General features: G+C 43.0%; 1 protein-coding gene and 1 long non-coding RNA gene across 6 annotated transcripts; one reads left to right on the top strand and one right to left on the bottom strand.

Annotated features, from left to right (window-relative positions):
• Positions 1-46056: 46056 nt before the first annotated feature.
• HNF4G (hepatocyte nuclear factor 4 gamma) lies at positions 46057-103687 on the top strand. Of its 5 annotated transcripts, none has more exons than XM_053395825.1 (11): positions 46057-46233; positions 70846-70931; positions 86409-86580; positions 90244-90338; positions 94614-94720; positions 95782-95937; positions 96728-96815; positions 98228-98380; positions 99063-99299; positions 100146-100265; positions 101550-103687. In XM_053395825.1, exons 3-11 carry the CDS (start codon positions 86435-86437, stop codon positions 101666-101668), a joined length of 1221 nt encoding a protein of 406 aa, XP_053251800.1. In that variant the 5' UTR covers positions 46057-46233; positions 70846-70931; positions 86409-86434; the 3' UTR covers positions 101669-103687. The 5 variants fall into 5 exon arrangements, 4 of the variants coding, with proteins under 4 accessions (XP_053251800.1, XP_053251799.1, XP_053251798.1 ...); XR_008331439.1 differs by lacking the exons at positions 46057-46233; positions 70846-70931 and adding an exon at positions 83646-83822 and having other exon boundaries at positions 101550-102336; positions 102956-103687; XM_053395823.1 differs by lacking the exons at positions 46057-46233; positions 70846-70931 and adding an exon at positions 83646-83822 and having other exon boundaries at positions 101550-101605; positions 103264-103687.
• A 3484-nt stretch (positions 103688-107171) lies between these two features.
• LOC128417335 (uncharacterized) lies at positions 107172-126860 on the bottom strand. The gene is made up of 2 exons (XR_008331438.1): positions 126555-126860; positions 107172-108099 (listed from the first exon to the last, which is right to left on the bottom strand). It is a non-coding gene; the product is annotated as an uncharacterized LOC128417335 (long non-coding RNA).
• Positions 126861-144179: the final 17319 nt, after the last annotated feature.

Genomic DNA, 144179 nt, shown 5'->3' with positions numbered 1-144179 from the left:
AGCCAATGGAACCAGAGGCAGGTTCCTCAAGGTCAAGGGCACCTTCCTCTGGACCTGGGAAAGCAAGGACCTCTAGTGTTATCTCACCAGGGAATATGTCAGGTGGAAGGTCATGTAGCAAGGGAGAATTGACCATCTTCCAGCCAGAGGCTCAGCTCTTTAGAAGTCTTCAGTTCTCCAACAAAAGAGGAAGAGCATAGGAGATGTGGACAGACAAGACACAGAGGGCTTGAAAGGCCCTAGTTAACCTCCAGCCTTTCTTGGAGAAATTTGGATACTCTGAGCTCTACTTTGTGTTGGGATAACTGACCTGCCTCCCTATGCCCTGTGGAATCTTCCTTGGAAGGAAAATGGGACACCTTTCTGTTTATAGACCTAAAGAAAGTGTCCTAGGAAAGGATAGATCCTGAAAATAAGATTGTAAGGTCTGTCAGACTAATAAACAGAGTGGATTGCAATGTAGCACTAAGAGGGTATCACATGGGGTATGAGGCCTATTCACGCAATAGGACGTTCCCCCCATGTGCCTCCCTGAACCTATTCTAGGGTTTCCTCCAGCCCTCAAGAGCAGATTTAGGGCATGCAGAAGCGTGCAGGGGGAGGAGGGAGGGGGAAGTCCCAATGTGCAAGCAGACCTCCTTAGGTGCATGCAACAACTTAGTGGAATCCTGCCCATATACTACTTATAGAAATATCTTGATAGCCCCCACCCTTCCTGCTAATATGTAGGCTTTACCCAAGAGCAGAACACCAGCACAGGGCTCTGGTGTTTTGATTATGAGATAATCTTCTGGGGGAGAGATTAATTAGAAAACTAATTCTGAGAACTTTTTCCACATGTCTGCATTCGCAGGCCCACTTCAAAAGGAACTGGTTCCATAATGCATTTGTCAGTCCTGAGTGTTGCTGGCATGTGGAATTCATTGGATAAAAATGCCTTTGTGGGACCTGGGAGTACTGTCTGTCACAAAGGCAATTAGGTGCACCATATCCCCACCCCCGACCTTGAGTGCAAAAGAGCAGTTCAGCCAAAGCCACTTGAATATTCCAGGAGTTAAAAGCTTCTCTGAATGGGAACCCTCCCTCCCTCCCTCCCTCCCTCACAAACACACATACAAAAATAGGGGAGGAATTGTCTGACACACAAAAATGACTACAATTGGGGTGAGGTGGAAATTTGAGTCAGTTCACATTCAAAGGCGAATCTACCTAATTTGCAGTTTCCACAACAACACTTTTCTGAATTTCAGACTTTCAGATTTTCTGAATTTCAGACTTTTCTGAATTTTGCAACATAAATCTTCAGCTGAGTAATACGTACCAAAATGCATAAACTGCTGTAAAGTGTGCAAAACAAAAACATAATGCATTATCTATGGGGAAATTGTTTGCATGGCAAAAGTTCAAACATTCATGGGTATATGAGGAGTACATTGACTAAAAGGCTGGTAAATGTTCAGGGGGGCTTAAAAAACACACACACTGATGTGGAAATGTGAAGAACTGAATTTAGGATTGGTGAAATGAAAAAAATAATAAGGAAATCACACACTCCTTGATTAGGGACGAACATTCACAGGAGATGACTGCTGTGAAAAAGATAATCCCTATAATCCCTTTATCATAGTAATCTTCCAATTTTTTGGATTATGATCGCCATTTTATAATCTACTTCTAACTCATATCAAGGCTTCAGGTGGTGCCTAAGGTATCCTGGACCTACATTGTTCTCTCCAGTAAACCATCTCTCTCCACCATCCATGCTAGCAAGAGGCATGATCAGACTTCAAGGACATATTCCAATCAGGCAAAAGCAGCGTGCAGGACGGGCTGGTGCGCAGTGCGACATCGAGAGAGGAGGGCTACCTGGGTTCAGGGAAAGTCCCAAGGTCCAGAAAGAGAGGCATGGTGGGCCACTTTTGGCCCCTGGGGCTGAGGCTTCCTGTTCCTGGTCTAAAAGAACCTCTGATGAGAAGTGGTGTGTGGTCAGTAGACTAGGGGGACTAGGCTAGTCTCCTAAATGTTCCCAATAAATTAAAGCATTAAAGTCTGGCACCTCCTTCCCAAAGCCTGGAAAGCTTCTGCCCTGCTTAGGGAAGAAGGTGCAATGCTCACATGGTCATCACACACACACACAAACACCATTTCCCTTGCAAGTCGGTGCCTCTGGCTCTAACTGTTCCTCTACAAAAAAAATTCACCGCACGCCATTGCTGATGAGTCTAATCTGTCTGGACTCGGACTGGCTTGGCATATCATGTAGAGCACTTTAGCAGAGGATATACGTGTAGCAGAAGTTTAAATAGAAAAAGATACCATCTGTTGCTTAACATCTCACATGTGCTCAAGAAATTAAGGACCATTCTGAAAGTGTACAACTTTCTGTATGCCTGCAAGTTTAACTTTGATATTTCCTGCTTTTCTTTCTTCTGAGTATGTGTTTCCCTTCGTGCTGTGAACATGACATTCCTTGGTATGGAACATATACAAATGCAGATTGGCTTAATATTTCTGAAACTTGGTACCATAAATTAGAGTGATTTAGCAAATGTTGAAAACACATTCTTCTCATTAAATGGAAACAGAAACATTCTTTTCAAAGTTATTGGGCCTCAGCTGAATGATACATGTGTTGAAACATGTTTCTAAATGCTGGCCTGAGCCTAGCAGAAAATATCCATTGCCTTCCGGGTCATTTGATCTTTTGGACATGATGGATGCTGGGACAAGAGCAGGCCAAATGGAGGAGGCATGACAAAGGAAGTGCTTTCCCTGACAAGCGCTGCAACACGGTTTCTTTGGCATTTTTTGCCTTTCCATCTTCCTAACTCCATGCATCTGGACCAGTCACAGCTGCTATTAGCCATGGAAGGAGTGCTAGGTACTCTTTGCACTGTGACTTGAATGCCAGTACTGAAGAGGTTGCTTATACAGATCAACAATGGTGAATTAATAGGTAATAAATGAGTGGGAGAGAATTCCAGGCTGGATTGGTGGTTGGTTATGATAATGGACTGGATGAGGGCCAATAAAAATAAGCTTAATCCAGAAGAGACTGGGGTTCTGCTTGTGGGTGATTCCTCTGACTGGCTACGTGGTGTGTAGCCTGCTGTAGACAGGGGTCACATTCTCTCTGAAATAGCAGGTTCATTGGCAGGGGGAGGGGGTGGGGATGTTCTCTTGCATCCATTTTTGTAACTTGAGGCACCATTGGCCTCGGTGGTGCAGAGTCGCTTCCACCAGTTTAAGCTTTGGACAGGGATACCACTGAGCCTCTTGGGCTTGCCGATCAGAAAGTCGGCGGTTCAAATCCCCACAACGGAGTGAGCTCCTGTTGCTCTGTCCCAGCTCCTGCCAACCTAGCAGTTCGAAAGCACGCCAGTGCAAGCAGATAAATAGGTACCGCTACAGCAGGAAGGTAAACGACATTTCCATGCACTCTGGTTTCTGTCACGGTGTTCTGTTGCACCAGAAGTGGTTTAGTCATGCTGGCCACATGACCCGGAAAGCTGTCTATGGACAAACACTGGCTCTCTTGGCCTGAAAGTGAGATGAGCGCCACAACCCCATAGTCACCTTTGACTAGATGTAACCGTCAAGGGGTCCTTTACCTTTTTTTAAAAAAAATTCTCTGGTAACCTCAAGATTGGTCTGTTGCTGTACCTTTTACATGGGGCTGCCTTTGAAAATGGTTCAGAAGCTTCAGTTATTGCAGAATGCTTGACCAATTTCCTTGTACCATGATGTTCATATATTTCCCCATTTATCATTTGTTCATTCCATGCTTTTCAGTGCCCTTCCCTGTCCTTTTCCTAACCTCAAAAAGTCTGCTTCTTTTTTAAAAAGTGGATTTGTTGTGCCAGGGTGACGGGGAATCCACTTCATTTGCACAAGCCCAAATTTCCCAGCATGCACTTGAATCTCTCCTGAGTTAATGACAGCTTAGAAGGTGCCACAAAGAGAGAGGGGTGAGGGGAGAGAGTTCTGCTATAACCTCTCTTTCACTTTAATATCCTTTGAAATTTCAGTCTTAATACAGTTCTTTCATTGTGATTTGTTTTACCTACAGCGTAATCAGTCATTTCCCACTCTTCATAAAAATTATTATAATCAGACTAATTAACTCCTTCGTGACCACTTTGCAATTTGGATTTAAAAATGTGCAGGCCTCTCAGAGACGTTGTTGGCATGTTTCACTGGGGCAATAAGTTATAACTAAATAATTAAATGGCAAGGAGCTCATTTTGTGCATGTGTGTGCACGTGCAAGAGACGAAGCAGAACATTCAAGTCTAAAGTTTGTTGAAATGTCTACGTTACCTGGAAATGGGACTAAGGCAATGTTTATTGACAGCATAATGCTGACAGACTCTAAGGAAAATAAGCAGGAAAGGTGATGAACACCTTTTGATTTGATTTCAACCCTGATATCTTTCTTTCTACTTATAAAAAGTCCAGGCAACATTATTTTAATACCAAATGAGAATTCCTGCAATAAGGAAGGCTGGGAGTTGGCCTGAACACCCATATTAAGAGGGGGCTTTGTTTGCATTTAAGTATAATTAGCACTGGGGCAAACATAATGCTGCAAACCCTGAAATGATAATGATGGTTAACAATGCAATGGCGTGGTTAAGAGCGGTGGACTTGTAATCTGGTGAACCGGGTTCGTGTCCCTGCTCCTCCACATGCAGCTGCTGGGTGACCTTGGGCTAGTCACACTTCTCTGAAGCCGCTCAGCCTCACTCACCTCACAGAGTGTTTATTGTTGGGGAGGAAGGGAAAGGAGATTGTTAGCCGTTTTGAGACTCCTTAAGGGGAGTGAAAGGCGGGATATTAAGTCCAAACTCTTCTTCTTCTTCTAATCACATCTACTCAGAAACAACTCCTATTAAATTCAACGGGGCCTTACTCTCCAGCATGTGACATTAGGATTACAGCCTAATGTGCCGTTCCATCTTGAAGGGTCTCATAGCTTAAGCTGATAAACTTTGACTCTGTCACAGACTTGCTTCAGTTATCAACACTTTCAAAATCTTTTGTGTCGATTCTTGCAATGTATTGTATGTGGGGCTGCTTCTGGAAGTGGTCCAGCAAGCTCAGCTGGTCCAAAACAGAGCAACAGCAGGGAGAGGATGAAATGACCATGTTGTGCTCATACTATATCTTCTGCGCTGACTTTCAGACACAATTCAGATTGTTGGTATTAACCTCCCAAACCCTAAATGACTTACCTGTAGAATCAACATCCCACATATAGCTTTTCAAATGTCAAGACAATCCGCTGAGACTTCTCCAGCTGTTCTGGAGGTGTGACAAGCAGCTACTGGAGAGAGGGTCTTCTCAGTGGTGGTGTCCATTGGTTGTAACCGTTTCAGTGCCAGGTGAAGATTATTTCCACACATGCTGCAACCTTTTCAACCTTAAAATCAAGTAGTTTTAAAATACTTTGTACTAATATTCTTCACTGTTGCTGGTTTTTTTACTGTCTTTATGCTGCTGCTGCTGCTGCTGCTGCTGCTGCTGCTGCTGCTTTTATTCTGGTTATAATATCATGTAATTTTATATTTGAGCATTTCAGTTTTCCTGTGTTAATCACCCAGATAACCTTCATCATTAGGTGGTATATAAACATTGTAAGTCAGAAAGGAAATACCCTGAATATGATGCAACTTTGTACCCTTTTGTGCTGTGTGCATTAGTGCAACAGAGGAGGAAGTGCAGAATATCACAAATCAATATTTGGCATTTCATGATTTATGAGTGGAGAGAACACCCCTTTTTACTGTAGATTTCCTCTTTAGGAAATTTAGTGCTTTGGCATCTTTGTATAAGGAACCCTGGGGTGCCTTCAGGCTATATCCTTAGCTCATCCTGCACAAGAAATTAAATGAAATGAAGAAAATGATTTCTCTCAGCCAGCTTGTGCTATCTGGGAAAATGGGATTTTCACTTCCCTGCTGGTATAAGAGATGAAAACAAAAGGTCGGCTAATATGAAGGCTGAAGCTGAATATATTTTCAGTCCACGTCCTTTCATGTAACAAAATGTCCTTCTGGAATTTCCACACTGTATTGACTTATCAGAATAAACAGCCCTTAGTTAAGAATGCAGAACACATGGCCCTGTTTTGATAAGCACACCCCCTGTGATTTATGCCATTCAGTTTAAACAATATGGCTAGTCATGGTTTTTTCCCCTATTATTATTATTCTCTACCGAAAGACTCTGGGCAGCTTGCATTAATTTATGGAATACAATGATTGTGGGGTGGGTTTTCCTCAGTTCTTTAGCAATCATAGGTTGAAGGCAGCAACAGTATTTTCAAGAGAGCTGGATGTGGTTTGAGAGAGACATGGTGTCTCGAAGTGTACAAACATCACAAGCATTTGAATATGGCCACTTAGAAAAGCAACCACTCTTGTTCGAAAGCTTACAAGCAGAGGTGAGGTGAGCAGGGACCCAAGCTCACCTTGAATGCTTGGGAACTTACCTAAGGGAAGGTAGTAGAAATGGCAATAGTTCCCAAGGGCTTGGCTGAGTGTCCTTTCACCAGGGATGGGATTGGAGCTAACAATGCAAACTTAACCATGCCTGCTCAAAAGTAAGTCCTACTGAATTCAGTGGGACTTATTCCCAAGTAAATGGGATTAGAATTGCAGCTGTAACCATTTCTGTTGAGAAGAACAGCCTTCTGAAGGTCTCAGAGGGTCTTCTCCCCAGAAGAAAGTACATGCATAGCTGTTTCTCACTATGAATTCTGGGACTGGCAAATGATGCTCTGCCATGGCCTGTGGAGCACTGGCCACTTCTGCCTTTCCTTTGCCCTACTCCCAAGTTACTGAGCTTTGTGGGAAGAGAATATTTCCACCAAAGCTCAGCAACTTGGTGGAGGTTACTTTAGGCTTGGCACCTAAGGATATGTACTGAAGATGCCAGGTGAGCCTCCCTGGGGAGAACATTCCACAAATGGGGAGCCATCTTAGAAAAGGCCTGTTCTCATGTTGCCACTGTTGTAAACAAAAATTGCCCTTTTCCCTTATGGGGTATCCAAGAGCCCATATAGAGTCCTTATGTAGGTTCCCTATTGGTAGGAGAAAATAACAGAGGCCAACCAGAGAATATTGAGAAGCAAAGCAGCTAGTAAGCCTGATCTTTATTGATCTGTTGCAACAGGGTGCTCCCCTCACCCGCAGGAGAGAGGAGGAACCCAGAAAAATAGCGCGCAAGGCCTTATAAAGACTTTTGAAATTGCCCCCCCTGTAGATCAAGACCACCCCCAGAAACATCATACATGCATCACAGAAGGGGTGTAACCTAAGACCACCCCCCAGATACCTCATACCTACATCACAGAAAAGGCGGGTCTAAAACAGAAATTTGAATGTTGTTTTTCCTGTTTGCCGGGTTATCTGATTGGCTTTCCTGATAGTCACCCATTAAAATGCTGACTACTCAATTCCTGAGACAATGGGAAGGCTCTCTGACCCCCCCCCCCTTTCAGGGAAAACATTTGGTCAGTTTGGGAATCAAAATGATTTCAGGTTGGTCTTCCTGTGCTGATCTATGTATGTGCTTGGTTGGTACACTTATGAACATTACCATATATCTAAGACCATAAAATTCCTATCACACCACCTTCTGGGCCTCTTGTGGCAGAGGCACAAGAAAAAGGGCCTCAGAAGATGATCTCAGGGTCTGAATCAGTTCATATGGCAAGTTGAGGTGGGAGGGAACCTTGGCTGAAATCCTGGAGAGCTGATGACAGTCAGTGTAAGCAGTAAAAATAAATAAATATAAATAAATAAATAAAATGTCCAGTGGCACCTTAGAGACCAAATAAGTTTGTTCTGGGTATAAGCTTTCGTGTGCATGCACAATTCTTCAGATACACAGTGTAGGCAGTACTGGGCCAGGTGAATCAATGGTTTGTGCCAGAATAAGGCATCTTAATGTATTCCTACACGGTCATTCTAACTCATTCCTCACCCGCCAAGTATATCTTTAACAAATGAACTATTTACAGATATGAGTTAACTCCTGGCATATGGATCAATGCCTGGATCCATGATCATTTAATGACGTAATTCCCTTTCCTACTAGCTAATATATGCTTCTCTGGATCCGGCTTCAGGAATTGTGGATCATGAGGAATCAATTATTACATGCAAACTATGGCAATTTGCCGGCTGATAAATGTTTGTCCATATTTATTCATCAGATAGAGATCAGTCCTAAGTTTGTAGTTCACACAACCAACCTGGTTGAAGAACAATAAAGCAGATAAGATATTTTCCATTCATGTAACTGGCATTTTAAATGTAGTTTTCTTTTAATTTACAGCCAAGAGAAGAGGAAACCTTTCTGGAGATATATTTTAAAATAAATGCTCACATTTGCCTCGGCTGGGAAGAATCAGCCACTGCTATTCTACTAACAGACATTTTAGAGGATGAATTTTGCTATGTATTTGTGTCACAAATATATTTTCAATTTACAATAACCTGTTCTCAAAACGGGGAGTGGGGAAATGTTAGGGTCCGTTTATATTTAATAGTTAGAGAAGCAACAGGGATTTGGAAGCAATTGTGCAGAAGATTTAAAATATATCACATTATTTGTGAGAGATGGAAGGACTTGAAAGGAAGGCACCTCATTGTTGCAGCATTAATGTGAACTGAAAAGTTGAAGAAGGTGGCAAGGACAGCCAGGTGTAAGAATTCCACATTTCATGCTTGCTTCACAGCAGTTTTAATAAACTGTTTTCCTTCCATGGGCTGTGTTCTTCTCTTCCTACTGTGAGAGACAATAGACATTTGGGGCTGAAATGAACACTAAGCTGCAGGTCAGCTTGTATATGCTGATTCGTGGGATTATAACAAGAACTCGTCCTGAATTTTAGATTGAAATGCCCACTGAGATCTCATAAAGAACTATTTAAAGCATCCACAGTAACTTTGCAACACAAAGGTCAAATAAGAATTGCAAGCAGGGAAGCTGCTGGAGATCTGCAGCAAGATTGAAATGAAGAAGGGAGAACAAGCCAGAGACAACAAGCATGTTATCAGCCTCCCCATCTACTTGCGGAGAATTGATAACAACTTTGAATGTCCCCTGCATAGGCTGTAATTCTGGAGCAGGTTTGCTTTTCACAAGGCTGTGACTAACTTGAAGGTTAAACCCAAGACATTCAAAGTAAAGGGCAACTTCCTTTTTTGCCATCAGTGCAATTAACAGTTTGGATTACAGTTTGCACCTCTGACCAGGATGAATGGTTAACACCTTGGGGATATTGTAGGCCTCATTGGGTGAGGTAAATAAAAAATGCCATCATCAGCCGTAGGTTAGGTAACTTAAAACTTTAATGGTTTTACAGCAACCCCCCCTTCCTTAGATGGCAATGTGAATTACTTCTCTTACTTCAAAATGTGGCAAGGCAGTCCTGCACTTTAGACACCTTCCTGCTCATTCTGTAATATAGGGCACTGGAAATTTGGGGTCCCCACTTGGAGTCTCCACAACAAAACCTGCTGGTTCATGGTAAGCCATTAACCATGGTTTACTGTGATGTGCAAACCAGCCAATACATTGTTTCCATGTCAAAGAATCTTGGTGGAGGGTGGCAAAGAGACATAGGGTTGTATCCAGTCTCCAGGATCAAAAGAACAAAAAAATAGTTCATCTGTGCATTCCTTTCTCAGATATGATGCCTCCTGATTTGGCTCTATGGAATATGAACTTCATTCCTAGCCGGACTGAGAATTACAGCCTAATTGCAAAAGCAGCACTCTCATAATATCTTGACTCTAAAACTGCCTGAAGCTGTTTTATCCTTCCTTTGTTGTGAACTATGATTTCTGTGGTGGAGTCCTCACGTTATGGCAAATAATATATTTTCGCTCTGTCAGTTCCATATTGTTGAAACCTTTCACCCAGTTAGATCACGTTGCCTACAGCTGAGCTATACCATAAGCAAATACTAATTACTGAAAGTAAACATTGAAATAGGTTGTCATCCATTTGCAGAGAAAGTTTAAATTCATCAAGCAATCTTTCCTTGTTTTACTTTGTTCTTTTTAAATTAGGCATGGAAACATAAATCTGATGTTCGATCTCATATATTTATCATGACTGTGTCTGCCTTATGTTTATGAGCACGCTAGAATGATTATGTAATGTTGTTGGACTGTCTGCTCTCTGGAACAAGACAGATTAATTACTTTCTATCAAAAGGCTGTGATCCCAAGAATGTAAACTAAACTGAAATCAATGAAAAACACTTCTACTTACATGTGCTTAGGATTGACACAGTGATAATCAGAGTGGGCCCTCCAGATATTGTTGAACTTCAGTTTCCATTATCATAGGCCATTAACATAAGACATCCTTTGCTGGAGAAGACCACAAGCATGTTCTTATCCACCACTGAGTTCTAACAGTGGCCAACCAAGTAAGTGTGGGAAACTCACAAGCAGAGCATGATCCCAAGAGCACTCTTCAACTCTGTCTCTGACACTGGACATAGCACATAGCCATCATGGCTGGTAGTCTGTGGTGACCTTATCCTCCATGAATTTATCTAAATCTCATTTAAAGCCATCCAAGATGGTGGCCATTGCTACTTTTTGGGATAGTGAATTCCATAGGGTAACTATGCACTGTGTGGAGGAGAGGTACTTCCTAAATCTCCCACCCTCCAACTTCATTGGATACCCCCAGGTTCTAGTATTGTGGAAGAAGGAGAAAATTTTCTCCTTACATCGGTTTTCTCCACAAGATACGTAATTTTATAGACCTCTCTTGCTTGCCTTTTTTTCTAAACATTTTTTTCTTACGTCCCTCCATTGTGAGAACGTGGACAAATTGTCCTTCTTACTAATCTTCCTGTGCAACTCACAGTCTCAACAGAGCACCGAGTGCATTCCAAAGCCAGCAGGCCTGACTAGCGTTTTGTGTGAATGTGCACCTTGAATAATCCGCTGCAATGCACAGAGATCCTTAGCAAAGTATTGTGAAAAGTGTTTCCCAGGTCAGCAAACTCTGAGAACTACTACTGTAAACTACTTGCACATCTTTTTAGGAAAACACTTCTCATAACCCTTCTTCCCTAAAATGCTGATTGAGTTAATAGTGATTTGATAAATAAATGCTTCCACATGCAATTTGCACATGTTTACATTTCAATTTGAGATCCGAAATCCAAACATTAAAAGAACCAATTGTGAGAGTGGAGACGGGGATGCTATTTTTCCCAGTACATGAGAGATCATCTGTATGTTCAGGCAAAGATGCCTAATACAGCTTCTATGGTGGACAGTATTTCAATTTTGGTCAGAATAGCTTGCCACACAGAGATCATAAAGGATTCTTAAGTATCATCTGCAGTAGTGTGTATTGTCCTTTTCTATACATCAGAGGAACTGGGCCATCAATCGTTTCTCTCTAGTGCCAACTCTTTCACTGTTATACAAGACTACATAGCTTCAAATCAAGAGGTCTGCCCTGTTCTCTTTTTGAGGGTTTAACCTGCAGAGGCACAAAGACCATTAGCTAGCTCAGTATCTAGTCACTCATCACACTGTCAGTATTCAAGGTTTACTCATAAAAATACAGTACTCTGTGCAATTGCCCTGCATCCCATCTTAGCAGGGTCAACAGGTGAGAATTGTGATGTTAATATTCCCAAACATTTATTCTGCTTGGCACAGACAGAAGGTTCACTGCCTGTTCTGGAAGCCAGAAGCCATCACCTTGTACATGCCTAAGCTGGTGTCGGACAACTTGCACTTTGTGTGAGTTCCACAGTCCCTTGTTTGTCTTAACTGACAGCATTGTTTGGTTGCTATATGACTTTTGCTTTGGCGTAGTGGGAGACTGCCCACTATCACCATGGAATAGTTCTCCCTGGATTCCATGCATTTTGCCCTTGTTTTGTTGCTGTTGTTTCAAATTGTGTTTCTGGTCTTAATGTACAATGTTATTCTTGATGCTATCTGTGTAATATTTTATTACTTTTTTGCTGTTATTCTAGAATCACAGCCTAATGCTTTCAGGATCAGTCTAAAACAAATGAGCAAGTCTACACTTGCACTTGTGTAGAACTAGGCAAGCTTGTACCTGTGTTCAGTACAATATGTGAACAAGTCTTTTGTGAATACAGGTAGAGAGACATGATACACTTGTTAAATGTATTTATTTTTTTAACAAGATTTATATACTGCTTGATTCTTTTTTATAAAAGAAACTCTAAGCAATTTACAAAAATATAGAATAAAACATTTTATTATTATTTTATATATAGGCACCCCTGTGATGATTTAGATTTGTACAACTGGAAGCAATTAAAATAGTAGAGATAAACTCTAATGAAGTAGACAGATCATGCAATGCTATTTTGAAGTGATGAGTGATGAATAATGAACATCATTTCTGAGATTCCAGAAGTGGAATTTATAGTCAAGAATTCAAGTTAATTCACTTGTTAATTTGTGTTATTATAGGCGAATTTGAAGGAAGCAATGGTGAAGGACCCTTTATCTAGCTTCTGCCAACCTAGCAGTTTAAAAAACATACCAGTCAGGGCAAGTAGATAAATAGGTACCACGGCGGCGGAAAGGTAAATGGCATTTCTGTGGCTTTCTTCATGGTGTTCTGTTGTGCCGGAAGTAGTTTAGTCATGCTGGCTACATGACCCAGAAAGCTGTCTGTGGACAAACGCGGGCTCCCTCGGCCTGAAGTAAGATGAGTGTCGCAAACCCATAGTCGCCTTTGGCTGGATTTAACTGTCCAGGGGTCCTTTACCTTTTACCATAAGGATTTAATGTTCAGAAAGCTGCAGACTGAAAGCTTTTTTTTTTTACAGTTCTAGTGAAAATATTGAGTTCTTTCAAATACCATCCAACCTAGTTTCATCACAGACTGTGTAAGATGAATGGAATACCCCCACCAAACCATCCATCCTTCTTTCCCATACATTAAGTAATTTTAACACATGTGACAAGAGCTAACAGATTATTGCATGAAATCGAAAAGAATAATGTGCTAGTGACTTTTTCATGAAATATATTTGATTTGGATTCTCTGTGCCTCCTACTTTTTGTGTGGCCTGGACAAACTGCTTTGTGGAACAAAATATAGTTGAAATAAAAGGAAAATCTGATTCCTGGTAACTTGGCTTTTGCAGCTGACATAATAACTGGCATAGAAAAATACCATAAAGTATCCCAGTGTTCAACCATAACAAATATCTGAAAAGGAATATATATATGTGTGTATATATATATATATATATATATATATATATATATATATATTATAGAGCAATGAGTTTATGGAGGAACTTTTTTATTGTTACGATGCTACTTTTAAAACAATCGACAAATATGACCTTACATTGACCCCTGGTGGCAGTGGTAGGAGTAATCATCATTACAACAAATGTACAGAGTCTGATCTGAGTTGGAAGGAAGTTCCACTATGGTAAGAGGCAGGGGCATACGAAGTGGGGGGAGGAGGGGGCGGGCAGCCCCAGGTGCCACTCAGGGGGGCGGTGTTGACAAGATGGCCCCTGCTTTCCCCCAGCTGTAGAGCAGCCGAGGGCGTGCGCAGACCCTATGGGCTGCCTCTTGCACGGCAACTGTATGGGATGCTGCACATGCGCACTTCCTATGGGATGCCGCACATGCGCAGTCTGTATGGGCTGCCTCTTCCAGGGTGTCCATATGAGCTGCCACTTGCAAGGTGACCGCACGGGCTGCCGCATGAGCAGCATCCCGTACGAAGTGCGCATGTGCGGCAGCCCGTGCAGATGCTGTGCAAGCAGCAGCCCGTATGGACTACGCATGTGCGGAGACCGTATGGGATGCCGCACATGTGCACTCTGTACAGGCTGCCCCGCCCTGGGTGCCAGAGAGGGTCCTTCGCCACTAGTAAAAGGTGCAGTCATACCTTGGTTTTCGAACAAATCCAGAAGTGACTGTTCTGGTTTGTGAACTATTTTTGGAAGCCAAACATCCAATGGGGCTTCCGCGGCTTCCAATTGGCTGCAGGAGCTTCCTGCAGCCAATCAGAAGCTGTGCTTTGGTTTACAAATGCTTTGGAAGTTGAACAGATTTCCAGAACGGATTCCATTTGGCTTCCAAGGTACGACTGTACTTGCTTGCTAGTAAGCAAACATAGCTTTGCAGCCAACGCTGGATCAAGTCTGAATTGTACCAAATAAGGGCCACTCCTTGGAATAATAATAATAGTAAAAATAATGGTGGTAACAACAAGAACAACAACAACAACAACAACAATTATTATTATTAAATTTATATACCATCCTTCATCCAAAGATCTCAGGGCAGTTCACAAGAGCTAAGCATGACAAGATCCTCTTATATAGCAAGACAAGATGCCTGGAGCAGATACACTTTGCTCCTCATCTCAGATCTTACATTTATAGCAGGGATAGGGAATCATTTTAGTCCAGGAGGTCAAACTGTTATATCCCTCCACCGCCTTGTAGACCAAGTTTGATAGGTGGGTGGAGCCCCACCTGTCAATCACCTGGAACCACAAGGATGTCATGTGACCTCTTTTTGGGGGGACTACAGAGATCTTCAGAAGCCCCCTTCCGAGAGCTATTTTGTACTGTGTTATGAAAGGGAGTCCTGAAGGTCCAACCATAAGCTTTTACAGAATTTGGTTGAGCCGGGGGGTCAACTGGGTGTTCAACAGGTGGTAAGGGTGGTTTTTAATCTCACCCACTAATGCAGGCGTGTTGACTTTCACTTTTATTCTGCTGATACACAGCAATATATGCAGCTGAGGCTAGAGGATGCTTTCTGTCTCATTGACTGCAGTGTGAAAACATGCACTTAACTCTGCTATAGAAATCACTGGGAATCCAGGTGAGCCTGGAACCCATTTACAGAGTTCTGCTGGTAACAAAGCTAATATAAATACCCCCAGAGCCATTCACCGGGAGGTGCATTTATTTCAAATGGAGAAAGCCAATTATCTATCGTACAAGAAAAATGAAAAACAGTCAGTCTCCATTAAATGATAGGTAGTAACTTGCACTATTTATTCAAGTTAAACAACATCATGTCCATGGATCATTTGTTTGTTTGATTCAGTTATTGGGATAGAAGCTTACTTCTGGTATTTTTAGGAATGCTTACTCCATGTGGACAGGATCCTCTCTCTTGTTTTCAGTTTTTTGTTCAGTGGGACCAATGTGTCTCTTATCTGGGGGGGCGGGGGGGAGCCCAGCCACCACCAGCATACCAAATGTCCCAGCTCTCCCCCCTGCAATAAACTAGCATCTTAAGGTCAACTTTCGCATGGCAGTCACAAACATCAAACGTTACTTTACTGCAAACTATAAAGCTGTAATGAAATAGAAAAAAGGAACCATAAAGTTCCTATGAACTTAAGCTAGAATCCAGATCTTCCTGAGTGAAGTCACTTTCCAACAGGCTGCAAGGAAACCTTCAGAAAACCAGAAAATCCTCAAGGTGTTACACCAGGCCACGTCTTGTTGGGATGAATGGAGCTTGCTCTAATGGAGTAGTCTGAGGATTGGAAGCATAGCTTTTATTTTCCTAGTTCATCCTTATTTTGGCCAGGAGTGAAGTAGCCACCTCCACAGTTTTGGCAGGAAAAGTCTCTTTACTGGAAGAACAGTCCGCCTCCTCAACTGGATTTTTGGCGAGAGATCAGGAAAAAGTAATATCTGATTTCCTTGACACTTGACTTTCCTCTTTCTTTTGAGCTTTCAAAAAGGACTGTTTTTATCCTTCAGATCTGCCAGCCCAAATAGAATAGCTCTGGGAGCTCTTTTTTATTTCTTCATTCATTCATGCAGCCGACCGTTTGTGCCTGCCTTACAAATGGGAGGTATATTTTATCATGCTGAAACCTTATATCTCTGGAAGTCACTCATTGTTCTCTTGCTCGCCTTACATTTTCAGCTGAAACACACACACACCTCTCACTGTCAAATAGTAAACTAAGCCTGAATTTGATTGTTCAGGATGTCCAACATTTTTGGTAATGCCCATCCTTTTGGTGTAACTGGCCCAAAATTTCTACCTTTACCACCACACTCATTGGCTTATTTAAAACCTAGTGTGAACCCAATTTCACACAGTGTTCTGTAAGCCATGGCAAGATAGTAGTCAGGCTGGGATGGATAACAAGTGATGCTGCCAATCACTTACTGTCTAGTTGTCATTTTGTCACATATTTAGGGAACACACACTATGTGTGTTCAGACCCACAAAAGGTCCCTTTCTGCATTAGCAAGTTTCTAATTTTAGGTTTTTTTTCCAGAAACATCCTTCTTTTTCAAAGGAATTCGATTCTGAAACAAAGTTATAAAATGTAGGTGACAAAAAGGAAGAATATGGCATAACAATAGAAGCCCCCTTCCCCCAATTCTTAACAGGAAAAGGAGACTAAGGAAAAGCTGGCTATTGAATGTAGCTGAATCATAATATATGTATCCATATTGGAATGGAGTATTATCAGAAGCTGTAATAGCTTTCACTCAGGAGATAAATGGAAACAATGGCATCATAATGTATATTTTTGTTATCCATATTTTTAGATCAAAGACCCTTTCAAGCACTCTTGTTATTGTCATTATAAGTGTTTGAAAGGACAAAGGCCAGCTCTTTCACCAACCTGCACAAATGGCATTGGGTTTAATCCAGACTCATTTGATTGGACTCAGGCCTCACTGAAAATCTTGGGACAAGTCAGTCATGAATTAAGTCTCAATGACTTCAGCGGGAACTATATTCAACTAACATAGTCTGGATCCAGCCAAATATGGTGCTGGAGAGAACCATACTACATATATCACCCATACAGTTCTTTTCTACAGACAATACTGTAGAATAACTGGATCCCCAATGCAGAAACAACTCACATGCCACTCTGAATCAATATTGGTCCTACTGAATAGAAAAGGGACGCGGGTGGCGCTATGGGTAAATCCTCAGTGCCTAGGGCTTGCCGATCGAATGGCCGGTGGTTCGAATCCCCGCGGCGGGGTGAGCTCCCGTCTTTCAGTCCCAGCTCCTGCCCACCTAGCAGTTCGAAAGCACCCCTAAGTGCAAGTAGATAAATAGGGACCGCTTTATAGCGGGAAGGTAAACGGCGTTTCCGTGTGCTGCGCTGGTGCTGGCTCGCCAGAGCAGCTTTGTCACGCTGGCCACGTGACCCGGAAGTGTCTTCGGACAGCGCTGGCCCCCGGCCTCTTAAGTGAGATGGGCGCACAACCCTAAAGTCGGACACAACTGGCCCGTGTGGGCAGGGGTACCTTTACCTTTACTGAATGGAATGGAATGGGATCTAGACTCATCAAAGTTCCATTGAAATCAATGGGTCTTGTGAGTAACATCCTGCAGGATGATATCTTAAATCAGGGGTCAGCAAACTTTTTCAGCAGGGGGCTGATCCACTGTCCCTCAGACCTTGTGGGGGCCCAGACTATATTTTGAAAATAATAATGAATGAATTCCTATGCCCCACAAATAACCCAGAGATGCATTTTAAATAAAAGCACACATTCTACTCATGTAAAAACATGCTGATTCTCAGACCGTCTGTGGGCCAGATTTAGAAGGCTATTGGGCCAGATCCAGCCCCCGGGCCTTAGTTTGCCTACCCATGTATTAAATCTTCTGTAATTTAGGGTATGGAGGAGACAGAATGGCAGCCTCTAGTGGTGGCCACCTAAAATGGTCACTGTTGATTGAGAAGAATTTTTTTGGGAGGGGTGGGGGAATTACTCTTTTAGTGATGGACTGGATAACGCCTTCCATTTGTGGGAGAGGCACGCACGAAAACTACCAGATGGAGGCTATTTAAAATTTCTTCCTAAGTTGACGGCCTCCAGATGGCAAGCTGTTGTGTGCAGCAACATCTTCATTTATAGAAGCACTTAAATAACTAGGTACATGGATAAATGACACAAATTTCTTCCTACTCATAGGCTCACGATCTTATTGAAAAATGAAGGATCAAAAGAGAAAAATCCTTGGACCCTATGGGGAAACTTTGAACATAGTTGGAGAGACAAAGACTTCCTTTATGTTTAGATAGTAAACCTGTGCCTGGACAGTACCAGACTGCATGGGAGGGCTTATATGATGAATTGGTCATCTATATGTGTGTACATGTACACACGCGTGCACAAGCACACGCGCGCGCGCACACACACACACACTACTTTTCATAAATACAAACTTTTATATACATTCAAACTTTTGGATGGCATAGAGTTATATGTGTAAATTAATATGGATGTGCTAATGGTTATTGTTTAATTAATGCAAACTGATGGTTTTGTTTTGTTGTTTTGCCTCTTTAAAAAACAACAGCATGTGCGTGTGCACACACACACACAACCACATAGAAAACCAGATCTTAGACCATTTGATTACTAAATAAACATCAAGAAGGGGCAACATATTTATGTAGCTTTCATAGACTTATCCTCAGCCTTTGCTTGATAAACAGAGAAAAACTTTGGTTCAAATTGCATAGTAAAAGTATTGACAATTTTAATTTAACACCTTCATTTACAGGCACATCTTAGAGTGGATTTGAATTGCCATCTTAGCAACATGATTCCAACTTTGTATAAGTCAGGGGTGTCTGTTAGCCATTTTCTTGTTTAGTTTCTGTATAAATAACATTGCCCAGGATCTCCAAAAGCATCAGTATTTTTCTACTATAGTTCTTAATTGTAATTTCTCCATATTGCTCTATGTAGATGACATGGCAGTTGTTTCTACTGCTGTGATAGGCATGAGGCATCTTCTCAAAGTCGTGGGATCATTTTGTAAGAGGGCATTTCTTACATTAAATTCTTCCAAAGCTAAGGTGGTTGATTGCTAAAAGACTCTGCCCACATAAGTGGAAAATAGATGATACAAATATAGAACAAGTTAAGGATTATAAATATCTGGGAATTCAGTCCAACCAGAACCATACTTGGGCAGTACATTTGGAATCCACAAGGCTCTCAACCATACAAGTAACTAGGGAAAGGGAAAGGGACCCCTGACCATTAGGTCCAGTTGTGACCAACTCTGGGGTTGCGGTGCTCATCTCGCTTTATTGGCCGAGGGAGCCAGCGTACAGCTTCCAGGTCATGTAGCCAGCATGACTAAGCTGCTTCTGGTGAACCAGAGCAGCGCATGGAAACGCTGTTTACCTTCCCACCGGAGCAGTACCTATTTATCTACTTGCACTTTGACATGCTTTTGAACTGCTAGGTTGGCAGGAGCAGGGACCGAGCAATGGGAGCTCACTCCGTCACGGGGATTCGAACCGCCGACCTTCTGATCAGCAAGTCCTAGGCTCTGTGGTTTAACCCACAGTGCCACCTGCGTCCGTAACTCAGGCAATATTAAATTTTACTCATCTCTGAGGTGGTAACTCAGTACCTTTTGTACTTAAGATTTCTTTTGGGAAAGGTTATCTCATAAGTGTTGTGTGGTGCAGAAGTGTGGAGTTGGGAAACGATGTTAAACTGGAGTTTGCTCTTGAATCTCCCAAATGGTACTCCCACTGTCATGAGGAATTTTGATTTGGGTTCTTTTCCATATTGTCCAGAGTTCATGCTGCTTTGCTTCTGTGTTGGTTGAAATTACATCATGTGGGAGACACAACATTGCCCTCCAAACGCCAATTATTTGGAGCAAATTCCCAATAGTTTTGTACAAAGTTGGGCCAACATATGTGAAATCCTTATAATCAGTGGCAGACTTTGAACTTTCAAATTTTAGCATTGCCCTGTGTGGTGCCAAAATTTGGCAGCCTGCTGCCTCTTGCCTTCTGTTCTAAGTATTTTTTTGTGGCACCCTCTTGGCTCAGCATCCAATGTGGACAAACCAGTCACACACCCCTAAATCTGCCTATGCTTATAATCAAGTATGAATGGATGCTGGTGCCCTTGGGTTACTATCCCTATAGTTGCAAATCAGTGGATTCAAAATACAGTTAAAAAGTGGGACCCCCTGTAAGCTAGATGTCATCTCCAAACTATGCCATTTTCACCATTTTATTATTCTGTAAAATCTGTTTGTGGCTTTCCAGATTACTTTTTTGAATTATTGGTTGATGCAATGAAAGCATTTACAGCTTCAAGATTCCAGACTATGGCAGGAGCATATTTAGATGAGAAGCAGATTGTCATTTATAGGTCTATGACAAGGGAGAACTGGGAAATATTGTTTACTGCTGCCTGTGTTGGTCCCTCTGTAATTCTACTGGAAATAGATTTCTCAAAGGAGTTCTTCAGAGAGTTTCCTTCTTGAATAGTAGGGATAAAAGTTGTTATTTGCTGATGGATAGGGATAAACACATCAGACGAAATTTCATTGTACAACATGGGGGGCAGAGTTGTGGGAACCATCTATGCTGAAATATATGTCAATACTCTTTGTATTTTTATGATGATCAATGATTTTGGGGGGAGGGGGATGACTGAAGCCCCATCTGCACTATACTTTAAAACATCATCATATCACCTTAAAACGTCATGGCTTCCCTCAAAGAATCCTAGATACTACAGTTTGTTAAGGGTGCTGAGAACTGTTAGGAGACCTCTATAACAGAGTTACAAACAACTGGCCTAAATTTGCAAAAGGAGGTCCCATGGTGAAATAGTGGGGCAAAACCACCGACCCCTATTTTACATTTCATAGGGCTATACCTAGTTGTGGCACAAAATGCAGGTTCTTCCTTGAGTCCCCACTGCTGCTTGACACAATATTTAATCTGCCATAGCACTTATGGGATGACACTACATCGCTGTGTCAAAGTGTAGCATCATTCTGATTGAATGGCCCTAGAGTGATAAAGATGCTGTGATAAAAGAACCATATGGATGAGAGTAGGAGCCATGAAGTTGCCCGTCCAACAGTTAACAGCTGGGCAGCAGGTTAAGCAACAATACACATCGCCTGGTCACAATCCTCCCCACAACAGTGAAAAGTGTTGTATTTCTGTTTATACTATAGTAAATATTTCTATATAGTAAATATTGCCAACAAAGGTCCGTATAGTAAAAGCTATGGTTTTCCCAGTAGTGATGTATGGAAGTGAGAGCTGGACCATAAAGAAGGCTGATCGCCGAAGAATTGATGCTTTTGAATTATGATGCTGGAGGAGACTCTTGAGAGTCCCATGGACTGCAAGAAGATCAAACCTCTCCATTCTTAAGGAAATCAGCCCTGAGTGCTCACTGGAAGGACAGATCGTGAAGCTGAGGCTCCAATACGTTGGCCACCTCATGAGAAGAGAAGACTCCCTGGAAAAGACCCTGATGTTGGGAAAGATGGAGGGCCCAAGGAGAAGGGGACGACAGAGGACGAGATGGTTGGACAGTGTTCTCAAAGCTACCAGCATGAGTCTGGCCAAACTGCAGGAGGCAGTGAAAGACAGGAGTGCTTGGCCATGGGGTCATGAAGAGTTGGATGCGACTAAACGACTAAACAACAACAACAACAAATATTTCTAGATTTGCATCTATACATATAAATCAGCATATGAAGATTTATAAATGGGTCAGTGTGTCTGGCTGTTAACCAGAAAGTTGGTGGTCCAAGCTGACTCTGGGACAGCTGTGAGCAGGATTCCTGCATTGCATGGGGTTGGACTAGATGACCCTCAGGGACCCTTCCGACTTACAAGCCTGTAGTTCTGTGGTCTTCCCTTTTGTGTCTTGCCTTTTCTTGTTCTTTGCCATCCCACAATGAGCCCAGTGTGCACCTTGGAGCCTCCATGGTGCTTTGGATCAAGTGCAAGGTGTGTAAGTTTGGCACACTGAAAATCCCATGTTTAATGTTTCCACATATGTATTCTGGTTCTTCGGCCAGCTACTTACATTGTGCTGCTGGTTTATTATATTTTTGAGTCGTATATTTTAAAACATCCCAGCCATGATACAAATCTTTAGTGTCACCTTTCAAAATAAATGATGTTCCATACAGGGACATACATCAAATGACTTTCATTTCCATTTTCTGTTGATAGCACCTTGTCACACAATGCTTCGCTGTGTCTCTAGACTTAACGTAGGTTAAACTGTAAAACCTCTGTAAACATGAAGTTCAGATGTGCGCCATATGTAGAAGCCTTGTTAAACAAACTCTGTTGGGCAATAGTCTCTCCTGCACACACACACACACACACACACACACAGAGAGAGAGAGAGAGAGAGAGAGAGAGAATGGCAAGGCAATCTTAAAACACAAGGCAGACAAAGCAAGCTTTTAGTTTGCCTTGCAAATGTGACTATGGCAACAGAATCGCTGAGGAAAGTTTATGCATTCGTTAGTAAAAACAGGATACAGGCCTTGTATGGGGCTACCTAATCACATTTCTTTCTCTCTTCAAAATGCTTATAATCTAGAAAGACATTTGTGAAAATTATATAATCCTCTTTAAATAATGGATTCAACACAAATCAATTCTGGCTTTGTGATGCATTATTCTATGTTAAGGTTGGCAGACCTGTGGCCCTTACATGTTACTGGTCTTTATTTATTAATTAAAATATTTCCATGCCACACTTTGGTTCATGGTTTATGCTTATTTGTTGTTCCATATGTTTGTTACAATCAGTAATAATAATTTTTTACAATAAAGAAAAACAATCTTAAACTGCCAAGCACATCAGTAAAAGCTGGTTGGCAAAGAATGGTTTGAAAGGCCTCTCTGAATAATACAGTTTTTAGAAGATGTCTGAAAATGAGCAGGATGATTCCTGACACATCTCTCTTGGCAAAGAGTCCCATAAGGCATGAGCTGCCCCCCTAGAGGCTTGGCCCCTAGGAAAGGACAGCCAAACCTCAGGGGCATGTGGGACCATGAAAGTGCTGCATCATAAAGACCTTGATGATTGAAGCAGAACATATGGGCTCAAGAGGACCTTAGCAAATCAGGTTGTCTACAACTCCCCATCATCCCTGATTATTGGCCATGCCGGCTTGCGCTCATGGTTGTTGGAGTCTGACAACATCTAGAAGTATTCCTGGCAGTGATACTGATGTAGAATAGAATGACCTTATTTCCATCAGATGGATGTTGGAGAGTGTGCAACTACAGCCATCTCCATCCACTGCTCCTTTCACCAGCGGCCCTGGGCCTTTCCTCCCCACTCACCGAGGTCAACAAAGGACCTGCCTTGTGAGAAGACCTGTCCCCACTATTTTAAAACTGGAATGGGGGAAGGGGTGCACCTCTACTAACGGGAGCCACTTATGCATCCTGCCTCAAAGAGGAAGTACCTCACCAAAAGCAAGGAGAAAGTAAGGCACATTTATGCATAAAATTTGCATCTACTACTTTATATGTATAGCTACAAACTTCAAAATAATGACTGTAATCTTAACAAATATGCAATACATCTCACCACAGTGGGGAAGACGGTGAACAGGTAACCTGGGTGCCTGCGTAGTCTGTTGCCCAGGTGCTAACTGAATGGGCAACACCAAGGCAACACCAAGGCTCTCCCATCTTATGGTTCTACTTTAAACCAGACTTTGAGCATCCTTCCAAGGAAGTACTCTTTCACTGTCCCCTGACAGCCCTTCATATAGAGGACTCTCCTCTCTAAAGTAGGACACATCACCACCCTGCCTCTATTCTTCTCCCCGCATGTACATGTAGCACTGAAGCAGAAATGAGCTGCTGGCACATCTGCATTCATAAGGTATACAATGGATCGAAGGCCTTGTGGCACCCAAATTCTTGGCTGGCACTTAGTAGAAAGACCCGCTTTCCAGACTTTCCAGACTTCAAAGGCAACATTTCCAAATATGCACATGACTACTTCTGGCTACAGTCAGCTCAGTCAGAAAGTGGTATAAGGAAACTGGTAATGGGCCAAGAAAATGAATGATGGCAAAAAGGCAATGAAGGTTCCTTCAATATATATCCACACTTTCTCCATGTAAATACAGCTGGTGGCTACATCACTTGGCTCTGTTCTTGTGCTTCCCCCGGGGGTTCCTCATCCAGTGCCAAATATCTGCTTCTTTGGAAGTTTCTACATATGTGGTCACTTCTTCGACTTCTGTGTTATCAGAAGCAAGCAGAGAAATGAAAGATGATTATGTCTTACAATACGAGTTAAGGTGCAAGGCTATGATCTCTGGGAGGGTGTCCTAGAGGCCATTGGATAGATCAGATCTACCCCTCCACTGCTGGAAATGAAACTCTGACATTGGCATACATACCCTTCAAAATTCCACTGATCAAAATTGGGACGCTTGTTTTTTGGTCCTGAGCTCTGGCAGGAATCACTTGAGAGTGCAAGACCAAATAAGTGTCTTTTGGTCTGATACTGTGGCATGAACCAGCTGACTCATACCAGAGCACCAGACAAAAAAACCCAGAATGTTACGGGATCCAATCAGAAGCTGGGATGGCTTCTGTAATTCTAGGGTGTCCCACTTAGAACAGGACAGTTGAGAAGTATGGGAGTAGGAGATCTGATGTTGGAGAGCTGAATTGTCAATGTCAATGTCAGAGCTCCAACACGAAACAGGGCCTTTAGTGTCATTGGCCCAGTCCTGTGAAATATTCTACCAATAGAGACTCAGCAGTGACCTTCTGTGCCAGCTTTCAAAGTCTCATTGAAAATGTTTCTATTTGACCTGGCCTATGCAGGCAATTCAGAATGCATCCCTTCCACAATGGTTGATGCCCATTTAACATTTTTACGGCATTTATTGTATGGTTCTATATTTTTACTGCTGTAAACAGCTTTGATATTTTTTGTGGCACAATAGTTTGCAGGTGTTTTTATAAATAGATAACTTTTGGTAGGGCCTAAAATCGGCGTGTGCCAGGATTGTGATGGGAAGCAGTTTGGATTCTTCAGATGTGGCATTATCCTGGTTCTCTGATGCACCCTCAGCTTTGTAGAAGGACCTCTGGTGAAGCCTACCTAGTGAAGTCAGTGGGCACAAGTCCGTAAATGAGATGGTGGGGGCACTGCTGTTATTAAGAGGTCATCTACCCATGAAGATGTGACTGTATAAATAAAGCTCTCTGAAACTCATTCCAGCTTCTCTTGGTGACATTTCACAAAACAGATCTTAAATCCTATAACGTCTGAGACTCTTAATTAAAGCTTATCATCATGTCTAAAAAGCTGGTTCTGCCACAAGACTCCACACAGAACACAATGGCATAAAAAGCACGAACCAGGACTGCAGAACTTCCATGCACACTGGATATTTTACACAGAATCGCAAACTGTCTGTATGTGAACCAAACCTTACGGATCATGGCAGGTATGTACACATGTACTCTGCAAATAAATAAATAAATCTTCATAGCTTTGCTACAAGAGACTTATTTGCATGCACATCAAACAATGTGATTGGAATAACCTGACTTTTTACAGGAAAAGCTTGAATGTTTCTGAAGTATTTATATGTTTCATAAATATTCATAGCTATTATTCACTGTTGACAAGCATTTCTTGAACTGCCTTGGCAAGAAAAATTTACATTCATTTTGAGAAGTAGCTGGAACTGATAACTGGACTGCTCGAGAACTTCTAGAAAAATGAAATATGATCCTTTAAAAAACACATACACCTCTGTGATGATTGCCCCAGGAATGACATCCATGGAGGACAACGAGATTACAGTCTTCAAACCGTAATGAGAATGGCTTATGTTTGCTATTCCTCATGCACGCTGCAAACCTGTCACGAAAATGGATTGCCTCGGTTTGGTACTATTTTCTGTTCTTGTCATGATAATAAGACATCAGAAGTTTAATGTTCAATATAGCCTGTGAAATACAATAGTATATAAAGATGTGTGGATATTAAAATGCTTGCAAGAGCAACCTCTAGCCTTTATACCAGTGTACCAGTAGCCAAGCTGTAAAATGATCATGAGGACTCCAGCTTATTACCTTTCTCTCTGTGAGATTTATTTTGTGGCTTTAAAGAAGGTGCACAAGCCAGGTAAGATGGAAGAAACTTCCACGTTTGCTGGGTTGCATCTCTATTGAAAGCAACAGGCACAGAGTTCACCTGACCCGAAAGTTATAGAACAAAGCTCTTCCTGTAACTCTTTCCATAGAGCAGGGACAGGGTGGCTCACCAGATCAGATGTTGCTTGACTCCATCTCCCATTTTCCCTGAACTTTAGCCATGGTGGCCAAAGCTGGTGGAACCACAACAACATCTCGAGTGCCACCTTTGCCACAGAACTTATTAGTGCATGAGCTCTGAATCCCCAATTCACTACTTCTTACCCAGACACCATGCAGGACTTCAGTAGTGGGATTTCTGCGTTTCCACTGTTGCAATGAACATGAGCTCCATTGTCTATAGCTATACAGTCTCTATCACTGTGCCAGAGTAACTTAGTTTCTCAGAACACAATTCAGCAAGCAATCGTAGAAGATAATCCAGAGGAAATCCAAGTCTCCAAGAGGCAACTATTGCACGTACAGTTAAAAGTTTATGGCTGAATTCTGATTTTTAATTGTCATGAATGAGCCAGCTTCCAGGGAAGGTTTGCAGCCAGGTCCCAGGGAAAGCTTGCTGCCAACTGAAGAAAGCAGCCAAGAACAGAGAGGGTTAACTGCCATGCAGGATAAGCATTGACTAGTGCCAACTCCCCCGCCCCTTGGAATGCCGGCTGATAAGGGAATGGTGGGGAGCAATCTAGAATGCAGTCAAGGCTTCCCAGAAGCACAAACAAGAGGGAAAGAGTTAAGTGACAGCCTCTCAGAGAATGGGGAAGAGGAGGGAGCTGATCCACTCAACCCAAGGTCTCGATGAATGGGAAGGCTGCAAGATAGGAAGCAAAACAAAAGGCATATGAAGCAAAAGTTCAGTTGCTTCTGGCCATGCCGGAAGCAGTCTTCAGAAGGGCCATCTTAATTGATGAGAGTGGAGGCTGTGCTAAAGCCATCTGGAGCTATCTGTTTGTTTTGACAATAAATCATCCTTTTTAATTAACTACGCTCACTGTGTTATCAAGCCGGGAACTGGACTCCTGACATTAATCATAGCCACTAAGAACATGATTGGAGCCTGCCTGTGTGTGTGGAGGTGCCAATTGGATATTGAGTTCTCAGTGTGAATGACCAGCAGCATCAGAGACAGGGCAGGTGTGCTGAGTAGACAGGGATAATATGTGTGCTTTTTGTTCCTCTACATGTGTAGGCAAGCATATCCTATAAACTCTCTGACTTTTCAAAGTTCCACCTTGAATATGAGATACTCCTTCAAGGTGTCAAGGTTCAGGGAATCCTATCCCTCCCCCAGTGGCAGCCAAAGAAGCAGATAACATGAAGAGTCCTTACCACATAATTTATTCAGTATTCACAGAGAGAGACAAAGGAATGTAGTCCTTATTCAATAATGCCATTGCTGCGAGTAAAGCCCAACCCCCTCTGTCTATCTTATCCTACATCACTCCTGTGTCAGCTAATCTGAGCTTTCTGCCTCTGAGCTTTTTGTTCTATTACCCTCAATGCCCACCTGGTCCTGGAAGGGGGCGGGGTCAGGAATGCTCTCCAAAGACACTGAGTCTGTCAGCTGTCTCTCCCCGGTGCTTCTTCTTCCTGCTGTTCCTCTTCCAATATTTCCCCACTTTCTCCCTCTGCAGCCTCTGAACTACCGTATTTTTCGCACGATTGGACGCACCGGACCATAGGGCGCACCTAGTTTTTTTGGGGGGAAATAAAGGACTCCCCACGCTGCAGATGTCTGCCTGGTGCGAGGGGCGCTCTGCTTCAGGGCGCCCCACCCGCCGGGCGGCAGGCTGCTATCCGCAGCGTGGGGAGCCCTGCGGGGAACTCCTGCAAGGGTCCCCACGCTGCGGATGTGTTCCCGAAGCGCCGGGCGCTCTGCTTTCAGGGCGCCCAACGCTCCGGGAAGCAGGCTGCTATCCGCAGCGTGGGGAGCCCTGCGGGGAACTCCTGCAAGGCTCCCCACGCTGCGGATGTGTTCCCAAAGCGCCGGGCGCTCTGCTTTCAGGGCGCCCAACGCTCCGGGAAGCAGGCTGCTATCCGCAGCGTGGGGAGCCCTGCGGGGAACTCCTGCAAGGCTCCCCACGCTGCGGATGTGTTCCCGAAGCGCCGGGCGCTCTGCTTTCAGGGCGCCCAACGCTCCGGGAAGCAGGCTGCTATCCGCAGCGTGGGGAGCCCTGCGGGGAACTCCTGCAAGGCTCCCCACGCTGCGGATGTGTTCCCGAAGCGCCGGGCGCTCTGCTTTCAGGGTGCCCGACGCTCCGGGAAGCAGGCTGCTATCCGCAGCGTGGGGAGCCCTGCAGGGAACTCCTGCAAGGCTCCCCACGCTGCGGATGTGTTCCCGAAGCGCCGGGCGCTCTGCTTTCAGGGCGCCCGACGCTCCGGGAAGCAGGCTGCTATCCGCAGCCTAGACACGGCTAGCGGAGCGCTAATCCCGAAGCTTGGGGCGTGCAGAGCTCAGCGCGCCCCAAGCTTCTGGGTGCCGGCAAGGTCTAGACGGCTAGCGGAGACCTTGCCGGCACCCAGAAGCTTGGGGCGCGCTGAGCTCCGCACGCCCCAAGCTTCGGGATTAATGCAGCGCTCCGCTAGCCGTGGGAGAGCTGGGTCTCCCACGGCTAGCGGATGGCTTCCTGAAGCCTGGAGAGCGAGAGGGGTCGGTGCGCACCGACCCCTCTCACTCTCCAGGCTTCAGCGAAAGCCTGCATTCGCTCCATAGGACGCACACACATTTTCCCTTGCTTTTTAGGAGGGAAAAAGTGCGTCCTATGGTGCGAAAAATACGGTATGTCCTTCTGCAAACCACTGTTCTAAATCTATACTGTCCTCCTGTTCTTGGGAAGGTTCAGGAGAAGGGAGGGCGGCCCCCACCATTCCTCCTCAGTCCAGCCCCTGACACAAGGTGAAGACAACATTTTACATTACACTCAGGAAGTTTTATGCTCTGCTTTTTCTTTGCAATATAATATCTTATTTAATAAGAGTATTTCCAGAAGGCTCTGACTTTGCACTTGTGCTGTACACATGAGATGGTCCATTTGACACACTGCACACCTGGAAATGCAGCACACCTGGGAATTCAAGGAAGCATAGAGAAAAAAGCATGACAATCATCAAATTTGATGCCAGGGCACTGGACTTCCCCTCTGCTGGCTTCTGGGAGATCTTTGCAACATTGCAGGGGGGGGGAGGCAGTCAGGAGAAGGATTTTGAGCAGTAAAAGAGCAGGCTGGGAAATGGGTAAGCAGTGCTCTCCATTCCCTAGACTAGACTTCGCGGCTCTAAATTTTCCAATCCCAATCTTTTTGTGTAGGGGGATCTAAACCCCAGGGGCCAAATGTGGTTCTCTGCCCTGTGGCTCTGTGAGGGGAATGGGGGTGGGTGTCTAATAACACCCTTAACAAAATACAGTTCCTAGGATTCTTTAGGGGGACTATTGACAGTTTAAAGTGGTATAATAGTGCTTTAAATGTATGGTGTGAATGTGATCATAGATTGGATTGCCTTTGAAACAAAGGACTCCTTTGAAGAGAGGCCTGTCCTCTGAAAAATAGGACACACATGCCCCCCCAGCACTGGGTCTCAGTTGCACACATTTGTGTGTAATAAGTAGTTAGCCAGTAAAAGAAAGTTATTTCCCCACTCCAGCAATGATTTTTTTTCTGAACAAGTTACAGTGGAAAGGGCCTGAGTACAGACATTACGTTAATTGTGGAAACTGTGTCACTCACAGCCTTAACCATAGGTTCATAAATAAGAGGTTTCGTATGTGTGTATACAGTTTCTAAAAACACCACTAAAAGAGGACTTGTCCCTACATTCTGCAGTTAAAATTCACAGTAGAATACTTGTCCAAGCCTCTCTGCTTGTTGAAATGCAGCCTTTCTGCTTTGATTCCTCGGTCAAGAGTGAAAGGGGGCGAAAGCTTTGGGTTTTATTTACTATGTCACGGTGTTAAGATAAGCCTTAAAATTACTTTTTTTGGGTGCACAAACACTGTGATTTCCCATTTAAAAAGGTTATTATTAAAGGGATTTATTCAGTAAAACTTTGGGGACATTTACTTTTTCGAGCAACCAAACAGTCTAAGTCGGTCTCGAACAGTTTAAACCCCAAGTAATTGGATTTTCTGATGGCTCCTTCCATGATTATAGCAAAAGCAGGAGATGCAAGATAGCAATTTTCACCACTGGGAAAACTCTAAAGCTCAGCTAACACAAGAACTTTCATCTTTGGTACTTCATTTCTAAAATGAGATTTGCTTGTTTGCAGCTGGCTCCTGGTGTTTTGAGTCCCCCTCCCCAAACTCCACAGCAAAGCGGCCTCGGGTGGGCCTCATCCTACCAGGGTTACTTGCTGCCAGTGGCAACAGCCCATAGCTCTGTATTGGACAGTTGTGACACCCACCATTTTAATTTCTCAGAGGGTTGCACCAGAGTGCTGGACCTTCAGAAGCTCTGGTGCGACCCTGCTGAGAGCACCAGTGAGCTTCTTTTGGACCAACACTCTGGCACGAGGAGCAAAGAAAATGGGACATCTGGGAACACAAGCCAGGATTGGCTTCTGTGATTCTGAGTGTCCAACTTAAAACAGGGCAGTTAACGGGTAGGAAAGCAGCAAACTGGAAAGAGAGTCAGAGCAACGTTTGAGAGGAACATTTGGTTTCTGTTTGAACCCAAGGCTGTGTGGCTATGGGAGAAACAAGACCCTTTTGGGGTGCTGTGAACCCCTCTAGCACAGGTTCAAGTTGTATATATGTATAAATAAACCATATGTCATAAAGACACCACAGTCTCTGCTTTACCTCATTCCCAAAAGGAAACACAGACCCTGGGTGAGTGCCAGGGACCCCTGAAATCTCACATGGCTCGACGATTGGGGTACCATGCAACAGTACTATGATACCCCTTTATACACATCCCCCGAGGAAATCTGATAGCTGTTGTTTGTTAAAGGTGCTGACAGACCCCTAGTCCTTTCACAGAGCTACACTTCCCAGAGTTCCCTGGAAGAGAGAATAACAAACCACATCTGAGAATTTTAACTCTTGTGAGGGGAAGAGCAGGTCTCCTAACAACTCTCAGTACCCTTACAAAATACACGTCCCATAGCTATTTGGGAGAAGCCAAAACTGTTTACAGTGATATCATAGTGCTTTAAATGTATGGTGTGACTGCGGCCTAAGCTACACTCAGACCCATTGAAATGTCACCCTATGTGTATAGGGTGCTGGTCACCCCTTGCCTGGCATTTTTAGAAGCTGGAAACAGGCTCTGAAGAAGTCATCAGGTTCCACTCACCCTCCATATTCAGTGAACATGTTTTGAAGTGTGAATTGGGATTTTGGGTTTTTTTCTTATCTGTGCAAAACAGTTGCTAAAACCCAGCAACACAGAATATCAACTTGCACAGAGGCTAAATCCCAAAATTAGAGTTACTGGGCTGAAACCTTTAAAAAAATGTCATACCATCAGACCTGAAATTCCTGCAGCCAATCCTGGATTTTCTAGAGAGGTTGTGCCTCTCACTGGCAAGGGCAAATCATTCTGCACATGCTCAAAGAAACCTTCTTCATCACTTATGTATGTCTTCTATGGCTGAGGTATAGTTGGGGAAAAACAGGCTCTGTTTTGAGCCCTGTCTCAGACTGGAGCACTGAGTTTGCAGTGGTTTCTGTCCATATTTACTCTCACAGTGTTAGGAATTTTTAAAATATATGTTTCATTGCTTTCTTCCCCTTGGAGACAGCCATCCTTATTTTTAACTCCCTTTTCCCATTTGGAATTTGTGTGCATTTGGTTTTTTCATTCGTTCTCCTGTGTAGGTCAAATGTCACCTTTATTCTTACCTTCAAGGAGGTTTACTGACCCACTTTAGTTATTCAAGGTGCGCTCAAGAAGACAATGTGCCAAGTGAATCACAATTTTTAAAGACGAATCCCCATCAGCAACACACACGTGTCAGCATTAGACCCTCTCAACTTTGTTTCTCTACCTGTGGGCAATCTGTTAACATCTCTTCTTCCTGGCTTTGCTTATGTGATGCATTTAGTTATTTATTTATGTTAGCTGTCTTTAACCCACTTACCCCAACAGCCTCAAGGCATCTTACTATAGAATTTTAAAAGCATCAAAAATAAAATAAAAGAGCAGAGCGAAACAGCAGACAACAACCCTCTTACACACACACACACACATGCTCGGCCCCTACAAGGGTGTGGTTGTATATTGTTGGATATTAGGATTCAGGAGAGAGTCAGATTCAAACCCCCACTTAGCCATGAAGTAACACTATGGGTGACCTTGGGCCATTCACACTATAGTCACTTCCACACCATACATTTAAAGCACTTGTATAGCACTCCAAGGGACGCGGGTGGTGCTCTGGGTTAAACCACAGAGCCTAGAACTTGCTGATCAGAAGGTTGGTGGTTCGAATCCCCGTGACGGGGTGAGCTCCCGTTGCTCGGTCCCTGCTCCTGCCAACCTAGCAGTCGAAAGCATGTCAAAGTGCAAGTAGATAAATAGGTACCGCTCCAGCGGGAAGGTAAACAGCGTTTCCGTGCACTGCTCTGGTTCACCAGAAGCAGCTTAGTCATGCTGGCCACATGACCTGGAAGCTGTACGCCGGCTCCCTTGGCCAATAAAGAGAGATGAGCACCGCAACCCCAGAGTCGGCCACGACTGGACCTAATGGTCAGGGACCCCTTTACCTTTAACTATAGCACTCCAACACGCAAAGAGAATCCTGAGAACTGTAGTTTGTTAAGGGTGCTGGGAATTGTAGGTCTTTGAGGCCTACATCCATAACAACCTACAGTTCCTGGGATTTTTTCCAGGGGGAAGTGAAGTGGTATAATAGGAGTGCTTTAAATATATTAGGTGAATGTGGTCTCTCACTTATCCTAACTTACTTCACAGTGTTGCTGTGAGGATAAAATGGGAGGCAGACCCATGGACTTGAGCTTCTTGAGAGAAATGGCGAGATATAATATATAAAGATGGCAGGTCAGAAATTGTTAAAGGCCAAAGAGAACAACAGACTTTGCTTGGTACCTGAAATAAAAGAAAGAAGGCACCAGATGGATATCCCTGAGGAGGGCATTTCACAATTTGAGCATAACCTCTGAAAAGGCCATCTCTTTGGCACCCAAGCACCTAGCCTCTGAGTGAGCTGGATGTCTCTGGCAGCTGAGTCTCATAAGAGAGTAACAAATTGTGAGTCATTTAACATGTTGTTGTTGTATTTTTACTGCCAGGGAGGGAGAGAGGCACTTGTGAAACTTTCTGCTTCAAGTACCAAAATAATTTGACCTGCCTTGGGTACTATGCATCTGGACATGAAACGTGGGAGATACTATGTGGTACTGCTGGAGCCATCTGGAAAAGAGTTTCTTGAGAAGATAATAACTGGAGGCTTTATATGGAAGGTGGATTTAACTTCTAACCCTGTATCCCCTCTGATGCCCATGTTGCATTCTGGCACTGTTTCCTATGAGCACCTCAACCCATCGCTGCATTTTACTGCCTCCTGTCAGCAGAGAAATGTGATCTGGGAAAGGTTGACCTGATCAGGGTAACCATAGCATATCATCCCACAATTTTTATAGCCACAATCAGTGATATTTTCTAATGTGGTGTGTTATTTATTCACCCAGATTACAGCTATTTTATCTAAGCCTTCCCATTAGCAGAGATTCACTGGGACAAGAATTCAAAGCTTATATTGCCATCTTGTGTTGGGCAGCAGAAATAACAGCCCCGTTCCTTCTATCAGTACCATCGGCTACATACAGGTATAACCAATCTGAGGGCATGCTACCCCCTTCAGATGCTTCATACTCGATTTATATTTGTTTGTCACCCTTAAAGGCTTCATGCCAAACACTCTTAGGCTGATCATGCATTGGAATCACCTGGTAGAAACTGAGGTGTTGACCACAAGAAACTGAGGTGGTGACCACAATCTAGTCCAACGCCCTGCAATGCAGAAATCTTTTGCCCAACATGGGACTTGGACCCATGTCTCTGAGATTAAGAGTCTTATGCTTTACTGACTGAGCTATCCCAAGGATTATTTTTTTAAAATCACTGTAAATTAGCAGAGGAAAAATTTCTAACCCAGCCCATCCCCTGCCATGCTAGGTTTTTTATTGTTATTATTAAGCACAAGGATTTCTGTTAAAGGTAACTTTCAAAAATAGTCTCTCCCACCTGCTGTATGAAGCAGAAGAGTCTATTCTTCTGCATCACTCTGCTGGAGAAGTGAAAATTTTCACAGGGGAAGGGTTAGGGCTAGATGCACCAGCTTGCGAGGGCAATTGAGGGAGGGGGACAACAACGTCATGTGCGTGAGCATCACACCTCCCTCCCTTAACCAGGCAGAGGTGTGTGATTCCTTAGCTGAAGTGGGCTCAGGACAGGTGAGGGTCACGTGCTTCATCAAGCCCAGATGCTGCATCAGTAAACAACGTATAAAAGGGAAGCAGAGCTGAGGTACTGTGTCTTCTCAACTTCCCATGTTGGTTGGAGCACAGCTTGGATGCACCAAGACTGTGCTTATGTGGGACTGACCTCCAGGTTCCCTGCTCCTGGATTGGCTGCAGAGGTGGAAACCTGGCCTGATGGGATTTTGGACTTGTTGGTCTGCCGGACTGCTTGCTAGCATCTGTTGTAGGATCGTACACACCAGCGGGACTTACTACCAGGTACCCTGTGATTCCGAGACAGCAAATGCATTTGAATTTGAATTTCAACTTGCTGATTTATTGGCCTAATGCTTGCTACTTATGTACAAGATAGATGGTCTTTTGCGCCTGCCTTCCAATATGGCAGTGCCCTCTTCTCCCTTTACCTTATGAGGGTGCACAAAGAAGGGGAAGGGTTGAAGCTCGGTTGTAGAGCATCTCCTTTGCGTGCCAAAGGTCCAGGTCCAGTTCTTGGCATCCCAGGTAGCATGGGAATGTCCCCTCTGAAGCTGTTCCCAGTCAGTGCCAGCAAGGATGGGCTAGATGGACCAGTATAAGGGAACTTCTGGCGTTCTTATGTTGCTATGAAATGACAAAAGGATCTTGAAGGAAAGCGATGGCTCCTTCCACCACAGAGCCTTTCACAATGTCAGTCTAGCAAAGTGTCCATCATCATGCCATTGATTTCAATGTGAGGAAGCAGATAATTGAATGTTTACTTTCTCTCAGAAAGGTCAATTGCAAACATGAACTTATGGGTCAAAGTGACTAAAATGTGGGACACCATTTAGGGGTGTGTGTGTGTGTGTGTGTGTGTGTGTGTGCAAGCTCCGATGCTGAGATCACATTACTTGAGGCAGGGACAGGAATTTTTCCACCTTAGCTAACTGCATTCCCAGTTAGTCACCAGGAAGCAGTATGGTGTAGTGGATAGACTGGTCATACTAGAACTGTGGAAACCCAGGTTTGAAAGCTGATCCAGCCTTGGAGCTTGCTGGGTGATCTTGAACCACTGAGCACCTCTCAGCTAAGCCTACCTCATAGGGTTGTGTGAGGATAAAAGGAGGGAGAATCATGGCATCCTGAACCACACATTGAAGGAATATTGACAGAGGGGAGAAATGTAGTAAATAAAGTATTCTTCTCTCCCCCACTGAAATGATGGGAGGCATTGTCTTGGAAAAAACCAATACAGTCTATCAAATTTATGGGCACTTCAAAGTGACCCAGGGTTCTCTTTCTCAGAGGTTTCATGAGCTTGTGTATATATGTATTAGATCCCTTTAACTCTCTTTTAAACTGAAAACCTGTTAAATGTGACATTTGCCAAGTGCCTTCACTTGATGACAGTGGACAGTGACAAGGGAAAAGGGGCATTGAGTAGTGGCTCCTCAACTGTGCAATGTCCCAGTCTCTAGAGCTTACATTAATACCTTTGTGGTGCCAGACCTAAGGTTCCCAGCTCTCCTTTAAATTGCAATGGATGCCTCAAGAATTGTTCTTGTTGTTATGCCTGAAGGACAAATATCCATATATGATTTGCATCTTCCCAGAAGATGTGGGGAGTGGGGAAATCGCTCATTTACCAATAAATCATTTCTATGTACACTCATATTTTTAATTGCCTAGAAGCGAGAGGCTATGCCATCTAGCCTGGTGCACAAATATGCACTGGCTCAAACCATATAGGACATGGGTGTGCATTTCCAACAGTACTCTGTAAAACAACCCACTCTGGCTCAGAGCAATATGAAGGCTGCCTGATCTCACTCAGACTTCTCAGTCTGGTTTGTTTTCCCCAACCCCCAGTCACTATTGGGAAAACAAACAAAAAATGATTTTAAGACACACCCCTTTTGACAGAAGTGGGTGAAAATTGCAGGCATATTAGTCCCCGCCCCGTCCCCGCCCCCCAGGCTGGATGAACCTGCCAAATTACAGACAAATATGTCCAGGCAGAGGTTATGCCTTTTAGAGATCCCATTGCTACTGTGTTTTTGACCTGCGGGTGCTTATTCATAAAAAACTGAGTGCATAGGTTCATGTAATTCTACAACCCTAGGCGCTACACTGTTTACTCATTAGCCCTTTCCCCTTCGACTTCCATCTCACACATTATAAACAGGTAAAGAATGAAATGCGGCTGCCAGGAACTGCCCATTCTCGGAAACATTATTTCCATTTGAATGTGCAAGCTAGTGATGGGTGTCTGGAAATGGATTAACCATTCAGTCTAACGATGGGCGGTTTAAGGAAGCTGGCTTGTCATTTCCCGGAATGTCCACTAGATGGCATGGCTAGGTTTTGGAATACCTTTGTTCTGTGGCGCTTGAACTTGCAGTTTTGAGGATGCCCAACTGCCTCAGGATGGTTACCAACATCCAAGGCCTTTAAGAGATTGGCAGTGCAAGCCTAGACTCAGTAGGTCCTACTTCCAGGCAAGTGGCTGTAGCCTCAGGAAAGCCCTTTCTCTCTGCCTTGGAAAACAAATCTAAGAATTCCTTCCAATACATCTTATAACAATTCTTTTAACATTCTATAGAAGGAATCTCTCCATCCTTATTAAAATATTTTGTATCCAATGTTATCAAATGGAAATATTAAATTTCCATTCTGATCAGTATCTGTTTAAACTGGGAACTGTTCATCCTGCTGATTTCGGCGGTTGGAATTTGCCAAGTGTCTTCCATTGATTCGTCATCTGCAACCCAGTTAATTCTGGGATCTTTAGACTAAAATCCCATACCTATTTGTCTGGGAAGAAGCTCCGCTGAATTCAATGGGGCTAACTTCTGAGAAAATCAGACTTGGATTGTGCTGTTGATCTGATTACCAAGAAATAAACCAAATGTGTGTGTGTGTGTGTAAAAGTGTATAGTGGTACCTCGGGTTACATACGCTTCAGGTTACATACGCGTCAGGTTACAGACTCCGCTAACCCAGAAATAGTACCTCGGGTTAAGAACTTTGCTTCAGGATGAGAACAGAAATTGTGCTCCAGTGGCGTGGCGGCAGCGGGAGGCCCCATTAGCTAAAGTGGTGCTTCAGGTTAAGAACAGTTTCAGGTTAAGAACAGACCTCCGGAACGAATTAAGTACTTAACCCGAGGTACCATTGTAATTACATGAAGCCCTGTGATCTCTAAACACTCATAGAAGTCAGTCACTGGAACCAATGGCAGGTTTACTTATAAGGAAGTATAGGAACCCTTCTACACTTTACACCAGGGGTAGGCAACTTAAGGCCCATGGGCCACAAGTGGCCCACAGGGGTCATTTAACCAGCCGCCCAGCCGCCCCCGAAACAAGACGCCCACTCGGTGAGTCCCCACACGCTGCGCTAAACCAGCGTGGTGCGGGGACTTGCTTCCACAGCGCCGGAAATCACATCTGCGCAGGCGCAGACACCAGAAATCGCATCTGTGCAGGCGCAGGTGCTGGAAATCATGGGTGCGTGTGCAATCTGGCCCACGAAGGGATCTCTGCTGGAGTGAACTGGCCCAGGGGATAAACGTGCCGACCCCTGCTTTACACAAAACAGGGTTGTAGAATTTTGGACTGTATTACCTCAGAGCACAGGAGGGGAGGACACGGTGTTTGCAAACGCCTCCACAAAAACAAAACGTGACAGCCTCTGCTCCCTGCGCGTAGTAATCTAGCCCATCAGGAACAAAACTATGCTAAATCTTCCTCGCAGATGGGGTAGTTCATGGAGCTGGAGTGTTGTTTTGGGGGGAGGAAGCTCAACATCTCTGAGAATTCTACCACTTCACTACAGTCTGACTTCCCATCCTCTGTTGTTGTTTGTTTTAAAACATAAGAACAGCACGTGCTTTGTTATAGAGCATGAAAGTAGCTGGATCCTAGCTCTGTTTGCTGGGAAGCGTCACGGCAGGGCAACCGGTCGCTCTCACGCCCTCACTAAGGTCCCCATCCTGTGCACTCATTCCCTCGGACAATAAACCTCGCTGAATTGGCCGGGCTAACTTCTGACGCCGGCGACATCCGGAGAAATCTGCAGTCTTGGAACGATTGCTGCAACCCTGCAAATAAACAAGCCGGTGTGTGCGTCTCCTTTAATGGAGACGGGGGCTACTGTTTCCAAGGAAAGCACGCACATAGCATTTCCTTGTGTCGGCTGACGGACCTTCCCCCGCGACTGATGGGTGAGGGGGCTCGATCCTGGGGGTCGTGCGCTCGTTTCCGTGCGCTTCGCGAAACTGGCCCGCTGAGTTCAGCCCCAGGGCGTGTCCCGCCCTCAGATAGTTGCCAACGCGCCTCGCCGTGCTTTGCATTGTGCCTTGAACCAGCCTGCGCCTGTCTCCCGGGTGCTTTATTGCCCCTGCAATAAAGGGGGTTGTAAAAGACAGAGAGGGAGGGAGGGAGGGAGAGAGAGAGAGAGAGAGAGTACAGCCTGCCAGTTCAGAGTTTCTGCAGGTGCCTTGACAATTGTGCTCAATTTGATAGGGTGGGGTTAAAGAACAGATAAATTAATAGAGGAAAGCAAGCCCCTTTGCCAAAGATATTCAGAGAACTTGGCATCCGGACCCCTTTCTCACGACGGAGGGCTTCGCTGGCTTGCAGGGACCTAGGCAGCGGGGCCCGATCCTGTCCGGGTTGACTTGGAAACCAAGTCCTACAGCAATCCAGGGGGATGATTCCCAACTCAAGCTGCATAGGATCGCAGCGCTCAGGGATCAGCAGCACCTGGCGCAAAATGAAATGTACCTTGGGCCTACCCTATAAGACTTCTTTTGGGGGGAGGAAGGGGTGCAACCAGCAACGAGGTCTGACTAACCACTGTTGCGTTCTTCGATAGGGTTGTTCCAGGACAGATCATCACATCTCAAATTTTTATTGCAATTGCTGTACTGTACCTTATGTGTCAAACGTCACTGGTTTGAATCAAAATGTCCTGTGCCTTATAGTTTTCGAGTTCTGGGGTGTGTGAAAATTAGGGAAATATATACATGCGTGACTGGCAGCTACTACAGGCATGGGTGCCTTCCGCTGGCAGCTGCTACAAGCACCGGATCCTGAGGGGCTTCATCCGCAGCATTGCTGGTCTTTTTGATTGGGCTTTTTAAAGTGAGGGATTAAAGGGAAGTCTTCAGGCACACGCTTTCTGTTCAGGTCTTGCAACAGGATCATAGACGTGTTTACACAACGAGTTCAATGTGACTCACTCCCTAGTCCCTGTGTTTAGAATATGTAACCTAGAGGAGAACAGCACCGGTATTAATTCCACTTCCTTCGAATTAAGCCCCGCACCATTCAAAAGGACTAGGGAGCTACTTGACATCCTCCCTAGGTGCTGGTCTGTTGAAATTATGACCACGGAGTGGACCTGTCTCAAGAAGTGGCTGAGAAATCGGCCTCAATAGGGACTGGGAACCTAGGAGGCTATCTTAAGAGGAGTAGATACTGTGTTGACAATGGCAATTTAGGGTTTCAGGAGACACCATTTCCCCAGATCCATCAGAATCGAACTGGGAACTTTTTGCATTCAAACTATACGTTCTACCATAAAGGCTTTGCCAATCCTAAAATGCCATATAGATTAGAGTGGCACCAAATCCTGCTATGTTGGTGGTGGGAATTGGGGACCTGTTTATGGATTCAGGAAGGGGCAACAATTGAGGCAGGGTCTTCTCAGATGATGCGTTCTCCCCATATTTCACGCCTCCGCCCCCTAACCTGCTGTGTTCCCCTCCAGTCGTTTATACATAATTAGGTGGGGAGGGGTGTTTGTGTGTTTCTCAGATTTCAACATTTCCCAAATGATTTAAGGTTTATATGAGCGCCCCTCACAAAACTGGACCATCAGAACATCCTCGGTTAACCTCTTGTGAAATTAGGCGTTTGGCTCTTTCTAAATCAAGCCTTTAAATGTAACTTTTCTAAAGACAATGACACTAGCGAGAATGGCTGTTGCATAACTGCTGGAGATTAATTTCGCTTTAATTGCTAGTCTTCTTTGACTGCTCCTCTGGTTATCCCGGACAGGGGGTCTGCAGACTTCAGGCTTGCGGGGAGGGGGATCTGCTTTGAGCTTATTGGTTTTGCTAGATCACTAAGATCCGCCTGGTGTCAAAAGCCAGATCCTTAAAAATTAAAGGACCCAGAGCCTACGGATTTGCTTCGAGTCCCGAGAACTGACCGGAGCTCGCAGTCTTTCCAGGAGAGAGGGGGAAAGCCCGCTCTGGTTGCCCCAAGCCATTTAAAATCTGAGTGGGTGAAGTCTTTTAGCGGTTGATACAATCGGAAGTCCAAAATGTTTGCAAAGCAGCAGCTAGCTATAGAGCCAGGTCTACCTTGCGGACACTCTGAAGATATCTAATGAAGAGAAGGGGATACAAAATAGCATGATTAGACTCCATACAGGATCCCATGGAAGGCGGAAGTCAATTCCTTTGTGATCCATGCGACTTTATTGCCATTTAAACTGGGAGGAGAGGGAATGGGAATATGACCATTGATGTGAATTTAGTTTGCTTCCGTGATGTGTGGATTCTGTGCAGTCCCACGTTGCTGAATCTACTTTCTAACGTTGTCCTTCTGGTGTGTGCGTGTGGGAAGGTTCATTTGCAGTCTACTTTTGAGGAGACCACGAAATCACGGGGTCCTCGTGAAAGGGGAAGGGAACTTTTCGAGAATTCCTTCCTGGCGCTAGCCTGTTGTTGGTGTTCTCTGTGAAAATATGTCCTTTTAAATGCCTGTTCCCTTATTAAGGGACACAGGAAGGCTTCGCTAAATCCCGATGAATTGTCCTAAATTACCTTCCAACGCGACTGCTGCGACTAATAACCTCACAGTTCACGATACGTCCACATTGTGCGCTGGTTTCGTACGGCACGCTTTTTGCCGTCTTGCGTTCCCGCAGCCCTATCCTACGCATGTTTGCATACCAACAAGCCTCGGTGGGGTTTTAATACAAGCTGCACATGAGGCAAGCTGTACATAGGTTCGAGAACTCCAGTTCCATGGGATCCGGCTGCGATGGCGCGCCAGCGCGCAGTTTGAGACGCTTCGGTTCGTGATTTGCAGACCAATGAAACAGTCCCCCGGGGAGATGGATTGCCAGTCTTAGGATCGGGATCTCATTCGGCCTCCTTGAAGCCCCCCCCCCCCCCGCCGGCATCCCCAACCATTAAATGACCATTCTACCGTGTAAACCTCGCTTAGAAATATATGGAAACTCAACCAGCTACATTCTAGTTAGAATTTAACCGAGTTGCAGAAAGAACTATAAATACGTTGGCCGCTGCTATCAGCACCCGGTGCTCGCTCCTTCCAGCATATCCCGGCAGTGAAGCCTTAAATTAAGATCTGCATTGTAATGTAAATAAACAGGTAAAGATGCAGCTGTCAGGAAGGCAGTGACGAGGCAAGCTTCACCTGTTGACTTTATACTTCCAGATCGTTCACTTTTCTTCTCTCCAGGAACTCTTTAATTTCATGAAGGAGGGGATACATTCGCAGCCTGAACCCCCGGACTCAATTCTGTCCAGGGGTTCATGGCTTTATTTAAAACCATACGGTTCTGTACAGTGAACAGAGCCAAACCCGAGTATAGAAACCTATCCCACCGCCAGCAAAAGTCCTATTTCTCCCAGGGAAATCTATTGGCGCCGAAATCCTAAAATAGACCACCCTGCCACCGAAGTCCCATTCGTATTAGTACAAGGTCAGGATCGCTTCCTCTGGTTTCCCGTGATATGTTTTAGGCTTGGGATGGCAGAGCAGTAAGTAATGTCTCTGGGCATATGCAGAGTGCCTTCTCCGCCCCGCTGAGTAACGAAAGCCTCCCATCCTCCCCCTCATGGCGGGATCCGGCTTTCAGGGTAAAAGGAAACGCTTGAAAAAGAGTATTTCTTTCTTAAACTAAATTTACCAGCGCCCCATCCCAAACAGCATTTCTTTAAAACGAACCATTCGGCGGATTTTCAAGTTTGTCACGCGTTAATTGCCAAGTGTCTGAACGAAACCCGGACATCATCTGCGAGGATTAACGGGGCTTCCTTTTTCTTCCTCAGAAGATCACCATGTGTTTAGGATCTCTGCCAATATTGTCGCACAGCCTAGCCTAGAATTTGCTTTGCTGTCCTGTCCTCTGTGCGTTTACACGGGATTAAGACTCCGCCCCCCCCCCCCCCGCGATCAAGGATACTTCCTACGGAATAGAATGGCAACCCGAGTCCCAGTGGGAATTTAACAGGGGCGTAAAGGGAAGGGGCTGCGGATCCGGCTGAAAAGAAGGCGCTTCCTTGTGGTGGCATCCAAATATCTCCTCCCTTTTGCAGCCTCTCGTTTCACACGCAGCTGAATGCAGCGGCAAAGTTCTGGATCAAGGATTTAAGCAGTGAAAAGAGTCGAGCAGCTCTCTGCTTTTGTCCATCTTCCTAAAGTAGAAAAGCCTGTTTCAGGTTTAATTGTTGTTGAATGCCAGCCACGATTATCTTTTTAAAAAGAGAATCAAGACTCAACCACAGCAGATCAAATAGCTGTTTACTGATGTGGTTCTGGTTTAATTCCGGCCACCATCCCGTAGGTAAGGCTCCTCCTGCATGTATTTGACACACACGAAAGAAAGGAGCAAGGCAGGCTTTATCTGAGGAGGTTGAGCTCCTCAAGCCTACACAGCACTCTCCAGATTTCAAGTGCAGAAAAAGCTGAGGAGTTCTGTAAGACCGGAAAGCCTGTCTGTTGCCCTGCTCCAAAACAAGCTGGTCCTAGAGAACGCGGGGGGGGGGGGGAGCGGGGGAAGAACCGCAAGTACACACGCACACGCATGCGGTTCTTTCCCCCTTCGCCTCCTTTCATTTGTGTGTGTGTGTGCGCGCGCGTGTCCTTCCTCCCATGTTATTTTTGGGGGGGCAGCAAACGGCAATCTGAAAGTGTATGCATATAATAGACCTCTAGATCTGCGCGGTTCTCCCCTTCCCTTGACAATCTGGCTAATAACTCTCTGCCCGAACAGGAAACTGCAATAAGCCTCCAGCTTGAGAGATCCACCGCCCGATCCTATGCAGAGTTAGGCGCGCAGAATCTCGCTGATTTCAATCGGTTTAGGCGCAGCCAGCTCTGCCTCGCCTGCTTCTTTTGCATCCATTGCCTTGCTGGGACGGGGATCATGTTTAGCTTCCATTCCAACCTCAAAAGTCCTCCTCTTCCAGGAATACTTAGCTGAACATTCAGATCGTTTCACCGCTAAGGCTGTCACAGAATGCGCGCAATTAATATTCTAATCGGGGGGCATTTGGTCTTTGATAAAAGGCAATGGCTGCAACCCTCAAATTATGTACTGCACATCCGGGGTTAATGCATCCTTTGCGGCTTTAGCTCAATGACTAAGCACCGCACACAGAAAGTCCCGGGTTCCAATCCTCGTATCTCCCGGTGGAGGTGGGGTTGATCCCTGCCTGAAACCCTGGAGAGCCACTGTCAGTCAGTGTGGACGGTACTGAGCTAAATAAACCAACGGTCAGACGCGGAATTAGAAAGCTTCCTATGTTCCTGGGCGAAGCGGAGCTTCTCAATGGAGGGCGAGTTTTATCTAGCAGGGAAGCCAGTACAGTATAGGCAGGAGAGGACGGGGCAATTGTTGGGTCAGAGTCAGACCCGAAGGCCTATAAATGTAAGAGATGGCTAGGAAAAGCACAAGAGAGAACAATATCCAGAGAGAGAGAGAACAAGGTCAGTCAGGCTGCAATCCTATGCGCACTCAGCTGGGAGTGAGCGCCATTGAATTAATTGGCACTGACTTCCGAGGAGGCCAGGCAGAATGAGTAGAAGCCACTCCCAAGCGTTGATTAATGAGGAGAGCAAGATTGATGCTGCCAACTGTGCTTCCTCGGACATCGTCTCTATTGAGGCCAAGTCTGACACTATCAAATGTGGAAATGATTCCACCGCGACACTTCCAAGCTGCTTGCAGAATACCCGGGGAAATTGAGAAGCTCCTTTCCCTGAAAGTTACTCTTGTGAATTATTTGCGTCCGTTTATTCTACGGAGGCAGCTGAATTTGGCCTATCAAAATGGACGTGAGCGTGTATTAGCTTTGGAGTGAGACAGAATTCTTGAAAAGGCAGTAGACTTTTAGGTGGGGGTGGAGAGGTTCGTTTGAATCACAACCAATTCAGCCTAGGCGGAACACAGTTAGGTCCTACTCATTTGAAGACAATGTTTAAATCTGTGCTTAAACTTATTTCTCGAGGGGAAGGGTTCGCGTTTCCTTTTAATGCAGCCGTCACAGGGTAAGCGAAGTCAAAACAAGAAATGCAGCGCAGTGCAATCCTAGACATGTCTACTCAGCAGCCCTTCTGAAGTCACTGGGACTTGCTCCCAGTAAGCAAGTACAGAATTGCAGCCTTACTGGTGTGTGTAGTGTGGTGTAGTGGTTAAGAGCGGTAGTCTCCTAATCTGGGGAACCGGTTCGCGTCTCCGCTCCTCCACGTGCAGCTGCTGGGTGACCTTGGGCCAGTCACACTTCTCTGGAGTCTCTCAGCCCCACTCACCTCACAGAGTGTTTGTTGTGCGGGAGGAGGGGAAAGGAGAATGTTAGCCGCTTTGAGACTCCTTCGGGTAGTGATAAAGCGGGATATCAAATCCAAACTCTTCTTACTGAGTTTAATGTAACTTTCTCCTTACCGAGCAATTCACTAAACCGCAGCCCCAAACAGATTTTACAGCAAAATTCTAACCATGTATCAACTCAGACGCAAGTCCTATTGACTTTAATGGGACTTTCCCCCAAGCATGTGGGGTTAGGATTGCAGTCTTGGATGCACGCTAGCTTCAGGTGGAGGCGAAATGAGCTGCTTTTCGTCAGCGACCTACACGGCCCACTAAAGAATACGAATCGCAGGAAATCCATGTAAGTTCTGTGGCATTCATATTCTGGACACAAATGCTCAGGGTCGCGCGCAGAGTCTGAAAACTGCCATCCTGCCCTTACTTGAGAGTAAGCAATATTGAGCGCAAGCGATCCTCGGTTGCCTCGCTAGTACTAAAACCTTGGTGCACTCCAGGAAACCTCATGCTGAGGAAGCATGCGCGGGATCCTGTAGGTGACAGGCGGTCGCTATCAGTTGCACTTCCCTCCCCGCTTTTATTTATGGCAATCCTTCGCATTCAAACCCGGGACCAGATCCCCTGGAACGAAACGGGTTTGCTTTCCAATAAACACACAGGAGATCGGGTTTAGGGGACAAGACGTAAAGGCTGCCTGGTACTCGAAACCCCTAACCTTTCAATTCCCTGGCTAATTCGCTGGTTGGGAGAATTGCACTCTGCATGCGCTCAGAGGCACGCTCGCCTCCTTTTTTTTCTTAATGCGCATTCGGGCGCCGAGCTCTAGCGGTCAAGCCGGAAAGCTGCAGGGGACGGGCAAACCGGGCCCTGTCGTGCGACGAGGAAAGGTAGCCCTGCGGCGGCCGCTTTCAGTTTCCCTCAAGGCTCCTGGTTACTGTTTAACATCCCCACCCACGTTTCAGTTTGTTTAGTAAATCGATCTGATGCCGCTGGGGCTCCGTCTCTCGCCCCGTCGCCATTGCGCCAAAGTGAACAGATTCCCCTCCAAGGCATAGATCTCTGCTCGAAGGAGCTGGGCGAAGCGAAAAAAGCCCAAGGCCCAAGAGGGGAGGAGGAGGAGGAGGGAGACGAGAAACTGGGGGCGGGAGGAGGCGTGGAGATGCTCGGCAACCGCCGCTAAGCTGACCCGCCCGAGGGCCAAGGAGCAACTCGACCCGGCAGGTAAGTTTCATTCGTGCCGCCGGCGCCTCCCGGCAGAGCGAGCGCAGCGCAGCGCCTCCCGCCTCGCACTGCCCTTCCTGGCCGGGACGAGACGAGGACAGCGCGCAGCCAGATTCCTCCGCGTGCTGAGGACGAGCGGTGCCAAAGCAGAGGATGTCACAGAGCGAGCGAGAGAGCAATGGCTTCTGGAGATCTGGGGTTGTGTGTGTCACGTGCCCGGCTTGCCTGGTGGGCAAACCTGCACGCCCACCACGTGCGACCCCCTGAAAGAGCTTCGTATGGATGGGCTCTTGATTTGGGGAGGGGGCAACTTCTCTTCCTTGCCCCCCACAAAGGGTAATTCCCCAGTTGCTATTCTGCTCTTGTTTTACTTGCCCAGTTAACACTGAAATGATTTTTAAACTCACGACAGACTCTTTAAAAAGAAAAAAAAAGTGTGGACCTCCTGCAGCATGCAGAGTTTTTCTTTCGTCCCACAATGACAAACCACACACACACAACTCCTGCTGGGTGGGCGCTGGGAGCACTCCAAAGAAACAGGCTTCCCCTCCCAGTGGCTCCAGATAGTCAACAAAGAGGCGTGGCTTGAGACATTTCTTCCTTGTTGATCATGTGATTACAACTCTGGAAGACAAACTCTGAGGACTTCTGATGGCAATCAGAGATTCCATACAGGGGGTCCACTATGGATGTGACAGAGTTTGTATCTATAACAGATGCTGGGAGCAGGGGAGGTGGGCTTCCAATCACAATCCAACAGGAGGACTTCAGGGTCCCAGTTACCCAGCAATGCACCATATTTTGGTTTTGTTTCCCACTGACAGCACACAACATTCTGTGGGTACTCGGTCTTCATTGGGCAGGGTTGTTTTTTTTGGGGGGTGGTGGTTCCCCCTCAGTTTAAGTAATAATAATAATTTATATGCCGCCCATCTGAGTGAGCTGCCCAGCCACTCTGGGCAGCTTCCAACAAATCAAAACGTAGTAATACACCAAACATTAAAAACATTAAAAAAATTATCTCACCAGTGCAAACTTCAGGGTTGCTCTGAGCATGCTGATAACCCAAAATGAGGCCTCTTGACACTCAATTCCTGAGTTCATTATTAGACGGAATGCTACCCATAATCTCCCTCGTTTTGAGGTGGAAGGTTTGCAGGAAAAGGGATTTCTCCACTTCAGAGCTTACATTGTTTCATGTGGTAATAAGCATGCATGCAAGGCCACACGCCACTGTTGAACACGGTATTCCTAGCTACTGTAGCCTATTTTGTTTAAACAAGCTCCAATAGCTCTGTGCTGCCACATCTGGTTGGTTAGTTCAAAATCAATAAGTGAAATCCAACCCTCCTCCTCCTCAATGCATCTTTATCATATCTCTATCCTGCCTTTTTCCTCCAAGGAGGTCAAAGTGGCATACACTCACAATAGGTTCTTCCTTTTATCCTCACAACAACCCTGTGAGGTAGGTTGGGTTCAATGAGCTTCATTCCTGAGCAGGGATTGGGAACCTGACTCTATTAACCCCATCACAATTACCGGGCCTTTATTCTTCAGCTATGGTAGCAGTCAGTGTAATGGTTAGAGTGTCGGACTAGAACCAGACAGGCCAGGATTGAAATCTCCACTCAGCCATGAAGCTGATTGCATGACCCTGGGCCAGTCACTCTCAGCCTAGCCTCCCTCACAGGGTTGCTGTGAGGATTAAATGAAGAAACAGAGAATTGTGTTCACCACCTTAAGCTTATTCAAGTAAAGGTAATAATAATAACAGCAACAAATGGATGGGATTTCTGCACCTTTAATAGCTGTGCTTGAGCAGAGTTTCAGCACAACTATTAAAGATGCAGAAACCCTGTTCTTCTGTTTTTCTTTTACCCAGCAACCCTATGCTGTACTCTTTTTCAGCCATGTTATTTCTTGGGTTGCTGGCCCCAACTTTCCTACCTTCTAGGACTGGTTTCTAGTTCTTAGCCAGCTCCACAAAGTCCTTAGGGCTTTGGTGTGGTTTTAATTCCAGCCAAAAACACAATTTCATCAGGCATGTGGTGCCATGTTGAGAAAGCTGAACCTGCTTTCCAGATCCCCTCTTTGACAAAACTGATTATGATGCCCCGGAATCGGCTCACTGTTTGGCACAGAGTTAAACGCTGTAAGCAGTACCTAATAAATTACGGTGTGTCCTATGCACAACTGCATAGATGTATGCCCATTCAGTTCAAGGGGGCTTATTCCAAGGTAAATGGGAATAGAATTGCGGCCCTAGATACATTTTACAGCCTAATCCTGTGCACGGTTACTCAGAAATAAGCCATACTGTGTTCAACGGGGGTTTACTGTTAGGGATGTGTGGATAGGATTATAGCCTTAAAGTATGATGTTTGCATTTTATGCAATATACACAAGGAGGAAAGAAAACCATGACAATGAAATATTCTGTTAAAGCCAGATATGGGGAGAGTATTGTGAACATTTTATTGATCATCCCTTTCTCTGTTTCTCTTCCCCTTTGTGTGTGTGTGTGTGTGTGTGTGAAGGGAGTTAAGGTGGAAAGCACTTAAAATGCTCTTTTGTAACCTGCTCCATACTTCCCATGATTCCTCTGTCGCTCTGCAGCTTTGAGGAAGGAAAAAAAAAACCACAGTTAAAAATGCTGTTTTCATTGCCTGGTACTCAATTCCCTGTCCCTTTCTTCCTGTCTCACAGATGCATGGCAGCTCTGCCTGAGGCTCACCTCATACACATTAAAAAAATCAGGTGTAGGACAAGATCCCAATGCAGTTGCCTTGTTCAGAATGTTGTCTTTCATTTTAGTGGCTCATGCAACTGGAGCACACACACACACACACAAACTTCTCATTCTTCCTCATCTTTCTCAACTTTCCTTAAGTTTTATTGAAATAAATCCTATTTCCCTTTCACTGTTGGGTAAATGCAGAGTAGCCCGCCATTGGGTAAATGTTCTTTTCATTTCTGAGGCCACAGGGAAGAAGTCTGTTGTGGGAGGAAATCCTAGGTGGGGTGTGTGTCTAATGTAGAAGTTATCACCTTTGGGAAATCAGTTGTGAAATTCTAAGGCTGTGTACATAACATGCCTTTAAAACACATCACTTCCCTCAAAGACTCCTAGCCAAGGCTTTCTTTCAGTCGGAACGTGCCGGAACTTGGTTTTGGCACCTCTGAGGTGGGCACCATTCATGGGCGTAGCCAGGATTTTAGTTAGGGGAGGCAGGCCTTTTGTTGGGGGGGAGGCAGAACCTCAGTTAGCTATGTATTTTTATTAATTTTTTTGGGGGGGGAGCTGCCCCCCTGCCCCCCTTTGCTATTCACATGGCATCATTGCCATTATAAGAGTACAAGAGAGGCATTCATGGTGAGTTCCGGCACCTCTTTTTCTAGAAAAACAGCGCTCCTAGGAACCATAGTTTAAGGGTGCTGAAATTGCATCTCTGTGAGGGGGCAAACTGTGGTTCCCAGGATTCTTTGGGGGAAGCCATGTATTTGAATTGTGTCAGTAGGCATATCACACCTCAGTTTTTGGAAGTTAGTATTGCCCCAAAGCTCTGGATTAATAAAGTTGTATATTTGGGAAGCAGACTTCATATTCTTGGGTATCTGGTTAACAAGGATGTTCTTTTGGATAAGGTAGGCAAAATGCAGACTGAAGAGGAGTTCAGAAAAGGAGCAAAATAGATGGGAAAATTGTCCCACTAGTTTCCACCTGCATGGTAGGAATCAGCAGCACTGTGAATAGGGTGGGTAATCCACTGCATTGTGTCCCCCCTCCCACAACTCAGAATTTATCTCTAAAATTGTATTGCAGCCACTGTTCTGGTTTTCTCCTTTGCAGTCCACCACCTTTGTTTCTGTAGGAGTGGTGTAGTGGATCAAAGTCTTGAATTGGGAAGTCCTCAGATTGAATGTTGCTTCTGCCATGAGTTCCCTAGGTGGCCTTAGTCAAGCCACTCATGTAGCCAGGGGTGGAGGAAGGGGGTGCAGTGGGTGCAGACCACCTCAGGTGTTACCACTGGGGGTGTATGTGACAAAATGCAGTGCTCCTAAGCATTGGGAGAGACACGGTGGCTTTGGTGTGTGCAGGCTCCACGCTGCCCAAATGGTCCACCCGCTGCCTCCCCCCTAGCTGTAGGGCTGCAGAGTGGGAGGAGGCAGGCAGACTCCGGAGGCCCTGCTGTGTGCCCTGCCCCTGTGGGCAGCTCGCCCTGCCCTTGCCCCTATGGACAGCTCGTCCCACCCCTGGGCGCGCCACCCCAGGAGCCCGAGCGGCTTCCTCCGCCATTGCACTTGGCCTCTTGTCAGCTACAATATTGGGGGGGGGGAAATAACTCTGACTTACTTAACGGGGTTGTTGTAAAGCAGTGGTGATGGAGAACTCCTTCCATCCTGGATCTGCAGAGCCACAGGTTCCTCACCCTTGTTGTAAGGATCAAAATTAGATGAGGCATGTAAAGTGCTTTGAGCACTTGAAAGCACTATACCAAAGAAGAGTATTGCAGCTTCTGCAGGACAGAAGGAAGCAAAGCATTTGGAAGGCATTCAAAAACTCAACTCTTTTTGCACTTGGTTGCAAGTGAACAGAATACTTGAAAGTGAATCTGCAAAAAGTTGACTCTCTGTTTAGCTTAGTGACATGAAGTATGTATAAATATAACAGTGCTTTCTATCAACACTTATTTCCCTTTATCCTGTGCTTCCATTATAGTTACATAAAATTACTTGGTTAATTGTTCGTTCCAGAGAGATACTACTAAATATGTGATTGTGTGCAGTACTGAAAATAAGTTATGTGTGGAAATCATATGCAAACCTGCCTCTTCTTTGTATCTTATGCAAACAAAAAAACATTTGTATCTCCATAAGTTAAAAGTGGTTTGTACAGAAATAGTATCTTCTTCCACACAGTTTATCACATTATGGATAACAACTGAACTTACTTTTACTAGCTGATTAAATAGTTTTTACTCTGAAGTTAAGTCCCACTGAGTCACATGGGGTATAGGTCTGTTAAGAACTCTTAGGATTTCAATTTTAGACTTGCAGGCAGCAAATCACATGATTTATCTAGCCACATAATAGCAATTGAAAGAGAGGGATTCAGATGATGCAAGCCTTGCTTCAAGATTCCCTGAGTCATTGATCTTTTAACTTTAATTGTAGTATTAATGGTAATTTCATAGGAACATATACAATTGTATAAATGTGAAGATTAATTTCTTTTTGACGCCTTGTTTAACTGAACCAATCAGATGTACAAAACCCCTTTCTTGCATCCCAACTTAAGTTGAAAAGCAGGTTAAGAGATTCCCTATTACAGTGACGCTAAGCATGAAATGTAAGCAGGGTTGCATATCCTGTATCTGTTATACGGAACCAGTTCTTGTTGCTGCCTGATTTATTGTTTTTGATAGCTGCATTGTTCCAGTGCTTATGCAGAGCCCCACTGAAGGTAAGGAATGCTATTTTTTGGCGATAGATACAACTTATCACAAAGCTGAATTTTATAAGGTCTTTTATGAAACGGCATTCTCCTAGTAAATTATCTTGGTAGCACAGCGTGCAGCAACTTCCAGCAACGGAACACACATTGCACCCACTTTTATTTGCATTGCATCTTATTGAAGCTAAGGCTGAAATGTGATGCAAGCTTAGAGGGAATAAGTTCCACTTAAGTTTGTAAGATTTAATTCTGGGCAAACAGACATTGGGTTGGACTGTGAATGTTTTATCATGGTAAATTAGCACAGATGTAATGGTATAACTGAAATAATTGGCAAGGGGCTGAATCAAAAATAAAAATAGTGCTAAATTTTGGATCACTTTAGAGGTATTTTAAAATGTAATTCAGGAACTCTGATTGAATCAGGTTTTTCACTTTGCATTTTCATATATATTCATTCATATATATATATATATATATATACATTTTATATATATATATATATATGTTAAATTCAGGTTGGAATAACACGTATAATGTCAAAGCTGAAATCTATCAAACTGAAAGAGCTGGGCTACATTTTCAAACCTTTTCCAATTGTCAATTTAAGTTAATTGAAAGCGAAAGGTCTTGGTTTCAGGATTGGGCCATTTAAACACAGGCGTGCTGCTTTCATTTCATAGAAGGGCAATCTCCCTCCACACACGTATTTTTAAAAGGTTCATTCATAATTCTCCCTTCACACTTCTATTGGAAATGACAGAATTCATTATTTTTGAGCTTCGAACTATTTTCCTCCAACTTGGGTGATGAATTGTATGAGATTTACTTCACAACATGACATGGCAGCCCTTGAGATTTTAAAATACTATGGGCTAGCTGCCTGCCCTTTGTAACTCCTCGGGAGAAAGAGTGGAGGGAACTTTAGACCAGACTCCATGTCTCACTACTCTGTAAGTAAGAGGAACGGATTGCTATGTAGTGCTTGCAACAGTTTTGGGGGCCTAAGGATCACTAGAGCTCTAATAGGAAACAAATAGCCTTTGAGAGACAAAGAAGCAGGCTCCCTTTTCCTGCTTTATCTCTAGGCACATAAACCAATTGGTTATCTTTGTTCCCCTTTCATATATTCTAAGCATATTCAATAACAGAAAAGCCTTGTTTATGATACGGCACCAGTTAAGAAATTATATGTATGCCTTTTATAGTGATCACATTTTCAGGCATTGTAATAAGTGTATGTCTTACCTTTAAAAAATGTGCATATCACCTATTGTGCTAGTGTTAGTTTCACCGGTAAAGCTGAATGTGCCAGAATACAACAGGTGAAGTTTATCATCCAGGGTTGGTTCTGTCCACACTGTGCCATAAACAACCATCATTGGGCAAAATCCAGAGAAAGTTATGCACTGAAATCCTATTCATCCTTGTGAAATTTAGGATTGTGCCTCTGCACTTTATTTATTGTAGGATTTATATCTCCCTTTTCAACTCTCAAGGCCTCAGAGTGGCTTTACAAACTTTAAAATACAATTTTAATTTCTCACTCCTTCTCCTCTTCATTCTTAAGGTTATGGTGATAGAATCAACATTATTGTAAGCACTTGTGCATTAAAGAGCGCATGTGAATTTTTCACTGGTCGTTGGCAGTCATTGAGATTGGTAGGGCAGAAGGCAGAGAGACCAATAATAGTGGAGCCAGAGCCATTGACAGTGAGAGCTTCTGCAGCTTCTATATTTGGAAAGGGGTGGGCTGAGGACATTGTGCACCCTTCACAACTAGCAGAGCATCTTAGGAATGGATGAATCTGTCAATGTTGGCTTCTTTCAGTTTCTTACTTCATATATTTAAATTCATATATTGTTTCAGGTAGTGCAAATTAGGTTTGCTTGCATTAAAATGCAAACCAAGCTTTCCCCATTCCTAAAGCACATGCTTATTTTGTCTCACTCACTGGATCATGACCTTCTTGTGGTGAGTGGGAAAGTCTCACCTGAACAAGAATATTGAATACATGGAGTAGTCTTTGCTATCAAAAGCAATCCTCTGAAGCTCTTGTCAGAAGTCCCTACCGGCATTAATGCTCATTCAACCCTTCGAATAAAACTCACCAAAAACCGACAGGCTACTATTTTAAGTGCTTGTGCACCAACACTGGATGCCATTGAAGACATTAAAGAATTTTTTTATTCTCAGCTGGATGCCATCCTATCAGAGATGCCTAAGGAGGATAACATTATCCTCCTGGGTGATTTTAATGCAAGAGTTGGGTAAGATTTCAATCTGTGTAACTATTGGGAAAGAAGGAATTGGCAACAGCAACCAGAATAGAATCTTATTTTTGACTATATGTGCAGTGCGCAACCTTGTTATTACCAACACACTCTTTTGACAAAAAGATAAATTTAAAACATCATGGGGGCACCCTCAGTTGAACCACTGACACCTCTTAGACTATGTACTGTAATTGTTTGAGTTGAAGATCGCTGTGATGTGCTCCTTACCAGAGCTATGACAAGTGCTGACGACTGCTGGACAGATCACCAATCAATACCTTCCACGATGGCTATCAAGATTATACCTCAACACAGGTTTCAAGGAAGGAAACCAAGGTGCAAAATGAACACTCAAGTCCAGGGCTCAGCAAACCTTTTCAGCAGGGGGCCGGTCCACTGTCCCTCAGACCTTGTGGGGGGCCGGACTATATTTTGAAAAATAAATAAATGAATGAATTCCTATGCCCCACAAATAATCCAGAGATGCATTTTAAATAAAAGGACATATTCTACTCATGTAAGAACACACTGATTCCCAGACCGTCCATGGGCTGGATTTAGAAAGCGATTGGGCTGGATCCAGCCCCGGGGCTTTAGTTTGCCTACCCATGCTCAAGCCCTTCAAGATCCCATTAAGCAGGATTGCTTAAGGACCATCTGCTTTTAGAGTTCCTTGATAACACTGAGGAACACTGGACCAAGCTAAGAACATCCATTATTGCAGCCTGCAAACATACTATTGGATACCAAACCAAGAAACACCAGGACTGGTTTGATGAGAATGATAGTGAGATTGAATGCATTATTGACAAGAAAAGGAAGGCCTTTCAGATCTGACAAAGAGATAGAAACTTCACCACTAAGAAAGAAACATATGCCAATGCTAAGGCTGAGGTTCAAAGAAGAACCATAGGACCTGGTGAATAAAAGCTCAAGGGATCCTGCACTTAACCGACACCCTCCCAATTGAAGTGCAGAGTGTTTGAGGACCAGGGCATTTGCAGGGAAACCAAAATTCTTGTTTACAAAGCTATTGTGCTACCAACCTTAATGTACGCTTGTGAAACGTGGACCACTTATAAGCGCCATCTCCAACTCCTTGAAAGCTTCCATCAATTGTGTCTCTAAAAAATTCTACATATCACTTGGGAAAACAGGCAGACTAATGCCAATGTACTGGAAGAAGTAAAGATCAGTGCTGAGGCAATGATTTTTCAACATCAACTTCATTGGATTCGTTATTTTCAGTTGCCTGATTATCTTCATCCAAAGCAACTACTCTATTCCAAACTTAAAAATGGAAAGCGTAATGCTGGTGGTCAACAAAAGAGGTTTAAAGACTTTCTTAAGGCAAATCTAAAAAAAAAATGTAGGATAAACACCAACAATTGGGAAACAGTGGCTTGTGAGCACTCCAATTGGAGAACAGCCTTTTCCAAAGGTCTCATGGACTTTGAAGATGCTTGAACTCAGGACGAAAGGGAGAAACGTACTAAGAGGAAGGCGCATTTGGCAAACCTTCACCTTGATCAACTCCTGCCCAGAAACCTCTCTCCCCATGTGTGGATCCAGAATTGGCCTCCACAGACACTTACAGACTCACTGTTAAGACCGTGTTCATGGAAGGCAATCTAACTTGGTTATGACTGATCACTAAAGAAGAAGCTTATTTTGTACCTGATCAAGGTCCCCATGATTACCATTAGTCTGTAAAATATAGAAAGAAAAGCTACTGTATGCTCCCTTCAAAGATCATTGCTGTGCTGCAGGAAGTTGGTTGTAAAGAGGATCTATGGGGAAGTTGCTATTAAGGACAGAATATAGAATAAAGTCCCAAGGAAAGCCAAAATATTGGACTGTAGCCAATACTAGTCCTACTCAAAGGAGACCTATTGAAATTAATAAACATGACTAGCTTATCTCTTCAGTTCTACTCTGAATATAACTTAGTTGGATAAAACCCTTTTTTATAAAAAGAGTGTAAAGTGGAGATATAATTTCCCTTCAGGTTCAGATGCATTTCTTTTGTCCTGTTCCCACCACCTGTTGCCAAACAGGTTTTGCAGGGTTTTGAAACAGTGCAGCAAAATATGTTTGTCAGAGTGGTCATAGGATAAGGCTACATGCTATGGATACTGAAATTTCTGTGATACTTTTCTCCAGAGCACTGAAGGTGGTATCTATTGTCCATCCTAACGTGGTCCATCCTAATTTTTAAATTTTATTTTAAGTCTGGAAATTACTAGTTGACACTGTCCATTGCCTGCCCATTTATTTCTGGCAAGGCTTCCTTGTTTGTGAAATTTTATTCTTAAGGAAGCACAGAGCCAGTTGAAATGCTTCATAGTATTTTGTATTAAATCACACTGAAGACAGAGGCTTTGCATCTTAAGCTGATGGCCAAATCTGCCAGTTCTTGTTCTCTTTGATGCAGGTAAAATGGTTAAAAGCAAATTTTGAAACGTGGGTGCTTTGTATCTTTTAGAAACTTGGCTGAGAGGCCCACAAATGGATCCAAACTTCTTGCAAAACTCAGTGTTGAATGCTTATGTTATGTTGTTCCATTGTTCTGTGCTGTTAAGCAGTTAGGAATCTGTCTAATCTTCTCTGGGCTCCAGTCCATCGGTAACTGGAATCAAAGAAGTGAAACTGACTAGTCTTTGTGACTGGAAACCTAAAACACACACACACACACACACACACGGGGGGGGGGTAGGGAGGGAGAGACTAATAGTCCTTAAAAGTGAAACTAACTAGACTACCCCAGTGGCTAAATATCTATTCCCACACAGTCATACCTTGGTTCTGGAATGCCTTGTGACTCAAACGTTTTGGCTCCCGAATGCCAAAAACCTGGAAGTGAGTGTTCCAGTTTGCGAATGTTTTTTGGAAGCCGAACGTCCGATGTGGCTTCTGAGGCTTCTGATTGAGTGCAGGAAGCTTCTACAACCACTTGGAAGCTGCACCTTGGTTTTCAAACATTTTTGGAAGTCGAACGGACTTCTGGAATGGATTCCATTCAAGAATCAATGTACGGCTGTATTATGTTTTGGACAACAAACATGCAGTTGAGAAGTATCTAAATAGTCACCTTCCGGCTAGCATATCACACAGAAATGGCTTTTTACCAACATTTGTGATATTCTTATTTAATTCAGTTTATTTACACACCTCTTTTCTACAGCAAGCTGTGCTCAAACAACAGTGAGCTGTGGCCTTACAACAGATACCCATTTATTATCAGAATACATGGGAGAGAAACCAGTTAACAAATGAAAAAACAACAAAACCCAACAAACAATAGGTTCAGCATTACAAAGAAATAGCCTAGGCTTCACTTTCATTTTGCTCTGTACTTGTGTATAAACAAACAAACGAGCATTACATGAGTAAATACAGTTCAGAGGAAGAAGAGACTTCTTGCTGGGCTAGGTGAGTCACAGCTGACTCCCTCCTCCCTCCTCCAGAGGGGGCCGACAGATCTCCAGAGGTTCTAGCTGCATTCTTGAGTGGAAGTCTGGATAGACGCATAAACTTTGGGATGCAGCTTCCCAGTGGTTTTAGCTGGATGAGAAGAGTGCACAGATCCTGCTCTGGGAGCATCCCATAAGCAATCTGGTTGGGCACTGTGAGGACAAGGATGCTGGCACCTTCTTGATCTCAGCAGGCAGGGAGTTCCAAAGTGTAGTTGCCACCACACTAAATGATCAATTTCTTTTTAAAAAAATATATATATTTATTAAGATTTTCAAATTTAATACAATAAAAAAGAATCAAAAAGGAAAAAGCAAAAAAGATTAAAAACACATAAAGTTCACAATACCTATTTTTCAATAACATATTTCCCTGACCTCCTCATACCTCCCTTTCTTGTATTCCAGTTCAAATTGTTAATTCAGCAAATCCTTATCCATATTTTTTAACCTATTTCTATACTTAATTTAACATATTATTATTTTACTTTTTCTCTTTCATCCATTTCCTCAATTTATTTTTGCTAACCTTATTTTCATTTAATTTAGTTCATTTTAAAAAACCAATTTTACCTTCTCCAAACTTAAACATCAATACTTATACATCAATACACATTCTTAAAACATTCTTTCTAAAGTCGACCCAAATTCCCTTCCACGAATTTCCAAATTTTCATACACATTACAAAAACAAAATAAAAACAAAACACATTATAATTATGTACCCTTTGGATTCCCAAACCCCACCCCCCCTTTCCCAGTTTCAGTCCCCAACAAATGTCCATCAGTCTTAATCTAGTATTAGCCTGGAGATCTCACATCCGAGGCTCTTAATTCTCTCTCAATTCCTCTCTGCCGGTTTTTTTGATAGTCCTTAAAATTAAACACCAAATCTCGGAGAAGCTCTGGCCCTTCAGGATCCATGTTTCTTCCAACCAGTCCTCCATACTTAAAAGTTGAGCCCAGATCTTGTTTCTTACTCCTTTCAAGTCCAAATGTCCCCAAGGCTCCAACCTCCACCTTAAGCAAATTTGTAATCCTTAGGTCTTCAGATCTCCACATAAGGAGATCTCTCCTTTTTTCAATCTCCAATTCAGGCCAGATTTTCCACATCAAGTTCTTATTTTCCTTCATTACCATCATGTCAGACCTCAAGTCCTCCTTCATCATCTGCAGAATTACAGCTCCTCCTTCCTTTTCTTCAGGGACAACATATGTCTCCTTCTCCAAATTCTCAAAGTTGTCAAGTTTCTCTTTCTGTTCAGTTGAATAAACTTCCTGATTCAAATCCTTATCAGATTCAATGATATTGTTGACAGTTGAGTCCAGAGTTGTAACATTTATAGCCTTGTACAATTTGGCCTTGTAACTTTCCCAAGAGAACAAAGACTCTGTCCAATTCAGCCTGAATTCTCCCTCCTCCAGCCATTCTTGTAATGTCCCAAAACCCCCTCTAGAGGGATTTTGGTTTCTTAATATTCATTCCAGTTCAAATCCAAAAATCCAGTTAGTTTGTATCAGTTCTTCCTTGTTTTCAACAAATTGTAACAAAATTGTAACAGATATAACCAGCAGAAGCAACAGAAATAATGTTCTCTTTTTCCGTCTTGACAGCTAATTTGACAGCTGTCAAACTCTTTAGTACCTCATCAACAGGCTCTCTCGCGGAACACTCCCGGGTCCGGGAGGGTGGCACTTCAGCTCCCAAAATTAGCTCTTTATCCTCCAGCAAGATTTCTTATCCTGCCAAACCGTAAAATTAAAGTCTTTTACCAAAGAAGGAAAAAAGAGGTTCTCTCGACCTTAGTTAGCAGGTCCTTGCTTTAACTTGTTTACAAGATGGGGAGGCAGACTTCCTTTTTACACCTTCCCCGATCGTGCCTAATTCTTAAAAAAAAATTTCTTTACAGTTCCAATTTCCGTAGTACTCACGGGTTGTTACTTTTAGAATCCAATTGTTCACAAGAAGAAGTCAGCGCTCTCCGACCATGGCAATGCGGCTTCACTCCGCAGGAGAAGCAGTCGACTCTCAGCACCGCGCCGCTCACCCCGTCCCCCGTTCCGAAGCCTTTAAAAAGGCTCCTTCGCAGGTCGGGGGGCGCAAATGGTGCCCGCTGAGTCACCAGGTTCACAGGATTCACCGCCTGTGATTTTTGAGGGTCCCCGCGTCGCCGCAGTGGCAAGACCCAATCCTGCGGAGCCGATTCCCTCCGGAGCTCAGAGGGAATCCGCCATTAGTCGATGGCGCTAACCCGGAAGTCTAAATGATCAATTTCTTACAAATGTGGCCTTATACTACCCAACAGGACAGGTCTGGATCTAATGGACTTAAGGTACAAGCAGGAAGGCTTGGGTGCAATATTAGGCAAAATGTTTTGATGGTAAGAACACTTTGACAATAGAACCAAATACCCACCAGCGTGGCTGAGGACTCTCCCTCCCTGGTGGTCTTTAAGCAGAAGCTGGGCAGCTATCTGTTAGTGATGTTCTCGCTCGTTTGATTTCCTGCTTCAAATAGGGGATGGACTACATGATCTATGAGCCACCCTCAATCTCTAGGTGCTTTTGTGCTTCTAAGCTGTTGCTGCATCACTGCTGAAGCCGTCAAGGAAGAGATTGGTGTCACAACTCCAAATTCAGCGCAAAATGATTCACTCGGATTCAGGAAGCAGTTTGTATTATAATGCTATCTGGTAGTTTCCAGCTCATTTCTAATTCTTCAACACTGACTTGTTAAAACAAGCCCCTTGTCTTTACACTCTCTGAAAGGAGTTGCATAACATCAATTTCCTACAGGAAGTTGTCCTTTCATCCATGACTACCCCTGCAGCATTATCTTAGTGTTTTCTGATTCAGCCAAGGAATGTTTGTGTGTGTGTGTGTTATTTGAAGAATTTTGGATTATCCATAGCCGGATGGAAATCTGATGTGTGAGATGGGATTGTCAGTAGCCTATCTCCCCATGCTGACGAGAAGCATTTAATTCTGTTATTGGGATATGACATTCTAGATCACTGTTGAAAATCAATAAGCTGCTAAAGGGCAGCCTTACAGCTTGACCTAAATCCATTTAGAGCCACTTTATATACCTCATTAGTAATGTAATTTAAGGGTAAAATGCCTTACCCACATACTGTTATACAGTGTCATTAGTATGTTTATTTTTATTTTTCCCGTCACACAGCATCTTGATAACTGCGTATGTGCCTGGTGGTCTCTCGACGCACACATTTACAGAATAAATAGATCAGAGGTTTTCACATTGTGGTCCAGAAAGCTTTTCCGGGTGGTTTGCAAACAACTGATGGATGACTTGATGGTATATCGTCTTCCTTATTTACAGAGGCTAAATTGTATTAGCAGAAACTAAAAACCCATTTAAATATTTCTCCCCTCATATTATCCATGTGAGTAATTGCTGTAATTTCAAAATGATCTTATGCACTTTTGGGAGGGCGGAGTGAGCTAGTACAAGAATGCCTGTCTAGCAAATAATTCATGGTACAGGCTAGTACAATGCAGAGAAACCTTTACAAACTTGGAACATTTGAAATGTCTTGACATCAAATGTAAAACAAAGTTTCTAATGAGTTTACTGAGAATTCTGCTAAGAATAATCATCCTATCAAGTATGAACAATTGGTAATGATCACTGTGTGTGTGTGTTCCTACAAGCGATTATTTTTATTCAACTTCTAATAGATAATGCTTGTTTGTTTCGGTTTTCATTAGTAAAACTATCCCAAGCCTCCCTCAGTTATTCATTTATGCAGCGATGGATTCTGTAAAGGCAGGAAATTGGCACAAAACAATTTCTCAGACAACCACAACACTTTCTTTACCCTAAACTCAGACAGTAGTGCTTTAAAGGTGATCAAAGGACATTCCTTTGTATAGTAAGTCTGCTGTGCCATTTGTAAATAGCTTCAGGAAACCTTTAGAAGAGAAAAGAAACAAAGGCAATGTTTTTTCCATGGAGAAAGGAACGGGTGTTGTGTTCACCCAATCTGTAGTGAAAGGACTTACCGGGACTCTGGGGTTATGCGAGAGACTACAGGCTAAGGAGGTGCAATGACTTTTCCTTTTACAGTAAGGATTCTGAAGTCTCATCACAGGCAGAACCATGTGAGATTTGGACCCTGTGCTGCCTGTTCTTTTTTATGGCTCCTCATAGAGCTAAAAAGGGAGGGAAGAGAGTGTGATGCTAGAGGTGGCAATGGGAGCTGCCCCCTGCCTAGGAGAATAGATGAGGAAGGAAGATTCCAGTTGGGACTGCACTGGGGGCAAAGGGGTAGAGCCCACTTCTCCCATTTCCTGGCTATTGATTATTTTATTAGAATATCAGCTATGCAAGAGCAAAGCATCTGACAAATGTCACATGTAGTTTGACCCTAATGAGGACATCTTTACTGGACCTGCAGACATCAAGGGGGAAGCTATAGATAAGACTTGGGAGAGGCTGGGATATTATTATTATTTATTTATAAATAAATAAATAAATCTTTTTATTGAAACAAGACTTGAGTGGGACTGGGAGATTTCTTTTTATTATTCATTTCATTTATTTAGAAAAATAAATTCTAGACTGCTTATTATTGAAACAATCTATAAGCAACGTGTGTCAAAAGACAATGAAATTGCTAGTATAAAATTTATAATGTGAATAAAAACAGCATCAAGCTGTACAAAAGGTATAGGGCCCAGCATTACAGTGCTGGGAAAGCTTAAGCACCAAGGTATGCCTTCAGGAGATGTCTAACATACACATAACTGAAGACACTTTCCCTAAGGGAGAATATTTGTGCGTGTGTGTGTAGATGATAGATAGATAGAGATGATAGATAGATAGATAGATAGATAGATAGATAAAACATGTTTGGGTATTTAGTAGAAAGTTACTGTGTTTAGCTGTGTGCTGAGTTAACAACCAACACACACATAAGCGCGCGCGCACACACACACACACACACACACGCTTTCTTGGAAGATCTTATTTTGTTTAATCCTTTTGTTGTTAACTCTGCAGCAGCAGAAGTAGCCGCCTCTTCAAGCTCAGGTCTGTTGATGAATAAAAAAGAATTTGCCGAACCTGTGAGAATGGGACTCATAGGATTGGTTGTGGTCCACTTTCTCCCCCCCCCCTTTGCTTTCTCTCCCCCCTCCCTGCTTCTTTTCATTTTGTTTGAGATTGAATTTGAGAAAGAGCTTTGTTCCAGACAGTTGCTTATGGCAGTGGGTTGAGATGAGATTTCGTTGAATCATAGAACTAATACACAAACAGAAAATATGTGAAAATTGAAATGACAAGGTAGAGTAGCTTGTTTGTTGAGGTAGATAAAATAACTAGGTTTGCAGGGAAATGAGAGGAGGTATGTGTGCTTGTGTGTAAGAGAGATAGATATCCGAACTGGATTTAACCTGAGCCAGGGTTTGTTCTTCATATGCTTATATTCTCCAAACAGCAAACAGGCACAAGGGATTATTTTGCCTCAGACAGACAAGGGTGTTGCTAATTTCCCACTCCTCAATTGGCTACTTCTCTCTTCCTGGTTATTTCCCCCCTTGTTTTTCTGTGACATTAGCTCTCTGTGAGGATCTTCTCGACGACAGGGTGGAAACTGTTGCAGAACCCAGCAGCCATGGTACTGGTAGGTCCTACTGGCTGGACACACATTACACCTGTCTTGAAAGAACTACACTGGTTGCTGGTTCATCACAGGGCCTATTTTAAGATACTTCTGTCAACCTATAAAGCCCTAAATGGTTTGGTATCCCTGTTGGTGCTTGCCAGGGCTTATGGGAATTGTAGTCCCAAGCATCTGGAGGGCATCATGTTAACAAAAGCTAGGCAAGCATACTATATTAAGCTTCCCAAAGAGGTGGCATGTTGATGTGTCGTTTATATACGATTCAGCTTTTCTTCCAAGGACCTCAATATGCAATATTGAAGGGTCCTTTCCCCTTCCCCATTATAGCTTCACAACAGCCCTGCAAAGGCCTGAGAGACAGTGTGACTGGCGCAGGGCCATCCGTTGGCTTGTATAACTGACTACAGTTGACTTTATGTGTGAGAATGGTTGTGACTGTGTCATCTTGGTGTCACAGCAGCCATCCAAATCATCTCAGTTCCCTTGAACAGAAGCACATACTATATGGTGGATCTGCATGGCTGCGGACTAGGGCCACCCAAAAAGACCTCAAGGGTTGCATGCGGCCCTCGGGATAGGCATTGGACCACCCTGGTTTAGAGTAACCGGGTACATTTGACACATTGTGTGTTGGTGCACAGGTGTGTACAAAATATTTGTGTAGCTGCAATATTTCTCCATTTTGAGTCATTCATTTTACTATATGAAACAACCAGGGGCGTCTTGCCCATAGAGGCAAGTGGTGTGGGGTGCCAAATTCTGGAGGGCACCAGGGAAGAGGCGGAGGCTGGGCATGGCGCCTCCTGGCGTCAGCTTGCTGCCCTTGCGTGCCCCACACCGCGCCCGGAGCCTCCGCCTCTTTCCTGCTGGAGAAGCCGCCCTCTAGCCACTGCCTGCCTCCTCCAGCCCCGCAAAGCTGCCAGCAGTGCCGTAAAAAGGTTGACAACTCTGGGAAAGGGGGGGGGGGACCGCCGGAGGGATATTTGCACCACGGCGTGGGATATACTTAAGATGGCCCTGGAAACAACATTCTTTTTAGAAAGGTTTAGCTGCTTTCCCTTATCAGTCTGTGGGGCTTTCCAATGTCAGGACACTTAGGTAGGTGGAGACTTCTCAGAACAGAGAGCTTATCAGTGTTTGCTTAGGATCTATTGCTCCCCCTTTTGCCATAAAAAGAGCTATATTGCCTACAGGTGCCATAAACCTTAAGATCAAACTTTTCTCAAGCAAGTTTGAATACAGATCCTCTGCGAAAACAACAGGAGTCAGGACATTTCTTCAGCAGAGCACTTCCAGTCTCCAAGCTCCTCTGGTGGCAGTAGTTATCATTACCTTGCTAATTGTAGCAGTTTCACTACTACAGTGAGATACTGCTGTGCTGCTTATAAGGAGAAAAATAGCTTGCACAGATAGATTTGATAGAGTTATCTATTGCAAACATAACAAAATTCAGATAGTCATATAAGCAATAGACTAATAAAAGTATATCATATTAATAACTATAAAGTAAAATTAAACACTATTCATAATAAAATTTAGCAATAAAAATATAAGAATATAATCCAGATAACTAAAAGAATCCATAATAATAATAATAATCTCAAAATCTAAATATGGACCCCAGTAAAATGTATGTGTATTGTTTCTTTCTGCGAGCTGTAAAACTTAATTGATCTGATTTTTAAAAAGCTTTAGATTGAATGAACTTTTATTCTAAACATGCAGAGTTCTAAAAAAAACCAAACCCAAATATGTTATTTTTATATGCATACTAAAAAACTGGAAGTAGCAATTGCCATTTTAGAAGAGGCATTTGATCTGTGCTTTCGTAGAATAAGGAGTGCCTCTTTTCATCCTATGGGTAATGGCTATTTCTTGCATATCTGCACTAACCCTGCATGCTGCGCTCTTGCCTTCAAACTCTTATCTTCATATTGTGTGGGAGACACAGCAGAACTGCCCCATCCCATAGCACAAAGGTGACACAACAGATCACATGGGAAGGGCTCATGTCAGAAACACGACAAAATGGGTTTAAAGTGACCAGGAATGGCTTGATCATCAGCCACCTCAGGTGGTAGAAGCTGGAGAGCAACAGAACGTATGTGCCATAAGTCCTGCCCCAGCCAACAAGCTAGCTCCCCGACAACAGGTGTGGTGGATGACATTGCCTTGTCCCCAGTGCTGAAGTAACATTCAGTTGCCAGTCCGATCAGTTTTCTACACGTGGAGTGGGCAGTGGGGAGAAGCATCTCGTACAGGCAGCAAAATTCCCTGAGCGAAACTGGACAAGTACGTGAATTCTACGGATTCTACATTAGAGAAAAGCTCTCCAGAACTTCTGGGCTGAGGTGGGTGTGGGAAAACTGGTTGTGTGATGCTCTCCTTAGCCACAGGCATTGCCTGGTACGAAGGTCTGTCATTAAGAAGCATGGCTAAATAAACAGGTTGGGATAGGATTACTTTAGTGCCCTTCCCTTCACTTTATGCCATTTTATTGTCCTACTAATGGTTATTAGATTAGGTGTGTAAGAGCTCACGAAATATATGCGGTGGAAGAAGTACGCAAGAAAGTAAATGTTTCCCACAGAGAGTCTAGCTTTTCTGTATTTGATGGAGAGACTAATTTACCTTGCATAGATAAGTGATGGTATTGGAGGTGGGTTTGAAACCCGGTCCATTCCATGCTTTTATTATGCTCAGTGCTGTGCAGCCATTATTTTTAATGTAAACTTACAGAGGCCCCTTGGGGAGAAAGGCTGTTATTACAGCCAATGTTTTTGTTTTTAAGATTTACCCATTTTTGATCCGTGTGCTGTGAAAGTGCTCAGTATTGAATTGTATATTATTTTAATTTTTAAATACAGTCCTTCTCGCCATCGTGGATATTTCCAAAATAAATCTGGGAGATTGGATTAGGAACAGTACTCCCAAGGAGAAAGAACAATGATGGCCTACAGTAATTTTTGTTTTCTATCTTGCATTTGCTGCAGGCGATGATAATAATAATAATAAAAATAATAAAAAGAGGAAGCTGTGGATGCATAGTCAAGCTCTTTTTTGGGGGGAGGGGGTATACAACCTACCTAAAGTTAGGCCATTAAATTAGATTTTATTAAGAGACAGTGTAGCCTACGTTAGGATGTCTGAGATGCATACAAAATGACCTGGTTTGCATCTCGCTGGCTAATTTGCAGATCTGAACATCTCTAAAAATTGGATTTTGCACTTCTCCAAATGTGGGAGTGCAATTCTTGGCTTAAAAAAAGTATCAAAGTGCATTTAAAGTGCATGGTTTTTCAAATAAAATAATTTTGACAAAACGCATTGTGAAATGCATATTTTAAATAAATAAAGTAAAAAAATATGTTTAAGTGATTTTTTTGACGTGGATTTTCTTTTCTTTTTCAAACAAAAATAAGCCATATATATGGGAAAAGAATGAAATAGACTAAGTGAATGCATATGAAAGTAATATGGAACAGAAGCAAACTGGTTTGTCCAGTCCTAGTCCAGATGTCATTCAACAATTTCAGTGGTGGACTCATAGAGTGAGATCCATGTAGGTTATACAGTGGTACCTCTGGTTACGTACTTAATTCATTCCGGAGGTCCGTTCTTAACCTGAAACTGTTCTTAACCTGAAGCACCACTTTAGCTAATGGGGCCTCCCGCTGCCACCGCACTACCGCCACGCGATTTCTGTTCTCATCCTGAAGCAAAGTTCTTAACCCAAGGCACTATTTCTGGGTTTGCGGAGTCTGTAACCTGAAGCGTATGTAACCTGAAGTGTATGTAACCCGAGGTACCACTGTAACTAAAGATAAATGGCAAAACCCAGTGTATTTTAAGACAATTTATCGTGATTGTTTTTTCCCGTGTGTGTGTGTGTTTGTGCAAATATATAAACAGTTGCGCTTGTGAGAACCAGTACAATGGCTTTCTTTCCTTCCCTTCCCTCCTCCCCCTTCTGTCATCCCAAGCTTGCCCCCAACACAGGCAGGAGAGGGGAGACCATTCCATCAGGCATGCAATGCAGGAGCAATCTCCCAACGCTGCTTAGCATTCCAACCATAATTCCTGACTTGAGCAGTATTACCAACAGATAATGAATTGCTTTCTGACATTTTTTAGAGCGTAAGTGCCTATGGCATACACACGTAATATAGGTCTACTTCATTGTTCTTAACACTAGTCACTCAGCATATAGGACTAGCGACTGCCCAGTAAGGATGTATGAAGGCATTGATTTATCTTCCGACCTGTGTTTGTCACATGCAGTGATGCTTCCATTGCACTGCAGTTTGGCTTCTGACGAAACGGTTGGTCACCTCACTGTGATGGAAAGTTGCCTAGTTAATTTATTACGTTACGTTCTGCACAATTCATTTCAGTGCAAAGGAAAAGCTATGCAAATGCGGGGAAGGGGAGTCATCAATTACAGATTGTTTTCAAACTGAAAACAACAGGGACTAACAATTGTGTTCACTGCACCAATTTTTGTTAGACATCAGATGGAAAAGGAGACACCAGCAATCTCTGCTCCCATTTCTATCATAATTCCCCGATAGCCGTACTGACCAGAGACGCAAATTTTCCTGAGGAATAGTCAAATGGTCTGAAACACAGAGGATGGGGAGGGTGCTTCCTTTGATCTCCTTATCTAGTGAGTAGAGGTTTGGAAACTGAAGGCCTGGATTCGAGTTCTACATCATAGACTCATTGCCTGAGCTTGACCAAGGGGCTGTGCTTCACTCCTTGTTCCTCATGTCATCATTGCTCCTATTTTACACATGTTTTACAAGGTTGCTATGAGAGTAAACACAGAAGAGATTGGAAACTGTTTCGGAAACCAAAATTATTCTACAGTTTCTTAGTAGTAACAGCTGCCCAATATAGAGCCTGATCCTAAGTACTTTGGCTACAATCCACTGCAGGTCAGAAATGCTGCTGAAATAAATTACAGCTCTCAGCTGCAATGTGGGAGTAAAGAATGCCACGTGGTAAAGATCAGGCTTGCATGATGAACTAATTGGCTTAATAGGGTTTGAGCTAGCTTAATGTGGATTGCAGTCCTTGTGAAGAAAGGTGTTCCATTAAAATCACTGCAATCTACCATTAAGTGCCAATCTAAACGAAGACAAATTAAAATCTTCTCCTTGCACCTATGGTAATCACCAGTCCTCAGCATCTATTAATACTTTTTCATGTGTTTACTAAGGAAAAGAGTGTGATAGATGGTCTAGGAATTCTAGTGAAATAAGCCAGATCTCATGGTCACAGCTAGCTGAGTTTATCACAGAACAATCAACCCCCACCCCACCTCTGGGTTTGCTGCAGGCTGTGTGTGGATTGGAAGGAGGTTTCCCTTTCTGCCAGTCAACTGCTTCAAAGCAAGTGATCACTCTGCCGATGTGGAGTTTCCTTTTTTCAGGGGTGGACTTTGTTTCAGAAGTTGCAAATTAGGTAAATTCACATTTGAATGTCAGCCAAACCGTTTTTCACCACCACTGCAGGGTCAGTGTTATCCAGACAAGTCCCAGTTTGCATGGTTATCAAGAGTTTCCAACTATTGCTTTCTGTTGGAAAGCTCTGAAGAATGTAAGGCAAGGAAAGCTGAAGGGGAGAAAATGGTAAGAGTGACGTCAGAGAAGGAAACCTCCACTCTGATGTACAAGGATGCTGCGTTCACGATCAGAGGACAACAGGCCAACCCCCTCCCTGCAATGTTGTGGTGCTTCTTCCCTATACAGGGCTGCAGTTGATGCGTGCCATATAATTACAAGCAAGCATTTATGGCTATTGTTAAATCAGATGCTATGCTTGGGAATGGGAAAAGGGCAGAGGCAATGAGAGAGATTCATCGTCGCTTCTAAAGTCATTGGGATTAGAGGCAGGCATTTCTAGCTTGAGAACAGCATGGGAAGCCCTGACTCACAGCATCTGGAACACAGAGTATTCATTTCAACAATTCCTGTAGCCTCATAGGTTCATGACCTATACAGAGATCTTTAGACCTCTGGCTATGTTTGCCCAGTTTGGCTGGGGCACCACAGGGCAGATGGATGTAGCTCTGGAAGCAAAGCACGTGTCGCCGTCTCCGAGATCTGAGATGGTTGGATCAAATACCTGCTGTCTCTGATTACAATCCTTTGAAAAAACAGTCACCCCACCCCCCACTCTCATCTGTGGTATGTCAGCACAGAAGAGGCCTTTTGTCTCTTTCCCCCTTTCAAAGCTTTATAGGTTATATTTTAGGACATAACCCCAACCCCCACTTTTCTCCCTAGTAGAAGGAAATCAGGAGACACAAACAACACTTTTGCCCTTTAGATTTTGTGTGTCCCTGATTGTGTAGCCCAGAAGTAGTGCTAAGCAAATGGCAGGCTCACAAACTTGGGTATAGTGGGTCTGTGCTCAGCTTGGTGGTTCAAAAATTGTGCAGGTATGCAACAGAATGAGATACCACAATATTTTAGCTATGATTTGTCACATGGCAACAAATCTCAAGAAGGCTGGAAAAAACCAAGGATGGAGAAAGCTAATAAGAACATAAGAGCCTGCTAGATCAGGCCAATCATCCCTCTAGTCTAGTATCCTGTTCTCAGTGGCCAGCCAGATGCCTGTGGGAAACCAGCAAGCTCTTCTTCTCTTTGGCGATCACTTGTAGCCAAGTAAGATTGTCTTCCATAAACACGATTTTAACAATGAGTCTGTAAATGACTGTGGAGACCAATTCTGGATCCACACGTCCTTCCACAGTGCGGACATTGGTTTCCAGGCGGGAGATGACCACGGTGTGTATTTGCCAAGCGTGCCTTCCTCTTAGCACGTTTCTCCCTTGCGTCCTGAGTTCGAGTGTCTTCAAAGCCCATGACACCTTTGGTGAAGGCTGTTCTCCAACTGGAGCGCTCGCAGGCCAGTTGTTTATACTACATTTTTAAAGATTTGCCTTGAGACAGTCTTTAAACTTCTTTTGTTGACCAGCAGCATTACGCTTTCCATTTTAAAGTTTGGAATAGAGTAGTTGCTTTGGAAGATGATCATTGGTTTCTAACAACTGCTATTGTGTGCTTGAATCAACTGTGTGAGAAGTGCTATACATTGTTGCTCTTTTGTGTATTGGAGCAGGGCGGAAGTGGTACAGGACAATTCGAGGCAAATCTATAATGTAGTTCATGCTTAGAATTCATTTTGATTTCCACCCTCTCATTTCTAAAGCATTTAAATTGAGCAGCTCTTTAAACTTTTTTTTGGGCAACTTTTTCCACTGAATATTCTAATATGGGACAAATTTCTTAACGGGTGTAGCTTTCTTTTGATTACAAAGCAAGTACAAACTGGTTCTTTGAACTGAGGCCATGTGAAAAAAGAACTAAGGTATTAGAGACACCCTCCTCTCCATAAATTGTTAAAGGAATTGCCACCAAGGGGTAGTCTCACAACAAACTACAAATACATTTTCAAAGAACGTCTTTTCATATTTAATGTACAAAGAGTTCACGTTTTCCTAGAAATGTCTGGCGGATTTTCTTTGAACTTAAGAAGTTGCTAACTTCTTCTGAATCTTGAGTTGCACCTTTGGCAAAGGCTCTTATATTTTCAAAGGTAAGAATCAAAGTAAAAAAACAGCAACCCTCAAAACCCTGGCATACATGATAGTGAAATCATCAGAGTTTAAGGTTCGAAGGAACCCCAAGAGTCACCTATTCCGATGATTTGTGCTAGAGAACTCATACACCAAAACCGTTTCTTACAGATGCTTGCCTAACACCTGTTTGCAAAAACCCTGGAGATCAGGATTGTACCACCACTCTTAACAACTTAACCCAGACAACCTGCCAGGTAATATGAGTTTCCTTTGCCTAACATTTAACTGAAAACCTTCTTTGAGGTATCGGAAGTGGCGGAGAGCAGATCTTTACTACCATATATATCTGGCAGCCTGAATGTTGGATTTAGCAATGGAAAGGCTTTTCAGAAGGAATGGAGTATTTAAAGACAAAGAAGAAGTTGGCTTGATGGCTATAGTGTGTAAGGGTGTTTATGGCCTGCCTGTTGCAATGGCCTTCACAGAACTTGCTTCTCCTTGAACTTGCAGTTGCCCAGTAGGACCATCCTTTTAATGCTTTCTTCTCACTCATACCTTCCTCTCCTTCCTGCATGACATCCTGCCCCTTGACAGCCCCAGATGTGTCTGGGCTGCTCAGCTGACCTGGAGTGATTGGGACAGTCTCAACCCAACCTGATTAGGCACAGCCCTGGGTACAACATACAATAGAGACAGGGACTGGAAATATATTTGTCCATTGCTGAACATCCCTGCCAGACTATGCTTTGGGTATAGTATTCTCTTGGCATTTGAAGAGTGACTAGGGATGCCTGTTCACATATGTGATGTCACCACACCTTGAGCCCAGCATTGCAGTGTGTGTGTGTGTGTGTGTGTGTGTGTGTGTGTGTAGGAGAAATGGTAATGAACTCACATGAGCATAGTTCATGCTGTTAGTCCAATTATTCTCATTTATTCAGTTAGTTTAGGAATAGCCCATATTCTGTGTTGATTGGAATGGGGGACATTTTCCAGCCCAAGGGCTGCATTTGACCCTCAGGCCTGATTTTCCCCATCCCTGATGTAGTTGGTCATCCTTTTCAGGTGTTACAGTTGGGAAGGAGCAACACATAGAAAAGGGCTACAGGCCCTTTATATACCAGAATATTAGGTTTGCAGACGTCTTTAGCATATGTGATGCCGGGGTGCAAAAAACTGCCCAGCACCCCCAATTCTTTTTTTGGGGGGCAGCTCATAATTGTTGAGCTTTTTTTGGGGGGGGGCACGCAACTCTCTGCTGCAAGTGGAGGAAGGAGAGTAATCCCTGCAGAGGCACGCAGGAGGGCAGAGCTGGCCGGCTGCCTCAGTGCCAGCAGAACAAAAGCCTGCAGTGCTCCGACAGGCTCTGCTCTGCTTAGCAGCAGCTGTGGACTAACCTGGCTCTTCAATTCCCGGACTGCAAATCTCGGCCTGGCACCCCTGAGAGCCCGGCGCCTGGGTGCCCCGCACCCCTAGCGCCTATGGGTAAGCTGGCCCTTTTTGCAGATTTAAAGTGGATAAAGGTCTCTGTTGCCTTAGAGCAACAAATTGACTTAAAACAACAACAAAACCTTGACTTTTTAGGGTTTGAAAAGTGAAGATGAAATGTACTGAAGATGTGGGAAGATGTGTAAACACCCTAGAAGCAAATCAGGACAAATGCTCAATAAAGACTGGATGAAGACTAACCTTTGCCTTGTGCAAGCAAATGAGAGTAATGCTCTAAGCAGGTTCTCTGGAAAGCCCTAGAACTCCCTAATAGGGAAACTTTATATAAAGCATAGGACACGACTGTATTCTGAAGCAAGATATCCCTAGTCCCAAATATACCTTTTCCTGGTTGAGCAGAGACCATATTTCATGTTAATTTCAGACATGTACATTATATGGGTACAGTGCAGGCAACCTAAAACTTTGTTACCAACTCACTTAATGACAAAAAGGAGACTAATTGTGCAGCCAAGCACATGTATTGAAATTCTTATCTCAGTGATGTGCCAACACACATACCCCTTGGGAAGCATTAAGCAGTTAGTCATGGCTCCTTTGAGCAAGAATCTGCTGTGTCAGTTTAGCTTCTAGTTAAAATGTAAAGCTGTCTTGAGTAGGCTGAAAAATAACAGATCCCACTGTCCCTGATGATTTGCATAGACTATACTAAAAGTACATAATAATTAGTAGGGGTAGAGAAACTTAGATTGGATTTTTGAAACACATTTACCAGCTACTTATTGCAAAATAATGATTGAATTAGTTTGATTTAATGTGGCTAGCTTGATGTTCCTAAGTGAGGTGTGTGAGTCTGTGTCACATAAAGAATCCAACGACTGATAGCTCATCACTCCACGACCAGCTTGGTCTAAACATGCAGCAGGATGAGTTGGTAGCGTAGACTATGCCAGGTAGAGGATAACATTTTTGAATGCCTCACTTCGTTTAAAAACTCAGTTCAAATACAAAACAAGTATAGTAGGTTAAAGGCTAGGATAGAACATATTCCCTTAAAATACTAATTTGTGGGGGTTAGGATTTTTTTGCGGGGGTCACGTAGGGGAGTGTGCAGGATTAATATATCCCCATCAGTAATCTGAAGTGGGTCAGTCCACTCTACCATCTCATTCCCACCCCACCCCTTTGTTGTAGGGTGGACCAGGGTTTGCCAGCCTGCCTGAAAACTACTGACCTGTCTGGTTTGTGGGATCCTTATCACCATTACTGAAAGGGTGGTGAGACAAAACCCACTTTTTCTGCCCCTGGCTTGTTTTCCATGAAATAATTGTTATTTGAAATTGCTTTCCTCATGCCTGCAGAAACCCACCAAGCAGAGAAGAGACCCAGTCACTTAACAACTACATGTTGGTAGGAGAAATCCAAGTTGTGGCCCTAAAGTGTTGTCATGCCATGTCACCTTAAAAAATGATCATATGGAAAGGTCTCAACAGACAAACTTCCATTAGAGGATCAATGAAGAGAAAGCAGATAGAAAACTGGGATTATAAATTTGGCACCCCCTTCCATTTTCTATTATGTTATCAAGCTCCAGTCTTGGTTTTTAGCATTCCGTCTCCCTTTCCAGGGGTAAAAAACCCCAAGCAAACAGTAATTCTCCAATAAAGACAGCCGTTTTATGAATGTATGTGCTTCTCAAGGTAACTGAGGATAAGATGTGTATAAAACTTATCTAATCATCTACATAAAATGTTTATGATCAAACATGAGCCAAAGTTTTCCATGAAAGATTATTAACGAAGTACTAATTGCCTAACTATTCTTCACCAAGGAGGTTTTTTATCATATATAAACCAACCACAGCATGACATTTATCTCACATGTGAACTCTCTCCTATTTCCTCCCCTTTTTTCACTCTACCCTCCCTCAGTTTTTCTGTCTCCTAAATTGGAAAAGGAATAAGTTACTTGACTTAAGCAATATTTAACTAACTGCACTAGTCACATGTCATTTAACTGTAACTCAGCAAATCCCCACCTGATGATTGCGAATCTATACCCTAGAACACTTTGTCTTCTAGAAAATGAAAATATTATCACCATCCTGATTATATAAACACAGCAGAAATCGAAACACAGGTTAACACCCCCCTCCCCATTTCTGTTACTCACATACTGTAACAAGAATGGAGAACCTAGGGTTCTCCAAACATTAGACTTTGGAGCTCCCACCAATCTGAGCTACCATGACCAATGGACATGGATGATGGAAGCCATAGGCCAATGACATCTGGAGGGCTGCAAGTTCCCCATCCCTGTTCTATACTACATTAAATATGGAAGCACAATTCCTAGAGGCAGTGTGGTGAAATGGTCTCCTTAGAACAGATCCATTTAAATTAACCAACCTAAGGTAGTCATGTTTAATAGCATTTGTGTGCCTATTCTTGAGTGTGGTGCTCTTCCAGTCACTGTGTGTATAAGCATTCCAGCTTGCCAGGAAAAACAATCCTCCTTTCCCCCTCCCCCTGAATGCTAACCCAGAGGCTCTCCCAATCCACCCCAGAGCCAATTCTGGGGGGTGCAGGGCATGTGGAGGGGGAGGGAGGAGAGGGAGGAAAGACCCATTGTGTAAGTAGAAGTCCTTGCTCAGGGCTTCTGCTGATGGGTCTGGTTAAGTCAATCCTGCCTTTAGGCTGCAGTCCTAACCCCACTAACCTGAAAGTGGGCCCTGTTGAGTTCAGTAGGATAGACTGAACTGGTAGGCATGGTTAGGCTAGCCTGGTCAGACAAATGTTAAAGATTGAACACTTTCAAAGTGAGCTCAGTCTCATCCTCACCTATTAAAATTGCTGTTTGTCAATTTATAAATGATCACATCAGTTGACACAGCTATGAGATTGTTTGCAGCCCTAATTTACACATCCCCAGGGGATCGCTTGCAGAAACTTTCCTACATTCAAAATATAATGATAAAGCACCAAGAGGACAGTCATATGCACAGCTATCGTTTTAGGGACTGGATGCACTCAGGCAATGCTTTTGTTGTTTATAGTCCACACATGTGTCTGGTTTCAAGCTATTGTGGTTCCTATTCATTCACATGGTGGAAAGAAGTAACTACAACCTGAGTGGTCAAAACAATGGTTTTTTTGGGGGGGGAATTCTAGCAGGATTCTTTGGAATAAGCCTCATTTGAACTCAATGAACTGAACTCATCTACTGGAATCCCATGTATATCACCTTCTATGATGAAAAAAAGGGGGATATAAATGGAAGAAAGTGAAATTATACACTGAGGAAGATTTGCTGTACAAATAAACTTTTGTTTGTTTGTTTGTTTATTATACTCTGCCCTTCCCGGTTTAAAAACTGGGCTCAGGGAGGCTAACAGCAAATATAAAACATTGATTAAAATGTGGCTTAAAAACAGCATAAAACAGCATAAAATACAACATAAAATGCAGCATCAATATCAATAAAATTCAAAAATTCAGGGGTCATTTTGGGAAAAAACCAACAACCCCAGTCAGTAGACATCAAATGATCACCAGGGTTAACTGGCCAAGTTGGTCCTACTAAGGCCAGCAACGAGACCAGGGAAGAATTTAAATGTGGGGTCCCAGAAAGGGTTTCTTCAGAGAAGAGAAAAGGGAAAAGGGAATAGAGGATCAGGCTAATTCAAATTGAAGGCCAGGCAGAATAGCTCTGACTTACAGGGCCTGCGGAAGAAGATCAAGTCCTGCAGGGCCCTAGTCTTGTGGGACAGAGCATTCCACCAGGTCGGAGCCGTCACTGAAAAAGCCCTGGCCCTGGTGGAGGATAGTCTGGCTTCCTTAAGGCCCAGGACCTTAAACTATTATTATTCGTGGACCTTAGGGTCCTCTGCGGGGCATACCAGGAGAGGTGGTCCCGTCAGTACGAGGGTCCTTGGCCTCATAGGGCTTTAAAGGCCAAAACCAGCACCTTATACTCCTCTGGGAGCCAGTGCAGCTGGTAGAGCACTTGGTGAATGGTAAGGACCCCGTGAGGAGCCTTGCTGCAGCATTCTGCACCCGCTGGAGTTTCTGGGACTTGAAACTAAGGGCAGCCCTGTATAGAGCGAGTTACAGTAGTCAAGCCTGGAGGTGACCATCGCATGGATCACTATGGCCAGGTCAGGGAGGGAAAGGTCAGGGACTGACTGCTTGATACGGCGAAGATGGAAAAATATCTCAGGTGGTCATTAGTCTAATGATGCGTGCTAGCAAGTTGGCCACAATTCTGTGTATGGTAGCCATCTTTTGTTCCCAGCAGTGCTCCTGGGAACTAGCATAGTCACATGCTGACTATTTGAAGTTGTGGAAGTGTGAGAACAAGATGCTGGAGGAGGAGGAGAGGGAAGGTGTCAGAGACTGGGCAGAGAAGGAAGAGTGGTGGAGACCGCCTCCCCATTCTGGCGCTTCCAGGGAGGAGGAAGAGGAAGACAATATAGATTTACAAGAGGGGTTTGAGGGAAGTAGCAGCTCAGAGGCAGATGGGGAAAAGCTGGGAAATCATGGAAGAGCTGGAACAACACCCAGTTGACGTGTTGTCATTAGAAAGCATTCCAGACCCTCCATCTCCCAGAACCTGACGAGCCTGAAAAGTAGGAGAGCAAAGAGCTTGAAGACAGAGGGCACGTAGCAGCACCTGTAGAAGTGATGAAGTGGGAGAGATGGGGGGGGTGGAGATTCACTTGGGACAACACCATTATCCAAGAGGCCGGGTTCTATAGCCTATCTGTGTAAGGACTGAAATAAAAAAGGACTGTAAGAAGCTTTTCCTTGTCTTTATACTTTCCTGGGCAACCAGCCGGAAGCCGCTGACAGCATCCTGACAGAATTGTATTTAAGGGAAAGACAAATATTCTGAAAATTCACTCATCCACTGAAAATCAAGCCAATATTCGGGGAATGCTTTTGCCCCACCGCCTTGAAATTTAAGGAAATCGTTGGGTTGATTACATCTTCCCAGTGCTAGTCTTCAATATAACATGGACTACCAGTGATGCAGGTGGTGCTGCAGTCTAAACCACAGAGCCTAGGGCTTGCCGATCGGAAGGCCAGTGGCTTGAATCCCCGCGACGGGGTGAGCTCCTGTTGCTCGGTCCCAGCTCTTGCCAACCTAGCAGTTCAAAAGCATGTCAAAGTGCAAGTAGATAAATAGGTACCACTCCAGCAGGAAGGTAAACAGTGTTTCCGTGCACTGCTCTGGTTTGCCAGAAGCAGCTTAGTTATGCTGGCCATATGACCCAGAAGCTGTACGCTGGCTCCCTCGGCCAGTAAAGCGAGATGAGCACCACAACCCCAGAGTTGTTCGCGACTGGACCTAATGGTCAGGGGTCCCTTTACCTTTACAAGTGATGAGAGAGTTAACTATTGGTGATTGATAGAGCATTGGTGAGGATTTGGCAGTCCCAGAACAGTGACATGAAAGAAATGTCTCATAAGTATGGTGGATGTTTAAGGAAAAGAGAGAGTTTGATAGCTGTTTCAGGGTGCAAACCTGAGAACTCACAGTGGCTGTTTGAATTGGTTTTTCAGGAAGCTTTTTATAACCTTGATTTTTATTAGCGTGTTTTCTATTTTATATCCTGCTTTGAATGATCAAACTCTAATAGAAAACAGGATAATTAGCATGCCAAGGGAGCCTTGCAGATAGCACAGGAATGCTTTCTGATAGCATTCTTATCAGCTGGTAATGAGCGCAGAATCTTTTAAAAGTACAGTACAATAACTTGAACGGCCATCCTTCCTCTAAGGGTGAGACTCTGAGTAAGAAGAAAGACAAGGCTGTTGCCAGAAGTGGTGGCTCCATCTTGCACTTCTCTCTCTGTGTCTAGGGTAGTATCTTTTATCATTAAGCTGTGCCCTCTTCTATTTGCCCTATCTGCATGATCCACCACTATGTGAGGCCCCTCTGGTTTTGTAGAAGAGTGTACCTCAGGGATGAGCAACTTGTGACCCTACAAGTATTGGACTACCATCCCCAACATCCCTGATCACTGGCCACGCTGGCTGAGGCTGAGGCTGATGGAAGTTGGAGCCTGACAAGATTCGAAGGAGCACAGATTTCCCATTCCCTGGTGTAGATGACAAATGCATATATATATATATATATATATATATATATATATATATATATATGTGTGTGTGTGTGTGTGTGTGTGTGTGTGTGTGTTTTATTTAAAGAGTGAATGACTAAAGGGCCTGTTATTGTTATTGTGTGTTTTTAAAGCACCATGGAAGTTACACTTAGTTCAGATATTAAAATCAAATAGAAACCCTGCCCCCAGAACAGGAATGCAATAAATAACACACAATTCTCTCCAAGCTAAATTAAAGTAATTGGTGGGAGTGGGGGCGGAAGGTCGTGGGTTTAGATCAGTGGTGTCAAAACTTTTTTCAAAGAGAGCTAGATTTGATGAAGTGAAGGGCCGTGGGGGCCGACCAAAGGGCCAACCAAAGTTGTTGATTTTACGATTTTACCCCAAAGTTGTTGAGCTTTTCTTAGGATTGAAGTTGTTGAGGTGTTTTGGGGGGGATTTTACCCCAGGAAATAAACTGCCACAGGGGCCCGATTAAACTGACCAGCGGGCTGGATTAGGCCCCCGAAACGGAATTTGGACATTCCTGATTTAAATTGAGAACCAGAGCCAAGATGTCCAGGTCAAGCGATGGCCTACATGCAGCTCTATGTATAGGTAATTTTTTCCAGAAGCCCCAAAGACTTCCTCTTTCTTCCACCGAAAGGAAACCAGGGAGCCAGGCCAGTGGACCGTTCCCACAAATGGCTAAGATGCCCCTGCCTGGTCCTTATATCCCCTTCTCCTTTGCAGAAAGTGCACAACCAAACTAAGTCAACGCAGGAGGCTCCTTCAGCAGGGCCACTGAAAGGGGACAGGGAGTGAGGGAAACAACTGCATACTCTTGAAATGAACTTTGAGGCTGAGGCTGCTACTAGAGTGTTAAGAGGGTCTATATAGTGAGAGAAATTCTAGGGCAAGTGATTTTGCTGAATTAGTTACTTCCTACAACATCTCTCTCTCTCTCCTCTCTCTCTCTCTCTCTCTCTCAGGATGACTTTATGTTTAGTTTAGAACTGACTTTTAATTATAGCACCTGGAGCTGATCTTTTAAATTAAAAATCCAGATTTATAGAAAAATCAATGGCAATTGTAAAAAAAAGAGAAAACTTCTCAAAGCTTACTTTATCTCTTTTGCTGCTGTTCCCAGGAGGAGCTTTGAATTGAATGCAGCTTTCATATTGAATCCTGAGGGATCCTAGACCATTTGGCAAGGAACTCAAGAAAAGTTTTGTTCAGCTGCTATAAGCCTTTCAAGTGAAGATTTGCTTTCGCGGTTTATTTCGAGGAAATCTTAAAAATGCTGTTTGAAAAAGCAATTAATAAAGTTTTGAGAAGGATACTGGGGAGAGAAAACCTACACAAAACCACACATACTCAATGCACACAGAAAATAGTATTAGGACAACATTCTTAATCCTGACACTTCTTGGCATGAAACATTTTAATGCTTGAGATTGTAATCCTGACAGCTTGGTAAAAGTCCCAGAAATCATAATAGTTTCTTCTCTTCTGCTTCATGGTGCGCCAAGAACATTTGCAGTTATATTGATCACTGCGTGAAAGTCTTTAAAGTGGAAAGTGGGGGGAAGGCATGGCGTGGCATCTCCTTTTCTGATATTTGGTTTAGAACAAGATGTTTTATTTAGAAACAAATGTTGCTGCTGTATGAAAACCACATTTGAAGGCTTCTTAAATAAAACCCTAACCTTTCCCATCCCTGACAAGAGATGGGACCTTCTGTAGGCTAAGGAAATGCTCTACCACTGAGCTAAATCCCGTTCTGTACACACTTCAGTCCTTCCATATCTGTTTTGAGATTTGACAACCAGAATCGCAAACACACTCCTGGATCTGTAAGTTTAAAAATGCTCAGGCCTGTGAGATTCTAACAAAAGCCTGAAGGCCAGAAATACATTACATTATCACAAACCACACACGAGCAAGAACACTAGTATTCAGGGCTTGTAATTTGCCTATAACCTAATTCTTAAGCAGATTAACAATTATTAAAAAACTGAAATATATATATACCTGTAAATAAAATAGGAATGAGTGGATAAAGATTGGGACATGGGAATGTGTTGCATCTGCTGAACACTGGCTCAGGTCCCCATAGCTGTTACGGTCAAATGGGATCTCAGAGCCGTAGAAAGAACTTTTATGAGTCTCCTGAGGGAGTAAGACAGAAATGGCGCTTTCCCCCTCCACCGCCTCCTGGGTTCCAGGCAAGAGGAGATAAGTACTATAAGCTACTCAGAAGAAAAGAGTCTAATTGGCTATTGATTCCATGGATTTAAAGTTAGATGGAACATGGCCTGAGATATTTATTTTTAGAAGTACATCAAATGGTTTTCCATTCCTTGCCATACAGTTTCCTGCTGATAGTTCAGGAGTGACGGTTTGCCTGCTCTAGTATGAATGTTTTCTGGGGTTCACAAGTTGGGCTGGCCTTTCTTGCCAAGCCCCCAAACTGTGGTAACCTACCCCAGCCTATATGTTGGCTGGTTTGGCCAAGCAGACTCCACCATCCCCTTTTCCTGCAGTAGCAGCAGCTACGGAAATCCCCTCTCATGTGGGAACGAGATGTGTAGAAGTTGTGTGGGTACCAATGTTAGTGCCTTGATCAAGTGGCAGCCAAGGACATAGGCTGCTTCTCTTTCCTATGAGAGAGGCCTGAGGGCTTTCCCCACTTGATGGCCATAGAGCTAAGGAGCTCATGCTCCGAAGCAGGAAAGTGTGGAGACCAAACCACTCCCAGCTAACCTTGAAGCTAGCAAACGGGTGGAGGACCACACATCCACGCTCCCACAGCTTCAAAGCTCCAAAGAGAGGTCAGCATATTACACTTGTCAGACTGCAGCAGGTTGCCCACCACAGCAAGCATGGCAAGTGAAAATATGGAAGCCTGAATGTAGTATTTGTGGAATTGCAGGATGGCTACTTTGTGCTTCATCAACAACTTCAATTATCTGAGACTCTTTCCCCCATTTGAGCAAGGTTCAGAACACCATGTTAACTATTAATGGGATGCAACAAGTCACCGTTTTACAGCTCTTTCAGGGGAGTGTATCATACAAAGAGTACATTGCCAAGTAATGAATTACTTTGATTGGTGTGTGTGTGTGTGTGTGTGTGTGTGTGGTAGCTTGTCAGCAAATGTTCGGAGAACACAAAGTAGTAATGCTGAACAGAGGATCAAAGAAAGTATTCAATCTGCATCAGCTAGTGCATTTCTGTGGAATGGGCACACTTGCAACAAAGAACTGGATTGACTGTTTTCATGGGGGCTGCTAAGAATGTATTTGTGTCTCTCTAGTGAGTAAAGTGTAAATATGTAGGGTGCAGGACCAAACTATGAACTTGCAATTATTAGCACAATCATCATCATTATTATTTCCTTATTTATTAATGTAATCAAATTTATATACCTCATGAGTGCAGGAAAAACCTCAAAGTGGTTTACAAAAACCTTCCCCTGAACAGAATCTCTAGGAATAATTGAGGGCTAAGTTGGTAAATTCCAACACACAAACATGCCACATATATTTAACTCATTCACTTATTCTTTGTGGTAAGTTGTGCATGTGGTGGAGACTAGTTATGCAGAGAGTACATGTTTTAGATGCTGTTCACAAGTTAAAGAGGCTTCCTGCCATAGCCTGTTATGTTTGCAACCTATACACTGTGAAATATTGTGAACTACCTTTATAGCTACAGTTCTAAAATTTCAAAGCAAGATACACCAAATGATTCCCCCCCCAATGAGGAAATCATCTTATTTTTCACATTAAGAGAAATACGTATAAACCAAGTTAATGAAAATAAAATTAACATTTCCATCCAGGTGGGTAAGTGCTTTTCCGGCTAGGATAAATTATCTAGAGAAATTCTGTCTTTACAATATATGTTCCTGTTTTCATTTTACATTTTAGCTTGCATTTTAGTAAGTATTTGCTATGAGAAAAAAAACTGTTTCAAAATCACGACAATATCCTATTCAAAGCCACTCTTGTCAGATATATCTTCAATCTCAGTTGCAGGATTACTTCTGACACATGCCAGTCAAGCCAGAAAGAGCAACATCCACCTTCCTCCTTGACATTTCCCATGCTTACAAGTGTAAAGTGCATTGCCTTCATAGTAGCTTTATTTGAATAATTATTAAATACATACCCCTGAAAGAGAAAATAGTCTATAAGTACAGAAACATTTAACAGTCTGTGTTGTGACGCAATAATAAAATGTTTTAAAGATCAGACTATAAATAACATATAGTGTGTGTGTGTGTGTGTGTGTGTGTGTGTGTGTGTTTGTGTAAAGGTATTATGATGTTGGCAGTTTTATTCTCAGTCTCTTTCCTAATGATTCCTAGCATGGAATTTACCTTTTTTCACAACTGCAGTTCACTGGCTTGACATCTCCACCAAGCCATCCAGTACAATCCCATGGCCCCATTCTGAGTCAGCCACCCTCTGTTCAGACCCCATATGTGAAATTAAGATCTGGTCCCCCCACTTTTATATCTCTTGCTTGCCAATTTCCACCTCAGTTAGAGGAAGGCCCATATCTCAGTGGTACAGCATTTCCAATCTGGCATTTCTAGGTAGGTCTGGGGGGACACAACTATCTAAAACTTTGCAAAGCCATTGCCAGGTCTGTCACAGTGCTGATAAGCTATATGGGCCCGTGGTCTGATTCATTATGAGGTGGTGACCCATGTTGCCCTCTCTGGAACTAACTTTGCCATACAATATTCACAAACCTCTTTCTTGCCTTGCTACGCAAGGAGGACTGTAATAATCACAGCTGCTTAATTAGAAAAAGTCTTTCTGCCTCTGCAGTCTTGTACTTATTTATGTTTACCTTTATATCTTGCCTTTCTTCCAAGGAACTGAAGCTAGCACATATAGTTCTTCCCTGTCCCCATTTTCTCATCACAACAAGGCTGTGAGGTGTCTTAGGCTGAGAGATGAAGACTGGCCCATGGGTCACCCAGTGAGCTTCTTGGCTGCATAGGAATTTGAACCCTGGTCCCACAGGGCCTTGTCCAACCCTGACACCACACTGGCTCTCATCTTATGGAGTTTCTGTTAATTTAAGTCCGATAATTTGTGTGCTGTAAGAGACAATCTGTTGTCAGCCAACAACAAAAAAGAGGGGGACAGTTTTGTTTTGTTTTTTAAGAAAAACTGGAAGCATTTGAGTCAAGCCAGTTGGAACTCTCATTTAAAGGCTCCCATGAAATGTCCCAATATTATCGCAAGAAATAGCTAATTGTGTCCCATAAAAAGGGGAATGATACAAGGCATGGCATGGCATACTTAGCTGGTTTTATGACTCCTCCCATTGCAACACATAAGTGATATAGTTAGAGTTAGCACTTGGATTATCAATTACTGATTGCCAGAAAAACAGAGTGGTTCACATCTTCTTTCCTGGAGAAGTAGTCACTTTCAAGGTTTATGTTCAATGATGAGGATCTCTGAATCCGTCCTGGACATGGAAATGGCAAATTATACAGAAGTCTTAGATCCCAGCTATACTAGTTTGGAGTTTGAAACAATGCAAGTCTTGTATAATGGCAGTGGTGAGTTTGTATCTTCTCAGAGATGAAAACCTGAGTGTTTGAGTGAGCAAGAAAGAAAAAGAAATGAACATTATAAAAGGGTTTTACTCTTAATTGTGTAGCTGAGGTTTGCTTTTGAAAATTACATTTCTCTGTGTCTCTCTCCACTTCATCTCAAAATGCATGTTAATAACATTATACCATCTTTATGGTACAGAAAATAAAATGGCAGTTCTGCATAATAAAGTAACTGAACAGGATTGTCATCGGTCAGTTAATCAAACAAAGAAAAATGTTAGAGGAGGTTCTTTCTGTGTTTATTTTATTTACTGTAAGATGCATGAGTAACTATCTTTGGCAGTTTGGGAATGAGAAATATTTTTGTACATGATATTTTAAAATGACAGTTAAGATACAAATGTCCAGAGGGAAAAATAATGGGTCACACAGAAAAAGTATATTGATGTCTATTTGCAGCTGATAAGTTTAATATACGGTAATATTTCCAGAGCGTTGATATGCAAACTGGACTGAGTTGTTAATCACAACAACTCTCTCCAGGCTAATGGTTAGCTGGGACAACTTTTAGCTATTTGGTTAAAGTCACTTTTTAACTTTGGTTGGGTAGAAATTGCCGACACAAAGAGTGCAGTAAGAACTCGTGAATGGGATATGAAGCAAATACTATTTAACTTTTCATATAAAAGCAGATTAACATGTTTGGACATAACGATTAAATCTTTTTGATCATGTTCCTTGTAAATAAGTGTTCATCCTTTATACCTTGTATCAAGACATTTAAGACTTAAATAGTGCTAATTACATTTAAAACTATATTCACACAAATTTGATCTCTTGGTATTTATTGGTATTTATCAAGGTGAAAGGAACAAAACCATTTAATGAAAGAGAAATCTCCGCATGATTTTGAGAGTGTACAGTTGCTTTGCTTTATTTAAAATGTTAGCTTTTGCATTGGAATACATGTAATATACATTGATGCTGTGGTTTAATAACAGAATAGGCAGAAGTGGAGCAATACTGGAAGCAAGAAATTTTGGGGAAATACCAGTCAACTGCCAATTTAAGTTTGATCATTTGTTTTCATAATTTTGATTTTTGAAGAGATAAATAACATTTTCATGTAACTATTAATTTAGGGTTACCAGATTTTTTCAATGAATCCGGGGACACTTTTCAACTTCAATGGATTTTGTATGGGGGCTGATTTGTAAATCTGGGGACTGTCCCCAGGAAACGGGGACGTCTGGTAACCATATATTAATTCTGGGTAGAATTCTTTAGCCGTTGCAAACAGTAAGACTTCCTACATTCATCAAACGGTGGGATTTCATTGAACATAGCTTCTGATACCCCATTAACCTCAGCATGCTTCCTGCTTCCTACTTCCTGTCCTTTAAAAAATACTCACAACAACATTATCCTCACAACATCAAAAACAAAACCCAACATGCTTCCACTGAATTCTTTGAACAAAACCACAGCTGAATCACTTACAATTATGTAAGTGTCTTAATGTAGTGAAATTGTTGCATAAACATTTTTCTGGTTGCAGAATATAAGAATGCTTTCCAATCGCAGAATTCCAGCAAGGTTTCCAACCCAGTATGTTCCATGCAGTAAAAACATCTAACATCCAGCAGCTGAAATCGGCCCATCTGGTTGCTCCTTAACTGGATTAAGATTGCACACTTCCACCAAAGAAACAATGGGTCCTGTTACTTTAACCAGTGGCAGTCACCTGCCTCAGAAGGTTGAATCGAAACACAAATCCTAAACAGTGGTGACAGATGCTGTCTAAGCTGATCAAACCTTTTTAGCAACAAGATCCTTGGCTTTGGGGGGAAAGCCCAAAAGCTTCATTATATAGCTTGATGCTAGGGCTATAAGTTTACATGCAGACGGTCCTAGGCTCACTCTACAGCATCTCTTGAGTAGGGCTGGGCATGTCCCCTATCTGAAACCATTGGCTCCTGCTCCCAGTAGGCGAGGGTGATTTGCCCAGTAATGTAGGAAGTGAGCATAGACAGTACTGAGCTTAATAACCCAAGGCCGGACTACATATAATACAGCTTCCCTAGTTTCTGTTTGTGTGGATGGAGGCCCCTGGATATTACAGCTTTCTTACCGGGAGTCAACCATGTTGCTGGCCACTGTCAAGTCATCTGAAGATTAATGCACAGTTAATGCATACCAGCCTCCAAGAAAATGTTGCCTTATGGCATTGTCCCTCAATTATTTAAACTAACAAAGATATTTAAGTAGTTAGCTACACATGCAGAGCTGGGCAATTGTGTCAGTACTCCCAACTTCTATCGCAAGCCGTGGAGTTTAAACAAAAAGCATTCGTTGTCATGAGCATCATAAATTCTGACAAGTGGGCACGATAGGTTTGAAGGCATTCATTAGAATAACAATCAGGGGTAATTAGGCATGTTGTGTTTTCTGCAGTCTTGGGATGGTGAATGCTAATTAAAAGAGAAGGCCAGTAAGCCCTCCAGTATGGTGTAACTTAGCCACATTGTTGTATTCCTCCCCGTCAAGGCTCTACACCGAACTGTACACCTTGTTCTTCCCCTTCCTCAGACAGTTGCTCAGCAGAGCCGCTCGGCATGAACACTGCAGACAGTGGAATTGGTGGCCTTTGTGCAATATGCGGAGACAGAGCAACAGGCAAGCATTATGGCGCCTCCAGTTGCGATGGATGCAAGGGGTTCTTCCGACGCAGCATACGAAAGAATCATGTTTACACCTGCAGGTAGGAGAAATAATCCCATCTCAGAGGTACATCATGCAGTATTTATTTATTTGAACCTTTACTATCCCGCTCTTTATAAAACCAGGTGGGGTTCCAGAATCCAATATACAGTGGTACCTCAGGCTACAGACCCTTCAGGTTACAGACTCCGCTAACCCAGAAATAGTACCTCGGGTTAAGAACTTTGCTTCAGGATGAGAACAGAAATTGTGCGGCGGCAGCGGGAGGCCCCATTAGCTAAAGTGGTACCACGGGTTAAGAACAGTTTCAGGTTAAGAACGGACCTCTGGAACGAATTAAGTTCTTAACCCGAGGTACCACTGTATTGAGATGACAGGTGTCATATTTAATGGGAAGGGATCATGCCTTATTTGGCAGAGCACTCGCTTTCGATGAAGAAGGTCCCAGGTTCAAAAGATGTGGCTGCAGGCAGTGCACAAGAGACCCCAGAGAGCCATTGCCCGTCAGAATGAACAATACTGAACTAGATGGGCAAATGGTCTGACCATGGTATTGAGTACATTCCAATGTTCCCTTACCACTACACAATGCCAAGACTAAGGGCCACTGTCACAGCTTACACAGCCCCCTCCACATTGGGGGAGCTGAAGGTCTGCATCAGGGTTCCCACTCTCAAGTGAAAAAAGGGGAAGATCAGGTTTCTTACTTGTGCAGGTTCTCATTGCAGAAGTTCAGACCCTGACGCATGGAGTGGCGATGTAAAGGCCAAGAAGTGCACCTCCTCTTTTGGCAGGTGTGTTCTTCAACATACTGTTGACTCCATAATAATGCCTCAGTGGTGGATTTATACTGGACCATCCACTCACCATTCTGCTTTTTTGGTTGTCCTGTGATGCTATCCAAATGTCACCACAATATTGCCATCCTGTGCTATGGCTTAACAAAAGCATGCCAGAAAATAAACTGGAGTTTTTTGTGGTATGAAAAGTTACAGGGTTTCAGTGGGAAGTTACGAGACATGCACTGATTGGAAATTAAGTGGCATGTCTACCCTGAAACTTTTGCAGGCACAAACAGGCATAAAAATGGGATCACATACTGTATAACCATCCCAATACCACCCCGAGCACAGGTAATCATGAATGCACAATAAAAAGGACATATGGCAGTTAAAGGAGGTTTAAAGCTTGTTCAGATGAAAATATGTCTTTGAAAAGCAAAGCAGAATGGGCAGTAGCAGATTTCATTAGCAAACAGCTCCACAGGATTGAACCCATTAAAGGTTTTACTTTATAGGGAGTTGCTGTCTGCGAAATGATCTGTAGGTACTAAACTTTTGCCGATTGGGAACAGCCAAAGCAAGTTCAATCACATGATTTTCTTAACTGGGGTGACGGCATGTACAGGAACAGATCTGGATCCAAAAATCTAGAACTGAAGGTAGACAACGGTCTACCCCTGCAGGCAACTCTTCAGTCTGATTCCAGTCCTGGCAAGACTTGAGCCCCCTGGGTGTTCAGCTGCCCACTGCCACTTCTTAACAGCAAGATTCTGCTATGGGTCCTTTTAATCATGTCTCTTGTCTCTTAATCTTTGCAATGCTCCGCTGTTTGCATGCAGAAGAGTTTCCTTGCAGAGTGGTACTTGGCACATTAAAGATGAAACTGTTTTCCTCAGCAGTCATTTGCAATCCTGGACCAAACCATTTTCATTTGCAAATGACAACAAATGTAGATTTTGATCGTCAGCTATGGCTTCACAAGCAATGCTGTCTTGGCTCTATTTTGTCCCTCTATCTCTGTTCTTTCCCCCCTCAAGTCTGACTAGATCTGTGCTACGAGGTGCCCTCTGGCATTTCCTTTTATCCCCTTCTCGTTTCTCAGGAAGGCTGCCTAGGACTGTTGCTGAGGTTAAAAGGTACTCTCCCTCCTGCTTTTACCATCACTTGACTTATCGAGATCTTCAGTTATCTTGAGACTCTCAGATACAAAGACATCTCCATATGTTAATATTGAAATCCAGGAGAACCTCAGCATTTATCAGTGTGTACTTGATTTCAGTCCTTACACAAGTTAAATAAAGCAATTTAACTTGCCTGATTGCATCAGCCCATTTTAAGCGCAGCAGCTCTAGTTAATTGCACCACCACAGCTAAAATGATGGTCTAACCCAGACAAACAGCCAAAAACTATTTCTCTGGCTGGGGCATTCTCCTGCTTTGCCCCATAATTACTTGAAAGCTTGAAAGCCCTGCACTCTCCCTCCCAAGACAAATGTGTTATAGGGTGTCCCATCGCTTCAGGGGAAGAAAACCTTCCTAGGTGCTTCAGTGCATCTCAGATGGGGATATCACCTCGTTTTGACATGGGTATCACTTGCAGAGTTTGGGTTTGTTTTTAAATTTGGTTAAGGCCCTCTTTCCTATGGAGGACAGTGGATCCATGGGAAAAGTTAATGAGTGGTGGGTAGAGCTAGAGACCATACAGATACAATACTATGATACCATTTTAATCAGTCAGTTCTTCCCCCATAGGATTCTGGGATCTGTAGTTTGAAGGGTACCAAGAGCTGTTAGGAGACCCCTATTCTCCTCACAGATTTACAATTCTTAGACTGGTTCAACAAACAATCCTTCTTCACAGGGAACTCTGACAATTGTAGGTCTGTCAGGGGAATAGCCATCCCCTAGCAACTCTCAGCACCCCTAACAAACTACAGCTCCCATAATTCTTTCAGAGAAGCCATGACCATTTAATATTGTATCATAGCACTTTCAGTGTATGGTAAATGTGGCCAGAGTCAATAGCAGGGTTAGAATTGCCTTATTGCATGGTGTCCCACCCCATTCTTTCTCTTCTTCTCTACCTCTTCTCACTCACACAGACACACAGGTGCATATACACTCACACATGCAGAAGCAGAAGCAGTTCTCAGAGGGGCAGCAAGAGTGAGAACACAATGTCTGAAGAGCTGAGTGATTGTTCGTGAAATTTGGCCTAGGGCCACATATGGCCATTGGGCTGCACTCAGTTATAAAAGTTAGTGTGGTGTAGTGGTTAGAGTGTTGGAGTAGGGCTTGGGAGATCAGGGTTCAAATATCCATTCAGCCATGAAGGCTGAGTAACCTTGGGCCAGTCACCATCTCTTAGCCTAAGCTAAGAGTACATTGGGATAGCTCAGTTGGTAAGAACATGAGACTCAGGGTTGTGGGTTTGAGCCCTACATTGAGTGAAAGATTCCTGCACTGCAGGGGGTTGGACTAGATGACCCTCATGGTCATTTCCAACCCTACGATTCTATGATCTCATCAGTATCAAAGGCTATAGCCAGGCTCATTCCAGTAGCTTCCATGAACAAAGGCAGTCTACCTTTGAATTCCAGATGCCAGGGACAAGCAAGAGCAGAAAGCTGTTTCCTTCAAGCCTTGCCTGAATGCTTTCTACAAGATCTGGGCCCCCCTTGGAAATCACATGCCAGAGCAGACAAATAACCTAATGGGATTTTACTTGCCCATCACAAGGAATTATTCCGTAGAAGAATGGCAAAGAGAAATGTTTCAAGGCTGATTAAAGAAAAAATACCACTGAAGGTTGATAGTTGGAGACATTGTTTTGACAGTGCCCATTAATTGTTTCAGCTGTGCTAATCAGGACCCTCCTTTACTTGCACTCTAATATATTTACCCTCGATTCTGTCCAACAGATTTAGCCGGCAATGTACTGTTGATAAGGACAAGAGAAATCAATGCAGATACTGTCGCTTAAGAAAGTGTTTTCGCGCTGGGATGAAGAAGGAAGGTAACTTTTTTTTAACCTCCTGTTCAGAGGAAAACACTTCATATCAATTAGCAGGAAACAAAATCTATAAGCAAATGCCTAATGAATATATATTGGTTGTGCCTGCAAAAGAAGGAGATTTTTATAGCAGTCGAAATATGTCTCCAATAAGAAGTCAACTTGCTATGTAATTTTTGGTTAATGCTAAGATTTGACACATGGGTCATTTGAAAACAAAGCAAAGCCTGCTTTCCTCTAGTTCTGCATGCTACGAGATATTCTTTGTTTTAGTTGAACTTGATAAAAAATTTTTTTAATCTTCTCAAGTCATTGTGGCCTCATGGACAAAGTGGTGGATTTAGGCAGGTAAGATCTGAGTTCACACTGGCTCAGCTGTAGCTTGGTGACCTTACATGCACTCTTGTCCTCAGATCTTCATCTGTAAAATTGCAATAGTAATAGGAAACATAGGTTTGTTGTGAGGCCTCTTATATTATTAATACTATTCCCAATTTATTGCAATCTACCTTGTGCATCCAGTTCTTTAGAAATGGGACAGGAAAAAAAGAACCATTGACATAGAACCATCAATGGTTCTATACAGACCTCATTTCTATGCAGAAGGATGTTTAAAAGCAGACTCATGAGTTCTCCTATATTTTAGCATGTCTGGAAGTAGGCATAGATAAACTATGGAATCCACCCCAGAAGTAGTGGTGGCTGCTGGATGACTTTAAAAGATTCGACAAATTCACAGAAGATAAGAATGTCGATGGATACTAGCCACCATGGCTGCACTTTGCCTCCATGGTCAGAAGCAGTATTCTTCCAAATTCCAGTTGCTGGAAACTGCAGGAGGGGAAATTGCTGTTGTGCTCAAGTCCTGCTCGCTGGCTTCCAATGGGCATCTAGTTGACCACTGCGAAAACAGGACGCTGGAGTCAGTGGGCCACTGGCTTGGTCCAGCAGGGCTATTCCTTTGTTCTTATGTTTCCTGCATGGTGGGAGCTTTAAGATAAAAAATGGAATTTTTAAAAAGTGGGGTTCAACATTCCATACTCTGCTGTTCCACAGAGGATGCTTTTCATTTCTTCTTCTTCAAAAATTGTTTTTGGGAAGGAGACACGTGACTCCCAGTGTTACTGCTCTTTGTCTACAAGGGCAGCTTTTAGCCCTCAGCATGTGTTGAATTCAAGATCATTTTGGACAGACTGAAGGAGCTTCGTTGGAAGGCAGCTTATATATTCACACTGAACAAATCCCATCTGTTCTGAATTCCAGGTGAAAACATTGTATGGTGGTTGATTTTTAAGTCAAAAGGAGGTGGTAATGCTGAAAATCCCAAGGGATGAGGGAGAATAATGCCAAGCTTAATTCTCCTTTGCAACTGACGTATTCAAAGTAAAAGTTAAATTTCAGGCTTCTTGCAATGTTGTTTTGTTTTGCCCTCTGTGGGTGTGTGGCAGACAGACAGGCAGAAATTGCTTAGTTCTTCCTTGGAAAAGACCCTTCTCTTGCTGTAGAAGACTTAACACGCAGCTATACTTGTAATTTCAGAAAGGTACTCCCCAAAATTCTCAAGTGCATCCCTTTGAAAACAGAAAAATAACACATTAAATCACATCAATAAGATTTGCTTAGCATCAAAGAACTGCAATTTAAGCTAAGGCTGCACTTCTGTACCCGCCTACTTGAGAGTAAGCCCCATTGAGCAGCCAGGGCAATCCAGAGCCTGTCTGGGCAGAGGTGGAGAGAGGTGGAGCTATGGAACCACTTCCATATCTGCAGACTTGTTTCTCATGTCAGGCAAGGCACAAGGATGGGAGCAGACATTTGGAGCAAGATTGGGCTTGCTGCCATCAAGGAGCAGGAACAGCTCAGGATCCTGTGGCTCCCAGACCAGCTCAGTATCCATCCATTTGGAGACTTTTCACAAGCTATCAGTAAGGACTGACACTGGTTCAATTCTTTGGGTGGAGGGACACTAATCCAACCCCTGGTCCAGCACAAAAGTGGTTTGGGTTGCACACTTGGCACCATAAAACCTCAGTCATAGTATTTGCTTACTAGTTTTATCACCGTTCTTTTTATGTAGCTATGACCTTATAAAATCCAAGACTTTTTAAGTTTGTAGAAAGTCTTGCATATATTTGGCAGGGCTTTCCTCTTCTCCCACCATTGCAGCCTTCACATGAAAGTTAGTTTCAACCTCTCCCAGCTTATAAAGGATCACAAGCGAGAGCTTAGGAACAAAATTATCTGGGCACTAGGAGCTGTGCCAGTGTTCCTCCATTATTGCCTTTGTGTTCTTCCTTGAGTCCTCCAAGCTAATTTTCACCATAGGCTTATTACATTTTTTAAAACAAAACAAAAAACAAAAAATAGGCTTTTCAAACTGACTAGTAACAAACTTTGAAGTTGAATTATGTGCAGGCAAAACATTTATTTCTGAAAAACTTCTCATTCTTTTTTTAAAAAAATGGTTTGTAATGCATTCCCACCATTTATTCAGGGTGATCAAAGTAGTTAGATGCCAGTCCTCTGGTATAATTTTATATTTAAAGCATAACTACATTTTGTTGTTGAGGTGCTGAGTTAAGAAATGAAAAAAGATAGCTTTTCTCCAGTTAAAAAAGACTGGAGCATCATTCTTGATTCACGTCTACGTGACCATTTATCACTTAGTGTTTATCACTGTACGACATTTCTTATTATGACCTTAATAAAAGGCCCATCATGAATGTCCTTGGCTAAGAATCTAGTGCGCCTTCACTATAAAGCGTGTTCATTCTTCATATAAACTGCAGAACACTATATAGTGCACTGAGCACATTTTTATTGAAGCATTGGTGCTGCCTTCTCAACTTCTCTGATGCAGATTGCTTCCTTAAAAATAACAAACGGATCATTGGAAATACAACTGATGCTTTTACAAAAGGTTATGAGGTTCTGTGTGGAATGGAGAAATATGTTGATCACAACTCTGTTTTTCTCTCCTTGATATGACCTTGGATATAAAAGAGGTTCAGCAAAGCTGATGGGTAGCCTTATTTATCTCTTTCATTTTTGCATTAAAAGGGACACCTTGTTCGAACACAAGCTTTGTGTTCCACCATACCATTCTCTTTCAAAAGGCTACTATGTGATTATTTTTGCTCCATACTATCTGCTCCAAACCCTAATACTAGCATCTCTCAATGCTACATCCTTAAAAATGAACTCTGGCTGGAAGTCAGTTGTTTTTGAAAGCTGAAAGTGGTTTTAGAGAAGTTTCACATTAGGAGTTGTGTTATTTTTTAATCCACTTTTTAAAGCAAACTTTCCTAAGTCACTAGTCCCGAAGTTATATGCAGATTGAAACATACCTATCAGTGTGATTGCTTATCCTCCCCCAAAAAATCCATCAGCTACTACAGCAGTTCAAAAGCTTTGTAAAGAAAAAAGAATGTTGGGGCAAGGAAGGAAAGGTTCAGACCTATCTCTAAAAGTTATGACACCTTTTTGACTTCAAAATTTCTAAAGTTGAAATGGTGTTCTTTGTAAACAGAAATTATTTTAGGACCGTTTCTTATAATGCTTATATAAAATGTTATAAAAATGTTTGCCATTGCTCTTCCATGACTTTCTGCAATAATGTCATGACCAACTTTGGATATCTATGGTTCATACAGTTTCTTAATAACACTTTGACTGCATACAAATCATAATGAGGTAGGACTTTTGGCTTATCCTACAATGTTTCTCAAACTTGGGTCTCTAGCTGCTGTTGAACTGCAACTCCCACCATCCTTTGCTAGCAGGTCAGGAATGATGGGAGTTGCAGTCCAACAACAGCTAGAGATCCAAATTTGAGAAACACTGTAACATGTTGCAAACAAACAAACTGTCTGACTGCTCTAGCATTGCCCCTCCCCTGGCATGAGCAAGATAGACAAATCACAAACCTTTGACTTACCATTACATCTGGATCAAGGAACATGATTTGTCACTCACTAAGAAGCCACAATTGCTAGCCAGCCTCAAGCCATGGTTTATTGTTGGTTTGCTGCTTCTTTTAACTGGCTTATGTTGGCTTGCAGATTGTATTGCATTTGTACATAATGGCAAACCAAGGCTTCTAGGTTTCTTCCTCCTACTCTTGCCAGGGGAGGATTAGGTAGCACCCTGCTCATTCCTGGTAAACCACGATAAGCTGGAAACTCTGGCTTATAGTGAGATGTAAATGCTACCCTTGAAAAGCTGTTCAGTATCATGGCCTGTATGCAAACCAATGTGCAATTTTGTTTCCTTTCCCAGCTGTGCAAAATGAACGGGACAGGATAAGTACGAGACGAAGTGCATCTGATGGCAGCAACATTCCTTCTATTAATATGTTGGCTCAGGCTGAGTTGCTTTCTCACCAGGTACAGCAATCCACCATCATGGCGTATAGGATCCCCATGACCTTTAAAATGTTCTCTGTTTTATACATGCACCTATCCTTTTGTATTTGCAATACAGAAATGAGATGGGAAGATTCTCTCTAGAAAATTATAATCTGATTCAGCTTCTTTTGCAAGAAGCTTTATACATCTTTCACTTTCAAAATACTTAGCTGCCTGATTCGGGTAGAGCCATTAGCCCTATTGAGTGTGATTTGTAAGCTATCTGAAGAAATGTTTCACTGACCACTTGGAATACTCCTGTTGAAGTTAGTGAAATATCAGGGGCTGAATGCCTAATTCTAAAGGTCTACTTTTTTCTGTAACAGTGAAAACAGAGCTTGGTTTGTGGGGTGCTAAGGGAAGGAGGTATAGTGTTGGTTTTTGACACTCAGTAGGAATATTCCTATGACCAACATTATTTCTGTGTTTAAGTTGTTTTAAACTATTTTTAATGTAGTGTTTTAATTGTTTGTAACCTGCCCTGTGACCTTATGGTGAAGAGTGAGTAAACAACAACCAAGAAACCCTACAGAACAACTTCTAATTGTTTATATAATTCAGATCCTGCTTGTCTTTGATGCCAGATGTTCCTCATCTGAACCGCCATTTTTTCATCCTTTCCTCTTAAGGTTTAGCAAAGATTGTTCCTCTTTTCCTTCGCATGATATTCAGAAACCCCATTACTTTTGGCTCCCACCTTTGCTTTCTCCTCCTATAACTCCTTGACTTTGTAGTGTGGATGCAGAAGTGACTGTCACGAAATGGAAAGTCCAACAGTGCAATCCTATGCGCATTGGTCCCATAAAGCTCAAAGTTCAGGCAATTGCATAGTGTAGGACTGCATCCCACATCTCTCTCACCATGCATATGAACATGATATACTCATTATTTGGTGTATATATGGGCTTTTATATACTCGCTATAAACCTATTTTCTGTTGGTGTAGGGGGGGTTATAATGGGTGACTATAGGCAGACAAAACTTTATTATAAAGACTGCTGGAATAATGCGAGTTCATAATTTCTCTCCACTATAACCAGCTCCCTGTTTCAAGCCCCTGTGCTGGTACTGACATCAGCGTTAAGAAAATTGCTGGCATTAGCGAAGTATGTGAATCTATGAGGCAGCAGCTCCTGGTGCTTGTAGAATGGGCAAAATACATTCCAGCTTTTTGCGAACTACGGCTGGATGATCAGGTATGGGATAATGAGCTGAGAAGCTACAATAATGGCTCTGTGTCGAAGGCTCTCTTTTCACAGAAGACACTTCTAGGATGTTAAGCCAAAACATCTAGGGAAGCTCAAGGGAAGTAGAGATCACGGGGGAGCTGGTCCTGGCATATATACAGTTAGATTCAAGAGAGTGGGTAGGCTTGGGTCCAGAGAAGATCATGCCACACAGCAGGAGCCAAGCAAACAAGCCCAGGTGCAAACAAATCCACAGGAAGCAACTGAGATCTAAGAAAAAAGAGAGGAAAGAATCAGGAAAAATCTACCTTTTATGAGACACACTCAAGTTACTCTATAAGAAAAATGCCCAAAGGCCTCTTCCTACCTGCTTTCAACAGGGGTAGTGGGAGGCAGTGGGCAATTCTTGTTCGGCCTTCACTAATCTGGTGCCTTCCACATGTTTTGGACTCCAACTCCCATCAGCCTAACCAGCACAGGACTATTGTCCAAAACACCTAGAGAGCACCAAGTTAGTTGCTCTAGGAACAGCAGAGAGAGCTGAGGGACTGAGTCTCAAGGCCTGATTTTCAGGACGTCATCAGGTATTGCACATATTCAGAAACTGGAAACAAAGCCAAAACAGAGCAACTGCTTATCCAAATAGACAAACTTCCATTGTATTTCTAAAGTGGAAACCTCTTGTCTTCAAACCACTATGTCTTCACATAGTGTCAACAGCTAGTGTATGTGATTCATCTTATTCCACTTGCTTTATTTTTGAAGTTACTATTGTTCTATGCACATTGTTTTTCCCAAGGTTGCCCTGTTAAGAGCACATGCTGGAGAACACCTTTTGCTTGGAGTAGCAAAACGCTCTATGCTTTACAAAGACATTATTCTTTTAGGTAAGTTTACTTTTATTTTACTTTTTACAACACAGTCCTGGGCATATTTACTGTCTCACTGGGCCTGATTCAACTAAGTAGATGTGCTAGCAGGAGCTGGCTTATGAGTTCTGCTAGGACAATGGGACTTTCCCCATCCTCCTCCAGCCCAAATTGATTCAAATGTGGTATAGAGAAACACTCTCCCCCCCCCCAACGGTGGAGGAGATGGGAGATTATTGAAGAGCTTGGATTCTTTGAATAGTGTTATTGGGGTTTACTCTTAGTAATTGTACATAGGATCACCACCTAAGACACATCATGCTCTAACTAGGGATGAGTGAATCTGCCAGTTTTGGTTTCTCAAAGTTTCTCCTTTTCCCAATTTTCAGTTCTCAACATTTCCACATCAGTAAGCAACTTTTTAAAAATAAAGTCACCAGCATTTTAGTGCACATGTACACATTTTGCATGCAATTTCCCACAATCCAGTCATACCTTGGAGTCGAATGGAATCCATTCCGGAAGTCCGTTCAACTTCCAAAATGTTCCAAAACCAAATTGCGGCTTCTTTTTGGGTTCCAAAAGAACATTTGCAAACCAGAACAATTACTTCTGGGTTTGCAGCATTCGGGAGCCAAAACGTCGGAGTTCCAGGGCGTTCAGGAGCCAAGGTACGACTGTACACATTTTTGCAAAGCCATTTCTGTAGTATAATGCATATTTGTATACATTCTCACTAACTTGTTCATTTTTTTGGTACATGTTACTTGGCTGGAGAACCACATTTCACAATTTGGAGTAGCACAAATTGCAAGGGATGGCAGTGTTTCAGTTTCATGTTGATGCAGAAATTGTGAATTAAGGAGGTTTGCCTTGCCTTGTGAACTGAACTTCTCCCCATCCATAGCTCTGACCTTTCCAATTCATTATCCACAGCATTGTATCTGCTGTTCAGGTTTGGAGAGAGGCTGATATGTTGATGACAAAAGCTTAAGGTGTGGTCGTGCTGGCTGCTGCAGAGCTCAGCGCTATATAGCAGGATTAGTCAATGGGGTGCCCTCCACATGTTGGACAACAGTTCTCACCATCCTTGACTATTAGCTATGCTGGCTGGCCCTGATGGAGCTATGTAGTTGGCAACATATGGAGGGCACCATGCTAAATACCCTGGTATATAGGATTCATGGTATATTGGATTCAAAAAGGGAAGATTCGGCCACCCATCTGTCTTAAGATGAACCTTGAAGATTTTGCTCTCCTTCTTCTCTGCTGGCATATTATTTGTGGAAATAAATATTGCATGTGTGGAGAAAGGCCTTTTGTGAACACATTCATCTGCATAAATGCACTATAGAAAATGGAAGCTGAATATGAATTTTAAGGCTACTTACGTTGTCAAAAGAGTTCTGATTTTGTTTTTGCTTCTTTAGGTAATGATTTTGTAATCCATCGCAACAGTTCTGAAATTGAGATCAGCCGAGTAGCAAACAGGATACTGGATGAGATAATACGACCATTTCAAGAGATCCAAATTGATGATAATGAATATGCTTGCTTAAAAGCAATTGTCTTCTTTGATCCAGGTATACTTCAGAATCCAACACACACACACACACACACACACACACACACAATGTGATAGAGATAGCATAGTCTTAGCTGAAAAGCTGAACATTTTCCTATGCTAATGTTGACCTTGATGTGGTTCCTAATTAAACAAAATGTGTCTTTGTCAGCCTTCCCCAACCCAATGCTCTCCAGTCTTTGGACTATGACTCCTATTATCCAACAACAGTTAAAAACAGAAAAAGTTCAAAATGACAATCAGTAAACCACTGTCAAAGGATATAGTCTTGATTGCCTATATAGGCCTGTCAGAATAGGATTTTTTAAAGCAGATGTTTAAAAGCTGGCACAGAAGGCACCATCATGATAGTAGAAAGATCTGCACAGGAACTAGTCCGCCCCTCCTTCCTCTTGAAATGCCCTGTTGTGAGTATAGAGGTGGTTTTTTTTCTACAGGCTACCACTGGTTGTAACTTCTGCCCATTTGTCATTGAGCCAGTTACATTGGGAAGCTCCAAGTTGGTGGAGGGACACCTCTGTTCCACCCCAAATCCCCTCCAGCATAGTATTTGGGGAATTTGGATTGATCTGTGAGTCTTTTTTATCCCCAGGGCCCACGTGGATAGTAACACTACCAATGATACATTGCTTTGGTGCTTTCTTCCATACACTTATGAAAGATTTCTTTGTTGTTTGAAGATGCAAAAGGACTGAGTAACCCAATGAAGATCAGGAACACGAGGTTTCAAGTTCAGATCAATTTGGAGGACTATATCAATGACCGTCAGTACGACTCCAGGGGACGCTTTGGAGAACTCTTACTACTTCTGCCCACCCTTCAGAGCATCACCTGGCAAATGATTGAGCAAATACAATTTGTGAAACTGTTTGGAATGGTTAAAATTGATAGTTTGCTTCAAGAAATGTTACTGGGAGGTAGGTGTGTCAGTAGGTTTTATTGGAATTACCTTGTGTTTAACTGTACAGTGGTACCTTGGTTCTCAAACTTAATCTGTTCCGGAAGTCTGTTCCAAAACCAAAGCATTCGACAACCAAGGTGCAATTTCCCATAGAAAATAATGCAAAATTGATTAATCTGTTCCAGACTTTAAAAAATAACCCCCAAAACAGCTTCCGGGTTTGCAGTGTTTGGGTTCCAAGTTGTTTGAGTACCAAGACATTTGAGAACCAAGGTACCACTGTACTCAGATGCACTTATATTAGTGCTGTGCCCCCTCGAGATACATTTTCCTGCTACTTTTGGGTCAAGAATTATTTTTGGAAAATTTAGGGCTAAGGGGGTTTGTCATTTATGTAATAACTGTATGTAAACAGATGTAGAGGACTTCAGGCCCTGGAACCAAATGCCCCCTTGTAGGCTTTTCTGTTTCTCCCTGCGGACTCTCTCCAGGCCACACACCTGGCCTGACCTATTCTGTGCCCTATGAGAATGTCCCCTCACAGGACACTCAGTAGGAACTAGCAGTCAAGGAGTAGTGGTACATCTCATCTTCCTCTGTTTCCATCCTGGCTTTGTTAATAAGTGAATTAAGGTCTTGCAGCTCCTCTAAGTGAGGGAAATGTATTTTATTTTGTAGAATCAACCAGCATGACACTCTTAATCTCAAGGTTGTGGGTTCAAGCCCTCTGTTGGGCAAAAGATCCCTGCATTGCAGTGGGTTGGTGTAGATGACCCTAACGGTCCATTTCAACTCTACAGTTCTCTGATTCTCTGATTCTCTGTCCAGTTGCACAGACAAACGCTTGGGTTTTCTGTTGCAGGTTCGTCTAGTGATGCCACGAATCTCCACCAAGTACATCCTCATCTAGCCCAAGATCCCCTCACTGGACAAACTCTGCTTATAAGTTCAGTGGCTGCTCCTGTACATGCAGAACCGATTTGTAAGTTTATTGTAAATATATCACTTGAGTGTAACTTCTGTGGGTTATTTTTAATTAACTGCTTAATTGGTTATCAGTGCTTCACATCTTTTTTTCCAGCCTTGTTTTCTACTAACAACATTTCAACAACCTGAGTTTAAAATTTAATTTCTTATATTGAGCAAATTTTTAGTGAAGGCTAGGCTATAGCAATGCCAAATCTTCATCCAGAATTTTTTTTGGGGGGGAGGGGGTCCAAAGAGTGGCTTTCAGAGGGCATGAATTTTTTTTTTGAACAAGTCTTTAACACTGCCTTTTTCATTGCTGTTATTTGAAGAGGTTCACAGTATTCATTTTGTAGTTTGCTCCTTCTTCCGTATCATTTCTCCCTCTGGGCTTTCTTTCGATGTTATCTCAGCCAACTGCAGATCCTTCATCAAATATGATGATGCCACAATACCATGTAACCAATAAGATTAGATGTTTTAGGTTGGGGGGTTTTTGTTTTGTTTTTACAATATAGAATTTACCATATTTTTCACTCTATAAGACGCACCAGACCACAAGACACACCTAGTTTTTGGAGGAGGAAAACAAGAAAAAAAATATTCTGAATCTCAGAAGCCAGAACAGCAAGAGGGATCACTGTGCAGTGAAAGCAGCAATCCCTCTTGCTGTTCTGGCTTCTGGGATAGCTGCGCAGCCTGCATTTTCTCCATAAGATGCACACACATTTCCCCCTACTTTTTAGGAGGGGAAAAGTGAGTCTTATAGAGCAAAAAATACGGTATATAAATTCTACGAAGTAAATAAAAAATCATGAAATAAAAGGGTTGGCTACATCAGAGTTTCCCAAACTTGGGTCTCCAGCTGTTTTTGGACTACAGTTCCCATCACCCCTGAACCACTGGTCCTGCTAGCTAGGAATGATAGTCCAAAAATAGCTGGAGACCTAAGTTTGGGAAACCCTGGGCTACATGATGATGGCACTGAGAACCAACAAGCCAGTGTCCCCACTCTAAACGGGTATAGGGAGGTGGTGGTGCCTCAGTCCAAATTGACTGTGGGGCTGAAGCTACTACGCTGCAATAGGAGAGTCAGCATCCGCTGAATGGCCTTGACAACTGGAAAGCCCCTGCGGACATATTTCCCACATTCAGGCCCTCGCTGAAATAGTAGGGACTTCTTCACGGCAGGTGAAAAATGTTCATGAAAAGCACATTCCCTGCCTCTTGTTTCAGCGCAGCCCTAAGTTAAGAGAAGCTTGATTTGATTACTGATAATTCCTTTTCAATTCTTCCCCAGCAACTCCCGAAACTCCTCTGCCTTCTCCTCCACAAGGCTCTGGTCAGGAATACAAGGTAGCTGCAAACCAAGTTACGGTTATTTCACAGCAATCTCTTCCAAAACAAAAGCCATTGTGATATTGATCAATGCTTCTTCTTTTTGTAATACAAGCACTGCATTAAGCCATTGTGACACTGGAAAACTCAGGACAGATAACTCAGATCTGATGTTAAAGAGACAAGTACAGTTCCTTTTGGAGAAGTTTTTTATATATATAAGAAAACAAGAAATAAATCACTTTTACTAACTTTTTTTTTAAAGAAGGTTGAATTCAGATATAATTTGTGGGTGCAAGTAGGTGAACGGAGAAGGGGAAGCTGTTTCCTGTTTGCAATGCGTTTGAATCAGTATTGAAGAAATTTAATTTATTGTCCCCTTATACATGAAAAAGTCTTAAGTATCACTAGCGGAATGCAAAGCCTGATTTTAATAGAACTGCAAGCTGAAATTTAGAAATAATGAAACAGCAAAGCAAGTAGTTTTAACAGTTAATCAAAGCAGGTGTCTCATTTTCTTGAATATACAATGGAGGTTGAAAGCCAAAATACTTCCTGCAAGCATCTATGTGACGTATGTGTGAATTATATAGTGAAATCCTGTACATGTTTACTCAAAAATAAGACCCATTGTGTTCAGTGGAGCTTACTCTCAGGCAAGTATGCATTGGATTCTAACCTATGTGGAAGCAAATCTCCTTAATTTCAATGGAATTTATTTTAAGTAAGTGAATACTGCTGTGGGATTTGTTTAAAAATGTATTGTCTTTTGCTCTTAAGTAAGAGTCTCTTGTAAATAAGTTCTGCTTTTAATGTTGAACTGTGGGTTTTTAAAAAAGCTACTATTCAAAATGTGAACTATAATTTTTAAAAGAATTAAATAAGGATGTTAGCAAAAAGTGGAGAAATATTTTCCCCATTTACACTTTCTCCTGGAGTGGAAAAATTAGAAATTTTGGGGGGAAATGAAAAAAAAAGCACATATCTTCTGAAGTATTCTATTAGAATGAATAGAGCAGTGTTCTAAAATAGCACTGTTGTAGCCAATACACACAGCTGCAATTTTTTTAGTTCCAACATTCAAAGTTGGGAATATTAGTGATTAAAGCATTGGCACTATGTTTGCCTTGGTTACTAAACAAGCAACACTCTTATCACTTGATGCTGAAAAAGTACATCTAAATATTTTCCAGTATAGAATACGTTCAGACAGCTAGTAGCCTAACAAGCACAGCCTCTGACTGTTGATTCTATTTTGCATTTTTTGTATCAAGTGAAATAAGTGGATGAATGTTGGAAAATAGACACATGCCCTCTTAGAACACGCAGACAGGAAAGTGTCGAGAATCTTGCTTCAGTTCATACAAGACCTTCAAATGTTGATGGTTTATATTTTCATCTTCTATCTTTCTCTATTTTCCCAGCTGGCAAAAAAGGGAGGGGGCCTACAAAATACTTTGATACCAAAAGCTTACAATAGCATGTCATACGCTGGATTTTTAATCAATAAAAATAAGCATATCCAATTTAAAATGTCATGCAACCAAAAAAGTTTCACATACTGAATAGCACAATGTGTTGTGCTAAGTTTTTTAATGAGCAAAGTGAGTTTAACTTTAATAAGAAAGTACTGGATATATTTCAATTTTCCCCCAAATTTCTCTCTTTTGTTCTAGAAAAAACAAACAAATGGGAAAACATCCTCCACGTGACTTTAAAATATCCATAGATTTTACAACTGTAGACCCTTCTGATGTTATCGGCATAGTATCAAAGCTGTTGCAGTTCAGTTCTTTGTCATGCTTTTCCGGTGACCTCAAAACCATTGGACCAATGTCATGGCACCTTTCTTACACCAAAGGTGTTCCTAATAGAGATTGGGTTGTGTCATAATGCCCACTCTGGGTAGCAGATCCCAGAAGGCCCTGCAGTAAAGGCCATGGAAAAGTTAGATATACGAACATAAGAAGAGCCTACTCTTTGAGGCAAGTGGCCCATCTAGTTCACCATATTGTTCTCATAGTGGCCAACTAGATACTTCTGGGAAGCCTGAATGCAATAGCACTCCCCCCAGGTGTGATTCTGAGCATCTGGCATTCAGAGGCAGAACATAGCCATCTTGGATAGTAGCCATTAATAGGCTCACCCTCCATTAATTTGTTTAATCCAGACGCAGGTCCAGCACTGGTCCTGAGCTGAGACCTTTGCTCAGGAATGCCCAGAAAATGCTTCTCCACCTAGAGTCCCAAATACCACATCACTGGACCACTGGCATAGGCAACAAACCAAGAGGGAACTAACAGCAAGAGTGGGAGTGAGTTAGCCTGAGCATGGCAATCTGGGTTGAGTACCATAAAAGGGAGTAGTTGGACTAGTAGGTGGATCACCTGGAGCTCTCCAAGGTCCTGTACCTCTACTTTGCCTTGCTCTTTGGGCTTCCATTTCATGATGGGATAGGACAAGATAAAGTGGTGATGGTGAAGGAGGCAGGTCCACATTGTGGATACTTCCTATCTGGTCCAAGTGTCTATTGTTACCTGAGCATTGCAGCAAGAAAGCAGGGGAGCAGAGTTTTTGGTGCTTAACACTGTACATAGCTCTCAGATGAATGACTAAATGATTTCCTAGACTGCCAAATGAAATGAAACTCTTTTCCTTTTTGAAACTCTTAATATTGTTATCTATTTTATACAATGCTTTTCCTTGTTAAATAATAAGTATATTGTAATTTATTGAGAATCTGATTTATTTTCTAGGTGTAAAATTATTTTTGTAAGCCTAATTGTACAAAATCAAAATGACTTGCTTTGTTCGAATGGTATATTGTGCTGAGCTGTTTGAACCATGATGTAATGTATGGATGTTGGCTTGAGTAGCCATGAAATGGCTGCTGCAAATGTTTTCAGATAGACTGTTTTTCATCAATGCTCAATAAACAGATATTGAAAACATATGAATGTTAAATGGGCCTTGAAGTAACTTTTTTTCTTTGCATAATGTAAACAGCAATGTTGGGTTGTTTTTACAAAAATTGGCTGTCATAACTATGAGCAGAAAAAGTTAAACTGTTATTGAAATCAGATGAGAACCACATCACAGCTCAAACTGCATCGGTTAGAGCTTTAATTAGGCTAAATTCCTTCTATTTCTTACTCAGTTCATTGAAATCCTTAGAATTTCTAAGAGGTGAGATTGCTCTTTGGCGATGGCAGCTATTGTATTGTAAGTTAATAGTTTCATTCCCCTCCCCCCTTTTTTTGGCTTTTTGAGGTTTCAGTTCAGAAAATTATGTGTTATTTAATTCAGGGAAGAATGGATGAGATTAATTTTTCTCCGGTCAGATAATTGTATGTTTTTGATCTATGTGTCTTTTTTCAATTTTTAAAAGGAAAATAATTTACAGTCTCTGCATGTACATTCTAGTGGATCAGGTCAAAGACCTACCCAGTTCAGCAGCCTGTTTTCACAGTGGTGAACCAGATGCTTAGCCATAGCCCTCAAGCAGAACATAAGGGCAACAGCACTTTCCCCAAGTGGTATTCAGAGGCATACTTCTTCCAACAGTGGTTGCAGAACATAGCTAGTGATGATGTTCTTGTCCATGAATCTGTCTAATCCTTTATAAAACTCACCCAAGTTTCTGGCCATCACAACATCCTGTGGGTAGGAATCCCATAGTTTAACTGCAATGTATGCAAACTTATTTTCTTTTGTTTCTCCTGACTCTTCCAACATTCAGTAGCATTGTGTACTCTCAGGCTCTAGTATTACGAGGAAGATTTCCCCCCTCTATCCATTTTCTTCACATCTTGCATAGTTGTTTATATCTCTATCATGCCCCTTATTTTTATATATAAACTTGACAAGCTACACATTTTGTAACTCAAACTAGTTACTCCAACCAACAGTTTTGGTTGTCCTTTACTGATCCTTTCCCAGCTCTACGATATCGTTTTTAAGGGAGGGAACCAAAACTGTACACAGCATTTCGATTGTGATTGCACCATACATTTGTATAATGATGTTGTTATTAAACTGGCAGTTCTTCAATCCCTTTCATAATGATGGAATTTGCCGTTTTCATTAACTGCTCCACACTGGATCAACATATTCATTGAACTATTCACTGAGATGCCAAGATCTCATTCCTGGGACTGAGCTATACAGCTGCAACTAAAACGTTTTGAGTGTGTTGTAAATTGCAGTATACAAATGTGACACTAGATGGCGATGGTGAGCTATGTCAAATTCAATATATTTTTCAAAACGTTTTTTAAAAAAGCATTTTCACGGTGTTTTTCATATGCCTGTAGATTCAGCCATAATCACCCACAGTATAGACTCCATTAGTGTGGATGTGAAATTAGGATTTATTTATTGCTGAAATGTACACCCTTGCTTACATTGTATTGCATTTGCCATTTTACTGCCCATTCACCAAAGTTACGGAGATCTTTTGGAGTACCTCCCAATCCATTTTTGTTTAACCCACCCTGAACAATTTAACACCACCAGCTAATCTGGCTACCTTGCTGCTTACTTATATAGCTATGAGACATGCTATGATCTTTGTACTTCCAAAGAGCGAAGGAACCCATAATGGCATTGCCTGATTAAATTTATTGTGGTAAAACAAGTAGTGAATTTTGTTTGAGATAGTGATAGAGTAGAGTCATGTTGTAGAGAAATAATGGCACTCTTTCCTGCTTTCTCTTGAAGTTCTTTGTACTTTTCAGATTAATTCTACCAGATCCAGCTTTAACCAGATCCCTTGGAAAAATAAAATCTCACTTTCTCTTCATGGGGAGCTGATCTGAGGGAGGGGAAAAGAGAAGTGACCAGATGGGGTGGCACCCATAATACACACTCAAAAATCCAAATGTACCTTAAAAGGTTGGTGACACCTGAAATAGGCAAATGCCAGGCCTAGCCACCATCTGTCTACCCAGCAAGCAACATTTCCTTAGTGGACTACTTGTTCAAATGCCCTACTTCGTGTTAGTAATGGAAAAGGAATAAGGAAGAGTATATCCCCACCTCCTTTCCAAATGATTTGCTAAAGCAAATCATGCCTTAAAGTTGAGGTAATAAGGCCACAGGAAAGTGATTTAAAAAGATAGAGCCCAGACTGTTTTAAGGCAAGAAAAATTGTTTTCCTCTTGGCCCTTCTTTACAGTGCTCATGATGAAGGCTAGAGGTAATATTTTCCACACTGATGGTATCTGTGGGTGGGCAAATGCATTTTTAAAAAAACTTCTCAATTGTTGTGTGTTTCAAATAAACTGCCCATTTATTGTTCCTCTTGGCAAAAAGAATTATTTGATACCAATTATGGCTTAGATCTAAAGGTGGCCTTCCTCTAATGCAGAGGTGGCGAGCCTCAGGCCCAGGAAATGGATGCAGCCAACAAGGTCTGCATATCTGACCCTGCAGATTCTCCTCAGCTCATGCCCTCACAATGGACCACGCTCCTACTTGGCCTGCTCAGTCCCTCCTGAATGCTTTTGCATAGGTAGCTTACTGTTCTTCAAAGCTCTGGGATGGATGGAAGGAGTTATTTATTTTTATATAAAAAAGGCACTGATACAAAAGCACAACCTTTATTATAAAAATTATCTATTAACATGGGGAAAGATCATCTAAAGTTGATCTGACCTTGTATAGTTTAGATAGAATTATCTGCAGCTATCTACCGTATTTTTCTATATATAAGACTAGGCTTTTCCCCTAAAAAGTAATGTCCAAAATCTGGGATAGCTCTCTCCCCATTTTCTTATATCGGAGTCCCACAAAATAGGGGGCGTCTTATACATGGGGGCATCTTATAGACAGAAAAATATGGTAACTATCCATAATACACTCTGCTTACGTACCTGAATAAAGAAAAGAAAACAAGAAGGAATATAAAAAATGGTAGCCATACAGCACTCTGGATAATTACTTTTTTTGAAATCGCTCAGCTGCATAGCCAGTGGCCACAGTTTGAACTTCTAAGTTTTGGGAAGAAATCTACATATTCAAAGTGCAGGCAGAAAGGGAGAAGCAGATTCAGGATCTCTGGGAATTCAAAAACAACTTTGATGTAGAACAAGTACATAAATACAGCAGCTGAAAAATTACTTTGGCAAAAAAAGTAACATAGATTAAAAAGTTTCTATACACCAGCCAAAATAAATTCAATACACATAGATTTCCATCAAAGCTAGAGTCAAGTATTTCTCCATTTCATATTTTCATATCTTCTTACAACTTCATATTTCATTTTTGCTACTGTCAAGTGCAAGGAAAATGGAGATTCCTATGGCAGACAATAGCAGCAGCCATGTAGTTTGAACATTTGATGACCCAATTGTGAATTTGTGTCCAACTTGTGGAGATGGCAGCTTTCAATCTAAACAGTTCTTCGGCTGCTTTTCCCCTGGGATCTAGTCAAAGCAGGTTGATGTGCTGAACAAAGTCTTGCTCCTAGGCTGTAGAACTGCTGGATCTTAACAGCGCTCATCCATGAGTAACTGTCAACATTAAAATATAAAGAATGTACTCAAAATGGGTGCAAACTTGCAGAATAACAGACCATTTAAATTATCTTTGTTCCCAGAAATAGTTTTGCTATCAGTGAAATCATTGTGCGGTATTTTGATACTCTCTTCTGCAACACACACATTGCTTTGTTCAATCTCTCTGGAACTTCTACTGAGTGAAAAAATACAGTTGTGAAAGGTATTCATGCTGAACCCTACACACAACCTCCACCCTAAGTTAAAGACTGTTAAGAGTAGATTGACACCTGGACACATTCATTCATCTACAGTTGTACCTTGTTTTGCAACAAGGATCCATTCTGGAGCCCCAGCCACTAGCTGAAAAGGACGCAGGGCAAAGTGCTGTGTCTGTGCACGCATGTGGAATGGTTTGTGTTTCTGTGCATGTGCGAAGCACAGTTTAGTGTTTCTGCACATGCGCGAGCGGCAAACCCAGACGTAACCCGTTCCGGTACTTCCGGGTTTGCCACAGACGTTCACCGGAATGGACGCTAGACGAGGTGGACATTCGCAGAGGTATTACTGTACTTTCTTATCTCAAAGAATGCAATCCTATCATGTCTACTCAGAAAAATACCCAGTTGAGTTCAATGAGGCTAGTCCTGGTGTGTATAGGATTGTAGCACTGGTCACAGTGAAATTCATGTAAAAGGTAGCTTCCGTACAAGCAACAGCCTTATTTTAGATCCAACTCAATGGATTGAGTTGATGCTTCCATTGAAGTCAATGGGTTTTGAATGAGTTTAGGTCTGTCTGGATTATAACCCGAGTACGTTTAACACATAAGGTTAAATATTTAAGAGTTAGGGGTTCACAGATCTTGGAGGAATTCAAACTCATTAATATCTATCAGAACACTACCTAGTTGCAGTTTATGAAAATACAATATACAGTGGAACCTCGGGTTGCGAACGTGATCTGTGCGGGAGGCACGTTCACAACCCGCAGCGTTCACAACCCACAGTGCTGCGTCTGCACACTCGCGTGATGCAATTTGGCTCTTCTGCATATGCTCAAAGTGCGATTTAGTGGTTTTGCACATGCGCGAGCGCTGAAACCCATCGGCAGTAATCGGCAGTGTTCGCAACCCGACGTATGACTGTTTATGCATAAAACTTGCTCTTTTCATGACACAGTGGCTGCAATTGTATTCATAATTATTTGGAAGCAATTCTCATTGAATGGAGTGGGACCTGCTTCTCAATGCATACAGATAGGTTGCCAACCCACTCTTGCGAACTTCATCTGTGTCATCAAATGGCCACTGAATAATCTGCTAAAATTTTCTAGGAATGCACATATCAGTTTTAATCAAATGCATTATTTTCAGAATAATAAAAAAGAGGAAATGGCTCTTCGACATTTATTCAGAGCAAAACCACCAACTTCTTTTGACTTTGATCAAAACTGAGAAAAGGAAGGCGATGAGGGCTGAAAATTGAATGAAGTGACATACCATTGCTCAAGTGTTACTGTTGAAGTAGCAGAAAGGCAACAAGCACTTTCTACTAATATGACAGAACAGCTTCACCCATTTTGAGCACCAGGGCAAGTTGTAGGGAACTTAATAAGGAAGTGAAATAATCAGAAATCAGACTTGGAGGACAAAAGACAGCAGTATCCGTACTGAGACAACATGTTTATGTTCTATGAAATAACTTCCACTGTGAAATTTACAAGTTTGGATCAATGCCTGTGCAACTGAAATCAACAGGACTCAGCGGTTCCTCTTCCTCATAGAAATAAACATAGCATCCTTTTCCATCCTTTCGCATCCTCACCAATAATGAAAAATAGTCACAAGGGGTGCTTATCAATTAAGTCATATGCCACAATTACCAAATACAAGAAAAAGCAAACCACACATTCGTTCACTGTGAATATGGCTCATGCAGGAATGAATTCCAGACTTCAGTGGTGCCATAAATGAAGTATGATGGTTTAACCAAGTTTTGATTACACTGCCAGATTCATTTCTCAACACACATCTGAAGAACATTATGTATTGTAGAAAAGGGCTTGTGGACACTCTTATTGCTGCTGTTCAGGTCAGGATTCCTTAGGAATCATTCTCTGTGCAATAGCAAATGTTATGGTCACCACTAACAGATGAAGCAGGGCTGGTGTCAGACTCCATAAAGCCTTTGGCATGGTGCCTACCAGGACCCCTCCCAACACCAACCCCCAAATCAGGGAAGGGTCCAGCCCTGTTTGGGGTGCTTGCAGGAGCTGCCATGCTTTCTCTGCCACCCCTGGAAACACTTCAGCAATGTGTGAGTGGCAGAACTGGAGCAAGCCTCAGTTCCTATCCATGTTGGCTGCCAACGATCTTAAACTACCCCAAATGCAATGCCCGGACCAAAAGATAAATGAAATTACTTTTTGGCAATTTAAAATGGCAGTGATTGGCTCACAGCTGAATGGGTGCTGAGATTGGCTCACGGCTGAAAAGAATTTGAAGGGCTATCCAGGAATGCAATTAAGTTGAATGCAATTAAGTTGAGCTGCTAACAAGCCCTCCCCAAGCCCACAGGGTGCTTGATCTAATGTGGTCAACATCTGGCACCAGGCATGATATGAAAGCTTTTGCCAGATCTAGCAGGTCAGTTACAACATGGCGTACGCTTGCGACAGAAAGGACAGCTGAGAAAGCAATCAGTGTAGGTAATTTGGGTGGTTTTCAATTAAGTTTTACTCAGAGTAGACCCACTGAACAAAACTGAGACATGCTCATTTATGTCAGGGGGTCTACTCTGGCTAAAACCTAGTTAGAAGCCACTCTCTTTTAATCAACAAATTGCCCACTTCTAATGCAATGGACATGGAAAGAAAGATGGTTTGTGGTTTGGCACACATATGGGAGCCAGCAGAAATGCACTGGGCTAGCTCTGCTCCTTCAAAGATGTCAGGGACTGGGCAGAGGAGGAGTGGTGGTGGAGACCCTCTCCTCATCCTGACCCTTCCAGGGAGGAGGAAGAGGAAGACCGTATAGATGTGCAACAGGGGTTTGAGGGAGGTCACAGCTCAGAGGCAGATGAGGGGGGGGGGAAGTTGGGCAATCATGGGAGCAGGCAGAGCCAGAGCAGCAGCTGGTTAACATATTGTCACTAGAAAGTATTCCAGACCCTCCATCTCCCAGAACCCGGCAAGCCTTAAAAGTAGGAGAGCAAAGAGCTCAAAGACAGAGGGCACGAAGCAGCACACGTAGAAGTGACGAATGAGGAAGTGGGCGAGACGGGGAGTGGATATTTACTCGGGACAATGCCATTATCCAAGAGGCTGGGTTCTATAGCCTCTCTCTGTAAAGTTTAAAATAAAAAAGGACTGTAGGAAACTTTCCCCTGTCTTTAGAATTTCCTGGGCAACCAACTAGGAGCCGCTGACAGCACCCTGACAAAAGATGATACATGTGATAGCAACATCCCTCAGCTGACGTGTGATTGGTTCAGTCTTGAAGGAAGCAACTTGAAGGTATATAAGGCAGCCTTATCCAACCTGGCTCCTTCCAGATGTTGGTCTACAACAACTTTCATCATCTCTGACAATTGGCAACAATGACTAGGAGCTGCAATCCAAAAAACCCAATGAGCACAAAGTTGGAGAAAATGGATGTAGGTTCTCTCTCTGGGGGCAAGAGCTTTGATTGACCAGTGTTCCCACCCCTGCGGAGGAAATTCTATGTGCATCAATTGTCTCCTTTCAGCATGAATTGATCATGCGTCAGCTGAGAGACATCTGTATACAAGCCACTGAAGGATTGTGCTTTCCTGTTTTCTTCTTCACTATCTTTTTCTGTATGGTGCTCCACAACACACAAAGGAGTTCAATGTGTCTGCTCCCAGTTGTTTAAAGATACCACACACAGTTATTTAGAAATAGTAGTAATTATTCTTGTCCTTGTCTGGCACCAAGAAGGAAGCTTAATTCAAAAACCCAAGATAAAGAAAATTTTGCATTGTAGATAAACATTTTTGCTCTTGCAGTCAAATGACAGCATATTTGTGAGATTACATTTCAAAGGCACAGTTGCACTGGTTCCATGCAGCAGGGTTATCTTTGATGCTTGTCAGACTTCTCAGGAGAATAGGCCCATCATTAAAGAAATGCATTATATTCATTCTTCCTTCTTCCCCCCACTATCACCTCTCCTCTTCTTTATTCACTTTGTTCCTTCTGCTGTACTGTGTGGGTCTTTATTTTCAAAACAAGCCACTTGCGTGCTACCTTTTCAAATACCTTTGGAAAATTTAAATATATAATGCACTTAACGCTCCCTTTATCTTTCGTGCCAGAAATATCTTCAAAAAGTCCAGTGCATCTGTAAAGCAAGAACAGCTCTTCTGGAATTCTTTCTGGACGTTGTTAACTAATACCCTTGTCACAACTTTCTTTCTTTTACTTCCACTACAAATTAATCCACCACACCTCTTGTAATCTGAATTATCTTGGTTTCCTGCATCATCTCTGAAGAGATGTGAAGAGGGGATCATAGTCATGTTTGTATTGCAATAGGCTTCTATTCCAATTGGAAGCATATTAAACCTAACGGTGACAGCCCAAGTCCCCTTCCTCTCCTTTCTTCTGCACTCCTCTGCACCCCTTGCAGTCTGCTTGGGGGGTGTCCTACAACCAGGAGTACCAACTTGAATAAATTATAGGGAGGTAGGTAAGCCCTGCCCCATATAATCAATCACATGATATGGTGCAAACACACCAGTTGAATGGCAATGGCCATCAACTCAAATATTTTATTGTGGGGGTCAAAGGGACCTCAGCCCCTGGGAGTGTTTGGAGACCAGGGTTTGAATCCCCACTCAGTCATGAAGCTCACTTTGTGACCTTGGTCCAATCATCATCTTTTGGCCTAACCTACCTGACAGGGTTGTTGTGAGGATGAAATGGGGAGGAGGAGAACCATGTACCCCACCTTGAGCTCCTTGGAAGTTAAACGTGGTAAAGGTAAAGGGACCCCTGACCATTAGGTCCAGTCGTGACTGACTCTGGGGTTGCGGCGCTCATCTCACTTTATTGGCCGAGGGAGCCGGCGTACAGCTTCCGGGTCATGTGGCCAGCATGACTAAGCCGCTTCTGGAGAACCAGAGCAGCGCACGGAAATGCCGTTTACCTTCCCACCGGAGTGGTACCTATTTATCTACTTGCACTTTGACGTGCTTTCGAACTGCTAGGTTGACAGGAGCAGGGACCGAGCAACGGGAGCTCACCCCGTTGCGGGGATTCGAACTGCTGACCTTCTGATCGGCAAGTACTAGGCTCTGTGGTTTAACCCACAGCGCCACCCATGTCCCATAAAAAAGTGGTATATAAATGCAATAAACAATTTTTTTAAAATGTTACAACTCACAGAGTTGGGGCCAGGCTAAGGGATGAAGGGAAAATGTTGATTCAGTACTCATTTAAACACAAACCTACCTGAGTTGCACTTCCTGGAATAATACAAGAACTAAAGCACAGCCATTTTTTTGAACGGTGCCCTACTCTGAATTTTGCGGTGCAGTCCTCCAGGCAAGTAATGTGTAAAAGAAAAAGGAAAAAAAATATGCTGGAGTATAATAACTTATCAATTGTGTTATATGGGGGTGGGGCAATCCCTTGCATAAATTTGTATGTTAGTCAAAACTGCATTCAAAAAATATGTTTATTAGGAGGAATTCAGTCCCAAAGTGCTGACAAATTGTCATGAAGATATATATATATATTTTAAAAAAACAAACCCACAAATTGCTGCAGAAATGTGGAGAACTGATCTGAAAAACCATGTGAAAGAAAATGGACACTTGGGCACCCTATTAGAGACACACAGCACCTGTCAGTGGAAGAAAAAAAGAACTTTGACACTCCTACCTGGCACTGGGCATTATGGAAAAGTAGTTATCAGCTGTAAAGAATTGTCTCACCTCTGGGATGATGGACATGGAACGCTTTGCATTTTTGAGGACAAATCTATTTATGTGCAAATGATTTCTTGCTGCTGTCGCAGGAACTACAGCAAGCAGTGCCAAATATTTATTTGGTTACAAATTGAATTTGCAGAGGCAAACTGGACACAGGAGGACCATCAATCACAATGGGACCTAACTGTTTATGATGATGATGATTATTCCTGTTTTTCTGCTTTTATAGCTTTTTTATTTTATTTTATTTCAAGCATTAGACACTGGATGCAAAGGCAATTACCGTCCCTGCATGGATGCTGCTCTTTTTCATTTCTGTCGCTTTATTATGGCAATTGAATTCCCATCCCTATCCCATTTTCCTTTTTATCCTATAGGGGGATTTGGGGGTCTTTTTTTTTTAATTTTTCTTTTTTTTCATTACACGGTATTATTGCTATTTTCAACTCTTTCCTGATGTCCTTTCCAGGACTTCATCTGACTTGTCTGAGCTTCTTCAATCATAACCTTAGCTGCAGTTCTGCAAATAGCAACTGTTCTATGTGAATGAGAGTCAGAGAACTTAGTTCTCTAAATTCACACAAAAATGGGAAACTTTCTTATTATTGCCATTACTGTGCCTTGTGTATAATATTTGGAATCAAAGCCTACTTGGGCTTGACATTTTGCTAGTGATGGGCAATGTTTCTCTGCTCTGTTCAGAACAGGATTCAAAAAACAGAGTTCCTTCCCTCCAAAAGTCAGGAAATAGCCTTCTTATTTATATTTTAATACGTCCAGTTTTGAATTTGGTTCCTATTGTTCTCCCAGCTATATTACTGGGAGGGTAATGAGGTCTGAATTCTCTGCTCCCAACTCCCACAAGCCACTGGGGACCCTGGGATATTCAATTTCCCTAAGACAGCTAACTGGTTCTCCTGTTTATGGTAAAGGTAAAGGTAAAGGTAAAGGGACCCCTGACCATTAGGTCCAGTTGTGACCGATTCTGGGGTTGCGGCACTCATCTCACTTTATTGGCTGAGGGAGCAGGCGTACAGCTTCCGGGTCATGTGGCCCGCATGACTAAGCCGCTTCTGGCATACCAGAGCAGTGCACGGAAATGCCGTTTACCTTCCCGCCGGAGGGGTACCTATTTATCTACTTGCACTTTGACGTGCTTTTGAACTGCTAGGTTGGCCGGAGCAGGGACCGGGCAAGGGAAGCTCACCCCGTCGCGGGTATTCAAACCACCAACCTTCTGATTGGCAAGTCCTAGGCTCTGTGCTTTAACCCACAGCGCCACCCGCGTCCCTTCCAGTTTATGGTTTTTAGAGGTTAATAATATCCTAAGCTGAAGCTGAGGCTCCAATACTTTGGCCACCTCATGAGAAGAGAAGACTCCCTGGAAAAGACACTGATGTTGGGAAAGATTGAGGGCACAAGAAGAAGGGGATGACAGAGGACGAGATGGTTGGACAGTGTTCTTGAAGCTACAAACATGAGTCTGACCAAACTGTGGGAGGCAGTGGAAGACAGGAGTGCCTGGCGTGCTCTGGTCCATAGGTTCACAAAGAGTCGGACATGACTAAATGACTAAACAACAACAACAATATCCTAAGGTTTGCGATTAACACTGTTACTGCAGCATTCCCAGTGATAGAGAACTTTGCACAGAGACTAAAAAGGGATTGTGGGGCGTGTGGCAATCCTACTTGTAATGAAGCCAAGCACTGCAAGTGGAGCAAGGTCATAATATGGATCAGGTGTAGGGAACCTGGAGCCCTCCAGATGTTAAGGAACTACTACTCCAATCAGGCCCAACAAGCATGGCCATGGATGTTGTAGTTCAGCAACATCTGGAGTGCCCAAGGTTCCCTACACTTGGACCAGATAATTATCAACTTTGGCAACACCCCAATTTTCTGCAGAATACAGATTCATCTCCACCCCACCCTGAAAAAAGTGTCCTAGTGTATACATGTAAGTTTCCACCTATTCTTTAGTAAGTAAAAATAAATAATTGTCAGTCTCCAGAGGAAATATCTGGTAGCTCAGTGAGTACCAAGGACAAAGAGCTGTAGCAAGAAACCTGAAAGTCTTTGATTTAAATCTCAACTCAAATTCATCCTTTGCCTCTAAACCGCAGTTCTAGCCTTCTTACAGGGCTGTCACTGAGATAATTGCATAAATAGTGATGGTGTGAAGTTTGTGATTACCTGATCTGAGATACAAATTTGTCTAGGTCATAAAGGCTGGATGCATTCCAGATCAAGCACCATTTCCCAAGTTCTTCTCTGGCCTGGCATTTTAAATGAGAAGGATTTATTTATAAAAGCCTTCCTACCTCACCTTAAAAGGTTCCTCGGGACAACTTGCAACCATAAAAAGCACACGGTAGTACAATAAGAACAGAGAGCAATATGGCACAACCAAGCACCAAAAGGATGATCCTGTGTAGGAATCCTGGCATTGTATTCAACTAACTTCTATTCAGAGCAGACCTATTGAAATTAATGAACCTGAGTTGGTCATGTCTATTAATTTCACTGGGTATACTCTGAGTATGACTAGCATTGTCTACAACCCATTGTGTCTAGATGAAGCAGGTGAGCTCACCAAAGTCCTCCATGTTAATATCTTACTTTGGATTAACTTCTCCTTGGTTATCATAGAATTGTAGCCTGCAATGCAGGAATATTGTAGCCCAATGTGGGGCTCGAACCCACGATCTTGAGATCTCATGAGCCTTATGCTCTACTGAGGGGTTGACATGAAGCTGCATGGTTTTTTTAATGGGCACATAAGCTACGAAACAATGCAATGTGCACAAGTAAAGTCATTTTTTGGAGTTCCTTAGGGAGGAAGGGCAGGATATAAATTTAATAAATGATAGAAATAAACCGGGGCAATGTCTGAGCTGTGGCATTGCAGCAGCTAATGCATTTGGTGCCATGTCAATCATGCATATGGTTATCTCATCAAACTACAATTCCCAGGCAGTAGTGTGATCAGGAGTATACACACAGCAACATCAGTGTGGGGATGCATGTACAGTGGTACCTCTGGTTAAGAACTTAATTCATTCTGGAGGTCCATTCTTAACCTGAAACTGAACCTGAGGTACCACTTCAGCTAATGGGGCCTCCCACTGCCACCACGCTGCCACCAGACAATTTCTGTTCTCATCCTGAAGCAAAGTTCTTAACCCGAGGTACTATTTCTGGGTTGGCGGAGTCTGTAACCTGAAGTGTCTGTAACCCAAAGCATCTTTAACCCAAGGTACCACTGTACTACTATTTTATGCCAAGCCAAATAAAGGGAAAAGCTTTTCCTGAATGCTTCTTGGAAAGCTCACTTAACATTCTGAGCCAATTCACAACTGAGCTAAGGAGATCTTGCCCATCATAAACAGGAAGCACGTTAAATATTTAAAGTATGCTATAGAAATTCTCAGTGCTATTATTTTGCATTATGCAGTCGTTCTTCTGAGCCGTTGAGTAGACAACTTCTGTCACTGTTTTTCCATACTTAGTCTTCTTCAGAGCTGCCCATTCTTTTCTCTCTCCTGGATTCTTATGTTTTTCACAGCCAGAACAGAAGTACAAAGCCAGCGGGTGAAGCTTCCTCCTATCACTGACTTCGTACCCTAGAAAAGGCAAAGCTTTACTGCCACTTGTCAAGCTCAAGGAAGGTGACAACCTTCTCCTACTGTTTTTGCAATATGGACAAACTAGCAAATCCTGAATATAAAATACGGTTTTAGCCCTGCAGATCACTAAGGGGCTAATTGCACGCAAACCTACCTTGGAGAAAGTCCCATTCAACTTAATGGGGTTTACTTCTGAGCAGCAGGCATAGGCTTGTGCTATAAATAAGGGTTGGCCATTGGATGGGGCAGCTATATTTATTAGTCTCAAAATTAGAGCTCAATATGCATTGTTGTGGGATGTGGGTGGCTCTGTGGGTTAAACCACAGAGCCTAGGACTTGCCGATCAGAAGGTCGGCAGTTCGAATCCCCGCAACGGGGTGAGCTCCCGTTGCTCGGTCCCTGCTCCTGCCAACCTAGCAGTTCGAAAGCACGTCAAAGTGCAAGTAGATAAATAGGTTCCAGTGGGAAGGTAAACGGCGTTTCTGTGTGCTGCTCTGGTTCGCCAGAAGCGGCTTAGTCATGCTGGCCACACGACCTGGAAGCTGTACGCCGGCTCCCTCGGCCAATAAAGCGAGATGAGTGCCGCAACCCCAGAGTCGGTCACTACTGGACCTAATGGTCAGGGGTCCCTTTACCTTTACCTTATGCATTGTTGTTTCTGATGGTTGGGATTTAGTTGTGCATATCCCCACCCTTCACAGAGAACACTATTGGAAGAAGTTTTGGTGCTTTTTTTTTTACTGGGACTGAACCATATTACTGAATGCTAAGTTGATGCCTATTCTCCAATTCCATGGTAGATTTGGCTGGAGATTTTAATGGCAGTGTTGGAAATTCAATTGTTTGATGAGTCCATGATTTATGCTGATAGTCTCTGGTTACTGTTTTAATATGGATATTATGTTATTTTATTCATTAGCATTTTCTTTTTTAATTTACTGACTGTAAGCTACTTTGAGGAGCATTGACTATTACACACAAAATATGCTGTTCAACTGGCAGCGGCTGAATGGCAAACCTATACTTAAATGGAATCTTTCTTTGTAAAGTGTAAAATGGGTGGCAAGTCCAGAGTCCTGTGCTTTCAGATTTTCACCTGCTGGTCCTGGGAATCCCAGGCACATGTAAGATTCTGGACCCAGAGTCTTCATCGCAGGATTTGAGCTCCACGTTGGGCAAAAAAAATTCCTGCATTGCAGAGGGTTGGACTAGATGAACCTCATGGTCCCACTAGCTCTGCAATTCTATGAGTCTGTGATTTTATAGTAATCAGTGGTAAACAACAAGCACATTTGCAGCGCTGTCTTCAAAAGCAAGTATATTTGATGAAATTAGTTCATTATTTCCATACTTTAACATTTCTCTTTTTATCTGTGCAGGGAGACGAGAACATGAAGCTAGGGAATTAATTGCTATTTCACCTGGAATGTTATGCAATGCATTTCATTATTTGGGGTCTTTGCACAAATCTTTCTCACTAATGTGACTACCAGAAAAGAAAAGAGGAAGATATAAGGAGTCCCTTTTTTTTGCAGGCTGAATCCTGAAGTTTCGGAGTGGTAAAATTTTAAATGCTTCATGCAAAATCAGGTCAGCTATAGACAAATGTCAGTAGACTGGATGCAAAATGCACTGCAGGCAGAAAAAGATGACATTTATCAGTCATCCATACATCAGTAACTAAAACAATTTTAGGGTTGTCTAGACAGGCATCTATTATTTCTTAAATTTAAAAGCTTTAGTAGAAAGACAACAGCAAATGCTCTTTTTATATTTAGGATTTTTCCCCCTTCCAAGAGAGATGAGACAGGCAAGGGAAAAATGGCAGTTTTCAAACCGAGAACTGCAGATTTGCTGATATATAGAAATATTTTTGACAGATGTACTCTATATATATGTACGTGAACACAGGATAATTTATTGCTCTATATCAACGGCAATGGAACTGAATTATCAGAGTATGCATATTGTATCGGATGTTATTACTTTGGTAGTCGGTATTAAGGGCACAACTGAGCTCAAATTAAGCACTTTTAAGTCTTACTCATTTCCATGGGAGAGTTAAGCACATGCCCACACTTTTTATCACATAAATGGATGAATGCAAAAAAATGTTAATTTTTATTTGCCATACTGTATTTGCATCCAGACTTTTCCTTAAAGAACTCTAGCAGCCTATGTGGATGTCTGCTATTTTATCCCCGCAACAGCCATGTGGCTGAGATGGAACCTTGCTAAAGACTATTCAGTGGGTTTAACGGCAAGCAATCTGAATTGGAATATACACAATTCCAGTCTAACATTCTGGCCAGAGTGCTATTGTGTTCACATTCTACTTTGGGGCTTCCCATAAACATCGGGTTTGCCACTGTGAGAACAGAACACTGGACTAGATGGATCTTTGGTCAGATCAAGCAGGGCTCTTCTTCACTTTAATGCACTCATGTAACAATAATATAAAAGTACTTGTCAGTTAGAATGGATCATACTCAGTATTGGGCCAACTGTGATGGCCATGGTACTAATTGCAAAGACAGGGTACATCTGCTTTGGCAGTTTTAGAACACAGGAAGTATTTCCGGTCGGGTTCTTTTTTGGTCCTCCCTGGAGATGCTGCGCCACTGAGCTACAACCCTTCCCATTTTCCCTGCTCCTCTTTCCCTCCTCCTGGGTGTCCTGCTGCCGTCTGAGTACCAATGCTCAAAGCAGTTGTTGGTAGGGCCACACATAGGACTTAGTCCAAAAACAGCGATTTGAATGTGTTATAAACATACAACACCAGAGGGAGTCAGAAAGCAGAAAACCTTTCTACAGTGGTACCTCATGTTATGTACTTAATCCATTCCAGAGCTCCGTTCGTAACAGGAAAACGCTTGTTACATGAGGTGCACTTTCCCTAATGGCGCCTCCCGCTGCTGCAGCACCACCAGAGCGCAACTTCTGCTCGCATCCGGGGCAAAGGTCACAACAAGGGGTATCTACTTCCGGGTTAGTGGAGCGCGTAACCCGCAGCATTCATATGGGGGACTGTATGTAACACGAGGGACCACGGTATAACGTTTTTACATAGTTTTTCTTTTTCTTTTGTTATAATGATTTAATTTCTGTCTTATTTATAGTGGGTTTTTCCCCCGTGTGTAGATCCACCCCGAGACCCAGTGCTAAATGGTCTGTGGCATGATTTTAAACATAAGTAGTAGCATCCCCAGAGGCGTAGCAAGGTCAGGTGGTACCCAGTGTGGAATTTTTTTTGTCAGCCCCCCATCAATGGCTCGGGGTAGGCTTGGGAGTTGAGGGGGCGTGTGTGCGGCGTGCTGAATATCACCCCCTCAGCTATGACACCTGGGACATTCCACCCTCCCGCACCCGCTTCCTACACCTCTGAGCATGCCTTCTGAAGTTAGAGCAGTGCGCAGCCCCCCTTATCTGATTTGGAGCCTGATTCAGTGCTTCAGAGTAGCTCTGTTCCAACCTGGGATGTTCTGGGGCCAACCTGACCCAGGTCCAGGTCCCAAGCCAATTTTGGAGCCTTGTAATCAGGTGGGAGGTGGGGGAGAAGGAGATGTGGTTCCTTAAACATGGCCACATGTTTAAGACACTGGTTAAACATGCAGTCTGGAAGGAGGAAAAGGAGACACACAGAATATGTTTGCATGTCACCTCCTCCCTTTCCTCACTACCAGACCCTGCTTTTGACAACCCTGGATCAGTCGGGGGGGGGGGACCTCATTCAGCTCAGTGTCGTCGTGTCGTCTGGGGCTGCCTCAATCTGAGTCATCGCAAATCAGTTCAGGATACAGGATTCAGCTGGATCTGAAACATAGCCCTTGAAAACATGGCACTCCTGAGTTGTCTCTAAAACTCCTGTTCTTGGAGTTTTGTGGTGGATGTGTAAAGTAGTTAAAAACTTTTGGGAGATGATATATAATGAAATGAAAAAAAAAAGGTTCAAAATAACTTTTGTTAAAAAACCAGAAGCTTTCTTATTAGCAATTACAGGTACCAAGATCCCAAAGGATCAGAAAAGATAGTTTATGTATACGACAACAGCCGCGCGGATACTACTGGCCCAGAAATGGAAGGAAGAGTCAACCCTGGCCAGAGAAGAATTGCAAACCAAGATGATGGACTATGCCAAGATGGCAAAATTAACTGGGAAGCTCAAAAATAAAGAAGACAAGAACTTTAAAAAAGAATGGGAAAAGTTTATAACTTGTTTACAAGACCATTGCAAGCAGGTCAAAACATTTATGCAGGATTTTGACCACACTTGTAAAGTAATGGAAAGTATGGATAATTTAGAAGGAAAATAATTGGATAAATACTGATATGCAGTTGTAAATATTATCATTATGACCCATGGAAGAGATGGGGGGAAGTCAGGAGATTCAGAGTAATCACAATATTCAGATTTTGAATGTTTGTTTGTTGTATGTTTATATTTTGTAAAATAAAATAAAAATATTAAAAATAAAAAATAAATCTCCAGTTCTCACAGTGCTCTCTCCCAATTCAGTATTACATGTTTCTAAAGGTGCTTTAGAAGTGATGACATCAAAGGTTATATTGTCCAGCTGACTGGTGATACAGGAAATCCACTATGGCAACATCTGATAGGTTTCCACCCAGTCCCTGCTTAGAAACCTTTAACAGAGGAAAGTCCATCATCTTCCAAGGAAGTCTCTCCCACTGTCAAACAGCTCCTACCACCAGGCAGTCCTTGGTAATGTTTTGCTGAAATCTCCTTTCTTGTAAGTTGCTTTGGATTCCTACTGTCTGTAGCCACACAAAGAAAGAAAGAAATTTGCTCCATCGTCTATTAGACAACCCTTTGAATGGTGTTCGCATGTTGCCTCTTAATCATCTCTTGTCCAGGGTAAATGCAGCTTACACTATTGTATCCTGAGTACACTTCATTTCCCATTTCCGAAGCAGGTATGTTCGTAAACTGACTGTAGCAGTTTCATTTAAATTATTTGTTAGTAATTTATTTTTATCTCATTAATAAACTTACGTCCTGATTTTAGGTCCTCTTAAGCTTAAGAATGTTTAACAGAATGTTTAAACTCGCAACAGATCTGATATTTTTTTCTTATTATTATAGTAAACAAATATGCTCAACTTTCTCATTTTCTTCCAGGACAGACAGGTGTGTGAGTGTGTGAGAGAGAGAGAGTGCTTTACATTGCCGTGCACATGTTGAATGCATGTTTTAAATGCATTCCCCAAAATGTATTTCTTCAAAATATTTTATAAGTCTGTCATCAAAATGGAAACCGGTGCTGTTTGCAACAAGGTAAGAATAAAAAACAAAAAAAACCCCAAACCACGATTGAAAATAGTATATAATAAAGCAGAACACAAATGAAAGTGGCAGATAAAAAAATCAGAAACAGTCCATAAAATGCCTGGATCAATAAAGAGGATTCTCCCCCGCCCCCTGCCGGTGCCAAAATGATAACAATGTTTTCATCAGTTGGGCCTCCTTGGAAAGGGAATCTGCAGACTGGGAGACCGTATCTGACACAGCCCTCTCCCCAAAGGCAAAATGAGGGCATTGATTTACTGGGGATAAAATCAAGGACTCTCCCTGGCTAAGGCAGGGACGGGGTTTAAGGTGTGTTGTGTGGGAAAAAGATCTGGCTGGCAGGCTAATTCCTGAATTTCCCTCACTGGCTACCAACCTGTCAACAGGGATAGACAGATCCATTGGTTTCAGTTCTCCATTCTTCCTATCTCAAATGCAGCTTTTCACATTTCCATAGCAATTTCCAATTATGGTTATTATTTTTTAAACCCTCGTGAACATTCACCACCCATTTAGTACAAAAATACAAACACACTGTTGCATGCAATTGGGTCTAATACCACCCCCTTTTTTGCAAGCCATTTCCTATTATATAAAGCATTTTTTTTTGTACTGTGCTTTCAGTAATCTATGCATTTCCATGCCCCACAAAAAGATACATTTTCTCTCTCCATATTGCTTGGCTGGAGTGCTGCAGCGCAAAATTCAGGGAAGCGCAAAGTGCTTCTTCTCACGTACTGGTCTGAGAATGAGGTGAATGAGGGAGCGTCTCATCAGGATGCAAACAAAATTTACTTTCTCCTCCATCCTACCTGTCAGCTACCTGACAGCACCCTCGAAGGGAGAAGAAGAAACGCCACACTCTCCAAAGGCATTCAACCTCTTTCCGTGACACCCCCCCCCCCGAAGCCTATAGGCCACCAGGAGAAGTCTCGAGGCTTGCAGACTCTTGTCACCCCACTCCCTCCCCTGACTCACTTGCAGCCCATTCTGGTGGATTATAGGTCAGGCAACTCGGGAGTGAGCAGTCAGTCTAGCTACTTATTCTTCCCATTCACTATATGCATGCTTCCTCATATGCATTCACAATATGTGGTTATGGAACTTGGAAGGGTTCCTTCCTTCAATTAAACTACCTCCAGGTACCCGGTAGTGAACGGTGCACAATCAAAACTCGAACTGGAGTGCTTGTCCTAAGCACTGACAGCAGGGTTAAGGCAGAATAATTACTGCGATGTAATGATCGTCTGACAGTCAGATGCAATGCTCTCATGAAACCGGAGCGTTTGAGGCTGCTGTTAAAATTCAAGCTGGGGGCTGTATTTTACTTGTCAACATCTCCCAGATAGTGAAACTTTTCCTATCCGAAATTAGGAGGGTCCCCTCCCATGAATGCAGAAACCTGAAAGTATGTTACAGTAATTGGAAGCAAAACTTTCTCCTCCTGTGTGTACGTGCGACACAGAACTTAAAACCTGGTCAAGCCCTCTGTTCTCACTGTGGCCAGCCAGATTAGGAGACCACCTTTGTTCTGGCAAAATACAGGGCAGGGTAGGCCGGGCTGTTCAGGGGCGATTGTTTTGTTTTGTTTTAATCTGGTGCTGAAGTGACTTCAAGGCAATTCATTACACCCTATGGCAGCACACACACGTGAATTTGTAAATCTGTTTGTGCTTGGCTGCCCAGAGTTTGTACATGACCTTTCACACACATGCATTTGGAGAGGATCCCTAACCACACACACACACACACACACACAGAGAGAGAGAGAGAGAGAGAGAGAGAGAGAGAGAGAGAGAGAGAGAGAAGACCTGAAATACTGTATCAATACAGGAAATATACAATCCTGTATTATACAGGACAGGTGGCAACCCTAAACCAGATGCCTATGGGAAGCCCAATGGTTTCAGCAACTGATACTGAGATGCATTACTGCCTCTGGCTGCGGAAGTAGAGTAAAGCCATTGTGCCCAGTGTAGCCATGAACTGCTGGACACTTAAGGAACATTTCAAAAAGTCAGCTCTTGCATGTGCCATGCACACTATGGACATTTTAGTCTTTAAGGGACCACAGGAATCTGGGTTCAGCCAGAGAACTACATGGCTGTGTTTTGGGAAATTGCAATTTTAAGGATTTTTTTCTTCCCAAGGGAAAAGCAGAAGCAGATATGGGAACAAAAAGCATATTTTATTGACACTGCCTTCATCCTTGCAAATTGGTGCTGTCTTGTGCATTAAACATTACTTTCAGCTCATTTCCCCTTATAGCACAGTTTACAAATCATAGCTCAATCCTCTGTGTGTTTACTCCAAAGGAAACCCCTTATTGTCCAGTGGCTAAACTGGCACAGGATTTTGGCTTCAGAATTCCCAATTTACTGTCTCCTATTGTAATCCACTCAGTTTTGAAGAGTAATGTTTGATGATATTGATTGAGCTAGTAATCACCCTGCTTTTAATATGGCACCTTTGTATAAGTTCAAAAACACAAATGTATTTTTAAAAAAGGAATGTAAAATTCAAATACTGAATGTGAAATAGAGAGAAGGGATGATGCCTTCTATCCCCTAGCAATTGTAGGGTTGTTGTTGAGTTGCTTTCTTGTTTGTCTTTTTACATTTCTTCCTGCCCAAAGATGCTTAAATCCTGTTTCTTTGATATTGCCAAGGGACCGAGTTTCAAGTGTCTTTCATTTCCTATTGCAGTCGAGCTATCTGCCCACTAGGTGGAGCTGTAACAATAGGTTTCTTCAATTTATGATAATAAGGAAAGTCATGAACCAATTTGAAAGGCAATGTTCATTTTAACAATTCAGATACACTCCTGTTAATTTGTATTTTATAAAGGTTCAGCAGGCTTCACTGAATGTCTTGTTAACCAGAGTTTTAAATTTGCTTCCAAATCTGCCATTTGATTGTGCATTTTAGAGTGATTTTTTCCCCTTTATGGGTGATTGTATGGCATATTTGTATGAAGTGTATGCATTTGTGTATGTGCATTGATATATAAAAATATTCCCTTCACATACACGAAATATGATTTTTAATGCAATTCTTCTGCATGGATCAGGACGTGATCAAAATGCAGTGCTAGCACAGGACACAGACGCAGTGCCACCACGCATTGTTTAGAAATACGCCCAAATGGAGAGGGTGATTGCCTTCCCTTGTAAAACCCAGCAGGTACGCTATTCAATATCCAAGAGAGAGACAGAGAAAGAGAGAGACATAGCAGACATGGCTTTCTTTGAGGAAACACTTTTGTTCTTTAAGGATATTTATAATCTCTTAAAGGGCCAGTGTGTTGACAATGAGCTAGCCACAAACCTGTGATTAGCGATGAAAGGGGTGGGATTTGAAGGATCTCGGAGAATCCCGATCCCAAGGCCACGTTTCTCAAATCAATTCATTGTCAGGACCGGATTAACTTCAGGCAAACACAAGCGGCGATGCCGAATTGCAAAACTGGGAAGCTCCAATGCGATTTAACGCCACTTGCAACCGTGCCACGTTGCTTGGATGCAAGCTCCATTGAACCCAGTGAAACATTCTTCTGAGTAAACATGCATGGGCTTACCCTGTGCATCGCATACGCAAGGTTGGGTTTGGACTCCCTGTTCCCTTGAGGCAGATGCTGTTTTGCGCTCTCTAGGGTCCCCTCCGGGTCTTAAAGCAACAGCTCCCATAACTTGGAGTTTCTCCAGGCTTGGGAATCTCCCCTTTCTAAATTTACGATGCTTTCTGAGGCTGCCCTGCTCAACGCCAACTCTTCTGCAGTGTGGAAAGATTCTTTCACGTAGTTGTGCGTTCATACAGTCTGCTGTTGCTGCATGCTAGGATGGGTGGGGTGAAACAGTGGGTCCCTCACTGGAAGTCTAGCGAAGCAGCCCTATATCTACTCTGAAGTAAGTCCTATTGAATTCAATGGTGCTGGCTCTCAGATATAGCCATCCTCAAACCAGGCATGAGGAACACAGAAGTAAAGGAGAACGTCTTTCTACAGCTGGCACTTCTCAAATCACATTGGGACGATGAAACAGTAAAGAGAATCCAATTCCTGGGGGGCGTTCAGTCTAACCAGATTTTGGGGGTGGAGAGACAACTTTTATGAGGAGTTTGTCTGATTCTGGGGCTGTCTGCCCCCTGGAGTGGCTCCCACATTATATGAAGCCACAACTCAAGAAATATGTTGATAAGAGGGGAAAGCACTCTGCACATGCTCAACAGCACTTTGTTTCCCTTTTGCAACAGAAATTCTAGAACCAGCTCATTATTATGTACTGTAAAATAATATGCTTGCCCACCCCTAGTGACCCATTTTTTGGTCAGCCATGTCATGTTTATGATTTATGAGGGCACAATTTTGTAACGGGATTATAAACAGAGGACTCTTTCCCTAGGTGTGTCCAAGAGCAGGGCTGTTGTGTTGACTGCTGTCAAAACACATGTGTGTGCACCCCATCCATAACTGCAGGATTATAAACAGGGCTCCACCTAGAAACAGAGTGTATTGGCTGGTGTCCCTCAAATTAAGACTTTAGGGGGCTTTTGGGGGGAGGGGGTGTCTGACCCAGTAGCAGCTGCAACAAGTTTCTTTCCAAGGGAGCACTGAGTGCAGAAATGGTGGCTACAACCACAAAGCAACCTTTCAAAAGGAAAGAAGTGGGGAGGAAAGCCACAGTCCCCCCCCCCCCAACTAACAAATAAAGGCATGGGGTGGTTCAGTCCCTCTTTGCTCTCCATTCCTCTCTAACATTTGAATTGATCAGTCTTAGCAGACATTCAGTACAGCTCCACATATGACCATTTTTAGTTGATACCCCCCCCATTAACCTTATGGCAACATTTGTTAAGGTGCTTTAACATATATACAGTGCTTTTTTCTAAAAACAAATAATGTTTAGGGGTACTCTCATTTTGACTCAATAAAATCACCATTTTATAGTTCATATCGGGGGAAAATGAATATGGGACAAAAGTATAAAGATTCACAAAATGTTTAGGGGCATGAGTATTCCTGCGTCCCCCCAGGAAAAAAAAGCACTGAATAGATATATTTACTTGCAACACTTGGGGAAGGAGAAATACACAAAGCCATAGAAGATGTCAATTTGTCTGGACTCTGCAAAGCTGAACATGAGTTGGGTCTTTTGGGCTACCACAAAGACCTCTTCCCTTCCCTAAATGGCTCTTTCTAGCTCATTTGCTAGAAAGTATAATATGGTGGTATCGTTGCACATGCAACACCCAGTTTTCCCACTGGCTTTTTCTTCACTGACACCAGCAAGCTTGCCTCTGAAAGGGAGGGGAGCCTAGGTTGCTGCATAAACATGGAAGAGCTGTGGCTTTCGGCACTGCAAAGAAGGGTTGCCCTGTAAAGATGCGGCCAGATCGCCACCAACTTAGATGACTTTTAAAAAGGGATTAGATGCATTCCTCAAGGACAAGGCTATCTATGGCTGATAGTCGTGATAGATGGAGGCTACCTCCTGCATCGGAGGTGACATGACTCTGAATATCAGATGCTGGGGGACAAGACTGGGAGAATGTATAGTGTGCTTCTGTCCTGCTTGCAGACTTCCCAGAGGCACCTGGCTGAGTGCTATGAGAGCTGAATGCTGAACTAGTTTGGGCTTTTATTTTATTTATATAAACATTTATATCCTACCCTACTAGTACCCATGCGCCACTCAGGGTGGTGTGGAACAATTTCAAAGTTACACACACACACAAGCACGCGCGCGTGCGCGCACACACACACACCTACAATTAAAATATACAACATTAAAAATACACTGAAAGTAACAATGGCACAGATCACAGGTAAAAGTGACCTTAGCAGGCAAAAGCCTCTTGAAATACAGCCAGCGAAAGATATCTAGAGAGAAGGTCATCCAGACTTCATGGGGCAGAGTATTCTACAGTATTGGTGAAGCCACCAAAAAGGCCCTGTCTCTTGTTGCCCTTACCTGTGCCTCTGCCTGAGATGTGTCTCAGAGAAAGACCCGTCCTTTTGCTCTTAGGAGAAGGGCAGAAGCTGGGTCAAGGCATTTTGGGTGCTTATGTTCCTGACAAACGCTAAGTTATAAACGATAACTCCTGCACTATTGTGAAAAATGTCACTTCAGCTGGTGGCGGTGTGTGTGTTCCAATAGATGTGTTTCCCATCAAAATTACAGAATGTCAATCTACACCAGATTACTTTCGTTCAACAAACTGATGGAAAAGCAGCTATTTTGTGATGATGTTAATCAACAAGAATCTGGCGATGAGCATGCCTCATAATCAGGGCATAATCTTCCAAGGTGGGAGAGGGGAAGGGAGCAATTTATTTTTTGACTTCCAAAGGGACTCTTTATTTTTTTAGTCACAGATATTTTTGGGCATCTGAAAACACACCTTCACAGGAGGAAGACGTGGCTGGGGAAAGCGAAGAACAGGACTGCACAGAAATCACACAGCTAGAGGTAAATCTAAAGGGACTTCGTAGGATTTTCATTACAGCTGGGTTACCTGATTTCACCTACCCAAATCCAGAACTGTTTAGCACTAGACAATGATAGACTAATTTGCTTCTGATGATTATGTTTCCTTAATTAAAATATTTTTTAAGATACGAAATTAGGTTTGGGGGATTCACTGCCCTAGTGGCTTTAAAGTGAGGCTTCCAGACTGCTCTGCAAATATGTTCTTTCATATACATGGTAAGTCTGGAGAATGCCTGCTGGAAACAAGATGCACCCTAAGCCCTTTGAAATGTGGCAAATCACTGTGTACTGTAACCTCTTTGAAGTTTGTTTGTTTTTAGACAAACAGCTCATCGTATAGTAAAGCTGTTCCTAGAAACTGTTCAGTTTTTCGATTGCACAATTGCACCACTGAATGGTTGTGTGTTGGTGTGAAAAGCGTGGGTGATATTCCATTAAGTGCAGGACACCCCCCCACAAGTATCCCTATTTTCTAGGAACAGTCCTGGATTTACAGAAGCCATCTCTGTTTCTGATTTGATCCCAGAATGTCCTGGTTTTCCTTAGGATGTCCCTATTTTCATCTGAGAAATGTTGCAGTGTATGGAGTTATGCAATACCTGAGCCATCTGAAGGTAGCCCTGTATAGGGAAGTTTTCTTAATTTTCAATGTTTTATTATGTTCTTATATATGTTGGAAGCTGTCCAGAGTAGCTGGGGCAACTCAATCAGATGGGTGAGATATATTATTATTATTATTATTATTATTATTATTAGGAATAGGATGTCCCTATTTTCATTGGACAAATCTTGGGGTATGTGTAAGTGTTACTCAGACTAGACATATTAAAGTTACTGGACCTATCTAATGACATTTGTTCATTTCAATGGGCCTACTTTGAGTAAAATTTAGTTGAGTATCACCCTAGATCAGGGGTCAGCAAACTTTTTCAGCAGGGGGCCGGTCCACCGTCCCTCAGACCTTGTGGTGGGCCGGGCTATATTTGGGGTGGGGGAAATGAACAAATTCCTATGCCTCACAAACAACCCAGAGATGCATTTTAAATAAAAGCACTCATTCTACTCATGTAAAAACACGCTGATTCCCGGACTGTCTGTGGGCTGGATTTAGAAGGTGATTGGGCTGGATCCATCCCCTGGGCCTTAGTTTGCCTACCCATGCCCTAGATGCTGGGGAACAGACAGACTAGTTAGGCACAAGGAAAGCAGCACAGCTCTGAGCACATGGTTTGCATGTCAAAAGTCCTGAGTTCCCTGGTATCTTCAGGGGAAAAGGACTAGGTACTGGGCCTGAAGCCCTGAGCAGCTGATGCCAGTCAGATCAGACGACCCTGGGCTTTATAGACTAACTGACATTTGACAGACCTGGTGTAAGGCATCTTCCGATATGCAGAATTTTTATGGGGGAGTAACATAAAACAAATACCATCTGAAGTGGTATCTGCAAATGAGTTGTTTGTCCAAAGAACCTGCAAGACCTGGTTCTTGCTTTGTTTTGTTTGTGAAAGCCATTGTAGCAGTGATCTTTCATTTGTTCCAGCCTTGATGTGGACAGAGTACGGCCCCTCTCTATGCCAGCATCGACCACTGGGAAATTGGTTTGATGCTGGGAGAAACCACGGAATGGCTTCCTACACCATTGAGACTGTACTTCTCACATTACTTGGCAGCAACGGAAATAATGATACTGTAGCATCAACTGTCCTACTGCAGTAATGTAAGTACTCACCCTGAATAGTAGTACAACACATTCTCAGTATTGTAAAGGTTAGTTGTTGCAGTTGCTGTGAATCTCAGGTTGTTAGGAAGGAATTAACACTGCTGCTAGTCGAACAGCACAGGCTCTGTCTAAGGGTGCACTCAGATGTGGGAATATTACCTGTTTTCCGGACGATAAAGCTTGTGTTTCTATCCTGTTTTCTAACATTTATCTCACACTGCGGCACCTGTTGCATTACAGAACAGTGCAATGTGTAGTTTTTGAGGTCATCTGCACCCCAAGGGATATGTTTAGCACACATTTGAGCTAAACATTTTTTGGACTGAAAAATTGGTTACTCTTTCTCCTTACAGAAGGCTATGGAAAAGCCATAGTAGTGTGTTTCTGTTAAATTCAAACTGTATGCAGAGTGGCTGGGGAAACCCAGCCAGATGAGCAGGGTATAAATAATAAAAAATATTATTTCAAAAAATATTATTATTATTTTGCCTTTTATACAGCCAGAAGTGACTTGGACATTTTTGAATTTCTGGAGTGTTCTTCCTCTCCCCCTCAGAGCACATAAGACTACAGTTAATACATTTCTCTACATGCATGGTATTTACCATTCCATATGCAAATTGTTATATTTCCTGGAAGACCTACTCCTTGTTTTGATGGCCTTTCCCCCACCTGGTCTGGGTGGGTGGGGCCCAGACTGACTCCAGCTACAAAAGCTGAGCCTGCTGAACAGACTCTTGAGTTGGGGTGTTGTTTAGGGTGGATTGCCGCTGCTATTGATATTTTGATATTTTTTGTATCTGTATTTTTACATATTACAGGCTTCTGTCAAAATAGTTAAGGTTGGTTGTGTGCTTTTTGATGTGTTTTATTTATTGTTTATGACTACTTTTGTTCTGTTTGTAATTATGTAAACCTTTTCATGCTGTAAGCCGCCTTGAGCATGGCTTTAACTATGGAAAGGTGACATATGGCTCTATGCAGCCTAGGACCCACGTACCTACGGGACCGCCTCTCCTGGTATGCCCCGTGGAGGACCTTAAGGTCCACAAATGACAACATTTTGGAGGTCCCAAGTCACAAGGTGGTTAGGTTGGTCTTAACTAAGGCCAGGGCCTTTTTAGTACTGGCCCCAGTTTGGTGGAACACTCTGTCACAAGAGACTAGGGCCCTGCAGGATTTGAAATCTTTCCGCAGGGCCTGCAAGACAGAGCTGTTCCTCCTGGCCTTTGGTTTGGACTCAGTCTGACCCTTATGTTTCCTTCCCCTTTATGATTTTGACTTTTAAAATGAGGCTGCATTTTAAATTGCATTTTAACCTGTATTTTAAATTGTTCTTTTTCTTATTTCTTATTATGTTTTTACTGAAATTTTATTGGTGTTAGCCTGGCTCTGGCGGGGGAGGGTGGGGTATGAATAAAATTATTTTTTATTATTATTATTATTATTATTATTATTATTATTATTATTATTATTATTCAAATAAAACGATGGTGATTATGACAATATTCTAAAGGGAGGGATCATATCTCAGAGGCACACAGCACATGCATGTTATGCAGAAGGTGCCAGGTTCAATTATTGGCATCTCAGATGGTAAGATAAGGCTGCCACTTGTGTGAGCTGACCAGCCTCCCTGGGTTAAACTACAGGTCCCATCATTCCTATCCACTGTCCATGTTGGCTGAGGCTGATAGGAATTAGAAGTCCACATCATCTGCAGACAGCAAGTTGGAGAAGGCTGGACCAGGCAATACTGTGCCCGAGGGACGAAAAGAATCCGTTCCGCGAGTCTCTTCGTCTTGCGGTTTTTTCGTCTTGCGAAGCAAGCCCATTAGCGGCTTAGTGGATTAGCGCTATTAGCGGCTTAGCGGGCTTAGCGGATCAGCTGATAAGCGGCTTAGCGGCTTAGCAGATCAGCTGTTAAGCGGCTTAGCAGCTTAGCGGATCAGCTGTTAAGCGGCTTAGCGATCAGCTGTTAAACGGCTTAGCGGCTTAGCGGATCAGCTGTTAAGCGGCTTAGCGGCTTAGCGGATCAGTTGATAAGCGGCTTAGCGGCTTGGGAAAAAGGGGGGGGGGAACCCTGCAGGAACTCGCAAGACATTTTCGTCTTGCGAAGCAAGCCCATAGGAAATTCGTTTTGCGAAGCACCTCCAAAACGGAAAACCCTTTCGTCTAGCGGGTTTTCCGTCTTGCGAGGCATTCATCTTGCGGGGCACCACTGTATTTGCCTTCTTTGAATGAATTGCTTGAACTCCATGGGGTTGCCGTTCAAGTTTGCATATTGGCAAAAGACCTTGATACCGGTGCTTTGAAATAACATTTGCTTCCAATTTGTTTCCAGGTTCAAATGAAGACTTTCGATTTCATTTATAAATCTTTCTAACAGCTTAGATCCTTTGACTATGAGATTTTTCTCTCAATGAAAAGCCCTTTGTCTTTCTGTCTGAAATGTGACAGCAATCTAAGGGATATAGATATGTGCCTGGAAGCTTCATGATCAAATCCCCTATATAACTATGCCAAAACAGAACATACATTTATACATCTGGCCAGGGGCTCTACTTGTCATCAGCACTGCACATCCCTCAGCAGAATACAGCCCCATCTTCCTTGTGTGGATATTTATTTAATGACAATTGAGGGGCTGGAGATACTAAGTGAAGAATGAGCCCGGCATTGACCAGCTGCTAACATGGACGTATTGGGGCTTGGAGCATGCGGCTCAGATTATTCATAAGAACTGTACAAGCGAAAGAAAGGGGCCCTGTGAAATGACTCCCTCAAAAGGCTTTAAAAGAAAAGAACAAGTTCTCATACATGTAGAAACATTGGAAGCTGCTTTATAATGAAGCAGTCCAGTGGTCCATCCAGTTCTGTATCTAACACTGACTCTCCAGGGTTCAGACAGTGGCTTCTCCCAGGCTTACCTGGAAATGCCTGGGATTAAACCAGGGACCTTACAAAGCTGACGTATTTTCCCCGCCCTACCCAGTTTCTCATCTTTGGGTGCAAATTTGCCTAATATACACATTTTTGCAATGCTATTTCCCCATATATAATGCTTTTTTAATGTTATTTTTACCAACACATTCATTTTAACATACACTTTACCCCAGTGTATGCATTTTTTGTACACATTATTTGGAAAACTGCATTGCAAAATTCAGTGGAAGTGCAACTTTCGAAGGATGGCTGTGTTTCAGTAGTTTCAGAAAGCGTGAATTAGTTAGTTCATATTTAAATTTGAATTGAATCAAATTTCTCCCCCATCTCTATGTTCTACTCACACAAGCAATGGCACACATGACCTTCCTGAGCCTTTGACTGACAAACATTAATTGTGAGCCTCTAGTACATCGATAACTTCTAGTCACTATTTTTACAATCATGGTTGCATTCGTCCTCAACATCAGAATCAGAAATGGCTGCTGACTGAATCTGTGCACTGCTGGTTCACACATTATTTCTCCTAGACATGTGCATCCAAAAAAACATGCAGGAGTGTTCTTTTGAAGGAGACAAGGCATGCCGTACATTAGCGACAATAGTAATTTCAATTTTTCAGTGAGCACAGGCCTCTGTGGAGAGTGGCTGCCAGTCAGTGAGCTACATGCACCAATAGACTGACTCGGTGTAAGGTAATTTCCTATCTTCCTACTGGCAGTCAATTCAGAACACCTCGTGTTTAGAAACAACAACAACAACCTTACAAAAGAATGAACTCGATTCAGGGGAATCGAATAAGTGACGTATTTTTGGAGTATGCAGCAATGGTGGGGGTGGGGAAGGGTTGGAGACATAGGAAATGCTGATTGTATGCAAAGCGAAGGGAAGCATGCATAGCAGATAAGAAACTGACAGAGCAGAATTACCAAGCATAACAGAGATGGGGGTGAAACTCGCAAAGGACTGGGTGAAAGTATTCAGAACTTCATCGACAGTCAGAATCAGGGGTGGTCTTGTTTTTGTTGGTCAATGTCACCAGTTAAAGGGATGGTGTTTTGAAATTGGACAGCCAGTTTCAAAGAAAAGAGAACAAGTAAAATTATTACTCCGAAGTTGGTAATTAAATTCCAGTAAAAGAACTCAGCCATCAGTTCACTTCAGGACAAACTTGCACAATTTGTGGCTCACAATCCAGGCTAAAACAGGCCACACCACTGGTGCATTATGGTCTTTCCATTACTGGAAAATTTCTCCCTCCACTTCCCAAGCAAGTAGCAAACAGAGAAGGCTGACTGAACCCCCAGTGGGTTGGTATACATCATTGGAGGGCGGGTGAATTGTGTTTTGCTTGGTGGGTTCTGAGCTGTATATGCCTACTTTAGTCCATCAAACTTTGTATGGCAATTGTAATGATGTCTGAAGCAGGTTTTGAATTTGGAACGACTCTCCTCTATTTTAGAACATGCAGTCTTCAATTTTCTTTCCTTTTGCTTTAAGTTCAGCTTCATTTACACTTAAAGAAAGCAGTGGCAGTTTCCAAGCTGCTGCTGACATACTCAAAGCGGAGAGTGCATTTGAAATAGGTGTAAAATCTCACAAGGCTCACCTAAGTCCCGTACAGAATGACAAGTCAGAAAAACAGCAATCTGTTTGTGAACCCAAGAATCGCACGCTGTAACTAAGTGCCTTACCAATAAGCCTGGTGTAGGCCATACAAGCAGCTTAAAATGTGATTGTCATGGGTACTCTATACATAATATATTCATCCCAAGGTGCACATACATTTTTTACTATTAGCTTTAGAGAGATTCAAGTGCATGTGCATTTGAATGTGAAACATAATAGAAGGGGGAAAGTGAACAATAAGGTGCAATAGTGGGTGGCACAACAAGAATGATGAGCTCTGCTCAGGATGAATACCAGAATCCAAACAGATAACTGCAGCACTTATTGATGGCACAGATGCCAGGTAACTAATCTAAATCATGGATCACACACCTCAGCATTACAGTTCTGAAGTCTCTTTTAGAAGTCTTTGATTTTGCAGAGGCCACCTAGAACAGAGACTGGCAGCCTGTGATCCTCCAGATATTGTTGGACTTTGACTCTCCTCACCCCAATCCAATATGGCCCGGGGTGGTGGTTGTTGCAGTCTCCCTCTCTCATAGCACAAGAAGTCATGCAGTTCATAGTTAAATGATGGGATTTGCACACACAAGAGGGGATGGGTCAAAATGCTGAGGACATGTTATTTCTCCATAGCATCTGGCTCAGGAGAGGCTGTGAAAGCTCTGGATCAGTGTCTGAATGCAGTGGTTGACTGGATGGGAGCCAGTGAACTATGTGTGATTTTGATGAAGACTCTTTGGGTGGGTGGAAACCTTGTGTAGGAGATAGCCAAGTTACCTGTTCTGGATGGACTTAACTCCCTCTGAAGGAGCAGGATGGTGGTTCCTAATAATAATAATAATAATAATAATAATAATTTTTTATTTATACCCCGCCCTCCCCAGCCAAGGCCGGGCTCAGAGCGGCTTACAAGCAATAATAAAAACAAGATGAATGATTACAACTTAAAAACAAAAATAAAATACAACATTAAAATAATGGAACATTAAAATATTAAAATGTAGCCTCATCACAGGAGGAGAAGGAAAAGAAAAAAGAAAGAGGGGGAGGGAGGGAATCAAATTGGCTCCAAGCCAAAGGCCAGGCGGGACAACTCTGTCTTACAGGCCCTGCAGAAAGAAATCAGATCCTGCAGGGCCCTGGTCTCATGAGGCAGGGCGTTCCACCAGGCCGGAGCCAGAGTTGAAAAGGCCCTGGCTCTGGTTGAGGCCAATCTAACTTTCTTAGGGCCTGGGACCACTAGAGTGTTGTTATTTATGGACCTTGAGGCTCTCCGTGGGGCATACCAGGAGGGGCGGTCCCATAGGTACGAGGGTCCTAGGCCGTGAAGGGCTTTAAAGGTCAAAAGCAGCACCTTAAATCTGACCCTGTACTCCACCGGGAGCCAGTGCAGCTTGAAAAGCACTGGGTGAATATGCTCCCATGGCAGAGACCCCGTGAGGAGCCTCGCTGCAGCATTCTGTACCCGCTGGAGTTTCTGGGACAGCTTCAAGGGCAGCCCCGCGTAGAGCGAATTACAGTAGTCAAGCCTGGAGATGACCGTTGCATGGATCACTGTGGCCAGGTAGGGGTGGGAAAGGTAAGGGACCAACTGCTTGATGCGGCGAAGGTGGAAAAATGTCGCCTTGGCTGTTGCTGTAACTTGCGCCTCCATGGAAAGGGAGGCGTCAAGGATTACACCCAAACTCTTAATGGAAGGCAATGGCACTAACTGGGCCCCCACAAGAGAAGGGAGTTGGTCCCTCATCCCCATGCCATCCCGACCTAGCCATAGGACCTCTGTCTTCGAAGGATTTAGTTTCAATCGGCTCCCACGAAACCATCCAGCCACAGCTTCCAAGCATCTGGTCAGTGTGTTCAGGGCTGAGTCGGTGTGGCCATCCATCAGCAGATAGAGCTGAGTGTCATCAGCATATTGGTGACAGCCCAGCCCAAAGCTCCGGATAATCTGGGCAAGGGGGCGCATAAAGATGTTAAAAAGCATCGGGGAGAGAATTGCGCCCTGCGGCACTCCACACACCAAGGAGTGGCGCGATGACATTTCCCTCCCTAGTGCCACCCTCTGTCCCCGACCAGAGATAAAAGAGCACAGCCAGTTACGGGCTATGCCCTGTATCCCCACGTCTGCGAGGCGGTGGTCCAGAAGATCATGATCGACCATGTCAAAGGCTGCTGACAAATCTAAAAGGATCAGTAGTCCTGACCCGCCTCGATCCAGTTGTCTACGGAGATCATCTGTTAGGGCAACCAGAGCCGTCTCCGTCCCAAAACCAGGATGGAAACCGGACTGAAATGGATCTAATGCCAATGTTTCCTCCAGAAACCTACCAAGCTGTTCAGCAACCGCTCTCTCAATTACCTTACCCAGGTATGGAAGATTTGAAACTGGGCGGTAATTGGATAGGTCTAAGGGATCTAATGAAGTTTTCTTTAAGAGTGGACACACCACTGCTTCCTTCAGTTCCCCTGGGAATGTCCCCGTGTCAAGGGACTAATTGATAATTTCAACCAGGGTGGTCTGCGCAACATCTGGACACTCCCTAATCAGCCAAGACGGGCACGGATCAAGGAGGCAGGTGGTGGGTCTACCAACTTGGAGGAATCTATCCACATCAGTAGGGAGTATCCGATCGAAATGGTCCAACACTGGACCTGAAGTCAGTCGAGGGGCCTCCAGTTCAGTCACTGTATCTAAATTGGCAGGGAGGTCACAGCGGAGCAACAGGACTTTCTCCGCAAAAAAGCTCGCGAATGCCTCACAGCTGTGGGTTGAATTTGTGCTTAAATTTGGTTGTCCTCCTAAGGACATTATTGACCTATTCTAAAAAGTTGTGCCGGGCGAGAGCTAGCGGATGCAATGGAAGCTGCAAAGTAAGATTTCTTAGCAGCTTTCATAGCCATCTCATAGGCTTTCATAAGCGTCCTTATGTTTCCTAGAAACATCTCTGTCACTAGAGGCCAAAGTGTCCTCCATGGCTAAGAGTGCCTTTCACCAGCTATGGCCATTCCTGGACAGAGATAGCCTGATCACTGAAGTCCATGTGTTGGTAACCTCAGTGTTGTATAGCAGCAACACACTGTATGTGCGCCTGGTTTGGAAGCTCTAAAAGGTGCAGAATGTGGCAGTCAGACTGCTGATAGGAGCACATGGTCAACAACATGTGGCACCATTATGGAAAGATCTGCATTGGCTGCCCATCTACTACAATATGAGGTCAAATCCTTGTACTGATTTGCAAAGCCTTGAACAACTTGGGTCCAGATTGCTTTAAAGACTGCCTGGACCCTGATATCCCAGCTCGACCACTGAGATCATCTGCCAGAGCATGATTTGTCATCCCAATCTGGCCTTGATGAACCAAAGATCTTACTTAGCATAAGGCAACTCCCTAAAAGGTAAAGGTAAAAGGACCCCTGACCATTAGGTTCAGTCGCGGACGACTCTGGGGTTGCGGCACTCATCTCGCTTTATTGGCTGAGGGAGCCGGCATACAGCTTCTGGGTCATGTGGCCAGCATGACTAAGCCACTTCTGGCGAAGCAGAGCAGCGCATGGAAACGCTGTTTACCTTCCCTCCTGAGTGGTACCTATTTATCTACTTGCACTTTGAAGTGCTTTCGAACTGCTAGGTTGGCAGGAGCAGGGACCGAGCAACGGGAGCTCATGCCATCGTGAGGATTCGAACCGCCGACCTTCTGATCAGCAAGCCCTAGGCCCTTAATCATCTTGGGTGCTCTTTTCTGAACATTTCACAGTTCTGCAATATCCTTTTGAAGGTGCGTTTACCAGAACTGTACAAAGTATTCCAAATGCAGTTGCTCCATATATATTGTATCTATAATGGCAATGTGATATTGGCACTTTTAAGGGGATAAACAGTAATGCACTTTGTACATGAAAAAAAGGCTCCATAAACTACAAATAGTAAGTGCATCACTGCTCAGCAGATGCAAATTACATGGCTAATCCCTGTAGCTTTTTTTGTGTAATATAACTAAGACTTTGGTGAAAGTTGTCTTAGCAGTGGAATCGCACACATGAGTACTCATAAGGAAGTTCCATTGAGTTCAATGTGGCTTACTCCTAGGTAAGTGAATTGCAGCCTAAACCACCTTTGCAACTTTTTAATTGTGACTTGCGAAAATTAGTGATTTTGATTACATGTACCATTTTGTATATTATTATTATTATTATTATTATTATTATTATTATTATTATTATCTATTTTATAAGATTCAGCATCTCATTTTTTATTTTAATATAATTATTTCAGAAGATACCTTTTAATGTATTCTGCCCTTAGTACTTTCACTGCCACAACACACTCTGCTTGGGTTTATTCATGAACAGTAAAATAAATGATTTCCATCAGAACTGGGCTGGTTTTAAGAATCTCCTTCCTGTGATTAAAGCCCCAAACTGCCCCTTATCATTTTTCACCCTTGTGTTCCCTCAGACTTCCAGGCTTGTCTTGGCTAGATCAGCTAAATTTCCCCTGAAAGATTGAGAACCTATCCGGCCCCACTCAGTCACAGTCTAAGGGAGGAATTCAGTCATTTCAAAAAGTCTCATTACATAAGATCCTTTTATTGCCTCTTGTTATTTATCTTTTTGTGCTATCACCTTTTCCCCCTCCTCCTCCTCCTTAATTCAAATTAATAAAGTCCTGCAGTGAATGGTCCTTCTCTTCCATAGAAAATTCTTTTTTGAAAAGGCTGAAAAGTCCTCAAAAATCACAATGCTCATAAAATGGGGGAAAGGGGAGGCGGAGAGGACACCTTTTATTCTTTCCCTTAGACTTCAGTGACACTATGAAGTTTCACATAATTTGCAGACTGCATCTCATAAAATACTGGCAAAATTTATTCATTTCAAATTAAATAGATGTAGCACAGAGTAATCTTTCTCTATTAAATATGTCACTTTTTGCAATTGTTTCTTAATATCCCTCACAGCTTCCATCTAAGATTAGCACTTTCTTTGCTGCCACAGTTTCACTAACCCTACTGAATTATTCACTGAAGCAGAACCTTCAGATATCAGGTTAGAAAGGCCTTGATTATGGCAGGAAGTGAACTGTATAAACCATTTTTCTTTAAAGGAAAAATGCTCCGTATAGAAAAGTCAGAAATCTGTATTAAATGTGCATTTTTTAAAAAGTTTATAATTGATAGGGATTTAGTCAGCTGTGACCTTCTTGTATTTTGTTTATAATAATGTACAATAACATTCGGACAATGCTAGAGAACGGTTTAAAAACACGCACGTCTTCATGGTACTATTTAAAGTCGAGTTGGATGTCAGTGGATATTTCTCCTGTTTCGTTTAAAGTGGGAGGACACTGTGAGCAGGTTAGTCCTACGATGCTTCATTTTACATGGCTGATTATTTACATTTCTCTCTTCTGGTTTTGCTCCATTACTGCGTGGGCATCAAAATATTGGAATCCACGGTGACAGTGCAGTAACGCTCCTTTTTATGGCTAACTGCCAATGTGGGGCCATTAGTTTGTGCCAGCCAAGTGCTGAAAAGTTGTTTGAACCTACCAAGGAGACAGCAGCTCTCTTGCTGGTGCTGAAATCCAAAAACTCACCACTCACAACTCTGCTACTTGATGATGTGTCCAGAGACACCCAGGAGTTTGAAATATAGTCTTGACACAGAACAGGCTAAAGGCACTAACTTGAAGGCTCGGCGAGAGGAAGAAAACGTGTTTCACTCATGTCCATTAGTCAGAAAAGGAAACTTTCAGGAAGCAATTCACCTTAACAAAGACAAAGAAACATCCTCCTCGGCATCCTCAAAGGTTTGCTGAGCTATGGGACGTTTGGGCATAGATGGACAGCATTCACCCTCAGAAATGACTAGCTTGGATTCATAAGCAGAGATGTAATCAGGGCAATTAAGCGACTGGGCCCAGCGATGGGGGAAGCTGCTCAGGTGCCTGTGGCGGCATGTCCAGGGGCGGGGGCAAACCACCCATAGGGATGGGGTGAGGGCAGGGCACACCACGGGGGCTCCGGAGTCTGCCTTCCTCCTCCCACTCAGCTGCCCTTCAGCTGGGGGAGAGGCAGTGGGCGGACCGTTTGGCCAGCGTGGAGCCTGCCCCCGCCCAAGCCACTGCGTCTCTCCCAGGAGAGATGTGTGGCTCGGGCGTGCTGCAGGCCACACGATGAGTGCCGCCTGGCATTTTATCACCCCCTCAGTGGTGACACCCGGGGTGAACCACACCCACTGCACCCCCTACCTCCGCCTCTGATTGGGCCATTCCCAGTATCCAATGTAGTTTGCCCCAAAATGGCACAGAAAATAGTTGTGTTCTGGAAAGCTTTTTTCCCAAAAACAAGGGGGAAGGCTGTACTTCAGTGGCAGATTACAGTGGTACCTCTGGATGTGAACGGGATCCGTTCCGGAGCCCTATTCACATCCTGACGTGAATGCAACCTGCGTCCACGCATCTGCGTGTGCGTGGGTTGAGATTCACCACTTCCGCGTATGCACGTGACGTCATTTTGAATGTCTGCGTATGCGCAAGCAGCAAAACCCAGAAGTAACGTGCTCCATTACTTCTGGGTCGCCATGGAGCGCAACCCGAAAATGCTTAACCCAAAGCTACTTCAGCCCGAGGTATGACTGTACAGACTTTGCTGTGACGGTGGGTGGTTCACAGTGCTGTTTTTCTAGAAAAAGTGCTGGAACTCAACATGAATGCCTCCCTTGTGCTCGTAGAATGGCAATGATGCACACTTGAGAGGTTCTGGCAAGCTCCAGCTGAAAAAAGGCCTGATGGTGCCATTCGGATTGGTAGGGTAGAAGGCAGAGAGATTAATGGGATGTGAAGCCAGAGCCAATGGCAGACAGAGCCAACTAATTCTATTTTCTTCCCCCATTCCCTAATGGACCAGCCTACACTGATGCTTTGCATACAGAAGGTTGAATCCCTTGAACCTGTAGGTAGGTGTGGCCAAGGCTCTTGTCTGAAACCTTGGACAGCTCCTGCTGGTTGGTATTAAATAGACCAATGATCCGACTTGGCATAAGGCAGCTTCCTAGGTTTCACTTTTCAGTAAATGGCTTGCAGCATTGCCAGTAATTATTTTACAGTATGTTCCCATTTGCCAAAAATAGGAAAATGGTGGAAACTGAGCACTATTAACCGTAAGATAATAGCCAATTAAAAGCAGTATCGATTTTCTGCATTACGTCATGGATCCTTGCTGGGCTACGGCAAACCTTTCGAGAAAGAATTTCGGCTAGAAACAAGTGCATATTATACTCATCACCCATGCATGCAAACAAACGGGCTATTAAAAATACCAGTCACAAATGGGAATCTCTGGATAGACTTGCTGGGATGATACTCTGGGAAACCTACAAGCAAATAAAAAACTATCTTCATCAATAGGGCACATTTAGAAAGATCTAACCTACTGCTCTCCAACTCTCTGTGTTAAAAATGAAAATAATAAAAATAGTATGAAAATAATAAAAATCTGTGTGTGTTTTTTTAAAAAGAAGAGTATATGTTGCCTTTTCTAATTATGTGTTATTTATTTGTAATTACTTATTTAAAACACTTCTGTCTTGCCCTCCATCATAACTGAACTTTGCATTCTTCCTCTCTTGTTCCTGATATACATCTTCATTCACCGCTCCTTCCCTGGTAGGGAGGACACCATTTGGTGGCTTGCCTCAGTCGCCAAAATGTCTTGGGCCAGCCTTGCTTCCTGTTTCCTCTATAATGCCTGTACAAGGACTACAGTAATTGGATGTTAAATTGCTAGCACTGGTGAGGTACAGCAAGTGAATTCATACCATGCCCTATGGCCAGTCATGGATTTTGTCCATCCTGTTCCCAACCATGACTAGCCAGCTACTCCTAGGAAGCCCTAAGCAAGGTACAATGGAAACAGCAATTCCCTGGCATTCAGAGGCATTATATTTCTCACCATAGAGGTTCCAATTAGCCATTTGTGCATCCTGGAAATTTTAGATCTGGATTCAATGGTCTTAATGGTGGACCCCCTTGGTGGACCCACAGTTCCTGTGGCTCTTATGGGGGTTGTATCGTTTTCATGGTATAATGTTTTTCAATGTGTTGTAAGTTGCTTGGGGACTTTTGGCAAACACCAAGTCCAATAAATACTATGATTACTATTAGTAATAATACAGTTGTGAGACATAGAATATTCTTTCCCATATTTTACTTTCCCTTTTATACTGTTCTTAAAAAGAAAGAAAGAAATTATATAATTGGATCAGGTGCAATTTTGCATTTTAAAATCATTTGAATCGTAGAGCCATCATGACTAAAGGGATTAAATGGGGTTTGCTTCTGCCGTCCTTATGGTAAACACATTTGCTCAGGAATAAGGACTATTTTGTTGTAGAAAATGATAATAAACATGCTTTATTT

Source organism: Podarcis raffonei, chromosome 7 (assembly GCF_027172205.1).
Source record: "Podarcis raffonei isolate rPodRaf1 chromosome 7, rPodRaf1.pri, whole genome shotgun sequence".
NCBI lineage: Eukaryota > Metazoa > Chordata > Lepidosauria > Squamata > Lacertidae > Podarcis > Podarcis raffonei.
The sequence above is the reverse complement of the archived record's forward strand: the minus strand, read 5'-3'. Positions and strand labels throughout refer to the sequence as shown.

Bases quoted from the DNA above. Each gene is read 5' to 3' on its own strand.
- HNF4G (XM_053395822.1), top strand. From the start codon at position 83,705: ATGATGAGGATCTCTGAATCCGTCCTGGACATGGAAATGGCAAATTAT. The intron at 95,938-96,727 runs GTATGGGATAAT...GTTTTTCCCAAG, and splicing joins AACTACGGCTGGATGATCAG to GTTGCCCTGTTAAGAGCACA. The intron at 100,266-101,549 runs GTAAGTTTATTG...ATTCTTCCCCAG, and splicing joins TGTACATGCAGAACCGATTT to CAACTCCCGAAACTCCTCTG.